The following is a 144,179-nucleotide window of genomic DNA, read 5'->3' as shown; positions in this document are numbered from 1 at the left end:
GGGATAGGCTCCAGCACTCCCTTGTGAGGATACGCGGCGTGGTACACGCCTACTCTTGGTGCGGGCAGCATGGGATCAATTCCCGTGCTCAGTGATGGTGTCATTATCTGCCCTGCAACTGACTGGGGGCCAGTTAAGGGTGTAGTCTGCCCTTCGCCCGAAGCTAGCTGGGATAGGCTCCAGCTTTCCTGCAACCCTTGTTAGGATAAGCAGCTTGGATAATGACATATATCTACAGTATATCTAACCCTGCTCATGTACTAACCTACTCCATCCGTCCATCTATTTTCTTACTCTCTTATCCTTACAAGAGTCGCAGGGCGTACTGGAGTCTATCCCAGCTGTCAACGGGCAGGAGGCAGTGTAGACCCTGAACTGGTCCCCAGCCAATCGCAGGGCACATGGTGACAGACAACGGTCGCACTCACAATCACACCCAGAGGCAATTTAGAGTGTCCTATTGATGTTGCATGTTTTTGGGATGTCGGAGGAAACCGGAGTGCCCAGAGAAAATCCACACAGGCACGGGGAGAACATGCAAATTCCACACAGATGGGTCCGGGATTGAACCCAGGACCTCAGAACTGTGAGGCCAATGCTTTCCAGCTCATCCACTGTGCTTCTACTTTTCCTTTCGGCTTGTCCCGTTAGGGGTCACCACAGCGTGTCATCTTTTTCCATCCAAGCCCATTTCCTGCATTTCCTCTCTAACACCAACTGTCCTCATGTCTTCCCTCAAAACATCCATCAACCTTCTCTTTGGTCTTCCTCTCACTCTTTTGCCTGGGAGCTCCATCCTCATCATCCTTCCACCAATATACTCACTCTCTCACTCAGTCTCTCTGGACATGTCCAAACCATCAAAGTCTGCTCTCTCTCACCTTGTCTCCAAAACATCCAACTTTGGCTGTCCCTCTAATGACCTCATTTCTAATCTTATCCATCCTGCTCACTCCTAGAGAGAACCTCAACATCTTCATTTCTGCCACCTCCAGTTCTGCTTCCTGTTGTCTCTTCAGTGCCACTGTAAATCATGGCTGGCCTCACCACTGTTTTATCATCTTTGCCCTTCATCCGAGCAGAGACATAACACACCAGACACCTTCCGCCAGCTGTTACACCCTGTTTAAACATTATTCTTCACTTCCTTACCACACTCACCATTGCTCTGGATTGCTGACCCTAAGTATTTGAAGTTATCCACCCTCACTATCTCTTCTCCCTGGAGCCTCACTCTTCCCACTCCACCCCTCTCATTCACATATATTCTGTTTTACTTATGCTAATCTTCATTCCTCTCCTTTCCAGTTCGTGGCTCCATCTTTCTAATTGTTCCTCAGCCTGCTCCCTGCTTTCGCTACATATCACAATATCATCTGCGAACATCATGGTCTAAAGGGATTCCAATCTAACCTCATCTGTCAGCCTATCCATCACCATAGCAAACAGACTAACTAACCCTCAGAGCTGATCCCTGACACAGTCCCACCTCCACTTTAAATTCTTCTGTCACACCTACGGCACATCTCACCATTGTTCTGCCGCCGCCATATATGTTCTGCACTATTCTAACATACTTGTCCGCCACACCAGACTTACACAAGCAGTACCACTGTTCCTCTCTTGGTACTCTGTCATAGACTTTCTCGAGAACCACAAAGACACAATGTAGCTCCTTCTGACCTCTGTACTTTTCCACTAGCATCCTCAATGCAAATAATGCATCTGTGATACCATAGCGTTGCTCGCAGATACTTCTGTCCTGAGTCTAGCCTCCACTACTCTTTCCCATAACTTCATTCCTCTACAGTTTCCACAGTTCTGAATGTCGCCTTTATTCTTAAAAATGGGAACTAGCACACTTTACCTCCATTCTTCAGGGATCTTCTCGCCCTCTAGTATTCTGTTGAATAAATTGGTCAAAAACTCTACAGCCACCTCTCCAAATTGCTTCCATACTTCCACCGTTAGGTCATCAGGACCAACTGCCTTTCCATTTTTCATCCTTTGTAGTGACTTTCTAACTTCCCCCTTACTAATCATTGCCACTTCCTGGTCCGTCACACTTACATCTTCTACTCTTCCTTGTCTCACATTTTCTTCATTCATCAATTTCTGAAAGTATTCTTTCCATCTATTTTGCACACTGCTGGCACCAGTCAACATATTTCCATTGCTACCCTTAACCACTTTAGCTCCTGCACATCCTTCCCATCTCTATTCCTCTTTTTGGCCAACCCGTAGAGATCCTTTTCTCCTTCTTTGGTATCCAACCTGGTGTACATGTCGTCATATGCCTCTTGTTTAGCCTTCGCCAGCTCTACCTTTGCCCTACGGCGCATCTCAATGTTCTCCTTTTGTAACTACCGCCATGAAAATCCTCTCGAGGGATTTATTTTCGAGAAGAAGCAGGAAGTGACGTAAAGGACAGAGGCAACCCCAAGTGGACTCGTTTGTTTCCATTTGTTTTACCTCCGGGAAGGTACCTCGTTCCTTGTTCCTTCGTGTTAGCCAAAATACCGGCTCATTGCATTGCTGGACATTGCTTGAACACTCGGGAGAATGGATTTACTCTTCATAAGTTTGCGAGAGACCCGTCATGATTCATGGATTGCACGGGTGCAGAGGACGTGGGTTCCAAATAACAGTTAGGCAGTAATGCGCCCCAGCTCGACGGTGTTCAACAAGTACTGCGGCGGCTTTGAACATACCCCTAAAAGCAGCACGGCTAAGCTCCATTATATGCCACCACGGCGCAGAAAATCAGCCACACCGGCTGAAGCGGCACGTCCGGCAGTCACTGCTTCTGCGAAGGCTGTGCGTCGGGCTTTGGGGACGGGGGCAGCTCTGAAGAACCCAACTGAGAATGCGTCACTCAGCCGCGGGTGCGCATAAACCGCCCTGGCTCGATTGTGTTGTTCAGTACTACGGCGTCTGTGAATAACCCCCTAAAGCAGGATGGCTCGGCTCCTTCATAAGCCACAGCGGCCGGCTGCGATGAGCCACAGAAGTGGATAGGACGGGGAATCACATATCATCTGAATATGGCTTGAAACAATAGTGTAATATTGCCCGAATGACACTTCTGCAACTCTCCACTCACTTTTATTTTTTCGTATAGACATTGAAATGAATAATGTTATGTGTATTTTTCATTACAATATCTATTTTAGAATGTTCATAGGGATGCTTTAATTGGACACTTTAAATTGCCCCTCGGTGTGATTGTGAGTGCAACTGTTGTCTGTCTCCATGTGTCCTGCGATTGGCGGGGAACCAGTTCAGGGTGTACCCCGGCTCCTGCCCTTTGACAGCTGGGATAGGCTGTAGCACTCCCCGTGACCGTCGTGAGGATAAGCATCAAAGAAAATAGATGGATGGATATAAAGTACAATTAAAACAGTTTTGCAAGAAATATCACTGAAAATGGAATTCTTCAAAAACATGAGTAAAAAAGAAGAGTTTTCAACCTAAATTCAAAAACATTCACACAACTGATGTCACTTCTATTGTCAGCCTAGTCTTTTTTTTTTCTTTTTGCAATTTCCTACCTGAATACTTCTTCACCATGTTTGGATTCAGCATGCCATTATTAGACCCGAGTCAGTCAATTTTAGAGCCCTACTTGCTTTCGATTCTATTAGCATTTATTTCATGTATTCAGGGCCCAAACCATTTTGTGATTTAAAGTCCAGTAACAGAACTTTACAATTTATTCTAAAGCTGACCAAAAGCCAGTGTACTTTAGAGTTTGAGTGATATTCTCTGACCCCTTTGCTGTGGTTAAAACCTGAGGTGCAGCCTTCCGTATGAACTCCATCTATTTGTTGTTTATTTTGGGGGGGAGCTTAGTCAGAAGACCATTCCAATATAATTATATTTATGAACAGCAGTCCTTTTTCCTTTTTTGCCAAAAACAATTATCTCATTTTTGTTGTTGTTTAGTTTAAGGTATTGTTGGCACTGCTAAATATAACTGTTATCTGCATAGCTATGATAGTCAAAACTAAAGTGCTGGAAATTTTGACACAAGGGTAGCATAAAGGCTGAGCAGAAGGGGTCCAAGAACTGACCCTTGAGGGACCCCATAGGTCATTGCCATTTAAGCACTTCCAATGGTTACAAATGTGCTCCTTTCCTCCAGGTAGGACCTGACCCATTTAAGGACTAGTCCATTTAGTCCTTCCCACGTTTCCAACCTGTTCAGCAGTATGTTATGATCTACCATATCAAAAGCCGCACTGATATTCAACAAAACCAAAACTGACACCTTTCCTGAGTCAGTACCCAGTCTTATATCATTGAGCACTGTGAGCAGATTCTGTACTGTGTTGAGTTCGGAAACCTGATTGCAATTTGTTAAAAAAGTCCATTTAAATTCAAGAAATTGCTGAACCAAGAAGGGCTCCGCAAGTGACGAAATGACTGACAGAACAGACACATTTTGTAAGTAGTGGTACCACTGTATGTGACAAATGTATTGCTAAACAAAGAATTGCCTGGATAAGCGTCTCTTACAGTCACCATTCGACTGAAGCCAATAATGATAGGACAAGATCAGAATATAGAACATTTTCATGGTCTGTGTTGGTGCTTTTGTTTTATGAAAAGCTGTCAACTCTCCATCCGCGCAAGGACTACTGGGGTGCAAGAACTGCCAGTAGATTACAAAGATTGATTAAAAAATAATGTGAATGCATTGTTAAATAGTCAAATAAAGTTGAATTAAACTCACTTTGGCATCGGCTACCTTTTTCTTTCGTGTATAGTATGTTTCAGCATGCAACATGTAATACGGTGTGCCTAATGTATGTGTGAACTACAGAAATAGACCCCAAAATTGCACGTTATGGTGCGAAATATACGGTAGTCACATTTAAATGATAAATGACAAAAGATATTTTCCAATCTTTACCAACTGTTTGAGTTTCCTCTGATGTAGAAATTATTTTATTACATTTAAAAAAAAAATTTCATAAATAAAAAGAAATGGATATTTTTTAATTGACTGACCTGATGTAGGATTAAAATATTCTTTGTAGTTTATTGTTGTGTTGTCTAGACAAATAATCAGCAACTCTTCTGTCTTTACATGCGTACCATGCCTAATTAAACACCACCATAAGTTCCCTTCATTGTATGAGTCAATGGCTCTTGCAATGTTCCAAGTCAGTTGACACGATGCAAGTGTTGATTAATATTTTTAAAAACTGCATTTGCTTTTCTCTGTTATTTTTCAAAGTGACTAACTTGTGACTAGGAAGTTTAGTCCCTTTTGGAAATTCCGGGTGGCTATTAGTGTGGAGTGTGCTGTTGTGAAGCTTTGAAGCTGTAGAATGCACGATAGATGTCTGACAGAAAAGGCAGAGTGGCTGGGTGTTGTGCTCAACAAAAACTACGAGCTCTCCCGCTCTGGAAAAACTCTCCTGTGGTCAACCACATATTTTAATTTCACTGTGCATTTATTTTCCCCAAAGATAACGATCCGAGTAGGAAACTTTGAGCTATTTTCATTCTATGCGCATGGCAGTTTTGCAGAAATATCGCACTAACCTTTCCTGCTATGGCCACATGACAGTGGTCAGGAGACCCAGGGGAGACGTCTTCTCGGAGGTCGAGTTTGTCCTCCTCAGGGTTTACTCCCTTCTCTCATTGCACTGCTGACCTGGGTGGCATGAACAATAAAGCTTCTCTTCCCCTAGACCCGCACAAAAGAAGGCAGAGAGCCGCATGCAGGTCAAGAGCGCCAGGTTGCTCACCCCTGATCTACAGTATATACAGTAGCCCTTTTTGTCGAATGAGATTCTATGCGTTTGTAGGTTGACCTGCAGCGAATTCAAGAACTCTGGCAAACGGGATCATTTGGGAGGAATATTGGACAAGCCAAAAGGAAAAGAACAAGAAGACAACAAGCACTTGTATGTGGAGGGTTGTTTCAATGTCTTTCGTCAGTGTCATGCTATGAAGTTAAACATGTCTTCCAAATAAAATTAGTAAAGTGGAAATGTTCTTTTGGAACTCAATTTTTAAAGTAAACAAGATGATGGAATCCAGACTGTTTATTTTGAAACTGACAGTGTGTTCAAGGAGGCCCCATAGCTCAGTGGTAAGAGCAAAGAGCAATGGTTTGGTAAACCAGGGGTAGTGAGTTTGTATATCACTGGGGCCTCTACTCCCCAAGAGGGGTTGCGTCAGGAAGGGCATCCGGTGCAAAAACTGTGCCAAACCAATTTAAGGTGACACGCTGTGGCGATCCCTAACGGGACAAGATGAAAGAAACACACACGGTGTGTTCAAGCAGCTAGCATGTCTGCCTCACAGTTAAAGTTTCTGGGTTCACCTTTTTCTGTGTGTAGTTTTGATTTCTTCCAATTTTACAAAAAACAAACATGCTATGTAAATTGAAAACTGAAACTTTCCTGATATTGGTCTCCATGAGCGTGTCAACATGTGCTTCGTGATTGACTTGAACAGCACCTCACGGAACTAAATTGTATTAACAACTATCAATTAAATACCACAATTATGGCTTGCCTATTTCTTACGCCTACACATAAATATATGTTTGAGCTCTGAAAATATATCTGCCTTAAGCCCCCAGTGGTTGGACTACATCCTCCTAGGTTTTTCCTGGGGTGATTGATACCAGTGAAAGCGAGGCACGCGAAACTCACTCTCAACACAAAACCTCAGTCCACACGTTGGCTATTAAGTCTGACTTTTTTTTAAAAGAATGTTTGCTCTTCCATCTCTTGGGGCGTGGAATGCATAATCTCAGAGATAATAATTAGGCAGTCTAAAGCAGGCCACCCTCACCAAAACCCTGGTCTAACATGGTGGCTGTCAAGTCAAGTCAGATGTCTAAATTTCTTTTTCACCCCTCCTCACTCTTCTGTCTTTATCTGATAAACAAATTCACACTTATGGAGTAGTAAAGGGCACTCTAAAACATCCACACCAGGGAACTATCTGAAAGGAAGATATATTTTTGGGGTTTAACCATAACAAGCTATTTAACTGTACGTCACAATTGTGACAGATACAGCTAATCTCAACAAAGGGATGCAAATTCTTCTACAGTATGTTTGGGGAGGATTCATGATGATACCAAAGTGCATTACGGGACCCTATTTCAGCCTTGCCCAAAAAAAAAAAAAAAAAAAAAAAAAACAGTTTAATAAAATGTGAACCTCCACAATTTATTTCTATATAGTTCTCAGCCTTTGCAATGTCTTCAAGAATTACAGTATCTTCAAACATGTGGAATGAATGTGCTTATAAACTACAAATTGCAGAATTCAGTTCAAGGGGTCTTTAAAGGGTTTATCTGGGTGCAACATGGGATATCTTTACACATACTGAATGCTTTAGTTTTTTATGTGGTTAATTTACGTTTTCACTTCCATCAAGATTCAATAGATATTCTGACTCTCCCATGAAACAGCCACATTTGTCTGATTTGAGTAAATGAAGCTCATTTGTCTTCTACTGACTTTTCCTCTTTATGCTTCTTCGTAACCGTTTTTGCGCAATACATTCCCATATCAGGGTACAGTTGCCTAATGATCTGATAATGACAATAATAATGACACAGTACTGCGCAAGAGTGTGTGCGAGTATATGAAAATGAAGCCCCCCCCCCCTTCCCCCACGCCTAGACATTAGACAGGCACAACTACTGGCATTCATGCCTCCACTCAATGATCATTTCTCATCAACACTCATCGAAAATACAGCCTTTTCATCTAATTGTAGTACAGAGTTTCCAGTTCAGGTAGAAATGTAAACCAGTAACACACACTGTTGTCGGTCATGGAACAAACAATACACAGAGAGGTGAAAACAACCTCTATTGAAGAATGTGTTTCATGTGCTGTTGATTACCGATCTTTTGCCTCACTGCATTCTTTCTGGTTAGTACTGGGCCAGTTGTGTGATATTGCCACAAGCAGTAACGTGATGTTCAATTCAAAATATTTTCTCAGGTAGAGTAACTCCAACACAGTCTATTTTTTTTGTCTAGAAGATCTAATATCCACAAGGGCCTGTTCTTGCCCAACTAGCAATTGCCAGAAAACGCCAGAATTGGATACTTGCCAGGTGTCTCTGGTCCTATTCACAGATGGGATCAGGTTCATTTGATGCATATGACGGACATCGAGTCTCGGGATGTTGTGGAAACCGTTTTACTGGCTCTTGACAAATTTGGTATGGAGTGCTGTGGATGGTCAAGGGGGCCATATCTTTGGAGGTTTTTGCAGGCATTGCAAACTGCTATTATGTCAGGCATTGCAAACTGCTATTATGTCAGGGTGAGCTCTTCAGAACCATTGGCAACACATATGCTGGTGCAGTGGGCCTTATGTTCTTTCTGGTACAAAGCCCGGCCTTAGAGACAATTTTAGCTGAACAGCCTTTAATCTTTTGCATCTCTTTATAAGGTTCACCCTCTCCAATAAAACTTTTAATCAAAGTACGCTGTTCTTCTTAACAATGTGTTGAACGACCCATTTTCCTCACGCTTTCAAGGAAAAAATGCATGATCAACAGGTGCTGGCTTTATCCTTAAATAGAGGCCACCTGACTTGCACCTGTTTTTCACAAAATTGATGACCTCACTGATTGAATGCCACACTGCTATTTTTTTAACGTGCCCCTTTCAACAAATTGCCCAATTGCACAGCCCTAAGTGTGTGTCAATCATGAATGCTGGGTCTTGTTGTATTTCCGAGAATCTATTGCACCTACTGGTAACTTGTTTGTAATGAAATAATAAAAAAAATGTACTGAAAATGTGGATTAATTTGGTTAGTAACATTGGACTACTATTATTTTGAACACTTCTGTAAGTAATCTTTATACATAAACATACACAGAGAATCAGAATCAGCTTTATTGGCCAAGTATGTAAAGAACACAAAGAAAAATTTAAAGAAATTTGTGTCTGGTAGTTGGAGCTTCTGAGACATATTTCAATTTGTCTTGAGGAAATTTGCATAAATTGGATTAGCCTTTGCACTTTTATTTTATGATTCTGAATCTAACCCCAAATGTTGGTTTGCAATTATCATTTCTAGCAATGTAGTCTGGAAAAGCGCTGAATCATTTACAATGTGGTTTCATACTTTGTTTGCATATAATCAATACTTCATCAAGATTTGCAATAAAAAATTTCAGTTACTGAGTTTTGGGATGTATAATTCACGTGTTTACTTTTTGGAGCAGAGTAATTTGAGTGACATCAGGAGAAATGGGTTAAGCTGTGCTGTTGTTGTTTTTTTTGTTCAAATTGTACAATGAGCGAGAATGCTTTTGTGTGATAACGTTCCCACAGCAAAACAGCGACCTGTCCTCATATCTGACAGTTTTGACACCATTGAGATAATCGAAATACGCTTTCTGGTCCATCACTATATACTGTACATTTTGTCATGGCCAGAACTCACGGCTCAACCCAAATGCACGACTCATGAGGCTTAGGAGCAGTTTGGGAAGCGTCTTTATTCGGTCCAAGGTCCAAACACAAGTAGGCAGTCCACGGAAGCAGCAGTAGCAGATTCAGCAGGTGTAAAAGGAAGGTCAAGAACAAGGCGCGGTTCGCTCCTAAAACAGCACGCACATTAAACACAGAAATACATGTGTACCATAGGTTTTGAGAAATGTATATTCTGGACAGTAAAGAAATATGGTTTAAAAGAAAGGTGAGATAGTCTGTATACACAAAAGTGGGATAAAACATTGTTTAACAGAAGTAGGGGTTTAGGACAATTCAGGGATCAGTAAGAATGATTGACTGCTCCCTTTTGACCAATCAGTGAGCATCATTTTCTGAATTGCGCATCTGCTGTCCACAGCCGTCATCTTTTACCCACGGCGGAGATGAGCCATCGCGGATGAGCCGGCGGGTGTGGCTTATGACAGAGCCGAGCCGTCCTGCTTTAGTGGGGTGTTCATAGACGCCGTAGTACTGAGCAACACAGTCGAGCCGGGGAGCTTTATGAGCGCACGCGGCTGAGTTCTTCAGAGCAGCCCCCGTCCGCAAAGCCCGACGAGCAGCCTTCGCAGAAGCAGTGACTGCCGAACGCGGCGCCTCAGCCGTTGTGGGTAATTTTCTGCGCCGTGGAGGCATATAATGGCGCCGAGCCGTGCTGCTTTTAGGGGTATGTTCAAAGCCGCCGCAGTACTTGTTGAACACCGTCCAGCCTACCTGTTATTTGGAACCCAAAAAGCTCCCGTCCTCTGGAACCGTGCAATCCATTTTTCACAATGAACCGGGTCTCTTGCAAACTTATGAAGGGTAAAGCCATTCTCCCAAGTGTTCAAGCAATGTCCAACAATGCAATGAGCCAGCATTTTGGCTAACACAAAGGAACAACGAGCTACCTTCCCGGAGGTAAAACTAATTGAAACAAACGAGTCACTAGGGGGCGCCTCTCTCCTGTACGTCACTTTCTGCTTCTTCTTGAAAACAAATCCCTGAGAGGATTTTCATGGCGGGAGTTACAAAAAGCTGCATACGTCAAAATCATGTTTTGTGGTGAAAAAACACACGGGACCATAATGGCTGTGGGTTTTTCATTAATAATATACCAAAAATCATCCATTTCATGACAGTTGCACTTTAATGAGGGAGTTTCCACGTGTAAACCTAGGTGTCCAAACAATGGTCTCTTGACCAGGTGGCTTGAAAGCTCTCATCCTTTTTTTGCATTCCAAAAGAATGATTGCATACATGGTGTGGGAATGCCTCTAATTTGGAGCATAAATAGTTGAGTTTTTCATACAAACACTGGCTAAAATCCTTGTTGGATTAACTGAGACTGCTTGGATGAAAGGTGAAATGTCTTCTGAGAGAAACAGAACAGTCTGGCTGTGATCAATTCAGTGGTGTGAGAATTTAATTGCTTTCGTGGACAACATAAAGTGGTGTGGTGTGCCAGATCTGGCCCCCCAGGCCTTGAGTTTGATACTAGTAGTGGTACGTGTAAAAATGTGACTTACACATCCAAATTTTGTACAAGATGGTAGTGGATTTGTTAGAAAAAAAAAAAAAAAAACACTGGTGGGTGACTGGTTGCGACATCTACCTCACAGTTCTGAGAACTGGAATTTAAATCCCAGCGCCGACTGTGTGGAGTTTGCATGTTCTCCTTGAGCCTACGTGGGTTTTATCCAGGCGCTCTGGTTTCCTACCACATCGCTAAATCATGCATGGTAGGTTAATTGAAGACTCTGAATTGCCCATACTGTAGGTGTGAATGTGAGCGCGAATGGTTGTTTGTTTCTATGTGCCCCGTATGAGGTTAGCGTCCAGTTCACGGTGTACTGCGCATCCCGCCCAAACATAACTGGTATAGGTTCTAACACTCCCATGACCCTTGTGAGGATAAGTGGCTCAGATAATGGATGGATAGTGAAACTCATGTCATAGAGATCCGCAGCAGACTAAATACATACAACTGTAGAGTAAGAGTATTTGAGTAGTGAATAAGAGAGGGTTTGAGTATTAAAAACATGACTGTTTTAGTAGTGAATATGAGAAGGTTTGAGAAGTGAATATGAGTTTTTGATTAGTAAATATGAAGGTGTTTCAGTAGTGAATATGAGTGTTTGTGTCATGAATAAGAGAGGGTTTGAAAAGTAAATATGACTGAGTAGTAGTCAAGACGCTTATGGAGATCATGGATTTTTCATCTCTGTAATTACCAGGGAAGAAAGTTCATCAAACAGATATGGCAGTAAAAAAAAGTACAATTTCATATTTTGTGAGAATAAAATATGAATCTATCAAACAATTGTCTTCAGTTATCTCTGCAAGACTAGCCCTTTTTAATGTCAGGTCCCTGGGTAACAAATCAATGCTGAATAATAATATCATTTAAACCTATGATCTGGACTTTTTGGTATTAAATGAAATGTGATTTACAGAAATGAGCTGTAGCAGCATTTTAAATGGGGTAATATCAGCAAATTTTAAATTTATTAAGTGTTGAATGGGAGCCAAGGGTGGTGGTATTGCTGTTATTTTTAAATCATTATTTCAGTGTAAAGATATTATACTTGGTGATTTTAGCTCCTTTGAATATCTGTTTATTTAGTTTCAGGTGACCCAAAGATTATTCTTGTTATAATTTATAGTTCTCCAAGATATAATGGAGTATGCGACTTCACGTGACTAAGAAAGCGTGACTTGGTTTGGCTGGGTGTTGGGTTCTGACCTGAAGTAACCCTGCCTTCTTAACACTGAATTTAGACGGTGAATTTCAGACAACAAATTGTGGTCAGCTGAATCTCAGGAGACTGAAAATATTGCATTTGAATTTTAAAGGTAGATATATTTATATGGTGAATTTGTTAACATTGAAAAGTTAAGCTGAAATACAGCTATTGAAAATGTGATCACTTTGAAATTACAATGTGAATTATACAACAAAAATTGTGGGATTTTTAGTTCAAATCCTGGTGGCACATATTTACTTCCATAGTATGGAAGTACGCATGTGATGTCACGTGACTATGAAAGCGTAACTGGATTGGCTGTGTGTTGGGTTCGGACCTGAAGTAACCCTGCCTTCTTAACACTCAATTTAAATGGTAAATTTCATACAGCGAATTACAGCCAGTTGAATCTCTCGGTAGAAGTATGGATTCTTCTTAACATAAATAATCAAGTAACAGTAAAAAAGTATGATGCAATCAAATTACTCTGACAAGTGCAATTTTCAAAAATGTAACTCGAGTAAATATAATGGTCTGTGTCCGCCTGTACAGAGTTTGCATGTTCTCCCTGTGTCTGTGTGGTTCAGCGTGTACCCTGCCTCCTGCCCGATGACAGCTGGGATTGGTTCTAGCACTCCCGCGACGCTCGGTTCAGAAAATGGATGGATAGATAAATATTATGTGACGACTCACCTCTGGTCATAGCTGACTCAGGACTAAGGAGAACCTTAAGAGGCTTGTGAGGGAATGGCTACCATTTTATCAAACTCTCCAAGACAGATCCACTCCTGTCCCATTTGCCGGAACTTGACACCACATACTGGTAAGGATAAGCAGTTTGGTAAATGGATGGAGGGATGGAAAGATGGGAACATTTTACAGACAAAAAACATGGTTGTGCTATAGTTCCTTGGTATCCCCATGAGAGCAAACCTATACGTGGAAGACATGGAAAGGAGAGTGCTGAACTCCTTTATGGGAACAACTCTAAATCATCAGCACAGATATGTGGACGACATATGCGTTAATATCAAAAGCCAAGTGCAACACTTCAATAAACAACAAACGCACACGTGATGATATGAAAGACAATAATTGGAGTTTTTTTGGACTGTGATCTCCACATTGGAAATGACAGGCACCTCCATGTTCCAGTTTACAGAAAACCTACACTCACACTGAACAATGCTTTTTTTTTCTTGAGTCACATCACCATGTAGAACACAAATTGTGCATTATCCGTACCCTACAACACTGTTAATAACCTTCCAACTAGTCCGCAGGCCAAAGAGAAGAAGTAGAGACATTTTGGGGATGACCTTCAAACCTGTGTTTACCCCAGCTTTTCATTTTCAAAAAGTCCATTCATTTCCAGGAGGCACAGAAACAAGGTGGATGAGACAAAAAAAGACTGACAGACACAATCATATTGTCATCGTGTATGTATCAGGTCAATCTGAGAAACTTGGATTTTCAAACAAAACAACAGTCCATGACATTTCAGACCAGGTAACATCCTGAGATAAAAGTCGAGAACCCCAAAGACCTGACATCACACAAACAGAAAAGCAATATGGTGTTAGCAGTGAGGAATGCACACAAACAAACTCTAAGAAATCAAGCAACCACTGAGCTTATCAAGGCTCATCTTACAAAGTCTTTGTAATTTTAACCAAGAATTAGTCAGGGCTAGACAGCAATAATTTGCTGAAATCATTAGTAAGAACATCAACAATAATCACACTCTGTTTGCTTTTGGTTGACAAGCTCCCTCCATCCCCACCCCCAACTGAATGGATCAGATAGCTCCCTTAATGCAATGCATATGATTATTTGAGTGAAAAATACAATCAAACATGTTAAATATTGGCATAAATCAGCAAAATGCTAAAAAGATATCATCTTAACATCACATTTGAAGTAACCCAGAATGTGACACAGTTGATCAAAAACAAGACCATTGCAAAGCTATTGTGAAATCTGTGCTAGCTGATTTGCTGCAAATAATCAATTACTCACTTCAGTCAGGCGGTTTTCCTAAAGTTCTTAAAGTGGGACTGTCATGAAATGGATAATTTTTGGAATATCATTAATGAAAAAACGTCAGCCAATATGGTCCCATGTGTTTTTTCACCACAAAACATGATTTTGACGTATACAGCTCTTTGTAACTCCCGCCATGAAAATCCTCTCGAGGGATTTGTTTTCGAGAAGAAGCAGGAAGTGACGTAAAGGACAGTGGCGTCCCCTAGTGGACTCATTTGTTTCCATTAGTTTTACCTCCGGGAAGGTAGCTCGTTGTTCCTTCGTGTTAGCCAAATGCTAATAGTGAAGTGCATAGTCCAAGGCAAACATGGTGAAGCAGAATTTAGCTATTATGGTGCAGATAAATGGAATAAGTATACAACAGAATTGACATCAGCCTCAAGTGTGAATATTTTTAAGCACAGATTAGAAACTCTTTGTCTAATTCTTTTTAGAGCGTTTCCACTTTTAAATTATGTCTTGGACTGTACACTCTTTTAAATATATCTGTTTTATTCCCTTTGTTTTAAATGTTTATAGGCTGTCTTCTCTGTTTTTAAATTATTTTATTCATGTATACCACATTGAACTACCTCGTGTATGTAATGTGCAATTCATTTGCTTTACTTTGCTTTTCCAGTGCCTAAGGGAAACAAGACTATTTAGAGGACAAAAATGTGTATATTTTGGACAGTGAGGTGTGTTGGAAATTTATGATTGTAACAAATATTTGTTCTGTTAATTCTACCTTCAACTTTCACAGGCTTTGTTCTTCTAGCTCTACCAGCCATGCTGTTTGTAACACTTGTCCCTGGATGGTTAAAGCAGAAGTCCACTCATTGAAAATAACATTGTATCAGATAGGTCATGCCATTGGAACTGTGACTTAAAAATGAAGATTTTCATCAGATATAATTTAAGGTTGTGTTGATGATATTTATATCGAGAATTTTAAATGTTCCCGGGCGCTCACATTTTGGGGAATCACATGACCTAGGTGCGCGGATGTGATGTGTCATGTGCTCAACCTGAGGCTCGGTAATGTTCCTACACAGTTATGGCCAGCACAGATTTTTTGGATTTATACTCGTCTGATGAAGAAATAGAAGTATCGGGTTGATCGGGAAGATGGAGGAATACGTCTTTACGTACGGCCCGGCCGCGAGTGAGGTCCGGGGCCCGACCATGAGTGAGCTCCAGGTGCCTTTGTTTACGCACTTTTGTCCTGCGCATAGGCCTCCAAGTAGTCAGACTGCGCGTCATTCCCGTCCAAAGAACCATCCGGATATTCAACATTATTGACAGCCAGAGGTTCAAATCTGTATGGACGTATTCCTCCATCTTCCCAATCAACCGATACTTCTATTTCTTCATCAGATGAGGATAAACCGAGAAATCAGCGCTGGCCATAACTGTGTAGAACGTAGCCAAGCCTCAGGTTGAGCACATGACACATCACATCCGCGCACCTAGGTCATGTGATTCCCCAAAATCTGAGCGACCGGGAACATTTAAAATTCTCAATATAAATATCATCAACACAACCTTAAATGATATCTGATGAAAATCTTTATTTTAAAGTTACTGTACCAATGACATGACCTATCTGATACATTGTTATTTTCAATGAGTGGATTTCGCCTTTAATCGTTATGTTGTTCTACTGGCTCCATGTGTGTAAAACTTGGTAAAGCTGGACATAGATAAATGTTTTGCCCCTGTTTGTAGTTTCCTTCAGGCCACCAGAGAAATCTAAGAAGATCTGTGTATTTCTTTGCTGACTCGGACCTGATAAAACATTGCTTCAATGTCAGCCATTAAAGCTCCTGCCTGAATCTCATAAGAACCCCCACAAGGGAACTTGTCATGTGTGGCCCTTATAAGAGTTGCTGGTTCAGGGATACACCTTGAAAGCTGGAAGCACAAAGACCACTCGAAGCTTCTGCTTCAGAGGATGTCTAACTCCGTGGTGTGGCAAATACCACGTCCGTCCTTCTGTTACTTCAGATTTGGTGTTAAGCTTCACTGCATAGCCTTTGTTGAACATGCTATCCATGAACGCAACATATTCTGTGTGAAGTTTAGCATCTCTTGTAAATCTTTTCTTTAAATTTAATGTGTGTTGCTCAGCGACTGACCTGTTTTTTGGCAGATAAAGTGACTTGTTTTTCACAGGTAAACAAACACTGTAATGACCATCTGAAAACTTGGCGGAGTGAGAAACAATTTGGATGGATCGACCACTCGTTTTTCTCATTTTGTCCAGCATCAGGAAAGTCATGCTTAAACTGCATTTGTCAGGGCTCTTCTAGTTTTGTCACTGATATTGTGTTTACAGAGACCTCTGCTAATTTGTTTACCTCTATGTCATTTCCACCTTTTAGTGGTCCATTTATTGTCCAGCTGGGTATCGTACTCACTGCATAAGGTCCATCATCCACACTACTGATAACTTGTAGTGGTTCCATTGCTTTGGGAGTGTTTGCTCCAATGAGTAGTCCAATGTCTGCTTGGAGTGAGAGAAGCTTGACCTCCTTTAGGTGAGGCCAACAATCAACATCCCTTTGACAAGGAATATTGTCTTTTGTAACAGGAATCTTTCTTTGTGAAAACATTTGATCTTGATCTTCTTCAAGGCCACTAATTTCCTGCTCAGTCACAATGCGATTGTCCACAACTGATTCCTTTCCCATCGTTCGTGTTAAGATGCTCGTGTTGTGTCCATTTAACCCAGCTGATGCATCAGTGACTCAGTAAGAAAAGCAGTCATACTACCTGGATCCAAAAATGCAAATGCAGTCATAAGCCTTGTTCCCTTTTGAGCTTTGACACGTACCGGAATTATTGAAAGAGCGCAGTCTGTTTTACCGCCCCCCAATGGCACCAACAGTTTCTGACATTTGGACGAGATTACTTGACACTGTTTGCTGGTCACCCTTTTCCTTTACCTCTTCTTCATCCTTAAAGTTACTTTGTAACAAAGTGGAATGTAGGGGAGAACATTCTTGACACTGTGCCTTTTCTTTACAGTCTTTGCTCATATGATTATGTTTTAGACAAGCAAAACACAGACCATTGATTCTCAAAAATTCAATTTTTTCTTTATGAGATTTGTCCTTGAGTTTTTTGCAAGTTGGGAGACCATGTTGGCTTACATGACAGTAGGCACAATGGTTACTCTCTTTTCCCGTTTTCAGCTGTTGTAAACACCTTGGATTTGTTCCTATCTGGTGTTGTAACTTTAACTTCTGTTGAAGTAATTCTTTCACATGTACAGTAGTGTCCTTTATATTTCCATAAACAGGGTGCTGCACATACCTCACTTGCTTATTTATAAAGCCTACAAAGGCTTGGACTCTTTGCTTGTTTTTTTTTCTTGCGTATAACAGACCAATTTAAACTAGTGCCTTTATGTCAGCTGTATTGTCCAAATCCTCCATATAGCTAATATCAGACATTGCATTTAAAGTGGGACTGTCATCCCTATAAACATTCTAAAATAGATATTGTAATGAAAAATACATATAATAGTATTCATTTCAATGTCTATATGAAAAAAAAAAGTGAGCGGAGACCGCGTCATCCATGCACAAAGTTGCGCAATTGAGTGTCCCTCGACATCTAAGTGGTCGCCATATTAGTCGCGTCATCTGTCCTTGATGTCATCGTCACTTCCGCCGTTGAAAACGCGCAATGCGTGCTACTATGGAAGCCGAACAACAGAGGTATTTGGATTTTTCCGACGTCACTTCTGACACCGAAGCTCTTTTCCAAAAGGACAACACCACACAACTGAGTGAAGTCACCGGGGCAATATTACACTATTGTTTCGAGCCCTCAGGGCAATATTACACTATTGTTTTGAGCCATATTCAGATGATATCCGATCACGGCCAAACCGCATTCCGCGGCAGAGATGAGCCATCGGGGCTCATCGCAGCCGGCCGGTGTGACTTATGACAGAGTCGAGCAGTGCTGGTTTATGGGGGTGCTCGCAGTCAGTCAGTCGCAGTCGGGGTGCTTTATGCGCGCACGCGACTGAGTAACGCATTCTCGGCTGGGTTCTTCAGAGCTGCCCCGGTCGCAAAGCCCGACGCGCAGTCTTCGCAGAAGCTGTGACCGCCGAACGCGACGCCTCAGCTGGTGTGGCTGAGTTTCGGCGCCTGTGGTGGCATATAAGGGAGAGGTGGAGCCAAAATATGCCGCTTTTAGGGGTATGTTCAAAGTCGCCGCAGTACGCCATGAACACTATCGAGACATTGTTGGCTGGGCGACGCGCACATCGACACAATTCATACGTGCAACTATTGTAACATTATGAGAGTGACCGATTACGTGGTCCTATTATTTTTTTTAGTACCTGTATGCGCACATTAACATATTTTATACGAGGATCTTTTGCTACGTTATGAGAGAGACCGATTACGTGATCCACCCCAAGCTGTATAAACACCTACCTGTTATTTGGAACCCATGAAGCTCTCGTCCTCTCCCCCCATGCAATCCATTTTTCACAACGAACGGGATCTCTTTCAAACTTATGAAGGGTAATTCCATTCTCCCGAGTGTTCAAGCAATGTCCAGCAATGCAATTAGCTGGCATTTTGGCTAACATGAAGGAACAACGAGCTATCTTCCTGGAGGTAAAACTAATGGAAACAAACAACTCCACGAGGGGGCACCGCTGTCCTTTATGTCACTTCCTGCTTCTTCTTGAAAACAAATCCCTGAGAGGATTTTCATGGCGGGAGTTACAAAAAGCTGTATATGTCGTTTTGTGGTGAAAAAACACATGGGACCATATTGGTTGTGGGTTTTTCATTAATAATATACCAAAAATCATCCGTTTGACGACACTTGACCTTTAAGCATCCTGTGCGGAACAACAAATAAGACTGTAACGCATCGCCATCTTCTAGTTTGATCATTGGCCATTCTAAGACCTCCTGAATGTTGGCCTCCGCTATCTTATAGTCATCACCAAAAAAAATTTGCAGCATTTGCTTGGCTTTTAGATAACCAACTGAGGGTTCCATATGCAAACAACTTTTGACTAAGTCATGTGGTGGTCCACTTTTGTACTGGACAAGAAACTGTAATCAGTCCCGATTATCACTAGTTCTGCCTTCTACTCCATGTTCCATTGATCTAATAAAGGATTTATATTCAAGAGGATCACCTGTAAATATCACAATCATGAGATCAGGGAGTAATAAGGCGTGGTGGTTTTTTGCAAGATATTCAGTCACACAAATTTGTTGAGAGATGGTCTTACATAAACTCTCAAGCACTCCTTCTTTCTCACAGTCCACCTTTGGTTGTGTCACACTTCCTTTAATCAATACCGGGTGATCGTTGAGCTGGTTGGATGAAATTGAGCTACATTGTTGTGCCTGTGCCTGCATTTTCTGCGTCATCAATTTGTTCATCTACCTGCTCTTCTTCGTCAAATATACTCATTCCTGCTTGTGAGTGTTCAGAATTTTGTAAAACTTCCATTCTTGCATCAGCTGCTGCTAAAGCAGTCCGCATTGCACGCATCTCTTTTCGAGCCTTTAAATCCAATTCTTCCTTTTCTATTGCCAACTTCTCTTCTAAGGCTGCAGCCTTTTCTTTTAATGATGAATAGATAGATGATATGAATCTGATCGATGAAACTGCAGACCACAACGTGATCCTGTCTTACTTGTTCATCTGTACCTCACACTCCTCTACTTGTTCACCTGACAAGACCTCTTTCATCCATTTTTCACATTTCCAGAAAAAAAAATAATTTGTTGATTTAACTTTAAGCTCAAACCAGTTTTGCTGGTCATTCGAAAATTCCTCCTCCTCCATAAATTGCTGCAGTCCAGAATTAACCTCCTCAAGCTCCTGCTCCATACAATTGAAATCCACACGTATTCTATCCTTCACAGTGTTGACATTTGAATCATCTTCTGTAAGATGCTCAATTTTTCTCATCATTGCAGTTATCTGGGATAATTTCTGCTTGCGTGCATGCAACTGTCTCGCTTTGCGCTCTTCCACAGCTTTCTCAGTTATTTTCATTTTCCGTTTTCCAACATTTTGTTCATCCATTTATGAACGCCTTTTTTTTCAAATGAGCAAAAGTGTAAAGCACAATTGTGAATGCTATTGTAGCTTCTTCCACAACAGGCTACAGCAATTCCAATAACGGCGCTTTACTTGCGGCTCATATCGAAGCAGTCAACTTACAGTTCGAAATCCTTCCGATCTCCGAGCACGTGTTTTCTCCTCCAGCACAAACTACGTAGCTTTTAGTTCCAAAGTCTATATATCCATCCAAAAAGAGCGAGTTTTATGACTAAAATGTAGTTTCCGAAACAGGCTAATCTTGACGTATCATTCCTTCTTTACTTGCACAAAAAATGAGGAAACAAAATCCATGATGCACTTGGTTTGGTTAAAGGAAAGGGTTAAGTTACTCAAATTCAAACTTTAAAAATAAAGTACATAAAATTCTTTCCACATAACATGGGCACAGGAAATCCAGGTCAATGAACAAAAATACAAAGAAAATGATGAGGATTGCGGATGACGATGGATGTTAATGATGACGGTCATAAAACTATTTCGCCCAACCGTCCATATTTCCACTGTCCGTCTTTTTCCGTCTAATCTTCATTCTTCTTCCGGTTCATTACGTCATCACAATGTATCAACTGTGTAAAATCAAAACATTTCATATGATATATTGCATTTGAAATAATCTTGCCTTTGTAATAAGTTGTATTGGCACTGTTGCTCTCCTCACATTCCATTGGTAAGGTTCGAAACTACAAAGTTTCCGGTTCAAGTCCAGCAACCTGGGGTTCGAGTCCCAAGGTTTAGGTTCAACAGTGAGGAGTTCAAGTCCCCAACACCTGATCGTGAGGGGTTTGAGTCCCCAAAATCTGATATTTAGAGATTTGAGTCCCCAGGCACAAGTTTGACAGTGAGAGGTTTGAGTCCCCAAGAACTGAGGGGTTTGAGTTCTCGACGAGCAGGGGTTTGAGTCCGACAGAGAGGGGTTCAAGTCCCAAAGAACCAAAAAAGCAGCGACCAATCATCTGTTTAACTGGCCTGCACACACACACACACGCACACACATGGGCACACTTGTGTGATTCAGCATAAGAAAAGAAGACGACGATGACATCTCTTGGGGGTTTCCTTGTTGGTTTGCCATTAATTCCCGTGATTATTGTAACTGCATTGATCCTCCAATTTGGAGACTTGGCACAATTTTGTACTAGACGAGACGTGCCAACCGTGACAAGCTGTTTTCGTTACATATATCTGCCACTACTTTTGATAATTTCACCTCTTACAACATTAATCTTTGTTTTCTTTATGCCCTTCATGTAAAGAAAAGCATTTGAACTGCTATGTTTGTTGTTTCATGCGGCATGCAGATGCAATAATGTCATTTGCTGTACATTTTCCAGATCCTAAGGCATCATCACTTTTTCCTCGCATCTTGGCTTCTTTGATAGTCCACTATACCTTAATCAAACTGTCTTTGCTGAAACATGTTCTCCTCTTCCGTACATCAATGTAAGACAAAATGTTTATGGGTGTTCTCCTGCAAAATTGTAGGGGACATGTCCTCGATGTCCCCCTCATCGATGACACAGAAACAGACTAATTCCCCCCTATGCATTTGATCAGGAAAAATTATTCTGATTCTTTTATACGGTAACAAATATTGTTTTTATTGTAGGTATATTTTACTATTGTAAGCATTAATCGGACCTCAGAGTCTGGAAATGTGGCACTCAAAAGGCCATTGTGTCCCAACAAGCATAAGGTTGCAAGGTTGAATGGCACAAGTTACAGTAAATATCCCAGACCTGAATATTTGTTATTGGAAGCTTTCTGTCGCCTTGTGATCCAGCGTCAGCACGTGCATCACTTTCAATACCATCACATGTAAAGAACATGGTTCTATTGTGTGGTGTCACATGTTGTTCGTAGATCTCTTGATCAGTGTAGGGAGCACCCAAAGAGCAGGTGTGAGCTGGGGTGTACAGTATTTTAGATATTTTTTTAAAAACAGATTTACTCTTTCTAAGACACATAAATCCAAGCAGATTGAAACAGCTGGCGGAAAGTGTCTGGTTTGTTATGTGACAGAAGAGTCTCTGCTAGGACGAAGGGCAAAGTTTACAAAACAGTGGTGAGGCCGGGCATGATGTACGGATTAGAGACGGTGGCACTGAAGAAACAACAGGAAGCAGAACTGGAGGTAGCAGAAATGAAGATGTTGAGGTTCTCGCTCGGAGTGAGCAGGTTGGATAGGATTAGAAATGAGCTCATTAGAGGGACAGCCAAAGGTGGATGTTTTGGAGATAAGATTTGAGAAAGCAGACTTCGATGTTCAGAGGCGAGAGCGTGAGTATATTGGTGGAAGGGTGCTGAGGATGGAGCTGCCAGGCAAAAGGGCGAGAGGAAGACCAAAGAGAAGGTTGATGGATGTTGTGAGGGAGGACATGAGGGCAGTTGGGGTTACTGAGGAAGATGCAGGAGATAGGCTAAAATGGAAAAAGATGACACGCTGTGGCGACCCCTAACGGGACAAGCCGAAAGGAAAAGAAGAAGATAAACCAATCCACCCATGAAGAAATTATTTATTAGTACCAACTGAAGGGACATTTTAACCAGTAGAGATTTTGTTTACATGTGTTTACACTCTTGGGAAAACTCAATTAAGCCCAATGCATGCATTTAATGTGTCCAAAATACTTTTCAAAAACCTTAACATAAAAAAGACTTAAAATACAACAAGGTTTGGTCCCACTTTTAAGGAAAACAGCTTTATCAAAAATTATTGTACTGTTTTGATTATATATATATATATAATTTATTTATTCATTCATAATACAAGGTCTACAACAAGGGTCTGTCTAAACCCAATTTCAATCATATGTTCAATATGAATGAATACTAACCAATCATTGTGGTAATATTTGTTTGAATTGATCATGTTTTTATTTAAATAAACAATACAATTGGGAAAAAAATTAAAATAGTATATTGACAATGGTTAGTTGGTGGTTGTTAGCCATTCTTTTTCAATGAATCCCTATATTAATGTCTATTTTTCAGACCATTTTTAAAATTTACTGTACACGGGGAATATTTCTGAATTAAGATGGTTTAATTAAACTGCCCCAAAGCAAAATATAACACATTTAAACAGTACCCAGACACCATAGATACACTGATTGATCATAACAAAAGCAATAATTGCAAGAAAAGAATCACTTCTCTGAAAACACATCAAATCAAAATTTCTCTACTATGCTTCTATTTTCTGTATTTGTACCACAAACTCATAAAAATGCCACTTAAACATGCTGTTTGAAAAAAAAAAAGATATTCTTTGTTCGCCTCTTGATGTCTTCTTGAAGTAAATACATTAATTTAGTTTTAGATGAGAGAAGAAGCATTTGAGAAAGCTAAATGGAAAAGCAAATATTTTCACTTACAGTCATTTCTGTTTCTTCACTTTATAAGCCTTACTTGTTGAGAAAATGTACGATAGCGCATCAAACAAAAAAATCTAAAGTTGCACCTTCCAGAAAAGTAAGTTATTTTTCAAAACATCAATACTGTTAGGTAGAGCTAAAATAATTACAGTATGTACTGAAGCAGTTCAGCTGGAATGTTAAAGTTTTTTTGTTTTTGTTTTTTAGAAGTAAGAAAAAAGTAGGGATAAGCCTTAGCCATACTTTTCCAGGTCTGTTCTTCATTATTCTACCAACCTGAGTCTTTGGGTATATTTGTGCGTGTGTTTATATTTGTTTGGGCGTGTGTGTTTGTGTTCATGGTGAGGGTGGGGCCTTCAGAGAATTGATGGATCCGCCTTGACTTCCATTGCCTGCTGCTCCCTGTCCAATCCACTGATGAACCACAAACAAAGAAGACAATAATGTTGCAGTTAGTTGCAGAAAAATGCGCATGAAAAAAAATCTCTCAAATGATGTAGTTGGGAATCATATTAATGACAGTGAGATAATGAGAGTTTACTCTGGTGCCACAGGAATATGCTAACCCTGTAAAAAGTGTGATACCCATGGACAAAGACTCCTTTCAAGTTATTTCAAAGTACTGGCAAAACCTCTTCTTTTTATGTAACTACACATTCAAGCAACAAATGGAAGCAAACAAGATTCTGTCCTCTTTACTCTTTTTGCTCATTAAGATCAAAACAGGCTTAAAATGAGTCTGGTGAGTCTTTTGTCATTATCAATATAGTGTGTGTATTTTTCGAACCATGACTGAAAAGAGTTACTGTATTCTCAAATGATCATTGTTTCACCATTAATCAAACAGAAATATTATTCCTGCTGTAGGACTGCTACAGGAAGTGAAAAGTACCAGATTTTTATAGTGTAGTATCAATGGATTTTGAGCATGGGACTTAATTTTTCAACCTGTAAAATTGTGCTTTTTAATTGCTGCAATATTACATGATTAGTAAGTCTTACTTAAATTTGAGTCTGTGTGTTCTTTCCGTGTTTGTGTGTTTACAGTACTTTATCACATTCTAAAAGTATGCATGCTTGATTATTTAAAGACTCTAAATTGTCAATAGCCATAAATGTATGTTAATGTTTTTATTTCCTTTTGTGGCCAATGATTGACTGGCAATTGATCAGCGGTGATAAGAGCTGAGCAGCGCTGATGAGAACAGACCATGTAGAAAGTGGATCAACGCAAATCATGCAGTCCTTCATGCCTCACAAGTGTAAAATATGGATTTAAGAGTGTTTGATGAACAAAGTTTATTGGTTTTAGTTTCCTAATACTGGAGTTGGACGTGGGGAACACAATATAATACATATCAGTTCTTTTTGAATCAGGATACCTCACTCCCAGGCTAAGAGGGTTATGGTTGTTTTCCAATTTTCAAGCTATATTTAGTTTGGCAGAAACTGATGTCCTGCCTTCCGCTGCCTGGAAACTGACTGACCATAAATCGAAATGTAATGAGGGCCTATGCCATGGACTCCCATCTCCTGAGGACGGAGCACTACTCCACGTCGAGGAGACGACCTTCCGGCTCTCACAGAAAATGATAGCCACTGGCCAAATGGCTTCAAATTGAGCACCAGATATTGCTATTATTACCATTGACATTTTAACCTCTTCTGACTGACGAATATTGCAAAGTATGTTAACTATTCTTCTGTCATTTTATAGAGGAGTTTCATTAATTGAACCTCTTCATTTCATAATGAGATAACGTCAGTCCTGATTATGTGTAACTAAAGCCAGCAATGAGCAGACTTATTAAAAAAAAAAAAAAACATAGCACAATGAGTAAAAAAAAAAAACGCGTTTCTCAATTAATTCTGAGATGTAACAATGTTTCTTGGCAACAGTGCCGGTGCTGGCTTCAATGGTGCCCTGTACGATGCCCCTACATTATCCCCCCTCCGTCAACTATCAAATGGATTCTCCCCGTGCCTGCGAGGGTTTTCTCCGGGCACTCCGATTTGCTCCCACCTCCCAAAAATATGCAACATTAACTGGACACTCTAAATTGCCCCTAGTTGTGTTTGTGAGTGCAGGACTTTGTCTCTATGTGCCCTGAAATTGGCTGGCAATCAATTCATTGTGTACCCTGCCTCCTGCCCGTTGAAAGCTGGGATAGGCTCCAGCACATCCCGCAACCCTTGTGCGGATAAGCGGCTAAGAAAATGGATTGATGGAAGGATATTTGAGTGTTTTAGAAGTGTTGACAAGCGCACGCACAAGAAGCTTTGGAATTGCAATTTGACAAAGCCAAGTCCAAATACTAGGTCATCAGTAACTTCACATTACATTGCATGACATTGTAAATCCATTTACTGTCAACATCAAACGACCACTAGAGCATGGTCAATGTGCACCCTGTGGTACAAGAATGATGATGATGATGATTATGGTGATGATGATGTGATAGAATGATGGTACTTACATAATAGTTGAAATTGAGTTGCTAATGCTAACATTGTTACTGACTTTACATGTCCCTATTAAGCAATTTTTCTGGAGGATTGCATTAACCAGATTAGGTTAGAACCAGGCACTTATTTGGAATGTATGGGTCAAGTGCAAATACATCATGTTACTTAATCCTCATGCTAAGATGACAATAAAAATATCAGCTCATATGCACAATGGACCCTCAGGAGTTGCGTGTAAATCTTTTCAAGAAACACAAATACACCATTAGCCCGGATTTTAGTCCAGTGCTCGAAGTAATGGGCTCAGAGTTCACTGCCAGTGGAGAAGGAATGAGTGGGGTGGGGCACTACACAAAAGCCCTCGAGACAAACATGGGAGCTCATCTTACATGGTCACTGAGATCCAAACAAAACACCAGCTAAACACAGAGTGACAGCTAGTGCTTCGTTTAACAAGCAATAATGGGATCCTGGTAGGATTATGTAAATCCTATGAATCTATTTGCAATAATATATAAAAAAGCAACGAGAAAATATGATTTTAACAAAACTGTCACATGGTAAATTATCATTATGTTGATTACAAGCCTTTTTCCCACCATTTCCCGACTCAAGTTTGGTGACAGTCACCAATGTACTTTCAGCCATATTTGAAAGGATTAATTGAACAGTAAATAGGGTTCAAAGACAGAGTTCTGCTAGTAAGGTTCAACATCAGCCTAATTTGTCTTTGACTCACAATCTATCACACAGAGTCCATCCCTCCCGCAGGAGTAAACTCATAATTACAGTAAAAGTTTGCATCAAACCACTTGTACTCCAAAAATACACTATAAAACAATCAAATTCAAAACAATAGGTACAGAGCTACAGTAATTGAACGTACTGGCCCGAGCTGCAAGAGAAACTTTACGCCACTTTGCAAAGGGGTATCACAATTGTGGGGAATGTAGGTGGGGCAATACATACTGTACATAGTCAGGCTGCCTTGCGAATCTCTGATTAGTGACAGCCCCTCTGTGTCCAAACTACAGCAGCATCCTCTTCTCGTCCCTCTCTATTTTTCCTTGAACATCCCAAATGCCTTTATGTTTATGACATTACAACTACAGTATTTTGAGTAAACCAAAACCACTAAAAGTTCCTGCTCTTACTGCAGCTTGGAGTCGCCACACAAGTAATAGTCCTTTTTTTGTCCTTTTGTCCCTAGATCAGTCTGAACAAGTTACTCAGTTGGCAACATGATGACAAAGTTTGAGGTAGCTGTGGTTTATTTGCTTTTAAATTTAAATTGGCGAACACTGGCCTGCATGCATCGACAGATTTAGCACCCCTGACTTACGTACTTTATTAAGTTATTATGACGCGGATCTTTTGTTACGTTCTGAGAGAAGGACGACGCTTTTTATTAATACTGCTGCTTTTGAACTAGTGTACCGACAACACATTGCCTTCCTGGAATATTTGCTGGAAATAACATTTGTTCGAGTTCGATAACTGTACGTCGTTTGGCTAGTTAGCTTGTGTTACACGCTATTAAACTGTGCTTGTACTTCTATTTTGTTATTGTTTTGTGTTATATTGTATTGTGTGTGATTAAAATGTCTTAAATGCAATATAAGTGATTTGTTAAATTTTGCCAGTTTGACCTACCTACCAACTTTCCTTTGGCTTGTCCCGTTAGGGGTTGCCATAGCGTGTGAAGGCTCATATTTGTTTGGCAGAGATTTTATGCCAGATGCCCTTCCTGACACAACCCCTCTTGGGGAGTGAAGGCCCGAGTGAGAAACGAATTCATGAACCCTGCTTTACCAAACCAATGCTCTAACTACTGAGCTATGTGGCCCCTGGGATTTATTCTAAATTCACATATAACATATGCTATAAATTGTGAGACAAATTAGTCAGCCCCAATTATTATTTTTTTCAATCGCTCTATACACACCTACCTGTTGTTTGGAACACACAAAGCTCTTGTCCTTTGCACCTGTGCAATAAATTTTTCATGATGAACTGGGACTTTTGGAAATGTGTGAAGAGTGAATCCATCCTCCCGAGTATTCGAGCAAAATCCAGCAAGACAATGAGCCGGCATTTTGGCTAACACGCAGAAAAAACAGCAAATTTTTTGCCGGTACAATAGGTATAAACCAATATAAACACTCGACCCTGCTACTGCAAAAAACGTCCCTTCCTGGTTCTTCAACACAAAATCCTCGAGAGACTTTCCATGGCACGTGATGAAAAAATCGATATACAGCAACATTCTGATGTAGTGTGAACAAATGGATGAGTCCATTCCAGCTGATTTTTTTTTTTTTTAGGTTAACAACATACTAAATTTTATATTTTAGGTGTAACTGGCACTTTAAATAGTATTGTATTGGTATTTTTTTTAGTTAATTTTGTGGTGACGTTCTACCTTCAAGCATTACATTTTATACAAATACAGTGCTGTGAAAAAGTATTTGCCCACTCCTAATTTCTGCTTCTTTTTTTTTTTTTTTTTGCAAATTTTCACGCACAAAGCTAGGGTTTTGGAGTGGGCCAGTCAAGACAGTCAAGATTTGACATTTGAGATGCTGTGGTTTAACATTAAAAGGGCAGTTCATGCTGGAAAATCCTCCAATATGGTGGAGTTTAAACGATTCTGCAAATAAAAAGTAGGACAAAATTCCTCCACAGCGATGTGAGAAACTCATCATCATTTATCGCAAACGCTTGATTTCAGTTATTGTTGCCAAAGGTGCCACAAATCGTTATAAGGTTCAGGAGGCAACTACTTATTCACAGAGGGTCAGAAAGGTTTAGATGTTTTTGGAATAATAAATTTAATTGTCATTTGAAAACTGCATTTTGTATTTCCTTGGGTTATCTCTTGACTGGACAAAATTAGTTTGATGATTTGAAACTTTTGTGTGTGATAGATGTGCAAAAAAAAAAAAAAAGGAATCAGGATGGGAGCAAATACCCTTTGACAGTACTGTATTCTACTATTACTATTACTGCTATTCCTACTAATATCCATCCATCTACATTCTTAGCCGCTTATCCTCATGAGGGTCACGGGAGTGCTAGAGCCTATACCGGCTGTCAACGGGTAGGAGGCAGGGTACACCCTCAACTGGTTGCCAACCAATCGCAGGGCACATAGAGACAAACATATGCACTCACAATCACACCTAGGGGCAATTGACCCCTCCGTAGAAATTGCGTAGGCCGCGTCGCTGACCAATCAGAGGCCAGAGATGTGCCTAAACCATGCCCCTTGTTGTCGTCCGCCATAACCTCAGACAAAGTCGCATTGTTCAGTGGAGCTTTTGTTTGCGTTTTTTCACGTCTTAGGGATCCTTAACAATAGATATGGTTAAGAGGTGTAGTCAATGGCCTTTGTAATAGTGACAACAGGTATCCTAATAGGCTAGTTGGTGGAGTTCAATTTGTACCCTTTTCAAAAACCGAAGAGCGAGTACGAAAAATGTTTTCGATGGCTCAAACTTTGTGGAATAACCGCATGATCAACTGAATCCATCTAAAATCAACCGGAACAGAAAACCGAGTACGAAAAATGTATTTGATGGATCAAACTTTGTGGAAGACCGCATGATCAACTGAATCCATCTAAAATCAACCGGAACAGATATGTTTGCACGAAAGGTAAGCCCTATTTTTTATTTTCAATACATGTCTCATATAAATGATTTAGCAGTTCTTCGCTTGCATAACATAGCTACGTGTGAATGATTGACACACTTGATCTGTGTTGAGCGATACTTTGCAAGGACCTGACTGCACAAACGTGTCTCTTTGTTGGCGGCTAGCGAGCTAAGCTAAACCGGACTAGCGAGTCCTAAAAGCCTTCGACATGCACCGAGACACCAAGACTGAAGGAAGGATGTTTGAGGACACTAAAGTAGTGATTGTTGTACTCGGTCGGGACTTACGTAGGTTCGGCACTAATTCAAGAATAATTATTGAGGGGAGCGTGTGACGTTACACAAAGAAAACGAGAGAAACAACTCGTAAATCAAGCCTCGCCTTCTACTTTTCCTTCATACGGCGGTTCACAAACGGCTATACAGATACACATACAGATTCTGCACACAAGTGTGATAGGTAACACGAAAATAGGAAACTGTCAATGACGAATTCGTCTTTGGGTTATAATATATTATATTATGTGGCTTCTCCGTCTTCCTCTGACTCCGGAAAGTTCTCGCGCTAATATCAATGGTTTCTCCGTCGATATGCATGGAAATACCATTGAAATACCCCTCGCTGAAATACTTGAAGGCCTGCTGTCTGCTTTTCAATGATATTTCACTATTCGGTAAGAATGTGAGTGAAAAACCAGCTGGTAAATCGGACAATTTCGCTCTCGACTTTTCTTCCTGCGACGCCATTTTGTCTAATGTTTGTCTGAGGTTAGCAACAGGGGGGGTGATGTGACTTCAGGAGGCGTGGTTAAGTGCCCTGTACGGAGGGGTCAATTTAGAGTGTCCAATTAATGTGGCATGTTTTTGGAGTGTGGGAGGAAGCAGGAGTGCCCGGAGAAAACCCACGCAGGCACGGCGAGAACATGCAAACTCCACACAGGCGGGGCCGGACTCGAACCCGGGACCTCAGACCTGTGGCGGCCAACTACTAATATTACTATTTAATTTTAAAAATTAGCTCATTACTTTTAAAACCTTCTAAACTTAGCGAAAACTCAACATAAAAAGCAAGAAATGGAAACTGGAAGAAAGCAAGTTGAGCGCATTGATCCTAGACATTAATACTTTGAGCCATATGCCTCGCCTACGCTACACTAAGTTAGAGTGGGTCAAGTGTTTCCATTTTATGTAGCTAAGCTAGTGGGGGTAAAGTGTTGACACATTCCATATTTGTGGACAGCACGGTCAGAAACCAATACCTACATATTCTGACGTGTGCTGTGGCACATATGTTATAAAATGACAACAAGAAAACTCCATATTGAGTATTTTTTGAGTGAACCACATTTAGCTTTTTAGAAAGCTAGCTTGTTGAATTCTAACTTGCTGGCAGCAAATTATGTAACGTTTTAGCCCTATCATATATTTCCAACACGTTTATTTGCCCACTGCCAAAACAAACAGTACAAATTTCAAATTGAAAATGGCCATAGTTCATCTAGTTTCAGTCAGCCCCTCACTGGTAATGAGTAAATAAATGTGTATGAAATAAATCTAGCTTTTTAAAACATTTATTTATGTTGGAATGTTTAGAACTTAATTATAATAGTCCATATAAATGCTCATCTTTTAATTTAAGGCTACGTGTTTTTACTTTTGTTTGTCTTGTCCATTGTTTCCCGTGGAAAATGCCTGCCAATCATCTGGGGAGGTACAAATCTATAAAAATCTCACTGTGTGTATTTTATTATTAGCCTGAGAATTGTTTATTTTTTACTTAAGAACTTATATACTTGCCCTACGATTCGCTGGCAACCAGTTCAGAGTGATCCCCGCCTCCTGCTCGATGACAGCTGAGATAGGCTCCAGCACTCTCGTGACCCTCGTGAAGGATAAGAGGCTTAGAAAAATGGATGGATGGATGGATGGATGGATGAATGGATGGACTTGTATACTGTAAGTACTTTTACTTAAAGCCCGGGTGTCATTCCTATAAACATTCCAAAATAGATATTGTAATGAAAAATATATATAACAGTATTCACTTCAATGTCTATACGAAAAAAAAAAAGTGAGCGGAGAGCGTGTCATCCATGCACAAAGTTGCGCAATTGAGTGTCCCTCGACATCCAAGTGGTCGCCATATTAGTGGCGTCCTCTGTCCTTGACGTCATCGTCACTTCTGCCGTTGAATACTTGCAGTGCCTGCTACTATGGAACCCGAACAACAGAGATATTCGCATTTTTCCGACGCCCCTTCTGACACCGAAGCTCTTTTTGAAAAGGACAACACCACACAAACAAGTGAAGTTACCGGGGCAATATTACACTATTGTTTCGAGCCATATTCAGATGATATCCGATCATGGCCAAATTGCATCCCATCCGATCCACTCCTGCGGCGGAGATGAGCCATTGCGGCTCATTGCAGCCGGCCGGTGTGGCTTATGACAGAGCCGAGTGGTGCTGCTTTAGTCACAGTCGAGCCGGGGCGCGACTGAGTAACGCATTCTCGACTGGGTTCTTCAGAGCCGGGCCCATCGCAAAGCCCACGTGCAGCCTTCGCAGAAGCTGTGACCGCCGAACGCGGCGCCTCAGCCGGTGTAGCTCAGTTTCGGCGCCCGTGGTGGAATTTAAGGAGGAGGTGGAGCCTTGATATGTTGCTTTTAGGGGTAGCTGCAGTACTCGATGAACACGATCGAGACATCGTTGGCTGGGCGACGCGCACATCGACACTTTTCATACGCGGATCTTTTACTACGTTATGAGAGAGACCGATTACATGGTCCGCCCCAAACTATTTTTTTTTTTGGAGCTTTATACACACCTACCTGTTATTTGGAACCCACAAAGCTCTCATCCTCTGCACCCGTACAATTCATTTTTCACAACAAACAGGGTCTCTTTCAAACTTATGAAGGGTAATTCCATTCTCCCGAGTGTTCAAGAAATGTCCAGCAACGCAATGAGCCGGCATTTTGGCTAACACGAAGGAACTACGAGCTACCATCCCAGAGGTAAAACTAATGGAAACAAACGAGTCCACTAGGGGGCGCCTCTTTCCTGTACGTCACTTCCTGCTTCTTCGCAAAAACAAATCCCTCGAGAGGATTTTCATGGCGGGAGTTACAAAAAGCTGTATACGTCAAAATCATGTTTTGTGGTTAAAAAACACATGGGACCATATTGGCTGTGGGTTTTTCATTAATAATATACCAAAAATCATCCGTTTGACGATACTTGACCTTTAAGTAAGGGAGTGGCTTGAGTACATTTACCAGGTTTTTTTTTTTGTTTTTTTTTTAGAAAGTATCATTGTTTTTACTTAGGTACTTAATACCACTACTTGTCCTTTTTTATTCATGTGAACTTTATCAAGATAGAATCAAAATTGGAAGTACTGTGTATTTATGTATGGGCACTTTTTTGTTGAGCACAATAAAGAGAACTCAATATAATATTAGATGAATCAGTCCAGCATCTGTTTGACATGCTCTGTGTTTTTAATGAGGGTGGGCTGGGAATTGAGAATTATAAACAGCTCTGTGAATCTCATCATTGCTCTATGTACAGCTCAGTCTTTGTTGTGGAAATCACAGAAAAACAAGGCAACTATAAATGAAAGCTATGCATTAGTTTTGTTATATTGTTGCTGTTGATATATTTTTAAAACTGAAAGAGTAATACGACATGATTACATAGAATAAGATAACCTATCATAAAATGCATCACTAGTACAATGTTCTTTTTTGGTATATTTATAATGTCAAACCTGAAAAAAATCAATTTCAAAAGTCAATTTCACTACTGTTAAACAACTTGTGAAACACTACCTTGTGCAAAATTTGACAGTGTTTTGATTTTTTCACACATTGCCTGTTTGTCAACGCTTCAGTTTTACCCTAAAGACCTAAAACCATATATATAATAGTCATACCTCTATTAGCGGGTGCCAGTGTGCAACAGGCTTGCGTGGATATGTCAACATCTCACTCCAGTGATCTCGTCCCAGAGTGTCAGCCTCATTACCCACCCTGCACACCCCGATGATTTCATTATGTCCAACCCTATGGTAAGCATAAAAGCAAAGTCTTGAAACTCAGAATTGCTCAGCAGAGGAGCGCTGTATAATGTAACCTAACTGACCGATCATAGTCCATGACGGCTATAAGTAGACTGATTTGGTTGATGTTTTCTGGGGGGACATCGAAGACGATGGCTTCATTGTAAACTGGGTTTAGAGTGTTGCGCTTGGTTGACGTTTTCCTCTTCTTTAGCCTCCGGCCCTCACACATCAGAGACACCTTTACATATGGATCTATGGAAGAAGCAAGTCCAATCAGGAAAAAAAACATCATTGGATAATAACACTGAACCAGACAGGTCATGTATTGCCCAGGCAGTATGCTTGTGCTCTCTCTCTCTCTCTCTCTCTCCTCTCTCTCTCTCCTCTCTCTCTCTCTCTCTCTCCTCTCTCTCTCTCTCTCGCTCTCTCTCCTCTCCCCTCTCTCTCCCAGCGCCTGTTCTCAATCGGCCATTGCCATCACCACCACTATTTAAGCCTGCCTGTTTCCCGAGTTTGACACCAAAGTATTGCAGACTCCATTAGCGGTACCACAGTCCACCCACGAAGTAAGTCTTGCAACTCCTCATTCCCTTGTTAACTCTTATGTCTCCTTGTTCCTAATCCTCACCTTCATTGCCATCCTACATCTGACTCTACCTGCTCTTGGGTCCAGCTCCCCTCAACTCATAACAGAATGCTTTGGCCATCATGAACCCAGCAACCCGAGAGGCAATAACAACCACATTAACCCTCCAGGAATTCATGAAATCATTTCAATCCCTCAGGCAACAGGTATCCCATCTTTGTTCCCATTTGCAAACCGACCCACCTCTGCCATGTACTCCTCCTAAGGCCGCAGCCTCCGAGCCACCTCACGTTCTCTACAAAGGATCTCATTTCCCCGTTACTACTCTGCGGATCTTGGTTTATATACTGTGAAGAAAATAAGTATTTGAACATCCTGCTATATTACAAGTCCTCCCACTTAACAAATCATGGAGTGGGTTCAAATTTTCATCTTCGGTGCATATCCACTGTGAGAGAGATAATCTAAAAAGAAAAATCCAGAAATCACAATGTATGATTTTTTTTAAATGATTTATTTTTGTGATACAGCTACAAATAAGTATTTGAACACCTGAGAAAACCAATGTTAATATCTGGTACAGTAGCCTTTGTTTGCAATTACAGAGGTCAAACGTTTCCTGTAGTTGTTCACCAGGTTTCCATACACTACAGGAGGGATTTTGGCCCACTCCTCAACACAGTTCTTCTCCAGGTCAGAGATGTTTCTGGGCTGTCGCTGAGAAACACGGAGTTTCAGCTCCTTCCAAAGATTTTCTATTGGGTTTGGGTCTGGAGACTGGTTAGGCCACGCCAGAACCTTGATATGCTTCTTACGGAGCCACTCCTTGGTTTTCCTGGCTGTGTGCTTCGGGCCATTGTCATGTTGAATGACCCAGCCATGACCCATCTTCAATGCTCTGACTGAGGAAACGAGGTTGTTCCCCAAAATCTGACAAGAAATGGCCGTGGTCATCCTCTCCTTATACAGTGTAGTCGTCCTGTCCCATGTGCAGAAAAACACCCCTAAAGCATGATGCTACCACCCCCATGCTTGGCAATAGAGATGGTGTGCTTGGGATGGACCTCATCTGACTATAAAACCTTCTCCCATGACTCCTCTGTGTTATCCAAATGGTCATTGGCAAACGGGCCTTGACATGTGCTGGTTTAAGCAGGGGAACCTTCCGCCCCATGCATGATTTCAAACTATGACGTCTTAGTGTATTACCAACAGTCACCTTGGAAACAGTGGTCCCAACTCTTTTCAGGTCATTGACCAAGTCCTCTTGTGTAGTCCTGGTCTGATTCCTCACCTTTCAAAGGATCATTCAGTCCCCCGGAGGTGGTATTTTGCATGGGGCTCTACTCCAATTGAGATTGACCATCATGTTTAGCTTCTTCCATTTTCTATTGATTGCTCCAACAGTGAACCTTTTTTCATCAAGCTGCTTGGCAATTTCTCCATTGCCCTCTCCAGCTGTGTGGAGTTGTACAATTTTGTCTCTGGTGTCTTTCAACAGCTCTTTGGTCTTGGCCATGTTACAAGTTTGATTCTTACAGATTGTATGGTGTGGACAGGTGTCTTTATGCAGCGAATGACCTCACAGAGGTGCATCTGATTCAGGATAATACATGGAGTGGAGGTGGACTTTTAAAAGCAGACTAACAGGTCTTTGAGGATCAGAATTCTTGCTGATAGACAGGTGTTCATCACTGCCCTGTATGCCCAAGTCATCTCCTCTGTCACCCACCAAACAGTGCCCATCACCCTCCACTTTGTCATTCCTTCTCCTGACATACCCTTGGTTCTTGGTATTTCCTGGCTTCAAATTCACAACCCCACAATTGATTGGACTCATTTATCTATCACTGGATGGAGTCCTCATTTTCATTGCCACTGCCTGCTTTCTACTGTTACACCCTCCAAAGACACTCCACCTGCTGCCGCTCCAGTCGACCTCTCACAAGTTACATAAGAATATAATGACCTCTCACCCGTAATCAATAAGGATTTAGATCAAAGCCATAATCAACTGGCCCATCCCCATAACACGGAAAGAACTGCAACGCTTCCTTGGATTCGTCAATTTCTACCGTTATTTCATCCGCAACTACAGTAAAGTCGCACTTCCCCTTAGCAGCCTCACATCCACCAGCTTCCCCTTTCAGTTGAACCCGGCGCCCTCACAAGCATTTAACAAGCTCAAATGCCTGTTGACCAACGCTCCAATCTGGCGGACCCTGACCCCTCCCTTCAGGTCGTGGTGGAGCTTGATGCCTTATACGCTGAAGCCTCTGCTGTGTTGCCGCCAACCACACAGCTCATTACTTCCCCTTCTCAGCTCTACAACTGATATTTCCTCATTCATGGTTTGCTATAGTTACCAGCCTCCATTGTTCAGGGAAAAAGAGCAGGCGGTGGCAATTCCCACTGTCAAGCTGTATGGAAAGACATCCAAGTAGGGTTGAACTGGTCTTTCACTCACAATAAACAGCTTGCTCCCCAATGCCCGACTACCAAGTGAACTAGTCAGTCTGACACTCTTCTCATGACCTCCCACTCCAAACTGAATCTCGTAAACTCACACCCCAGTTCATTGGCCCATTCCCAGTTCCCAAGATCATCAACCCTACATGCATCCAGTTGATGCTTCCTCCATTGCTTCAGATACACCCAACCTTCCACATCTCATTGATGAAGCCTGTCTCCACCTGTGCCAGGAGCCCGCCCAAAATAACGATGACCATCCGGCCTTAAGGGTGAAACGCATTCTTGATGTCAGGCTGAGGGGGATGGGGTTCCAGTACCTTGTCGACTGGGTGGGGTACAGGCTGGAAGAGTGTTCTTGGATCTCTCTGAAGCTCATCCGTGATCCCACTCCCCTGGTCAACCTCTACATGGCGCATCCTGGGAATTCTGGCAGGATGAAAGAAGGCGACTGTTGAATGGGGGTGGGTACTATCATGTACTGTCCCACAATATGCTTGTGCTCTAACTCCCCTCCCCTCTCTCTTCTAGCACCAGTTCTCAATTAGTCGTCATCATCATCACCACCACTATATAAGCCTGCTTGTTTCCCAAATTCAACTCCAACGAATTGCAGACTCTAATAGCAGTATCATGGTCCACCTACTCAGTAACTCTCACTTCTCATCATTCCCACATTAACTCTTGTGTCTCCTTGTTCCTAGTCCTCCACTGCATTTCTGTCTCACGCCATTCCTGCCACCAAGCCAGACACATGTTTATCCACTGCCTGCCAGCTATCCTTGTCACTGCCAACACATCCTGGACCACCTTTTGTCAATAAACTGTTCATCAAATTATATCTGCCTTTGCCTGATCCTGAGTCCGGCTCCCCTCAACTCAAGACACTAAGTTCTTTAACACTCATTTGGCATATTTCATACCTGACTCAATGAAGTATCAAAGACAACCCACCTGAAGCACCTGTGATGTCCATGGCTTTGAGATTTCTGGCTTTGATCATGGTGATGGTGAGCCTGCCAGCCGTGGGAAGATAGCACAATGAGAACATCAGCTCTCCAAGGTCCACATTATCCTGAAAATAAGTATATAGTTTAAATTGTAATTCCTCTTCATGATAATGTAAATCACTCATTTCACTAGGTAAAATTCAAGCAATTTAATAATAGTGTGTCAGCCAATTTTGCTTAATTATTTACACTAGTTAAAAATTGCATCCAGTTCATCATTTTTTTGTCCTCACTCCAACTTACATTGCAACAATTAAACTGCACATTCAATTTTGTTTAATGCGGGAGGAAGCCAGAATAAGTAATAATTTTGGTAAACCATAATTCCCTCAAATAAATGAGAATCAAAAAAGAAAAAACAACCTATGTCTCAATGGAGTGACAATTTAAGAGTTCAAAAATATCTCTTTGTCTAAGTCGGCACGGTGGATCGGCTGGCAAAGGGTTGGCCTCAGAGTTCTAAGTACCCGGGTTCAATCTTGTGTGGAGTTTGCATGTTCTACCCTTGACTGCGTGGGTTTTCTCCTGGCACTCCGATTTCCTCTTACATCCCAAAAACATGCATTCATTGATTGGAAACTCTAAATCCCCCCTAGGTGTGATTGTGAGTGTGGCTGTTAGTCTCTATGTCCCCTGCGATTGGCTAGCAACCAGTTCAGGGTGTGCGCCGCCTCCTGCCCTTTGACAGCTGGAATAGGCTCCAGGACTCCCAAGACCCTCGTGAGGATAACCGGCAAAAGAAAATGGATGAATGTATATCTAAGATGGTTTCTTGTTGTTGTCTTTGTTGACTTATCTGGCAGGGTTGGTGATCCTGCTGCCATCCTATCACACAGTTCATGGAAGAAATTCATGGTGTATATGTGATATTTTGATCTCCAGGTATGTCACAACCATTGGGGTGTGTTTTGATATCATTTTATTCCACGCAAAAGGGTTCAACACCCACACTTTTCCATCTGTAAGGGAATTATTAGTTTATACTACTCAAAACACCCGATTCTTGTGACTAGATAATTTTTGTGTGTCAATGTCAAGTAACTAATAGGCTTGAAAGTGTCGCTAAAGGTCTGATTTGGTGCTGTGTATGGCTGGAAGACTGCTACTTTACATAAGGCATCAATAAATGTTCCTTCTCATAATGAGAAGAACTGAACTATGCAAAGACACACAGATTCATGAGTCCCAGAATGTAATGGGTTGGTGAAGTAATGTCTGCAATTCAGGGGTGGGCAAACTATGCCCCCGCCCCAACACCAACACCAAGAAAACATTCTTTAGATCCCAGGTGAGTGATGAACACCTCAGATGTGTTTTGAGAATTGCCAAAACAAAGCTCAGACCAGATTTTGATACGCTGGCAAAAAAAGTTGAACAAAACAAAACTTTTTCCATTAAATTTAATTCCAAGTACAAACACTACAATTACAACCACTTAAACAACCGTGTCTTCCAAAAGTTCAGACAGCATCAACATCTACTAAGAAAAGGTACATAAATAAGAGTACTGACACAAAATATTTGGAGACAGACTGTGACTGCTGAAACAATTGATGAACTTTTGGACAATTTCAACTCAAAAATCTCAAATGCCATAAATGCTGTCACTCCTGTTAAAACCAAGACCATCTTGAGGTGACCTAAAACACCATGGAGGAGAACTCTGATGGTCAATAGCTCTAAATCAAAGTGTGGGAAAGCAGAACACAAGTGGAGCAAAACTAAACTCCAAATTGACTATGACTGCTACTGACAGTGTCTTTGTAATTTTAACCAAGAGTTAGTCAGAGCTAGACAGCAACACATTTCTCAAATCATCAGTAAGAACCTCAACCATATTCGGACTCTGTTTGCTGTTGTTGACAAGCTCCCAACCCCCCGTCTTCCCCCGCATCCCAAAGCAAATCGCTACAGAACTCAAAACAGCTGATAAATGCAATGAGTTTGCCTGTTATTTTTTAGAAAAATAATTATACTAGATCTGAAGCCACCCTGAGGAAGTTCTCCCATGACAAGTTGATACAATTGACCCAAAAAAAAATGGAAAGAAAACTCTTCAGCAGCTGAAACCATCAACGAGCTGTCTTGACTCAGTAGCATCTGACTTTTTCAAAACTATTGTCAAATCATCCATTGATCCATCCATTTTCTACCACTTTTCCAAGTTGGGTCATTGGGGAAGGAGGTTCAGCAGACTTCCCTTTCCTCAGCAACTTCTTCCAGCTCTTCCAGAGTGATCCTGAGGCGTTCCCAAGCCAGCTGAGACACAAAATCCCTCTAGTGTGTCCTGGGTCATCCCCGGGGTCCCTTTCCGGTTGGACATGCCTGGAACACCTCACAAGAGAGGTGTCCAGGAGGCATCCAAATCAAATACCCCAGCCACCTCATCTGGCTCCTCTCAATGTGGACGAGCAGCAGCTCAACACTGAGCCCCTCGCGGATAACCGAGCTTCTCACTTTATCTCTAAGGGAGAGCCTGGACATCCTGCGAAGGAAATTAATTTCAGCCGCTTGTATCTGGGATCTTGTTCTTTTGGTCATGACCCACAGCTCGTGCTCATAGGTGAGGGTAGGAACGTAGATCGACTGGTAAATTGAGAGTTTCACCTTTCGACTGAGCTCCCTCTTTACCACAACAGACCCATACAAAGTACGCATCCCTGCTGACACTGCACCGATCCGTCTGTCGATCTCCTGCTCCATTCTTCCCTCACTTGTGAACAAGACCCCATCACACTACTTGAACTCCTCCTCTTGGGGTAGGATCTCATCCTGGACCCGAAGATGGGAAGCCACCCTTTTCCGACTGAGGACCAAGGTCTCAGATTTGGAGGTGCTGATTCTCATCCCAGCCGCTTCACACTCGGCTGTGAACCGCTCCATTGAGAGTTCGAGATCACGGCTTGATGAAGCCAACAGAACCACATTATCTGCAAAGAGCAGAGATGTGATGCTCATGCGACCCAACCGGACACACTCTACACCTCGGCTGCACCTAGAGATCCTGTCCATGAAAGTTGTGAACAAAATCTGTGACCAAGGGCAGTCTTGGTGGAGTCCAACTCTCACCAAACAGGGCTGTCCCTCCATCCATCCATTTTTATAGCCGCTTATCCTCACAACAGTTGTGGGGACTGCTGGAGCCCATCGCAGCTGTCAATGGGCAGGAGGTGGGGTACACCCTGAACTGGTTGCCAGCCAATCACAGGGCAAATAGAAACAAATAGCCTCACTCACAATCACACCTCGGGGCAATTTAGAGTGCCCAATTAATGTTGCCTGTTTTTGGGAACCCATGTAGGCATGGGGAGAACATGCAAACTCCAAACAAGTGGGTCCGGAATTGAACCCAGTACCTAAGAACTGTGAGACCAACGCTTTCCAGCTGACCCACCGTGCCGCCGTTTATATACAGTGCCTGTTAGTCCACCTCCACTCCATGTATTATCCTGAATCATATGCACCTGTGTCAGGTCGTTCGCTGCATGAAGACACCTGCCCACCCTATACAATCAGTAAGATGCAAACTTGTAACATGGCCAAGACCAAAGAGCTGTTGAAAGACACCAGAGACAAAATTGTACAACTCCACACAGCTGGAGAGGGCTATGGAGAAATTGCCAAGCAGCTTGGTGAAACAAGGTCCACTTTGGAGCAATCATTATAAAATGGAAGAAGCTCTCTCGGAGTGGAGGTGAAAGCGAAGGTGAGGAATCAGCCCAGGACGACACGACAAGACATGGTCAATGACCAAAAAGAGCTGAGACCACCGTTTCCAAGGTGACTGTTGGGAAAAAACTAACACATCATGGTTTGAAATTATGCGTGGCACGGAAGGTTCCCCTGCTTAAACCATCACATGTCAAGCCCCGTCTTAAGTTTGCCAAAGACCATTTGGATGATACGGAGGAGTCATGGGAGAAGGTTTTGTGGTAGATGAGACCAAATTGAACTTTTTGGTCATAATTCCACGAAACATGTTTGGAGAAAGATGAATGATGAGTTCCATCCCAAGAACACCATCCCTACTGTGAAGTATTGGGGTGGTAGCATCATGCTTTAGTGGTGTTTTTCTCCACATGGGACAGGACGACTGCACTGTATTAAGGAGACAATGACCACGGCCATGTATTGTGATATTTTGGGGAACAACTTCTTTCCCTCAGTCAGAGCATTGAAGATGGGTCGTGGCTGGGTCCTTCAACGTGACAAAGCACACAGCCAGGAAAACCAAGGAGTAGTTCCGTAAGAAGCATATCAAGGTTCTGGCGTGGCCTAACTACTCTCCAAACCTAAACCCAATAGAAAATCTTTGGAGGGAGCTGAAACTCCGTGTTTATCAGCAACAGCCCAGAAACCTGATCTAGTCTGATCTAGAGAAGATCTGTGTGGAGGAGTGGGCCAAAATCCCTCCTGCTGTGTGTGCAAACCTGGTGAACAATGATAGGAAACGTTAGACATCTGTAATTGCAAACAAAGGCAACTGTACCAAATATTAACATTGGTTTTCTCAGGTGTTCGAATACTTATTTGCAGCTGTATCACACAAATAAATCGTTAAAAAATCATACATTGTGATTTCTGGATCTTTACTTTTAGATTGTCTTTCTTACATTGGACATGCACCTTCTATGAAAATTTCAGACCCCTCCATGATTTCTAAGTGGGAGAACCTGTAATATAGCAGGGTGTTCCAATACTTAATTTTCTTCATTGTAAAATGTAATTTTTTGTCAAGAATCAACAACAAGTGGGACATAATAACGAAGTGAAACAAAATTTTCAGGATATTTTAGACTTTTCTAACCAATAAAAACCTGAAAAGTGGGGCGTGCAATATTATTCGGCTCTCTTGCATTAATACTTTGTAGCTCCACCTTTTGCTGCAATTACAGCTGCAAGTCGCTTGAGGTATGTCTCTATCAGTTTTGCATATTGAGAGACTGAAATTCTTGCCCATTCTTCCTTGCAAAACAGCTCGAGTTCAGTGAGGTTGGATGGAGAGCGTTTGTGAACAGTCGTCTTCAGCTCTGCCCACAGATTCTCGATTGGATTCAGGCCTGGACTTTGACTTGGCCATTCTAACACCTGGATACATTCATTTATCAACCATTCCATTGTAGATGTGGCTTTATGTTTTGGATCACTGTCCTGTTGGAAGACAAATCTCCGTCCCAGTCTCAGGTTTTTTGCAGACTCCAACAGGTTATCTTCCAGAATGATCCTGTATTTGGCTCCATTCATCTTCCCATCAATTTTAACCATCTTCCCTGTCCCTGCTGAAGAAAAGCAGGCCCAAACCATGAGGCTGCCAACACCATGTTTGACAGTGGGGAAGGTGTGTTCAGGGTGATGAGCTGTGTTACTTTTACACCAAACATATCGTTTTGCTATGTGGCCAAAAATTGGATTTTGGTTTCATCTGACCAGAGCACCTTCTTCCACATGTTTGGTGTGTCTCCCGGGTGGCTTGTGGAAAACTTTAAAGGAGACTTTTTATGGATATCTTTGAGAAATGGCTTTCTTCTTGCCACTCTTCCATAAAGACCAGATTTGTGCAGTGTACAACAGATTGTTTTCCTATGGACAGACGCGCCCACCTCAGCTGTAGATCTCTGCAGTTTATCCAGAGTGATCATGGGCCACTTGGCTGCATCTCTAATCACTCTTCTCCTTCTTCAAGGTGAAAGTTTAGAGGGACGACCGGGTCTCGATAGAGTTGCAGTGGTCTGATACTCCTTCTATTTCAATATGATCGCTGGCACAGTGCTTGGGAAATCTTTTTGTATCCAAATGCCTCTTTAAACTTCTCCACAACAGTATCTCAGACCTCCCTGGTGTGTTCCTTGGTTTTCATGATGCTCTCTACACTTTAAACAGAACCCTGAGACAATCACAGTGCAGGTGCATTTATACAGAGACTTGATTACACATTGATGGATTCTATTTATCATCATCAGTCAACATTGGATCAATCATAGATCCTCACTGAACTTCTGGAGTGAGTTTGCTGCACTGTAAGTAGAGAAGGCCGAATAATATTGCACGTTTCAGTTTTTTATTTGTTAAAAAAGTATAAAATATCCAATAAATTTCATTCCACTTCACAATTGTGTCCTACTTGTTGTTGATTATTGAGAAAAAATTAAAACGAAAATTGTATATGTTCATGTTTGAAGCCTGAAATGTGGGGAAAGGTTGAAAAAGTTAATTAATGTTGCATGTTTTTGGGATGTGGAGGGAAACCAGAGGCACAGGGAGAACATGCAAACTCCACATAGCTTTCCAGCTTTTCCAGCTGCTCCAACGTGCCACACACACACACACACACACACACACACACACCACACACACACACACACATATATATATATATAATATATATATATATATATATATATATAATATATATATATATATATATATATATATCCAAGGGACATCGTCGAACGCCTTCACCATATCCACAAAACATATTTAGACTGGTTGGGCAAACGCCCATGCAGCGTTGAGAATCCGGCCGAGGCTGTAGAGGTGGTCCAGTGTTCCACGGCCAGGACTCCCCGTTAACAGCTGGGATAGGCTCCAGCACTCCCGTGACCCTTGTGAGGATAAGCGGCTAAGAAAATGTATGAATGTGTGTTTGTGTGTGGCTATATATATATATATATATATAATATATATATATATCTCCACACATCTGCATACAGTAGTTTCTCTAAATGTGCGCTATACCCAAAGTCATTTGGCACAGATGGATGATGAATGGATTTATCACGGTGAGCATCTACAAAAAAAAATAAAAGCGAAACATAAAAATCTGTGTGGCGAATTCATTCATTCAAGACTGAAATAATGCATGTATAGAGTAGGTCTGGTCAGTAAAGTCATATGTGTTAATTACAGCCCAGTACAGGATTGTTGTGTGCCTGTAGCTATGATTAATGCATAGTCTAGAGACTACACCAGGGAGTCCCTCCTTGCAATCTCAGTGGATCTAACCTACTTCTGCTGGGGAAAGACAGAATCCCTGAACATCTTCACCGTCTATGCTCACGTCATACTTTACAAAAACAAAACATACCCCAAACTGTTAACAAACACGAAAAAGATGGATTGTACTTTGTGTGTATATATTCAGTGAAGAAAATAAGTATTTGAACACCCTGCTATATTGCAAGTTCTCCCACTTAGAGGTCATCGAGGGGTCTGAAATTTTCTTCGTTGTGCAGTCCAATGTGAAAGAGATAATCTAAAAAGAAAAATCTAGAAATCACAATGTATGATTTTTTAACGATTTATTTGTGTGGTACAGCTGCAAATAAGTATTTGAATACCTGTCTATCAGCGAGAATTCTGACCCTCAAAGACCTGTTAGTCCGTCTTTAAAAGTCCACCTCCACTCCATGTTTTATCCTGAATTAGATGCACCTTAATGAGGTCGTTAACGGCATAAAGATACCTGTCCACCCATACAATCAGTAAGACTCAAACTTGTAACATGGCCAAGACCACAGAGCTGTCCAAAGACACCAGAGACAAAATTGTACAACTCCACATGGCTGGAAAGGGCTACGGAGAAATTGCCAACCAGCTTGGTGAAAAAAGGTCCACAGTTGGAGCAATCGTTAGGAAATGGAAGAAGCTAAACATCATGGTCAATCTCAATCGGAGATGAGCCCCATGCAAGATATCTCCTTGTGGGGTCTCAATGATCCTTAGAAAGGTGAGGAATCATCACAGGACTACACAACAGGACTTGGCCAATGACTTGAAAAGAGGTGGGACCACCGTTTCCAAGGTGACTGTTGGTAATACACTAAGACGTCGAGGTTTGAAATCATGCATGGCAAGGGAGGTTCATCCAGTACACAGTATTTGTTGTTTTTTTCACGACTGTTACTTTTATGGTTTTGGCCCATCCATCTATTTTCTTTGCCTCACGAGGGTCGCGGGGTGAGCTGGAGCCGATCTCAGTTGTCAAGGGGAAGGAGATGGGGTACACCCTGAACTGGTTGCCAGTCAATCACAGGGCAGAAAGAGACAAACAGTTGCACTCTCAATCACACCTTGGGGCAATTTTGAGTATCCAATTAATGTTGCATGTTTTTTGGGATGTGAGAGGACACCGGAGTGCCCAGAGAAAACCCACGCAGGAACAGGGAGAACATGAAAACTCCACATAGGCGGGGCCGGGATTAAACCAGGGTACTCAGAACTGTGAGGCCAACGCTTTACCAGCTGAGACACCGTGCCGTGGTTTTGACCCTTTTTTTTTTCATTTACATAAAACGGTCTCAGTTTTAGCAAGACCAGCACTTGCTCATCAGGTGATCTTACCTCCTAACTGTATCTCATCATGTGTCATTGCTATATATACAGTCAAGTGAATAATTTAATTTAATCGTGTCTGTGTATTTCTGTCACACCATTTCAAATGTTGTGTTTGGTCATATCTGGGTCACCACCCATAAGGATTCATAGAGCTTTCATTAAAAATTAACTGTCTCTAAGTATATTTCAGTGTTTCTGTCTCTTGAAACCACAGATGAGTTCTCTTCGGAAATAAAATTAGAGACTAGTCCATTGATATGTCTCCTGCCCCTGTTCTCTCTGGACATCATGATCTTGGCCTTTTTTTTAATCTTCTCACCAGATGGCCTGTGAACAACCCAGATGCTTTTTGACCAAATTGAATACCCCTGGCCTATATAATCTTAAAATAAATGGGTGAGGTAACAAACTAGCTCTTGATTATAACAGAAAAACAACTGGTCTATAACGCGAGATGGGTCTTGATATCACAAAGTTTAAAGAAGGATTAACAAATTGACAAATAAAATATGAAGACTTGTATCTTACCGAAGTGACATATTGGATGTCCCGGCACAATTTAGTTTCTCGTGGGAAGTCGGCAAGATCCAGGAAGTTGTCCACCACCACTTGACCAATCAAATCATGGCGAGTGAACCTGTCAAAGTCATAGACACTGAAGTGCAGCTTTCGGTTTGACAGCTCGGTGTATGCCACTGGAAAGAGAAAGACCTCATCAAATATTGGGTTAAGAGTCTTTCGGTGCACCTTAGTCTGGTGCTTGGTTTTGCGGTCAGGCAGCAGGTATATCTTGACATAAGGATCCGAGGTCCCAGAGAAGTCCTTGGCAGGAAGATCTTGAGCCTTATGAATCTTAACTATCAGCTGCTCTAGATCAAAGTCAAATTTAAGGATGAAATGAAGACGTCCACAGTTGTCCGTCCTACGTCCATCATCTGTGTCCACAGAACGCTGCTTGTAAAGCTCAGGTTTGATCCGCCCTAAACCAGTCAGACTATCCTGGCGCTGGAACTGAGTAGGATTAAAGTCTGGATTGGACAAGTTCATCTGACGTCGGATGGAGTTGTGACTGTAAGAAAGGTAACATTAAAACAATTTTGTTCTGTTCATCATTCATCACTCATCAAATGTTATTTTTTTTTACACTTAGCTGTGTTTACCAGTTGTTGTTCAATTTAGTTGTGTAATCAAAATATTTCAATTTTACACAATTTAAACATTTAATGTGGAGTTAAATCTGACCTAATGAATTGTGTTTTTGAGTTCCGAGGGGCTACAATCCGTCAGATGGGACAGTCTTCATAGTTTAAATCTGGCAAGTTAAATGAGCTAGCGCAGAATACCATCCAATCAATGTCACAGCTAAATTTAGAAACCTAGAAATTTTTTTATTGTTTAGAAACTTTGGTGAATTGCGTATGAAAGTTCAATACTAATAATAGACCATCAACAATGTGACTATGTTTGATATGACTCAATAATTTGTTTCAATGAGATTAAATTTAAGGGCTTCTGCTGTGCACCCGGTTATTTTATTTGACACAATATGAACTTCTTTTGTTTTCAAATGTTTACAGAATTACAACAGAAATGATGTGTACTGACCGTACTGACGATGTGGGTTCAGTGATTTGTCTTTGCACCCTATCCCTGGCCAGGGTGTGGGCTTGTATATGGTCTACTTTGGCCTGGGTCTCCAGAGGGATATCAGGTGATGTGTGGCTGATCTTCAGACCTGACTCTGGAACAGATACAGCCATGGGGAAGCCTGATGGCTCCTTCATACAGCCATCCTCACTGTATTCCCTATCATCCCCATCCCCCTGGGGATACAAATATTTGCATATACTGTATTATAATTGACAGTGATCAAAGTCCCCAAACAAAAAATAACAGTTAAAAGACAAACGTGAAACACTGACTACAGTGGATGGTGTACAAAATATAAGGTTATTTCTCCTGGATATGGGTTTCTGCTCATCACTTTTGGTCTCTAAAGTTTTTCATCCATAAAGTTTAGAATTCCAATTCCATCATATGCAATCAACTTTTTTGACTTCACTCTACCCTTTACTACAAAAAAATGCAAAACAATCTCAATTTGAACCTCCCTAAGGTCAAACAATCTGGAACTTGATCATTATTTTATGGAGCGTTTCCGGACACTGCACAGTTGTCCTCCATGATATCACTCATGAATTCCTCATATCTCATCATGTTGTTTCATTTTCATCGCACATTTTGTTCAAAAGAACACATTTTTTGTTTTGTTTTGTGAATGTACTGAACTCAGTCAGTTTATGAAATGATTCATTCTTTGAGATTGGATGCCGCTGTGAGTAAATCAGCTGGGAACAGAAACAGAAATACTGTACGATTCTATCACTCAGTTTTGAATCTTTGGCAAATGACCAATGAGCAACCAGCATCCAGGCAGATGTGAGACTTCACTATACATACTGTCATGTGATTTGCGATTGGCCAGCATTGTCATTCACTTCTGCAAATGACCGGTGTGCAGTCAGTATCAGGCAGTACCACTCAGCCGGTGAAGAGACAGAAGTGAACAATGTACTGATGAACTGAATGGAGTCAGCAGCAAATGATTTGTTCATTGGGCTTTTTTGTTCGCAATTAGCCGAGGAGAGATCTACTAGTACAGTATGCAGTCACATGAGTGACTTGTACTAAAGTTCAATGCAAACTAGTACAACGAGTGATTCACTCGCGTAAAGAATTACAGTGAACGTACTCACTCACTCTGATTTGAATTGTTCAGCTTCACGGGGAATGCTTTAACTAGCAGCTGTTTCTCCAAGCTAACGGGTAATGTTGAGTCAGTCAAGCATGTAAACAACCACATGTTTTAAAAATAAATGCAAATTATTTTGAAAAGAAGATATGTACACATACACACACTCTGTGTCTCTAGTGCAATTAAAAAATCTTTTTGTTTAATAATAGTAATGAAATATTAAATTTGTATAGCACTTCTCAAGACACTCAAATATGCTTTACACCAGGGTTCCCAATGTGTCGATCACAATCTACCTGTCGAGCGGTGAAGCAATTTTGGTCATTCACGTGACTGTGTGCCAAAAAATATACATATATATATCAGCTGATCATCCATCTTATCGCTTGAAACAGGTGTGGCCAATATGTTGATTGTGCGTGCAGACAAGACATGCTGGCCAGCGGGAGCCTGTCGAGGTGTAGATGTGGATGCAAAACTGGGTGCTTGAGACCTTCTTAGAGACAACTAGTTTGGTGATGACTTAGCTTTAGGTTTTCTTTTTCCATCTCCATGCCTTTCCTAATTTTCAATACGTGACAACAACTCATCGTCCTTCGGTGAACATGTTTAACCTTAGGAATCTTATGAATCATATACACCCTGAACCAGTTGCCAGCCAATCACAGGGCACATAGAAACAAACAACCATTGAGACTCACAATCACACTTAAGGGTAATTTAGAGTCTCCAATGAATCCTTGTTTTTGGGATGTGGGAGGAAACTGGGGTGCCTGGAGAAAACCCACATAGGCACGGAGAGACTATACAAAGTCCACATTGGTGGGGCTGGGATTTGAACTCTGGTTCTCAGAACTGTGAGGCCAATGTTCTACAGCTGTTCCAGTGTGCCGCCACTCGTTATAACGTCAATTCATAATTTTCTTAACCAGGTTTTTATCATTTGGTACTTGGTCTTGGTCATTATTTGCGATTGAAAAAGCGTGTTTATTTATTTATTTTTTGTTTTCTGTGCTATAAAGCCTAGTAGACCTTCCTTTCACTTTACCTCTATTAGTACAGGTTGTTGGTCCCCTCCCAGGAAATGTACCCCCTTGAGGACATCTGGGAGAAATCGGCCACTCAGAGGTACCCAGCACAGCTTCCATGATACAAATAGGGAGACACTGAATAAAGCCAGGCCACAGGTGGTCACCAGCAGGGACAACAGGCTCACTGATACATCTGGAGATAAAAGAGAGTGAGAGACACAGTGTACACTTTTTCGAGTGACTGAACAGAAGCATAGAAAAAAAAAGGTCATGGCAGGGATGTTTTTTTAGTTTTACTATGGAACAATATGTGTAACATGTCCCTATTGCCACTGTGGAACAAGTTACTTTCATTTCAGACTGTATGTCCTTGATCTCATTGTATTGTCACAAATATTGTAATTAAAAATCATCAACCAAAGCCAGGAAATAACCTGATCTTGTTTTCAGGGAGAATTATTAATTCCCTTGATTTTTCTACAATGATCTTTACATTATGAGATAGATTATGGATCATTACAGTACATCTGTTCTGCACTGCATCTAATCTAGGAAATCCAATAATTTTACAATAAATGTTTCATCAAACAAATGTTAATATCTCACAAAGACAAACAATGCAAAATCAAATTGGATTTCTCAATAATTTGCCCGCATCCGGGCGAAGGGACATTGAGTCCAAGCAGACCATGTTCTGCACCTCCATTTTTGAGGCTGCCAACAGGAGCTGTGGTCATAAGGTGGTCGGTGGCTGTTGTGGCAGCCCTCACTGAACCCACTGGTGGACACCAATGGTGAAGGCTGCCTTCAATTTGAAGCAGTTCTTTCCATCCTTTTTGGCCATCTTTGAAAAAAGTCAAACATTTTGAAGCAAGACAAGTGATATAGAATGACTTTCATCAAATCAAAGTCTATATGTCAACACTGTCGCCTCTATTTTGTACACTCCGGGGACTGTGATCTACTGTCTGCAGTGAGACTGTGGAAATGCATTTAGTTATCATTTTTTGTCTGATTTATATAATTCTGTTGTTTGAGGAGTGTATTTTATGTTATATGCACATGTGCTGTGGCACATGTAGCTGGAGGAGCAGGGTTGTGATGCAAGAACTCTGATTTAGTGGTTTAGATGTGGAGTGTGTATGTGACATTTCTTTGTGAATTTGTTGCCATGTGGCACTCATTAAGTTGACGTTGGTCTGCCCCGGTAAGTGGTGCAACTTTGGGTTTGAATATCAAAGCGCAAACCAGAAGTGCTGTGCTGACTGCTTGAATGTTACTGGCTTAACATGTTTTTGATAGAACAGTATAGAATCTTCTTCTTCTTTTCCTTTCGGCTTGTCCAATTTGGGGTCGCAACACCGTGTCATCTTTTTCCATCCAAGCCTATCTCGTGCAACTTTCTCTCTAACACCCACTGTCCTCATGCCTTCCCTCATAACATCCATTAACCTTCTCTTTGGTCTTCCTCTCGCTCTTCTGCCTGGCAGCTCCATCCTCAGCATCCTTCTACCAATATACTCACTCTCTCACCTCTGGACATGTCCAAACTATTGACGTCTGGTCTCTTGAACCTTGTCTCCAAAACATCCAACTTTGGCTGTCCCTCAAATGTGCTCATTTCTAATCCTATCCAACCTGTTCACTCCGAGCGAGAACCTCAACATCTTCATTTCTGCTACCTCGAGTTCTGCTTCGTATTGTTTCTTCAGTGCCACCGTCTCTAATCCATACATCATGGCCGACCTCACCACTATTTTATAAACTTTGCCCTTCATCCTAGCAGAGACTCTTCTGTCACATAACACACCAGACAGCTTCCGCTAGCTTGGACCCGTTTCTTCATTTCTTTACTAGACTTACCATTGCTCTGGATTGTTGTCCCCAAGTATTTAAAGTCATCCACCCTCGCTATCTCTTCTCCCTGTAGCCTCACACTTCCACCCATTTCATTCACGCTTACATATTATGTTTTATTTCGACTAATCTTCATTCCTCTCTTTTCTATCTTTCTAATTGTCCCTCCAACTGCTCCCTGCTTTCACTGCATATGAATATATCATCTGCAAAAGGCGATTCCAGACTAACATCATCTGTCAGCCTATCCATTACCACAGCAAACAGGAAGGGGCTCAGAGCTGATCCCTGATGCAGTTCCACCTCCACCTTAAATTCTTCTGACACACCTACGGCACATCTTACTGCTGCTGTTCTGCTGCCCGCATACATGTCTTCTACTATTCTAACATATTACTCCGCCATAACCAGAGTTGCACATGCAGTAACACAGTTCCTCTCTTAGTACTCTGTCATGGGCTTTCTCTAGATCCACAAAGACACTACGTAGCTCCTTCTGACCTTCTCTGTACTTTTCAATTAATATAGTCAAGGCAAATAATGCATCTGTGATATTGTTTCTATGCATGAAACCATATTGTTGCTCGCAGATACTTACTTCTGTCCTGAGTCTACCCTCCATTACTCTTTCCCATAACTTCATTGTGTGGCTCATCAACTTTATTCCTCTATAGTTGCCACAGCTGTGCAAATCCCCTTTGTTCTTAAAAATTGGGAACTAGCACACTTTTCTCTCATTCTTCAGACATCTTCTCACCCGCTAGTATTCTGTTGAATAAATTGGTCAAAAACTCCACAGCCACCTCTCCAAATTGATTCCATACTTCCAGTGGTATGTCACCAGGACCGACTGCCTTTACATTTTTCATCCTTTGTTGTGCCTTTTGAACTTCCCCCTTGCAAATCATTGCACTTCCTGGTCCTTCATACTTGCCTCTTGTACTCTTCCTTCTCTCTCATTTTCTTCATTCATCAACTTCTCAAAGTATTCTTTCCATCTATTCAGCACACTACTGGCACCACTCAACCCATTTCCATCTCTATCCTTAATCACCCTTACCTGCTGTACATCCTTGCCATCTCTATCCCTCTGTCTGGCCAACCTGTAGAGATACTTTTCTACTTCTTTCATGTCCAACCTGGTGTACATGTCCTAATATGCCTCTTTTTTTGCTTTCGCCACCTGTACCTTTGCCTACGTCGCATTTCAATGTATTCCTTTCAACTCTCCTCACTCCTCTCATTGTCCAACTTCTATGACTTTCTGTATTTTGGGGTTCCACCACCAGGTCTCCTTCTCCCCTTTCCTACCAGACGACACACCAAGTACTCTCCTGCCTGTCTCTTTGATCCCCTTGGCTGTAGTAGTCCAGTCTTCAGGGAGCTTCCCCTGTCCATCGAGAACCTGTCTCACCTCTTTCTGGAAGGTCGCACAAAATTCTTCCTTTCTCAACTTCCACTACCTGGTTCTCTGCTTTACCTTTGTCTTCTTAATTTTCCTACCCACCACCAGAGTCATCCTACACACCACCATCCTATGCTGTCAAGCTACACTCTCTCCTACCACTACTTTACTGTCAGTAACCTCTTTCAGATTACATCGTCTGCACAAAATATAATCCATCTGCATGCTCCTACCTCCGCTCTTGTAGGTCACTCTATGTTCCTGCCTCTTCTGGAAAAAAGTGTTCACTACTGTGATTTCCATCCTTTTTGAAAAGTCCACCACGATCTCTCCCTCAAAGTTCCTTTCCTGGATGTTCTACTTACCCATCATTTCTTCATCGCCCCTGTTTCCTTCACCAAAATGTCCATTACAATCTGCACCAATCACAACTCTCTCTCTTTGTCTGAGATGCTCAGAACTTCTTCATCTAGTTCCTTCCAGAATTTCTCTTTCAACTTTCGGTCACATCCTACCTGTGGGGCATAGACAATAATCACGTTATACATAACACCCTCAATTTCAAGTTTCAGCCTTATCACACTCTCTGATACTCTTTTCACCTCCAAGACATTCTTAGCCAGCTCTTCCTTTAAAATATCCCCTACTCCATTTCTCTTGCCATCTACTCCATGGTAAAATAATTTAAACCCTACTCCTAAAATTTTACCCTTACTACCTTTCCACCTGGTCTCTTGGACACACAATATATCAACCTTTCTCCTAATCATCATGTGATCCAACTCCTGACCTTTTCCTGTCATAGTCCCAACATTCAAAGTCCCTACATTCAGTTGTAGGCTCTGTGCCTTCCTCTTCTTCTTCTGCCAACTATCACTTTCCTCCTCTTCTTTGTCTTCAACCCACAGTAGCTGAATTCCCACCGACAGCCTGCAGGTTAACGGTGCCGGGGGCGGGTGTTGTTAACCTGGGCCACGACCGATCTGGTATGGGATTCGTTTGATGAACGCTCATATTTGTTTGGCACAGTTTTACGCCGGATGCCCTTCCTGACACAACCCTCTGCATTTATCCGGGCTTGGGACCGACCTCCAGAATGCACTAGCTTTTGATAGAACAGAATAATGATCTATGTTCCAGTATGTGTGTTTGCCTAGTTGCACTTTTTGCCCTTCTCTCTTAGAAGCCCAGGAGGTAATGGAGGTAGCTACACTGTTAGTTGCGACTGTTCGTCCAGCAAGCAGAGTTTTTTTTAGCTCCATCTCCTGCTCCAATCATGAAAAAAATGTTTTCTTTCCCGATCCACAAAGGTCTCTCTGTGTTAATCTGCATCAATTGGCCTTAAACCACGTACCTGTCTGTGGCCCAGCAGTTGGGACCTCTGTCATTTATTTTGACAGGGACAAGACATGTCAAATCATTTTCAGTGGTTACTCAATTCCAGAGTGAAGCATTGCAAGTTTATTGGAATGATCTTATCTAAAGTCAAACTGTAAAATCTCAATAGTGACAGTCTTTAAAGTGAATGAATCTTGCACATGCCATCCCTCCACTCACGGTACCAATGACAATACAAATATACTAAGCAGTAAACAATGAGCAAAGTATTAAGTCCAGTTCCAAAAAAGTTAACCTTATCAGAGGGGGTATTTTGTCAGTATTTATTGGTAGTTCAAGTAGCAAAGCAGCATTTACGTGGAGTCCGCTTTTAATCAAGATATATTTTTTTGAATTTTATTCATGTCTTCATTTTTAGCCATGAAAGACAGAGAATGGCATCCTGTCAAAATAATGCTGGTGGCGTAGAAGAAAAGCTGCAGACAATGCATTGCTCAAGTGCAGAGTCTTGTTGAGTTGCTGAAGGAGCAAAATGAGAGAGACAGTGAAAAAACACCACAGCTGGTCACGCTTTAAGAGTTTTTAGTCCCACTTCAGTTGAATTAACTGGCACATTGACAATGCAATCCAAGTTTTGCTTCCTTAAACCATCCACACAAACATTGCTAATTAAAGTATTTGTAAGGCTGAAATAATCTATATTTGTGGACAGATATCTACAGTTATAATTCAACAGAAGAAAATATGTGAAAAAATATTATGAAGTTAGTAGAATGTGGGCAGAACGGTAAGGTAATAGGACCTTTTCCTCAAAGTCAAGAGTCTGTTGAACTCAGGTCTTGCCTTTATTTTGATCATCTTTGATGTCCCTTTATCTTGTATGCATGATCATTTTTTGGAGAACTGCTAAAAATGTTGGGCGGGATTTTTATGCAACATGTGGATGAGCTCATCTTCCCTAATTTAAATATGGAAAACAGCTTGGGTTTGATTGGTCCATATCACAACATCTGTCGGACAGATCACAGCACTCACACTGTACTGTGAGAAGTGTGGGGGACAAGCATCGCGTGGCCGCTCAAGAGTGCTTTCTTGATGGGCATGGGACCTCATTCCTTCCAAGTGGGCAGGTGAGAAAAGTGCAAAATAATCTCAGAATTTTATCACAAGGAATAATGTCCAAATACAATCAAGGTGCATCATCCCACTTACAAATGGTATCGGTTTTCTTAGAATGTCAATGAATTAAAATAGAGAATGTTTTTCCTTATATGAATGGAACTGTAGATTAAAACGTACCATACACTGAGTGATGTAACTAAATTCCACCGAACCATTCGGTCCAGTCGCACAGAGTACAGGATTCTGCAACTAATTTCTGCAACTAGTTTTCATTCATTTTAGACCCTAAGCACAAGTTCCCCTGTAAATCCAAATGTAGACTTGCAAGTGAATGGCGTCATAGCAACACAGGCATTTTTGGCAGATCAAAATACCAGTCAGTTTTCCACAACAAAATATATATTTGCAAAGCAAGATTCAGCCCACCAAGCCATACCAAAATGAAAAGGATAAATGATCACCATTATGAAACCCAGTGACAGATTCAAAATTGGTTTATGGCCGGTTCAACACACTTGTGTGGGCTTCCCTGAACCAACTTTTGATTTATATTATAGAGCAAATTCAGTTATTACTTGGAAGTACTGTGATGTGAAAGTCATGCCTAGGAAAATCATGCCTCGAAGCCCAAGTTGGAGTTAACTTCTGTCATTTTGACATCCACATGCATCAGCATTTAGAAGAATAGTTGCCCAAAAAAGGGCTACAATTTTCCATGTAGTTAAAAGCTTCATTAAAATGTTGCTAGCGCGTACAGGCATATGGTATTTTTTCCACTAAAACTGTATGTACTATATCTATGTCACTTTGAAATATATAAAAGGCGGAATGATCAACTTTTAAATGCTCATTGTGGAGCAAGAATGATTGTTTCATTGTTAGTTCATTGACCAACCTACCTACTACAGTGAAAAAAACAAGTTTCAAATACTTATTTTCCCTGCTTTATTGCAAGTTCTCCCACCTAGAAATCTTGGAAGGGTCTGAAATTTTCATCGTAGCTCTCTAAAAATTTTCTATAAAACATTTCTAAAGAATTTCTAAAGAACTATAGAACTTTAGGACCTAGGTCCTATAGATTTTCTATAGAAAATCACAGCCAAAGTTCTATAGAACAAGTTGTTTTGTACAACTTCTATGGAATTCTATAGATTTCTATAGAATTTCAAAAGAAAATATTTAGCAGGGATAGGTGCATGTCCACTGTGAGAGAGGGTGCGTCAATAATGGTGTAGTGGTGCACTCATCTGACTTTGGTACAGGCACTGTGGGATTGATTCCTGTTATGAGCAAGGCTGGACCACGGCCAAGAGGGGCGTGGCCTGGCCACTACTCCAAGCGATTTCATCTCTGACACCTGTCGCCAGTCACAGCTGTGTCACATGAGGCATTGTGATTTGACAATGTATTTAAGATGGAGTTTTGTCACTGGCATTTGCCAGTTTGTTGCATATGCTTTCCTGCATCCAGGGTTACTCCCCCACTGCACGATTATAGCCAAGTCACGCTTTTGGTAATGCTCTTTAGTTGACTCATAGTTATCAGACATTTTTTCTTGTGTTTTGGATCCTGCCTTCTTGGACTGTGTTGTCTTGGAGTCCTGCATTTGGGTCCGCCCATGCACCGTTAGTTCATGACAATTCCTGCTCAATGATGGTGTTGATATGTGTCCTGTGATTGACTGCCAACCAGTTCAGGGTGTAGTTTGAATTTTGAGTGAAGTTAGTTGGGATAGGGTCTTGGAAAATGGATGGATGGTACATACAGCTTTGGGAGTAACATACCAAGGACTGTCTTTTTCAGGGACGTCCCTGCTTATTTAAGTATGACATGACAAAGCCACGTTCTGCATGTGTTACAACAGCTTAGCATTGTAGTAAAAGAGCGTGAGTACTAGAGACCTGACCTGTCTCCCATTAAAAATACACTGTACGTGGCGCATTATGAGGTGCAAAAGACGACAAGAGACAGCACGTCCTGTTGGGCAACTGATGATATACATCAAACAAGAATGAGAAAAAATCCCAACGGCAAAGCTTCAACAATTTTTGTTCTGATTTCCCAAGTGCCAAATGAGTATTTGTCATGAGCCAGGCTGGACCACAGCCAAGAGGGGCATGGCCACTGCCCTGTTTTATATTGGAACTGTGATTAGATACTGAATTTAAGTTTGAGTTTTGGTCACTGGCATTTGCCCGTTCGTTATGTTCGTTGTACTCTGAGTCTGTGAGTGTGCGACTATGAATAAAACCCACCGATCACCATGTCCTCGCCATGGAACCCTGCATTAGGGTCCACCCGTGCACCGTTGAGCCATGACAGAATTTTTAAAAGGACAGGTTAAGTCTGTCAGCTCCGCTAGCATCTTGTCTTCTTCTATTGTTAGTTTTTATTCTATTCAATGAATAATCCATTTATTTCCTGTGCTGCCCCAGTTGATGGTGCACCACAAATGACAAAGAAAGAAATTACAGCACACAAATGAAACATTTTGCTGAGCAATGGGGGGGCCCCCTCACAAAAAAATATGTTTCTCGAGCTTAAAGTGTGGCCACATGGTCAAACCCCAGTATTCTTTGCATCCTTACTGATCTGTTTTTATTGGTTATGTTGATATGGAAGTGTGATGAATTACACTCTGATGATTTGTTCAATTTGAGCAGTGTCGTATGGATGTGTAGGTATTTAAAAACTGGCTTTAGTGTGCATGGTCACTTGTCAAGAACATGACTAAGTGAAAAAGACATTGACAGAGACTTGACACTGGTACAGAGAAAAATTTTGAACTACGACACCACAAATGCTTTTTCACATTGTAAACAGTGAGATTGTGCACATATTTGAATGAGCATGAAAGGAGAACAAACTTTCTGTGAAATGAGGCCAATACAAAACAGTACATTGTTTGCTGCTCTGACTGGGGCTCCAGCTGGGCTGAACTGATCAAGACATTATATTCTGTGTCCTCCTGGCACAATGTCGGGTGGATGTACACTCTTAGTACATGCATATAAAGGATGCAACCTCTTTCCATCGTGGCAATGAAGTTGATAATACCGTTTATATTAAAATCAATCCAATCTCATTTCAATTATTTTTGAAGAGCAATAAACATACAGTGCAGCCTAGTTTTACCAGACTAATTGGGGCAGGGGGTAGTCCATAATAGTGAAGAAAATAAGTATTTGAACACCCTGCTATATTGCAAGTTCTCCCACTTAGAAATCATGGAGGGGTCTGAAATTTTCATAGTAGGTGCATATCCACTGTGAGAGAGATAATCTCAAAAGAAAAATTCAGAAATCACAATGTATGATTTTTTAACCATTTATTTGTGTGATACAGCTGCAAATAAGTATTTGAACACCTGAGAAAACCAATATTGATATTTGGTTTGTAATTACAGAGGTCAAACGTTTCCTGTAGTTGTTCACCAGGTTTGCAAACACTGCAGAAAAGGATTTTGGCTCACTCCTCCACACAGATCTTCTCTAGATCAGACAGGTTTCTGGGCTGTCACTGAGAAACACAGAGTTTCAGCTCCCTGCAAAGATTTAGCCCACGCCATTACCTTAATATGCTTTTTACAGAGCCACTCCTTGGTTTTGCTGGCTATGTGCTTCGGGTGATTGTCATGTTGAAAGATCCAGCCACGACCCATCTTCAATACTCTGACTGAGGGAAAGAGGTTGTTCCCAAAAATCTGACAATACATGATGTCTTAGTGTATTACCAACAGTCAACTTGGAAACGGTGATCCCAGCTCTTTTCAGGTCATTGGTCAAGTCCTGTCGTGTAGTCCTGGGCTGATTCCTCACCTTTCTAAGGATCATTGAGACCCCACGAGGTGATATCTTGCAATGGGCTCCACTCTGATAGAAATTGACCGTCATGTTTAGCTTCTTCCATTTTCCCTCTGATTGCTCCAACAGTGGACCTTTTTTCACCAAGCTGCTTGGGTATTTCTCCACAGCCCTTTCCAGTCGTGTGGAGTTGTACAATTTTGACTCTGGTATCTTTGGACAGCTCTTTGGTCTTGGCCATGTTACAAGTTTGAGTCTTACTGATTGTATAGGGTGGACAGGTGTCTTTATGCAGCTAACGACCTGACACAGGTGCATCTGATTCAGGATAACACATGGTGTGGAGGTGAACTTTTTAAGGCGGACTCACAGGTCTTTGAGGGTCAGAATTCTAGCTGATAGACAGGTGTTCAAATACTTATTTTCAGCTGTTTTACACAAATAAATCGTTAAAAAAATCATACATAGTGATTTCTGGCTTTTCCTTTTTAGATTATCTCTCTCACAGAGGACATCCACCTACGATGAATGAAAACTAGTTGCAGAAACGATGAAAATTTCCCTAACTTGCAATATAGCAGGGTGTTCAAATACTTTTGCATACTTTCTTCACTGTACATCTCTGCATTTGTTTTTGTTTGTGATATGCGCCCATATGACTATGGAGTATAAAATGATCTTCTCCTTTTTGTGGCCTAAAATCACCAGTCCAGAGAAAAGTTATTGTAAATCTATATAAAAACAGCTTCAAGATCATTGAACATTTTTTAAATTGTATATGAACTTACCATGCTGGTGTGGTTTATGTAGTCAATGAGTATATCTCAAGTCCTTTAAAAGCACTGCAGATACTCTGTCCACCATCACATCACAAGTTCAGTACCTTTCAATTTGTTATGTACTTTAACTTATAATTATTGGAGTCAAGTCCCTCTGCATTGTTTCCCTGTAGTTTCCATATTAGATTTAATTATATTTTCTATGGGCCCCATGGTGAAGCAACTGGTTAAAGCATTGGCCTCACAGTTTTATAGGGCCTGGGTTCAAATCCCGGCCCCGCCTGCATGGGGTTTTTCCTGGCACTCCGGTTTCCTCCAACATTCCAAAAACACGTGTAAAATTGCTTTTAGGTGTGATTGTGAGTGTGGCTGTTTTCTTTCTCTATGTGCCCTGCGATTGGCTGGCAACCAGTAAAGGTCACCCCCGCCTCCTGCTGGATGACATCCGGGATGGGCTCCAGCACTCACACAAATCTTCTGAGGATCAGTGGCTCAAAAAATGGATGGATGGATATATTTTCTATAAATCCCTCTTCCTGTGGTGGCTTGTTTGTGCTATAGTTTAAGAGAAAAGCCATTGTAATTGAGGACTCGTATTCCATTCCTGTAGCAACCTTAAGATTACAGCATGAGACTAATCAAGTTTTTTCACATTTTCCTAAATTTTACACATCTAAAAAGAGATGTGGTACTCTGTTATGAGGCGGAAATAGTTTGATTATAATTTTAAATGTACTAAATCCAGTGGCAATGCAGGTCTCGCTTCTGAAGGATTCTTTCCTGAATTAATTATGTTTTAATCCAAAAGTAAAACACGCTACACTACATTTGAACACGTACAGTACATGTGAATCTGAGGGTATGTTACTAAATTGGGGTCTGCTAAATTGAGGTACCACTGTACTCGAGACTTTGCCCTGGTTCCAGGATGTCTCCATTTTCAATGTCTGCTTGCAGTCTGTAATCAAGGCCTTCAGTTCGGTCCAGCTCCATGCAACTAATTCCATTCAGTAGGTCCACTAATCAGTAGGATCACGATAGTATCATGGAAGATACCATAATCATCATAAAATATCTCGAGAGAATTTGATTACTGTAATGTCATTGGGCAAATGGCCCGGGGGTTGAGTTGTGCTGCTGTTATGTGTTCCCCTCCCAGGGTCGAATCAGAAAAACATGGAGGTTCAAGCTTGTGTTGCAGCCTAGCTGGCAGGTCAGACTGCATCTGATGCTCAAAGAGTACATTTTCGATTCCTTGGTCTTTCTTCTAGTCGGTACAAGGACTGCAACTACAACACCCATGGTGTATTTTCTTTCTGCATTTTTGACTTAAAAAAAAACAAGCTGTATTTTAGGTCAGGTAGGTCAGTTTTAAAAGCTCTTTCCTGGTGTGAAGATTTTAAAGTTTTTTTTTTCTTCAGGATTTATGTAATATGAAATAAAGTCCTGTTTTGTGGCTTGTGTGGCACTACACAATGACCTTCCATGAACTTTTCTTTGACTTCTTTTTTTATTTATTTGCTCTTTATTCAAAACTTAAATACATATTTAATCATACACTTCCCCCCCAAAATTCTACTATCATGGAAAACTTGATTTCCATAATTCCATTCAAACTGTGAAACTTTTAATGATTTAAACTTTTCCATGATAATCAGTTTTTGTCATGTTCCTGGCTTCCTGCCCAGGCTGGGCGTGGCTAGCCAATTAGTCAGCGCACACTTGCACCTTGTCCCAGCTGATGCCTCCCAGTGTATATATAGGACCCGGGGGACGACTTGTCCTCCACCAGATCGTCGTCCTTGATGCCTCGTTGCTGCACTCCTGTTTGCCTGACTTCTGCTCTCCGTGTACTGACCCACACCTGTCCACTGACCACCCTCGTAAGCCTGCTGTACTATTACTTCTGATTGTTTGGACTGTCTGCCTGATCCCAGACCTTGGACCGAATAAAGGTTTCCTCTGCACTGTTTGCTTGTCTCTTGAGTCGTGCATTTGGGTCCACCCTCGAGCCCCGCTCGTGACAGAACGATCTGGCCATAACATGGATCCAGCCGACTCAGAGGCTATCCGTCACTCCCTGCAAGTCCAGGGCAGACGCCTGGTGGAGCAGGAGGCTGCTCTCCAGGTAACCAACAAGAGGCTCCATGAGATCTGCACCCAGCTGGAGCCGGGGCTAACCTCCCAGGCTAGCGTGTTTGCCATGCCAACGGTGGCCATTCCATCGGTTCCGCCCGCACCGCTCTCCACGGAGCTCCCCTTTAGCAGCGTTACCCCGCTCTCCCGACCGGAACGATTCTCAGGCGACTCGGGGAACGTCAAGCCTTTCCTCGCTCAGTGCGATCTCCATTTTGAACTGCAGGCTTCCGCCTTTCCCACAGACCGATCCAGGATCGCGTTTGTCATTTCCCAGTTGTTCCAGTATGCGGCGTCAGAGCGTAAAGCGGCGGCCTCCCTCTTGACGCTACCCCAGGGTCGTCGTCGCGTCTCGGACTACGTGATCGAGTTCCGGATCTGCGCCGCCGAGAGTCGATGGAACGAGGATGCCCTGCACGACGCCTTTTTCCAGGGGCTTTCCTCCCAAATCCGGGGTCTCCTCATCATTGTAGATCTCCCTCCTTCGCTGGACGCACTCATCGCGTTGGCCCTCAAGGTTGACCAGCGACTAGTAATGGAGGATCAACTAGCCGCGATGACTGAGGGAGAGAGGCCCATTCAGGTGGAGGGTCTCGACGGGCCAGCGGAGGAGCGTCTGCGCCGGCGACGGGAGGGTCGCTGTTTTTACTGCGGGCGTCTGGGACGCTTGATTGCCCGCTGCCCGATTCGACCAAAGCACCCCGACATCAGGATCTCTACTCCGGTAAGTGTGCGGTATACCGCGGTGGAGTCAGGAAGGTCCCTTCTTCACCTCACCTTGGGAACGGACTCCCGTTCATGCACTGTGACTGCTTTCATAGATTCCGGGTCGGACGCAAACCTGATAAATACCCGCGTGGTCGAGGAGCTGGGGGCAGCAACTTTCCTCACGCAACGGGTTCGTAATGCCTCTGCCGCCAACGGCAAGTTCGTTTGTCGGGTTACACATCGTACTCAGACGCTCCGTATGAGCTTTCCGGACGCTCACTCGGAGCGTATTATCTTTCATGTCTTCAACGCCCGTAGTACCGACATCATCCTGGGGAGCCCGTGGCTCAAAGAACATAACCCGCACATAGATTGGGCCACGAGTCAGATCAAGACTTGGGGAGAGGACTGTCGCAGTTGCTGTTTCGCTGTCCAGGAAAACAAGGTTATTCAAGTCGCGCCGGTTCGGCTAACAGAACCTAGTACCGCCCCGGAGCTGACCGCGGTGCCCTCCTGCTACCATGACCTGGTCTTCTCCGAATCTAAGGCAAAGTCTCTGCCGCCACATCGGTCATACGACTGCGCGATTGAACTCCTGCCAGGCACCTCTCCTCCCAGAGGGAAACTGTTCTCGTTAACAGGACAAGAGCATCAAGCCATGAGGGACTACATCGAGGACTCGCTGGCAGCGGGACTCATTCGCCCCTCATCCTCACCAGCTGGTGCGGGTTTTTTTTTTTTTCAAGAAGAAGGACTCCACGCTGTGACCCTGCGTCGACTACCGAGGACTGAACGACATCACAGTCAAGAACCGGTACCCCTTGCCGCTGATCGCTACAGCATTCGAACTCCTTCAGGGAGCCCAGATCTTCACCAAGCTGGACTTGCGCAGCCCTTACCATCTGGTGCGGATTCGGGAAGGAGATGAGTGGAAGACGGCGTTCAACACCCCCACAGGGCACTATGAGTATCTTGTGATGCCTTTTGGACTGACAAATGCCCCGGCCGTCTTTCAAAACTTCATTAATGACACTCTTAGGGAATTTCTGAACAAGAACCTATTTGTGTATCTCGACGATATTCTAATCTTTTCATCAGATCTGAACTCTCACATCCAACAGGTCAGGGAGGTGCTCCGGCGTCTGTTGCAGCACCAGCTGTTCGTAAATCGGGACAAGTGTGAGTTCCACCGAGCGTCCGTGTCCTTCCTGTGTTTCGTCCTGGGAGAGTTGGAGATACCTATGGCTCCTGGAAAGGTCGACGCGGTGCTGCGTTGGCCTACCCCCGCCAGCAGGAAGGACGTACAGAGGTTCTTAGGATTTGCGAATTTCTACAGGAAGTTCATAAGGAACTTGAGCTCCGTGGCCGCTCCTCTGGACACGCTCACCTCGCCATGCAACGTCTTTGTGTGGTCCAGGCCCTGCCAGGTGGCCTTTAACAGGCTTAAGGCAAGTTTCACCGCCTTCCTCATTGTTCCGGACCCAGATCGCCAGTTTATGGTGGAGGTTGATGCATCTAATTCGGGAATCGGAGCCATCTTGTCTCAGAGTAGTCCCAAGGACGGAAGGATCCACCCGTGCGTGTTCCTTTCTAAGAAGCTGACCCTGGCAGAGAGGAACTATGATGTAGGAGATCGAGAACTGCTGGTGGTCAAGACGGTGTTGGAGGAGTGGCGGCACTGGCTAGAGGGCTCGCAAGTGCCGTTCGTGGTCTTCACTGACCACAAGAACCTAGAGTACCTAAAGACCGCGAAGCAGCTGAACGCCCGCCAGGCCAGGTGGGTCCTGTTCTTCACCCGCTTCCACTTACTCTGTCCTTCCGCCCAGGCTCCAAGAATGGCAAGCCGGATGCACTCTCGCGGATCCACGAAGGGGAGCGCACGGAATCAGAGGCCGCTCCTATCCTGGCAGAGGCGTGCTTCGTGTCCGGCTTTACCTGGGTGGGTGAAGGAGGCCCTGGGAGAGACACCGCCGCCCGCGGATTGTCCGTCGGGCCGCTTTTTCGTCATTTCATCTCTGCGGTGAGACGTCGTCAACTGGGCCCATACCAACAAGACGGTCTGCCACCCGGGTATGGCAAAAACTCGTTCAGTGGTTGAACAAAGGTTCTGGTGGCCCAACCTTAGCAAGGACGTAAAGGAGTTCATCAACGCCTGCCCGGTGTGTGCGGCCAATAAGACTTCCCGCCTACGGCGTGTTGGTGAGTTGCGACCCCTGTCCACCCCCTTCGTCCGTGGTCACACATCGCGCTGGACTTCATCACCGGCCTGCTGCCCTCCCAAGGGAACACAGTGGTGCTGTCTGTATTGGACCGATTCTCCAAGATGGTCCACTTTGTGCCGCTTCCAAAGATCCCGTCGGCCAAGCAGACAGCCCAGCTGGTGTTAGACGAGGTCGTCCGTTACCACGGGCTACCCCAGGACATCGTTTCGGACAGGGGTCCGCAATTCAGCGCCCGCTTCTGGAAGGAATTCTGCAACCTCATCGGTGCTTCAGCTAGTCTGACATCGGGCCATCACCTGGAGTCTAATGCCCAGACGGAGAGGATAAATCAGGAGTTGGAGACCGGACTTCGTTGCCTGGCATCCAGGCACCAGAGCACGTGGAGCCAGCACATCAAGTGGGTAGAGTATGCCCACAATTCTCTGCCCTCCACCTCCACAGGTATGGCTCCACTCCACGTCGTGCATGACTATCCTCCATCTCTGTTTCCTCTTCTTCTTCTTCTTCTTTTCCTTTCGGCTTGTCCCGTTAGGGGTCGCCACAGCGTGTCATCTTTTGCCATCTTAGCCTATCTCCTGCATCTTCCTCTCTAACCCCAACTGCCCTCATGTCTTCCCTCACCACATCCATAAACCTTCTCTTTGGTCTTCCTCTCGCTCTTTTGCCTGGGAGCGCCATCCTCAGCATCCTTCTACCAATATACTCACTCTCTCGCCTCTGAACATGTCCAAACCATCGAAGTCTGCTCTCTCGAATCTTGTCTCCAAAACATCCAGCTTTGGCCGTCCCTCGAATGAGCTCATTTCTAATCCTATCCAACCTGGTCACTCCGAGCGAGAACCTCAACATCTTCATTTCTGCCACCTCCAGTTCAGCTTCCTGTTGTTTCTTCAGTGCCACCGTCTCTAATCCGTACATCATGGCCGGCCTCACCACTGTTTTGTAAACTTTGCCCTTCATCCTAGCAGACACTCTTCTGTCACATAACACACCAGACACCTTTCGCCAGCTGTTCTAACCTGCTTGGACCCGTTTCTTCACTTCCTGACCACACTCTCCATTGCTCTGTATTGTTGACCCCAAGTATTTGAAGTCGTCCACCCTCGCTATCTCTTCTCCCTGTAGCCTCACTCTTCCCCCTCTACTTTTCTCATTCACGCACATATATTCTGTTTTACTTCGGCTAATCTTCATTCCTCTCCTTTCCAGTGCATGTCTCCATCTTTCCAATTGTTCCTCTGCATGCTCCCTGCTTTCACTGCATATGACAATATCATCTGCGAACATCATGGTCCAAGGGGATTCCAGTCTAACCTCATCTGTCAGCCTATCCATTACCACTGCAAACAGGAAGGGGCTCAGAGCTGATCCCTGATGCAGTCCCACCTCCACCTTAAATTCCTCTGTCACACCTGAGGCACACCTCACCATTGTTCTGCTACCATCATACATGTCCTGTACTATTTTAACATACTTCTCTGCCACACCAGACTTACGCATGCAGTACCACAGTTCCTCTCTTGGTACTCTGTCATAGGCTTTCTCTAGATCCACAAAGACACAATGTAGCTCCTTCTGACCTTCTCTGTACTTTTCCACGAGCATCCTCAAGGCAAATAATGCATCTGTGGTACTCTTTCTAGGCATGAAACCATACTGTTGCTCACAGATACTTACTTCTGTCCTGAGTCTAGCCTCCACTACTCTTTCCCATAACTTCATTGTGTGGCTCATCAACTTTATTCCTCTATAGTTCCCACAGCTCTGAACATCCCCTTTGTTCTTAAAAATGGGAACTAGAACACTTTTCCTCCATTCTTCAGGCATCTTTTCCCCCGCTAGTATTCTGTTGAATAAGTTGGTCAAAAACTCCACAGCCATCTCTCCAAATTGCTTCCATAGCTCTACCGGTATGTCATCAGGACCAAATGCCTTTCCATTTTTCATCCTTTGTAGTGCCTTTCTGACTTCCCCCTTAGTAATCATTTCCACTTCCTGGTCCTTCACTCTTGCCTCTTCAACTCTTCCTTCTCTCTCATTTTCTTCATTCATCAACTTCTCAAAGTATTCTTTCCATCTATTTAGTACACTACCGGCACCAGTCAACACATTTCCATCTCTATCCTTAATCACCCTTACCTGCTGCACATCCTTCCCATCTCTATCCCTCTGTCTGGCCAACCTGTAGAGATCCTTTTCTCCTTCTTTCGTGTCCAACCTGGTGTACATGTCTTCATATGCCTCTTGTTTAGCCTTTGCCACCTCTACCTTTGCCCTACGTCGCATCTCGATGTACTCCTTTCGCCTCTCCTCAGTCCTCTCAGTATCCCACTTCTTCTTCGCTAATCTCTTTCCTTGTATGACTCCCTGTATTTTGGGGTTCCACCACCAAGTCTCCTTCTCCCCTTTCCTACCAGATGACACACCAAGTACTCTCCTGCCTGTCTCTCTGATCACCTTGGCTGTCGTCGTCCAGTCTTCCGGGAGCTTCGGTTGTCCATCGAGAGCCTGTCTCACCTCTTTCCGGAAGGCCGCACAACATTCTTCCTTTCTCAGCTTCCACCACATGGTTCTCTGCTCTAGCTTTGTCTTCTTAATCTTCCTACCCACCACCAGAATCATCCTACATACTACCATCCTATGCTGTCGAGCTACACTCTCCCCTACCACTACTTTACAGTCAGTAACCTCCTTCAGATTACATCGTCTGCACAAAATATAATCTACCTGCGTGGTTCTACCTCCGCTCTTGTAGGTCACTATATGTTCCTCCCTCTTCTGGAAATAAGTGTTCACTACAGCCATCTCCATCCTTTTTGCAAAGTCCACCACCATCTGCCCTTCAAAGTTCCTTTCATGGATGCCGTACTTACCCATCACTTCTTCATCGCCCCTGTTTCCTTTACCAATATGTCCATTACAATCTGCACCAATCACAACTCTCTCGCTGTCTGGGATGCTCAGAACTACTTCATCTAGTTCCTTCCAGAATTTCTCTTTCAACTCTAGGTCACATCCTACCTGTGGTGCATAGCCGCTAACCACATTATACATAACACCCTCAATTTCAAATTTTAGTCTCATCACTCGATCTGATACTCTTTTCACCTCCAAGACATTCTTAGCCAGCTCTTCCTTTAAAATAACCCCTACTCCATTTCTCTTCCCATCTACTACGTGGTAGAATAATTTAAACCCTGCTCCCAAACTTCTAGCCTTACTACCTTTCCACCTGCTCTCTTGGATGCACAGAATATCAACCTTTCTCCTAATCATCATGTCAACCAACTCCTGTGCTTTTCCTGTCATAGTCCCAACATTCAAAGTCCCTACACTCAGTTGTAGGCTCTGTGCATTCCTCTTTTTCTTCTGACGCTGGATCCGGTTTCCTCCTCTTCTTTGTCTTCGACCCACAGTAGCTGAATTTCCACCGACGCCCTGCAGGTTAGCAGTGCCGGGGGCGGGCGTTGTTAACCCGGGCCACGACCGATCCGGTATGGGATTCTTTAGATGAACGCTCATATTTGTTTGGCACAGTTTTTACGCCGGATGCCCTTCCTGACGCAACCCTCTGCATTTATCCGGGCTTGGGACCGGCCTACAGATTGCATCTGTTTCCTCTACTGGCCGCAAACTCTGCGGTCCCGTCGGCCCTGGCCGTGGTACGACGCTGCAAACGAACCTGGGAAGCAGCTCGGAGGACACTGCTGCGCATTAGCAGCACCTACAAGTCCGCAGCGGACCGCAAGAGAAGGGCCGCACCAGCACTCAGGGTGGGACAGCAAGTGTGGCTCTCCACCAAAGATCTCCCGCTGCGGACGGAATCCCGCAAACTTGCTCCCAGGTTCGTTGGCCCGTTCCCAATTACCAAGATCATTAACCCTGTCGCCGTCTCACTGAAACTGCCCAGGTCGATGAGGGTGCACCCTACGTTCCACGTCAGCAGACTTCGCCCGAATCGCCCTTCGTCGCTGGCTCCTCCGGCCAAACCCCCCGCATGCTGGACGGTGGGCCGGTGTACACTGTGCGCCGGCTGCTGTCTTCTGCCGCAGGGGAAGGGGGGTCCAGTACCTGGTGGACTGGGAGAGATATGGACCGGAGAAGCGCTCCTGGATCCCCTCCCGTTTCGTCGTGGACCGCTCCATCATCAGGGACTTTCATGCAGCCCATCCTGATGCTCCTCGGCTGTCCGGGGCCAGCCGTTGAGGGAGGGGTACTGTCATGCTCCTGGCTTCCTGCCCAGGCTGGGTGTGGCTAGCCAATTAGACAGTGCACACCTGCACCTTGTCCCAGCTGATGCCTCCCAGTGTATATATAGGACCCGGAGGACGACTTGTCCTCCGCCAGATCGTCGTCCTTGATGCCTCGTTCCCGCACTCCTGTTTGCCTGACTTCTGCTCTCCGTGTACTAACCCACGCCTGTCCACTGACCACCCTCGTAAGTCTGCTGTACTATTACTTCTGATTGTTTGGACTGTCTGCCTGATCCCAAACCTTGGACTGAATAAAGGTTTCCTCTGCTTGTCTCTTGAGTCGTGCATTTGTGTCCACCCTCGAGCCCCGTTCGTGACACTTTTTAGAGCATTCTGTATATTCAAAATCAACTAACTTCACTTAAACATAGGATTCACCTTTTCCTCAATTCCATTTTTGTTATTGGAATCTTTGATTGTAAAATCTTTGTGTGGGCTTCTGAAATAGTAGAGTAAACATTTCCCAATGTACAATTACTTTGAGGCTTAATGCTTTTTCATTTAAAAAATGTAGGAAGAAAAAAACATGTTTTCCTATAAAACACTTGGCTCATTATTTGTGGATTGCCAATGAGATTAGCAATACTCTAATGCGAGAAGCATTTAGAGCCTTCTAAACTCACATGAATGGAGAATATCAGAGCCACCATATACCCTTCCAACAATATGATTGGATTTTCCGGATAGAAACTCTTAACACTGATGTTCTCCTGCCAGTGACTCAAGTTTAAGCCCCTGAGAGAAGAGAAGCACAGATGGTTGCTTTTATTGATTAGGACCAAACCTCTCTCTGATGAGAAATTGTGTGGATCAACATGTTAGTTATACTGAACACTGCCTTTTACTAAACTGGAACCTTGCAAAACCCTAAACACCTTAGTCATTTTTAAATGTATTTGTAACCTGATCTGTTCAAAGTCTTTACATTTCCTCTCAATGGCATATGGGCCGGCAGGAAGCATGTGCTTTTCTACCACTTGGGCAGATATATGTTTTTCGGGCCGTCCTGCTTATTTGAGTAAGACAATGAAAAGCCAGATTCTGCATGTATTACAACGGTGTCATAGTAAAAGAGTGTAAGCACAAAATATGACAACAGGGATGCTGGACTGTTGCGAAATGTGGAATTGTAGATCAGCTGGTAAGGCGTCGGGCTCACAGTTCTGAGGTCCCAGGTTCAATCCCAGACCCGCCTGTGTGGAGTTTGCATGTTCTCACAGTGCCTGCGTGGGTTTCCTCCAGGCACTCCGGTTTCCTCCCACATTCCAAAAACATGCAACATTAGTTGGACACTGTAAATTGCCCCTAGGTGTGATTGTAAGTGCGGCCGCTTGTCTCTATGTGGCCTGCGATTGGCTGGCAACCAGCTCAGTGTGTACCCTGCCTCCTCCCCCCAGCACTCACCGCGACCCTCGTGTGGAGAAGCGGTGAAGAAAATGGATGGATGGGTGACTCAAATTTAATAAAAGTTGAAAAGCATCTTCAAACCATTGTATTGTTCTTTAACAACATCCTTAGCTTCTACTTCATTGGAATTGGAGGTTGTACTTTCAGAACACAAATTAAATAGTGTGAGTGGAAGAGAAGAGGACATTCATGTGAGGAGTGATACTAGAGAGTAACAATGGCACATTTTCAATTTGTTTGCGTTTGCTGTTGCGGCACGATGTTGGGTTGCTGGACTGTATATACTCAATATAATAATTGAGTTGGTTGTTAGTTAACTGCATTTTGCTATGTGCAGTGTTAAAGGCTTTTACACCTGTTGTCAACACTGTTAAGAGTGAGTGAACACATTTTAGCTCCTACTATTGGGGATCTTTCTAAAAGGTTGGATTCTTTGCCCATCATGACCTTGTGCAATACGTCCACTAAAAGTGCATGCAGTCAGAGCAAACATGCAATTTAGCAGCCAATATTTGGGATGTTAGTATATCAGGCACCAATTTCTAAATGTGAAATTTTTCAAGGTTTCAATGCTTGGTTGGATAGTGATAGCCCACACTCCTCACTATGGGTTCTTGCTTGTGCCTTACATCTCTCACACAACTGTACTTAAATAAGTGCAGTGTACTTGCATCCTATCCATCCATTCATCCATCCATCTTCTATTCCACTTTGTCCTTACAAGGGTCGTGGATGTACTGGAGAATATCCCAGCTACCTTCAAACGAGAGGCAGGATAGACCCTGAACTGGTTGCCTGCTAATTGCAGGACATTGTACTTTCGCAAGAATTTATTCCTTGGGGAATGTTTGGCAAGATGGTCTTAGCTGGTCCCAAAAATTGACATTTAAATATTAATGATAACCTTATAATTATCACCTTTTGGATGCATCATTTATGGTGGCCAACAGGGGCGAATGCGCTGGAAACGGCCATGTGCTGCATAGTAGGAACGGTGCAAGAAAAACACACAAGCACATAACCGTAAAAGAAAATGCTGCAAGACAAAAACAAAATAAAATGCTGCATTCACAGAAAACAACAGCAAAATAAAAATGGTGTAAACACAAGAAAACATGCTAATCCCCAAACAACTACAAGAAACAAATTCTGCAAATTCAAGATACATAAAAGAGGTCCACCAGGCCACTACGGTGTGACCTCCAGGATGGACCAGTCTTGAGACCAGAGGTACAGTATATATAGGTGTATATGACATGCACATTTTGCACTCCAAGATGATGGTGATGCTATACGAGGGAGGTTAAAGTCCACAGCACATTCCACGTGTGGATGGCGAGAAATCTATCATGTTTTAAATGTGAAAGTTACGAATGACTTTCATGTCCATATATAGCCTTCGATGGCAACCAAGACCTCACCAAGCCGTAAGCAGAGGTGGCTAGCATATCAAAATATTGTACTCAACTCAGAGTACTGTTACTTTAGAATTCTATGACTTAAGTAAAGGTAAAGAGTAGTGCTCCTAATGTTTATAGAAAAAAAAAAACAAATGGAAAAAAAACTACAGTGCTCTAGTTAATAGTAACTTGTGAGCAACTTGAGATTTTACACAGTGAAGAAAATAAGTATTTGAACACCCTGCTATACTGCAACTTCTCCCACTTAGAAATTATGGAGGGGTCTGAAATTTTCATCGTAGCTGCATGCCCACTGTGCGAGAGATAATTTTAAAAGAAAAATCCAGGAATCATAATGTATGATTTTTTTTAACCACTTATTTGTGTGATACAGCTCCAAATAAGTATTTGAACACCTGAGAAACCCAATGTTAATATTTGGTACAGTACCCTTTTTTGCAATTACAGAGGTCAAATCTTTCCTGTAGTTGTTCACCAGGTTTGCACACACTGCAGGAGAGATTTTGGCCCACTCCTCCACTCAGATCTTCACTAGATCAGACAGGTTTCTGAGCTGTCGCTGAAGAACACAAGAGTTTCAGCTCCCTCCAAAGATTTTCTATTGGGTTTAGGTATGGAGACTGGCTAGGTCATGCCAGAACCTTAATATGTTTCTTACAGAGCCACTCGTTGGTTTATCTGGCTTTGTGCTTCGGGTCATTGTCATGTTGAAAGACCCAGCCACAACCCATCTTCAATGCTCTGACTGAGGGACAGAGGTTGTTCTCCAATATGTCACAATACATGGCCGCGATCATCCTCTCCTTAATACAGTGCAGTCGTCCTGTCCAATGTGCAGAAAAACACCCCCAAAACATGATGTTACCACCCCATGCTTCACATTAGGGATAATGTTCTTGGGATGGAACTCGCCATTCACCTTCCTCCAAACACGATTAGTGGAACTATGACCAAAAGGTTCAATTTTGGTCTCATCTGACCATAAAACGTTCTCCTATGAGTTCTCTGTATCATACAAATGGTCATTGGCAAACTTGAGACAGGTCTTGACATGTGCTGGTTTAAGCAGGGAATCTTCCGTGCCCTGTATGATTTCAAACCATGACATCTTAGTGTATTTGTCAGGTCCCATCGGAAACGAGAGGTAGGACCCAAATGCAGGAACTCGGAAGACGCAAGGTAGTTCAAGAAGAGACACGTTTATTGTGTGCAGAGGTCGGGGATCGAGCAGGCAGTCCGGTGCAGCAGCAGTGGTTGTGACGTCGGGCGTAGAGAACGGATGAGCGGACAGGCAGGAGTCGGTACATGGGGAAACAATCAGCGCAGGCAGAAGTATGGAAGGAGTCAGGCTTACAAGGTTGTGTGTGTGTGTGTGGATGCATGCGTATAGATGCAATAAGATAGGGCTAATATTTCCATATTAAATGGCAAAACCACAAGAGAAACATCAGCAACTTAATGCATTTTTTTAAAAGATAGAAGTTGGCTGAAATATCCAAGTTTGGGCAGTCACAATTTAGGAGCCGCATGGCAAAAAATATATTTTTTTCTTTTTTTTGGGGGGGGGGTAAAAAAAACGCACTTGGACAACCCCTGAATATTAATCATATGACTGCCTTGTGTTGTCTGATTGGTGAATTGGAGTCAAATGACATATAGAATTAAAACTGGTCGTGTGAGGTTGACATTTTTTCAGTTCTGGTAACATGAAGGATTTTTAATTCGACTTGGTAAGCCAAAAAAGGCTAAGAGCAAAGGCAAGACATATAACACCGTGACTACCAAGAAAATATATTATAAGTATAGAAAGAAAGTATATTATCTAGGGCCTGATTTCCGTGACATGTTAACCTATCCCAAAATACGCTGTGAAGCACTATCATCATAACATAGCAAAAAAGTAAGCATTTTTTAATCATAAAAACGTTATATTTTAAGTCAGCCCGATATATTTTTGGAAATAAAGACTCGCAATGGGAAAATACATGCTGAACACATTGCTCATTTGTTGTCTTTGCAGTGTCCTATTTCTGACAGAAAATTTAAACTTGTTTCCTTGCATTTGAAAATCTAATTCAATTTGCAGAATTCTGTATTATGAAATTTATGAAAAATGTCACAGAAAATCTTTTCTTGCTCATCCACTGAAGAAGTTTGGGAAAATATTTACATCGCTTTTTCGCGAAAAACCGTTGGCCTATAAAAGTGAAGCAGAGCGTGAACAGTGGACAACAACAACCGTAAACAAAACTTTGTCCAAATGAATCAAGCTCATCGGAAAATAAAAAAACCCTTTAATAAACAAACTTTAAGAGTGTCAAAGTAAATCTTTCCAACTTACCTGTGGAATGTTTTCTCACAGCCACGAAACTGGAGATTAACACAGTTGACTGCTGTCGCTGCACAGGTCGGCATGGTTGTTTTGGGAGTATCAAGATGGCGGATGGCGACTTCAGTTTTCGTGGCCAATGGGCCATCCAGTCTTTCTTTTAGATCAGTAGTGGGTCCTAGTTTTACCGACTCTATCCACAGTGGTGAAATGCAGAAAAGTCACACTGGCTGAGCTAGACATAAGGGGGCGCGGTAGGATGTTTGGTGACTGAGCTGGCATTTTCATGTGTCACAACCAAACCCAGGGGTTTGAGAGCTTGCTGGGACAAAGATCGGTCTTTAATTTAAGTTGGTTTTTCTTTGTTTGTTTTTTTTAATCTCCCCATCTTTCTTTAGTCACTATACTATACATGACAACAACAACACATTGTTCTTCAGTGAACGTGTTTAGTGAATGTGAACTCCAGCGATGGAACTGAATGAGGAAGTGCTTGAATGATTTTGTGAAAAAGAGCTGAACAATTTGGTAAACAAATCTTGAAGTCTCATGATCTGAATCAAGTCTAATGATTCAGCACACTCAAAAGAACTGCTATTGTCATCACTATGAAAGGAACCCCAATGCCACGCAGGACTGGACCATCCCAGAGGTTGCACCCACTAGTGGCTTGGCAGACATTCATTGTGTAGTGCTAATCTGCAGCATTTCTCTCGTAGTTGCTTTGTGATTTGTGTGTTTGTTTGCTGAATATGTCGTTTGCATTTCTTGTCTGTGATTACATCATTTTTATCTCAAAGCATTTTTCCTTTTCAGTTGTTTTCTGTGATTGCAGCATTTTTCTTTTGCTGCTGCTTTCTGTGACTGCAGCATTTGTCTTTTGCTATTGTTTAATGTGCTTGTGAGTTTTTCTTTGTTTTTTTTGTATGTTGTTGTTGTTATTGCATTATTGGAAGCATATGGCCATTTCCAGCATATTTGCCCCAATCAACCATTGCAATCCTCTATGAAAGATTCACCTCCTCTTTCAGTGGTTAATGCCATCTCAAGAATGACACCAATGATTTTGGTGTTTAGTAGCGTTGATGAGTAACCTGACAGATGGGTACTTAACATCTCCATCTGTAAAATGTGCAACCCCATCAGCGATATATATTTGTGCAGAGAAACAGTAGGTAAGCACATAGGAGGGCTTCATTCAGTGTTTCCCAAACCTTATTGAGCATAGGCACCTATTTTACATGAGGAAAATCTTAGAGCACACAACCAAACAAAAGTCTAACAAAAACAATGAATACTGAAATGAAATGAACTTTTTTTAATGTGAAATCGTCCTTTTTAGCTCAACACAAAGCTGATACTCACAGGTAACCATGACTTATTCTGTTGTATGAATTGCAAGTGGTGGATACAAAGTGCAAGGGAGAAGTTAATTGTACTGTACCTTCTATCATTTTGTAGTAGAGCTTTTAAAAGTTCAGATTCTTATTATAAGTCATGTCATTGATGAATGAACAAAGATACATTTGTAATTATTAAATACTAAATTTTGGACAAAATGAGAGAATGCATAATTTCTATGGCACCTCCGTTAATCTTTACTCTACACTACCGTGGTTGGGCACACAAGGCTACATTATCGGCTGAGACATTATTTTTTATTTGTTTTGTTTTTTTTCCTCATCCTATTCTTATACGTCCTTAAACTTGTCTATGACAGAGAATTGTATCATAATTGGGTTGAACAATACTATTTGATAGTTCATAGCTCTTTAGAATGTCTTCCTCCTAGCTCATGTTGTATGTGAATTTAGAAATTATATTATTCATTGGAAATACATGTATTATACTGTATATACAGATAAGGTTTTCCAAGTTGACATGACCCCAATAAGAATACACTTGTTAACTGTAAGGCTTTAATAGGGAGCATTTCATTCATTAATTTTCCATACCGGTTATCCTCAGTCAAGTTCCGGCATGCTGGAGCCCATGCAAGCTTACTTCGGGAGAGAGGGGGATACACCCTGAAATGGTCGCCAGCCAATCGCGGGGCACATATATTGTATAAAGAAACAACCATTTGCATTCACATTTGCACCTATGGGCAATTTACTGTAGATTCTTCAATTAACCTATTATGTTTTAGGGGGGTTGTGGGAGGACAACGGAGTACCTGGAGAAAACCCACACAGGCACGAGGAGAAGATGCAAACTCCACAAAGACAAGACCTGATTTGAACCCGGGTCTCAGAAATGTAAGGGAGATCTCCTAATCAATCATCCACAATCCTGCCTAAGTAGGATTTCATTTGATAAAAGTGGAAAAATAAGAACCTACTGTTCATATTAAAAACAAAAGCTTCACTTGCTCGCCCACCGCCATGGCTCCCAACAATCAAGTGATGGCTCAAGTTCACATCATCTCTAGCAGCTATAGTACTGAAATGCAATACCTCTCACAGCTACTCGAACTCAACAAAAATTCCACTCACTTGCGCATCTCCACCATGAACACTTGAACTTTTGTGCTATCACATAATGTGATGTTCATGGCTAAGGGAGGCAATGACATTAGATTTATCAATTTAATAGCCAATCACAGTGGCATATATGCCTGTAAATTAGCTGCCTGACATTAAAAGCTGGTTCAATTATGTTTCATGTAGAAATCACATTCATATGTGGTGCTAGTCTTTTTTAATTAATTGCATCTTATGTTGATTAACATTTAGTTTTAAGAAATGGTTATGGTTGGATGTTCTATCGTCAATGTTTCGCTTTCATTTGGAGTAAAAATTTCAAATTCACAGCTTGCAGTTGCTGCTTCATTTTGGTGACAGCCACACTAACAAGTTAGTTGTGTCTTATTTCCTGTGAAGCGTTGGAACTTGCAGGACTTCATAAGATTAATTTATAAGATTATCATATGGTTTGAGTTGGGTTAAAAATGAATTTGTCCCAATAATAGTAAATAAAAGCCAAAAATCATAAATATTAAATATATACAGTATATACGAAAGAAGTTTCCCATAAAGTAGTACAAATATTTTGTTACATTAAGTAGACATTTTTGGTATCGAGAGAAAAAGAAACAGAACTTTGACCCTGCAGCTAAAGTACTGTCATGCAAGACAAAAGGCAGTAAATTGGTGTTCACACAGATTAGCCTTAGCTAACAGCGTTAGTGGCAGTATCTTCTGATAATATTGTTATGATACTACAGGGTGACCCTAAAAAATTGGACTTTTTGAAGTGCTTATTGGCAGACAAGAGCAAGTGGCAGTAGGTGGCAGCACTGTGCGACAGTGACCTTGAGCAAGTAAACACTCTGCCTTTAATATCCACGGATTAGTGGAACAGGCAACAGGGTGCATTAGCCATAAAAGTGTTTTATAAAATGGTGATAGTTTGACAGTTGTGCAGAGGGAGTGCCGACAGCTTTACAATTTAGGACACCATAATGCTATTACATCAAAACACATGATAAAAAGTTAGATTAATAACTTTGAAGTGACTGGATCTCCCGTAAATAAGAAACCAACAAGACGACCAAGGAGCGCTCCTACTACACAGGACAGTGATATTGTACGCAAGTCTGTCTTACAAAGCCCACGGCGTGCAATTCGTATGCAAGCAGCTGTGTTGGCAGAATTCCTACTTTAGATTTGAAATGTCATTCATACATGCTGGAGATAGTGTAACAACTGAGGGAAAATGATTAGCAGCTGTGATTAGAATTCTCTTACAAATTATAACTAACATCAACGATGATACATTTCTAAGCAAGTTATGGATCTCCGATGAGGCTCATTTTCATCTCACAGATGACATGAATAAGCAGAACTACCGTAACTGGGCAGAGGCAAACCCTAATAAAGTTAATACGGTGACCATATGGTGTGCTGTTTCATTACATGAGGTTATCGGACATTTTTTTTTTTTTTTAAATGAACAGGGGATCTCAGTCGTGAGGCAACTCCAGAGTGGAACAGAGTCCAACCCCTCTCAAGAGGACTGGTACCAGAGCCCAAGTGGTGCGTAGAGGCGAGTCCGACTATATCTAGTCGGAACTTCCCCACCTCACGCACCAGCTCGAGCTCCTTCCCTGCCAGAGAGGTGACGTTCCATGTTCCTGGAGCTACTTTCTGTAGCCGGGGAACAGATCGCCAAGGTCCCCACATTCGGCTACCACCCAGCTCACATTGCACCTGACCCCTATGGAGTCGCCATCATTCTGGTGGGGGACTTCAATGCCCACGTGGGCAATGACAGTGAGAAATGGAAGAGCATTAGTGGGAAGAACTGCCACCCCGATCAGAACCCAAGTGGTGTTCTGGTACTGGACTTCTCAGCTCATCATGGATTGTCCAAAACGAACGCCATGTTCAAGCATAAAGGTGTCCACATGTGCACTTGGTACCAGGTTGCCCTAGTTCGCAGTTCGATGATCGACTTTGCGGTCAGGTCATCTGACTTGCGACCGCATGTCTTTGACACTCGGGTGAAGAGAGGGGCAGGGCTGTCAACTGATCACCACTTGGTGGTGAGTTGGCTCAGATGGTGGGGGAAGATAGGGTAAGAAGGTAAGAGTTGGGATATATGTGTCAAGGAAGATGCAAGTTTAATGTAACTCCGCATTTTGTGCATGAATAAAATTAGCATGAACAGACCCTCATCATGGAAAATTCAAGAAGAAATGCATATGACACTGCTTTCAAGTTTAAAGCAATCGGGCTGGTAAGGGGAAACAGAGCTGCTGCACGTAAACTTGGCATAAATTAATCGATGGTGAGACGCTGGAAACGGCAGCAGGAAGAACTGGAACAATGTAAAAAGATGAAGAAAGCTTTCAGAATTAATAAAAGCAGTGGCCCTGATCTGTGTTGCTGCTGTGTTACTGCCACGTCTCAGTGACTTCTACGGGCGTGGTTTTTTTACCCAGCCCTGTTAGTGCTGTGTTACTACTGTACTGCTGCTGTGTTACCTGCGTGTCACAGGCACTGTTGGGAACAAAAGCTAAGGTATAGTATTAAAACTTTGAAAACTCTTTCTGTGTTCCATCTTTCTTGGTAAATATCTCATGTTTCAATGTGGTTCAGGGTGTACTCTACCTCCTGCCCCTTGAAAGCTTGGAATGGCTCCAGCACTCCTCGCGACCCTTGTGAGGATAAGCGGCTAAGAAAATGGATGGCTGGATTGATGGATATTTAAATGATTGGAAACAACATTGAGTTTCCCTCTGTTTGAAATGCTCTACACAAATAAATTTACTTTGCTTTGTTTATTCACTTCCAGACAGTAGAATCATTTTGGATCACATGAGGTATTTATGTAGTTATTCAAGAGATGCACCGAACATGGTTTGGAATGTAGTTGTAGAAAAGCAAACATTATTTTAGGAAAATTAATACTATAATCCCTTTTGCACAACGGTGGGCATTGGTGGCACTCTCATGCTAAAAATGTAGACATGACACTTGTTAAACACCATAAGGGAGCAATCCTTTTTCATTGCTTCGACTTAAACTATGGATCAGCTCCAAATCTTTACTTTATTGTTCTCATACTAGGAGTGGATTACCCAAGGGAAAGATTAAAGCCAGTTTATTATTTTCTGTAGAATGCTGCTATCAAATGGAGAGAGGGCATCGGTTTAAAGACATCTCATTAGATTGTACTGTGCCTCCTCCCAAGAGCCAACCCCCGAGAACAGCTCAATAAGATGCAGCAGCTAAGTCAGCACTAGGTCAATAAGGGACAATAAGTGAAGTGAAAAAGCATATCAGAGTAAGTCCAAAGGGAAACATCGAGATAATGTTCTTCTGGAGAGTGGGAAAATTGCTTTGGATGAAAAACACCTGGAAGAATATGCACATATTTAGGAAAGGAAGTACTGTACATAAAATGTTTAGGGAAACAAGCAAATTTGTAATGAAGTACAGGAAGAGAAATAGATAGAACGGTTACTTTACTGGGATTCAGCCACACATTCATGCATTTTCAGTCCAGGTCATCCTCACTAGGGTTGCAGACGTGCTTTAACCTAAACTAGCTGACACTGGGCGAGAGGTGGTGTACAGCCTGAACAGCTCAGCAGCCAATCACGGGGCACATACAGTATAAAAAATCAACCATGCACACCTATGAGAAATTTTGTCTTCAATTGACCTACTATGAACATTTTGAGATGTGGGAAGAACCTGGATATCCGGAAAAAACCCATACAGGGACAGTGAGAACATGCCAAACAGCACACAGGTCAGGGTGGATTTGAACCTTCAGAGTCTTCAGAACTGTGAGACATATGTGCTAAACAGTCGTCGCTGTGTCACACTTTGTTAAGATCATCCAGGAAAATCATTTCACTCAGTGCTAATGTGAGTCCAAAATATTGCAATGTTGCTTAGCAACCATAACTCAATTCAATTAAGACTGTGATGAGGAAATTCTACAAATATTTAATGAATCTCCTCAATCATCAAGAGACTACAAGGGTCGTAAAAACAAACTCTGCAATCTAAATGACTAAAGAATTCCTAATAATAATGCCTGTTTTGTTTTTTGCAATATTACGCCATTAATTAAATTTACTGTTGGGGGAAAAGCATCCCATAACATGCTGCTCCATCGTTTTTTTTTCCTTTTGTTTCCGAACACCCATTTTGGGGGCCCATAGTTCAGTGGTTAGAGCATTGGTTTGGTAAATCAGGGGTCGTGAGTTCGTTTCTCACTGGGGCCTCCACTCCCCAAGAGGGGTTGCGTCAGGAAGGGCATCTGGCGTAAAAACTGTGCCAAACAAATCTAAGCGTTCATCTGAGAAGACACGGTATGGCAACCCCGAACAGGACAAGGCAAAAGAAAGTTTCCAAAAACGTATTTAGCAGGAGTGTTGCATATACATAATGTTATCTTCCTCTTTTAAACCCTCATTCAATAACACGGAATTACGGATAATCAAGTATATATAATATAATATAATATTGTTAATAATATAACCACTGTGAACTGTGCCTATTATTCAAAGTCAGTTAGGATGAATAAGTGTAGGAATAATTGTGATCATAATTATCATACATCTGCTTCCAATAAAGAAAAGCTTTGCTCTGCTCTAGATAACGTGGCAGCCTCCTAGCAGGAGATAGCAAGAACAAAAACATCTAATCATCAGAACTGTTAGAACTGCTGCCTGTTAAAGAAATGACACCACCACCACACATGTATTCAGCAATCTTCCACACATGCACACACACATGAACACACATGTACCCCTTGTTTCAAACTGTTTTGCTTATCGTCTCCTTTTTGTAACATCCATGTAACTAAGGGGCGTCTTAAAACTAAATAAATAGAGGTGCTCAGGAGCGGATAATCACATAGTGCAGTGGTGAATTGTACGAGACAGTTCCTCTTCTCTCTCCTCGCGAGACTTGAACTGGTGTCTTTGCTTCCTTTTTTGTCCTGTTTAATGAATGTCTGATTGGTGAACCTGACAATAAGCAGTATAGAAACAATGGGTTTCAAAATAAATGCTTGAGGAGTATCATGATGAGTGTTTAATATATTTGGGAGACGTTAAACTCAAATTTAAACTTTTGTTAGCTGTTTGGTTATTCAATGCTATTCAATGCTTTTATAGTTGTTCGTCAATCCACATTTCAACTTATCCATTTTGTAATGGGATGTAATAGATCAATAAAATTAATTTGTCACCCAGATGCCGTTTCTGAATACTTATACGAATGTATGAGAGCTTGTCCAGTTCAGCACTGAAATGAAGTCCCTGCAGTTGCACTGTGTGTGACCCACCTTTGCTTTAAATTACAATGACGCTACACTATTGGGGTTAATGTAAATATTCCAAAATATTAATGACTACATTCTCACGCTTCGCTAACCAGAAGGACTGATTTACTAAAAGTTGCATGTGCATAAATACTGTACGCACAAGCTTGAGAGAAGCCCCTATTGCATTCTCTGGCAACGCTTAAATTTAATTCCAGTTCCAAATTTAATTCCGGTTCTAGTTTTAATCATTGCTCTCCTCTGGTTTTCCTGATCGTCTGGTTGAATTACACTGGGAGTTCTCAGTTTAAGACGGCCTTGACCTGAGACGTTTCGATTTTACGACACCCGAGTCTTGTCGCCTTTACGGCCCCAGCACAGTAGTGTTTCTGCTTAGCTCATGCATATAGCTTATCTCTGTTTGTGTGCTGGGAGTTTATTTGCCCTTTTCGCCCACCTTTTTACACATTATGGCGCATTACGGGCAGGAGGCGGGGTACTCCCTGAAGTGGTTGCCAGCCAATCGTAGGGCTCATTGACACAAACATACACACTCACAGTCACACCTAGGGGCAATTTAGAGTGTCCAATTAATGTTGAATGTTTTTGGAATGTGGGAGGAAACCTGAGTTCCTGGAGGAAACCCACGCAGGCACGGGAAGAACATGCAAACTCCACACAGGCGGTTCCGAGATTGAACCCGGGACCTCAGAACTGTGAGGCCAACGCTTTACCAACTGAGCCAATCATTAAAAAAATAAAATACATATAATTAAAATAAATTTTAAAAAAAAGACGGAAAAAGGATTAACACCAACAGACATGACGGACATAAAGACTTTGGCTTCAGTCGGATGACCGTGGCGATTATTATTAAGGACAAAGCCCGTATTTTAGCGCACATGCAGGGTTTCACCCCAATGAAGGATACAGTGTACATGAAGCAAATTTTCTTGTGAAGAAAAAAAAAATGATTCAGCAAAGTTCTTCGATTGTTGCAGAGATGGAAAGATTATTTACGTTTTGGATTGAGGAGCCAAATCAATGTAGGCCTAATATCAGCCTCATGTTCATGAAGGGAAAAGGCATGGCATATTTGCGTAATTTTGAAAGAGCAGAACGGAGAGGATGCCGAGAAGAAATTTACCGCTAGCAAGGGCTACCTGCACTTGCTTACTTAGTAAGAGTTGAGTGCAGCCTGACTTCGTGCTTCACCGTCCCAGCCTCCCTTCCCTAAGAGGAAGCGAAGGATCTTATATTTTTTACTTTAATGTATTTTAGTTTTTTTTTCTGAAGTACCAACACGCATCCATTTCTGAGGTGCTTATCCTCATGGGTCCTGGGAATGCTGAAGCCAATACCAGCGTTCATCGTAAATTTAGACTTTATCGGTGTAATCCAAATTAAGTCGAAATTTGAGTTAAGTCGCGACTGTGGGAACGGATCTCAGTCATAGACCGAGGACTCCCTGTATTCTATGTGTTGTTTCAGTTGAAACGATGCAGGTCCATTGGCCCCGCCCATACACAGGTCTGCCAAAAATCTAGTTTAAGACAGTTTTGAGAGAGCGGCACCGATCAAAGGTATCTGATTTTGAACTTTGTGAGTCAAAGCCCACTGTTGGAGATTCCTGTAAATTCTGCAGTTAGTTACCACATACTTGGTTATACAGTAATTAGCTAGTTTTGCTGCATCATGGGAATTTGGTTGATGCCACACAGTGTTATGGTATTTCGCATGCAGCAAAATTGTGAAGCCATGTGGCTTCCACCATGCATTGGCCATAAAATACTGAACTGTTGCCGTAATAAAGACGTCAATCCTTATCATTCATGAACTATAAGAATTAACGCAACATGAATCGTGTGTTGTTGTGTGTTTAAAGGTCAAGTGTCACGCCTATAAACATTCTAAAATAGATATTGTAATGAAAAATACATATAACATTAGTCGCTTCAATGTCTATACGAAAAAATAAATATGGGCGGAGAGCGTGTCATCCATGCACAAAGTCTCATTCGACATTCAAGTGGTCACCATATTGGCTGTATCTTCTGTCTGTGACGTCACACTGGGAAATTCATCATTGAAAACACGCTGTGCCACCTATTATGAACAACAGAGATATTTGGATTTTTCCGACGCCCCTTCTGACACGGAAGCTCTTTTCGAAGTAGAGAACATCTCATAACCGAGTGAAGTGACCGGGTCAATTTTACCCATTCATTTTGAGCCATATTTAGATGATATGCGGATCATGGGCAAACCGCATGGATTGAGGGTCAGAATTCTAGTTGATAGACAGGTGTTCAAATACTTATTTGCAGCTGCATCACACAAATAAATCATTTTTAAAAAATCATACATTGTGATTTCTGTATTTTTGTTTTTAGATTATCGATCTCAATGTGGACATGCCCCTGCGATGAAAATTCCAGACCCCTCCATGATTTCTAAGTGGGAGAACATGCCATATAGCAGGGTGTTTTATATACTTATTTTCTTCACTGTATAATGCCGAGCAAAACTTTAGTCCACGAAGTCTGACATGTGGGTGACACTCTGCTAGGCTACAGTAGTTTAAAGAACAATAAAAGTGCATATTAAGTCAAGGTGATGATTCCCAGGTTGAAATGAATGATAGAACCTGGACTGTTGTTGACCCAATTACAATGACAGTATCCAAGGTTATGCATGTGCTGTTTGTTGCACAGAGATATTCTGGCAGCCTGTAAGTCGAGCAGCAAGAGTCATTTGTTTGTGCGATTTCCCTTTTGACCAAAGTAACTCCTCAGAAGGGGTCCTAACAAAAAGCAGCAAGGAATCATGTCGAACTAACCAAGATAACAGCAAAATGGTGCAACAGCGTTGAATATAAATAGAAAAGGAGCCTTTCATAACAGAGGTGTCCAGACAGGCTTACATTAACAATTAGATGCTTCACCGTTTCAGCTGCATCATTTGCATAAACAGTGGTTATGGTTACATAGACAGCAATGTCCTGAATTTGAACCTCATTCTCAAAGAGATTTTTTTTTTTCAAATATATGACGAGAATATTGTAACATGTGTTGCTGATAGCATTCATCGTATTAAAACAAGGTTACATATTTAAAATAAGGTGTTTGACATCTATCCATTTTCTGAGCTGCTTATACCCGCAAGGGTAGCAGGAGTGCTGGAACCAATCTCTGCTAACTTCAAGCAGGAAGTGGGGTACACCCTGAACTGGTTTCCAGCCAATCACAGGGCACATAGAAATAAACAAGCAGTTGCTCTCACAATCACACCAAAGGACAATTTAGAGTCTCCAGTTAGTGCATGTTTTGCGATGTGGGAGAATATGTATTTTTATTTAATTTCCATTTGCAGATATACCGTCAGATGTCATTTTCTTCTTGAGCTCCATGCTTTAAAATGCACTTTGTATTTTTATGTAGTGATGAAGAAATGGCATCCAGGTTTTGGAATTTGATTTTTTTTTTTTTTTATCCCAGAATAGTCATCAATGTGCAGCAACCAAAAATGTTTTTTTACATGTTTGTTGATACCAAAATTCAGCGGGTGTTCATTCATACATAAAGCAAATGCACATTGCTTGAAAAAGCTTAAATCAATTTCTAGAAAATGTATAATGTGGTGTCATCCTGACCTTCAAGCAAATCATGGTCCATATTTACAGCACTATGTATTAGATGCACAGCCGCTACTTTAAACTCAATATTAGTGTGTTATTTTTGATATACAGTCTTGCGGTCCAACAATAATGATCATTGCGTAAAGGGGCCCATTAGGTTTTTAATGGCAGGTCAATTTACACAGAGGTGTAGTTAACTTGCACAATTTAAGAATTAAGAAGGTAAACATGACAAATGGTGTATTCGGGATTGCGAGGTGAAATTTTGCTTCTGCATGTTATGAAACATAATCAACACTTTGTGAATTTCTGGAATTGGTGGATCAACTAAAATGCTTTTGCTGTGACAATCTTTTGTGAAACCACTTGTCTGAATGTCTCTAGGATTTTGACGGGATGTTTTTTTGTGTGTGTGTGTGTGTGGTGTGTGTGTGTGTGTGTGTGTGTGTGTGGTGTGTGTGTGTGTGTGTGTGTGTGTGTGTGTAAAATTACTCCACTACTCAGTGTACTTGACTGACTTCAACATCTCAGTTTACAGGACAGTTGTTTGATGTGGATCAAACTACGTGTGCGTGCATTTAGAGCAGTATAATACAAGAGGAAGTGGGGCATGTCTCCTCAGGGGAACCAATCTGGTTGCTTGAACTTCCTCTTCATCATACATGTTTAATGATGGATTGTATCACTTTTAAAAAGCAAAGGCCCCGCCTCAGAGACAATTAACAAAGTCAACTATAGCCCCCCTCACACAAACAAAAATACATGTACATGCAGCTGTTCAAAATATGGAAAATACAAATATTTCGACAATCATTTGCAGATAATTTATAACCAATGTACACAACAGACATACAGCATAACAATGTCTTTTATGAAAATATTTTCCCTAAAATGCCCTTAATTTTTTAAACTCTGTGAACTATTGTCTAACTGCAATTTTATAAAAGCTCCCATATCCATCTATTTGATAGTCAAATGACGTAAAATAAGAAAATATTTAACTCCAATCTTGTTTGTTCGTTTGCCGGGCTCTAAAAGGAATGTTGGGTGGGGCTATACCACAATTTCCATCTCGTCCATTAGAGGACCAAAAAAAAAAAAAAATCTAATCCAGCTCTCCCATTTCTGTTTGCTGCGCTGTAGACGGACAGTTGCCACTTTGAAAGATACAATCAACACGTTCATAATTGTCCACTTTTCTCACATTTGGAATGAACTGAGGAGCATTGTTAGCTTTACAAACGAATAAAGTTAGACGAGATGTGTGCGCACATTAGAGATATAAAGTGAAGTTGCGTGAGTATGGCAAGAGGGTGTTGTGTGAGGCGAGTGAATTGTTTCTTTAAGAGAAAAAAAAAGAGAAGATATCTCAATGATGCATACGGGTATGCAAGTGCTTGTTGGAGCCTTACCGGAGTCCGTGTAACGAGGTCTGGCCAGATCCCTGAAATAGTAGGTGAAATCCAAACAGTTGTCATCCTGCACCTCTCCTTTGGAGCACAAGTCGGAGAGCAACTCGAGCGCCTTTCGACAAATCTCATACTCTCTTTCTGCAGGCATTGCCCTCCAGCATCCTCCTGCCTGCTCAGACACCCTGGCCGCCGTCCTCCACCTACGTCGCTCGTTACCGCGGCTACACCCCTGGATGACGACGCTGCATCAGTGAAGTCCCACCAAACCAGAGTTCTTGTGACTTGAAGGTTATTTATATGCAGCAAATTAGCTTTTGATGAGTTTCCTTCTGTTTAAAACATTCTGGATGTTGATTATATGTGCACAGCCGAGTGACCGCGCTGAAATCTCCCTCCCTCCCTCTGCTGTTATTCTGATGTCCGCGACTGAAGCGTCAGTGGCTGCGAATGAATGAGTGACTGTGGATGCTCTCTGCTCTCACTGATCCTCTCAGTGCATTGGGATGCTGGGAAGCACAGAAAGTTAATATTCCGCCATCCAAAAGCCCCCCCAACCCGCCTTATCCACAGCATTCTCCACCTTGCAATCCAAACAGTAGGCTTCCTCTTTGCTATGATTTCATTTTAAATAAATAAATAAAATAACTCAAGCCGAGAGATAAGTTAATTCCATTTCTGATAGTTCAGCCCCAAATTTTATTCTTCCCACTACCTTAACATGAAGTAATGGCTCCTAGCGGAAAGAGACCTAATTAATGAGATTTGTCTGACCTTTACTGATAGGAGTAATAAAGCTCAACCACAAAGGATAAATGTGACATTAAAGTGCAGATAAATTGAATAAAGGGCTCCCTGTCTATGCCTCTGTCTCAGTCAGTTTAAAAAATACATAGAGACAGATTTCACCACAGTTGAAAAATAGCACTGAGCGCAACCAATAACATTATTACACTTAAAAAAAATCTACCAGCTATCATTTATATCTATTATTTAGGCAGGTGAACTTCAGTCAAGTGATGAATTTTCTGTATGTGTTTGCACAGCTGTATATTGCAGTTGCACACATGAAATCAGCTGTCTCAAAACTGTTACTATTTTTTCCAAAAATTCCATCTGGCTTTTTGCATGATACGTGTGTATAGGCTGTCTATGCTTAATCTGTTGAATCATAAATTCATTGTGGTTAATCAAATATTTTGGAAAGGCTGAGTTCATTTTTGCTGACCACAACCAAGCCTGATTTTCTTAAATCAAATCTGATCAAATAAAGTTGCCCAAAATATCCAGAAATGCCACGATCCAATGAAACCCAAACACAGATGGTAGAAACAATAAGGTACTTGACATTGATTGAGGTAAAGCTTTGGGACTCCAGCGAACCACATTGAGAGCCACCCATGCATCTATTTCCAAGCCGCTTATTCTCACAAGGGTTGTGGGAGTGCTGGAGCCCATCCCAGGCATCTTCCAGCAGGAGGTAGGATACACCCGAAATTGGTTGCCAGCTAATCGCAGGGTACACAGAAACAAACAACCAGTTCTACTCAAAATCACAAAGATGGGCAATTTAAAGTCTCCAATGAATGCATGTTTTTGGGATGTGGGAGGAAACCGGAGTGCCCAGAGGAAACCTACCTAGGCAAATGGAGCACATGCACACTCCACACAGGTGGCACAGCCATTATGCACAAATGAAGAAAGCAGGGAACAATGTAACGTGTAACGTTCCTAGGAGTGGCGAGCCAGAAAAAAAACATCACCCAAAGACCACAAAATCAGCTTATTTAGGACATCACAATGGAACTTCAGATAAATAACTGCAGACCTCCCTTGCGTCACTTAAGGTCTGCTTTCATGACTCGACAATAGGGAAGAGACTGGGAAACAATGGGATCCGTGGCAGTGTTCAGGGTAAAAAAAAAACACTGCTGACCAAAAAGAACGTGAAGTGTTAATTTAATTTTGCAGTGTGGGGGACACACAACTTATATTTTAAGGGCTGATAAAACAAGATGAGAATTTTTGGGAAGGTGTGTTCCCATAACATCAGGCACATATGTAACGCAGCATTTTAGAAAAAGATCATCATACTGCATTCAACAACTTCTGTATGGCTTGAAAAAAAACAAAGCTCAAAGTTGTTTCAATCCAATTGAAATTATGTAGGATGACCTTAAAAAGGCTATTCATGCTTGAAAAGACTCCACTTTGACTCAGCTAAAACAATTCTGCAAGAAACAATGGGCTAAAATACCTCATTGGCACTGATGGAAATTGCTTGATTTCATTCATTGCTCCTGAAGGTGTCCCAAGCAGTTTCTGGGCCTTGACTTTTTCCACACAGGGCTGGGTCACTTGGATCTTTTTTTCCCTCTATGACTGAAATCACCATTTAAAAACTGCGTTTTATATTAATATTTGCATGATGATGTTGAACATTGTAGTGTAGATGGCATAGTTTATCAAATAATACATTATTTTTACACAACTGTGCTTCGTGATTTGATAATTAAGCGTTCAAAAAAAAAAAAAAACAATGACTCTGTGACATTTAGAAATGTTATTCCTAGTCAAGTCAATGATGATTTAATGAACAACTACACAAGTTACTGTTAGTCACTACATGTTCAGGTCTTATTTTTCTAAAAGGACCATATATATATGTCAAGTAAACATAACTATGTTCTGGAGCAGGAATGGATTAATTGCATTTCCATTTATTTCAATGAGAACCATCAGTTTTTCAGTTCGGGAAGGGACTCACGTAACGGATTCAGTTCGTAAACAGATGTCCCAATCCACCGTAAAGAGTCAAGTGGGGGGGTACTTGTTTGACATAACCTTTCTAAATAATAATAAGCAATTTGTACTGTATCTTAAAATGATTAATAATGTGCAAATCAATTTAACAGGCAAGATATGAGACCAATATTTTTTTAATGGTTTTGCAGAATCACTAACAGTAACTTCCAGCACTTCCCGCAACCCTCGTGAGGATAAGCGGCAAAGAAAATGGATGGATGGATGGATGGATGCATGGATATATATATATACATCATTTGTGTGTGTGTGTGTGTGTGTGTGTGTGTGCGTGTGTGTGTAAACATATATATGTATGAATGTATATATACATGTATATGTAAAAAATAGTGTTGAAATATTGCCCTTTGCTGTATCTGTTTGTCTTGTTTGTCTTTATCTTATCTGTGTTGTGGGGCGCTGGAGCCTATCCTAGCTGACTTCGGTCCAAAGGCGGACTGCATCCTGAACTGGTTGCCCATCAGACACAGGGCACATATAGACATGGACAACCATTCACACTCACACTTTCACTGAGTCTTTGAGTGGGAACTGAATGTACACCAAAATAATCATCAGTGACTTTACTTGAGATCCTTACCTTTCAAATATCCATGATGACACTTGAAAACCTCTCCCAGTCTTCAGAATTACTTTATAGCTCTGTCTATATAGTCTTTAGGTTATTTACTATTACCATTTGTAAAGTAGGGAAAACATGTTTAACTACTGTATATTATGAATAACAATTTATATAAGTTTGGCTAGCAATAAGCTACTCAAACACTTCTTGTCAACGTTGAATGCCATATATTCAAGCTTAAAATCAGGTCATACATTTGCTACTGCATCCCACATTTGGAATTCAGAATCAAGATCATGAAACTTGTAATTGCTTTGACCTCGTTGATCAACGGATACTGCTCCTTCACAAGCTATAAAGAACAAAGCAGCCGGTGTGGAGGTGAACAGATCTGTTGTGTTGCTCAGAGGCAGCTGGGCCTGGCTCTCAGCCTGGCTTCATCCCCTTGAATAATGAATTTGTATCACCCACAACTGAAATACAACAGAGCATCTGTGCAGTGAATTCCACCTGTGGTGGTGGTGCACCTATCATCATACCAACTGAACCATTTATATTGATTGTTATGTTTCAACGTGAGCCTAAGAATACGCCACTGAGATTGTAGGTAAAAAAAAAAAAAAAAAAAACTACACCAACAAACAAACATGGAGAACAGTTGTTTTACAAATTCATACTTTTGTTGGATTAGAACTGTTTGTCTAAGTCTGGCATCAATGTGATGTGTGCATGATTAGGTCGCATACAAGGGATGTTGGGTGTCCTCTAATCTCAACAATATATTGTGGAAAACTGATGTAAATTAAGTTTGACAAACATGTGATATAAGAGTGAAAGAGCAGCCATAGAGCTGTTTATCTCATTGGCCTTACAGTTCTGAGAACCGGGGTTCAAATCCCGGCCCCTCACCTCTGTGGAGTTTGCATGTTCTCCCCGTACCTGCGTGGGTTTTCTCCGGACATTCCGGTTTCCTCCCACATCCCAAAAACAAGCATTAATTGGGGACTCTAAATTGCCCTTAGGTGTGATTGTGAGTGTGACTGTTTTCTGTCTCTAAGTGTCCTGCGATTGGCTAGTAACCAGTTCAAGGTGTTCCCTCTGCCTCCTGCCCGTTGATAGCTGGGATTTGCTCCAGTACTCCTGCAAGCCCTGTGAGGATATGTGGCTCAGAAAATGGATCGATGGATAACATTACGAAAGCTGACTGGTGATAGTGTTACAGAAGCGGGGCTTCATTGTCAAATGTTTCCCCGTAAAGGCCCTCTTGTCACCATTCTTGCATTTTATCATGTTGTTTTTAATTTGGCATGATTGCACAGCCTTGTTTATGTTCATTTAGGATACTGTTTGGCCAAAATGTCCATCCCATATTTCATTGCAGTTCTCAGGGCGTACAACAGTGTCACGAAAAAGGCTCTCTCAGAGGCTACCTCAGCAGAACAACCACCATCATCAAAAACAACTCCCACAGTGGCAGTCACTTGTTTGAACTCCTGCCCTCTGGCTAGCGCTACAAATCACAGAAAAGTCGCACAAACAGACTCAGGGACAGCTTCCACAGGGTCATTAACACTGAACAGCTATCAACAAATTCCCATATAATTCTCCCCAATACTTACCTCCTGGCTCTTCCCTACATTACTCAAATGCAATAACTCCCAAGTGCATGACTTCTATTCACATAGTATTATTCACATATGTCAAATCTATTTGGTATTTAGACTACATGTTCTGGTATTATTTTTCTAAAAGGACCATATATATATCTATATATATATAGATATATATAGATATATATGTCAAGTAAACATAACTATATTCTGGAGCAGGAATGGATTAATTGCATTTCCATTTATTTCAATGAGAACCATCAGTTTTTCAGTTCGGGAAGGGACTCACGCAACGGATTCAGTTCGTAAACAGATGTCCCAATGCACCGTAAAGAGTCAAGTGGGGGGGGGGGTACTTGTTTGACATAACTTTTCTAAATAATAATAAACAATCTGTACTGTATCTTAAAATAATTAATAATGTGCAAATCAATTTAACAGGCAAGATATGAGACCAATATTTTTTAATGGCTTTGCAGAATCACTAACAGTAATTTCCAGCACTTCCTGCGACCCTCGTGAGTCACGGGGAGTGCTGGAACCTATCCCAGCTGTAAACAGGCAGGAGGCAGGGTACACCCTGAACTGGTTGCCAGCCAATCGCAGGGTACATCGGGACAAACAGCCGCACTTGCAATCACACCTAGGTGCAATTTAGTGTCCAATTAATGTTGGATGTTTTTAGGGTGGTGGGGGGTAAGTGGAGTACACGGAGAAAGCCCACATAGGCACGGGGAGAAAATGCAAACTCCACACAGGCGGGTCCAGGATTGAACCCGGGATCTCAGAACTGTGAGGCCAACTCTTTCCAGCTGATCCACCGTGCAGCGTGATACATGTATATATATGTATAGTCTGTTTTAGAAAGCTGCACAGTGCCGTGGAGAGGACGTGAGTGATTGTCCAAGATGGCTTCGGGATCTCTGATACCTCTCTGATTCAAAGATTGACACCTTTAGTTCCATAAAGTCACCAGCCTTCTTAACCAGAGTTATCCTTATGTCTCTCTCACTCATGGTGCTTTTTTTTTCAAATATTAGACATTAGACAGTATGGTGGTGTGCAGCAGCCTACAGGCTCTCCCTATCAGTGCTTCTTTTTGAGTCTTGTCTTTGTTTTTTCTGGGCAATTTGCTCATGTAGGCCTCAGCCCTACACTGCTTCACTCTACAGGAACTTTTGGACCTCAGCTACTGACACAAATCAGCAGTCTCATGCAACTTTCACCGCAAAGACAACAATCCACACGAGCTAGCAAGAATGCTGGACTCGCCGTGGATTGTTGTCAGGCCAGCGAAGCAGTGCAGGCAGAAGAAAGAGAGGAATCAAAAGCGGGGCTGTCGGTCCGGCCCCCTCCTCAGGCTATAGAACAACCCATACAGACCAAATCTTCCAAGTTACACCAGATCTAGCACCAAAAAAATGGATGAGGCGGAATTATAACTTGGGGATAATCGCTGTGTTCATGACTGCTGTGTCCTCATTACAACGGAGACCTAAACTTACCCAAACATTCCTGATGATACCATGCAGCAAGCAGGCCTCACTCTGCACTCCTGGGATCGGGCAGAAAACTCTGACAAAAGCAGAAGTGGGGGGCTTTGTGTGTACGTGCATGACGACTGGTGAAAAAACAGCATGGTTATTGACAGACGCTGTCCACCCATTATTGAGTACGTGTATCTCGTACATCCTAGGGGCGCTAACTTGAGCCATCATTATGGCTGTTTACATTCCACTAGATGCTAATGCTAAAGCTGTGTTCTCTCTATTGCTGAACATCATCAATGAACGGCAGTGAGCTAACCCTATGGCTTAGAAAATGGATGGAAGAATGCATGAATAGAATAATGACTATAAGAGCCTTATAAAAAAATAAATAGAAGAATAAATACTGATATAGAAAATATATACTTTGACATTGCAAAGAGGTTCTTCTTCAAGCTTCTATGACATTATGATATTCAAATAATCCCTTTACTGTTTGTCTGAAAAAAAAAGCAAAAAAAAAAAAAATGCTGTCGCTCTGGTAAACTTGCGGCACGGCTGTCAGGCCATGATGATGTTTTTTTGTTTCTTAGGCTATGTTCACATGGCAGGGCATCATGCCCACTTTGAATTTTTTTGTTAAATCAGATTTTTTTACGTAGTCATTCGTATTCCAAAAACACACTGGATGGGGAAGATTGAATGGGTCAGTGATGTCACATAGATGTGCACAAATCAGAATGTCACATTCTGCATGTGCAGAGTATGAAATGCCATGTAAACGGAATTAAATACCGCCCCCCATAGAGGTCTTATTATGACGCATTAATGGTAATTATAAAGATTTAGTGCAACCAAAGTGAATATTTTCTTATATTTATCAGCTCTAAATCATCTACCCTCCTCAAGCCATCACCTTATCGTCCTGATGCTGCTATGAGCTAAGTTGTCTGGTGCTTCATGTCCCTGGTAGGGTCGCCAATAGCAAACAAGTTCTAGGTGAGGGACCAGACAGAGTCCATAAATCCTTATGACGAGCGTAATGTCTTTAGCTAAAAGGTTTGTATATTTCATGAGAAAAATATATTTATTTCATGATGCGATGGGCTAAAGTGTTTTAAAAGGAGAAGCGGCAGAGTGACACCTCTTTACCTGTGAGGATCATTCAGTTTCTATGCGGAGTGAGTGCTCTTTATGCCTTTAGAGGATGATTGACATATCTCTGGTGAAAATATGAGCATGGTGAACATTAAGCTTGAGAACACATCATAACTACGCTGAATGTGTTCTAAATGTTTGAACCTTGAGAAACCTTTGTCTCTGTAAGTATTGTATGTTCACAGACATTAGGTTGAGGTCACAAATATATTTTATTTGAAAGCTCGATGTAAACAAGTGATTGTTGATACAGCTATTGTTGTGTTTAACATAAATAAGATAGCTACCTGTACTTTGCACAGTGGCACACACTGCACAGTGTAATGTATATTTTTCTGTATCTTTCAGTTACATTTGTTAATTCATTTACCACATGAGACCTCCATAAAAGCAAGAAAAGAACGCCTTGTGTACGGAATTTCTTTATAAATTCACTGACTGTCTAGCTTCACATAGTAACGTGTTGTGACGACAGCACAACGAGTAAAAATAATGGATTCAGGTTTCCCATCAAGAAGTCAAATCTCAGATTCAGGAGGACCGGTGTACTTTTCATCGTTGCTGCGGAACAGCTGACCAACTCTACACCCTCGGTAGTCCTCGAGGGTGCATGGGAGTTCGCCAAACCAGTCTACATATGTTTCGTGGAGTTGGAGAAGGTGTTTGACAGTGTCCCTCCGGGAGTCCTGTTGGGGGTGCTTCAGGAGTATGGGGTACCCAACCTCCTGAGATTGGCTGGTTGGTCCTCGTATGACCAGTGTCAGAGTTTGGTCAACATTGCCGGCAATAAGTCGGACAAATTTATGGTGAAGGTTGAACTAAGCCAAGGCTGCCCTTTGTCACAATTCTGTTCATAACTTTTATGGACAGAGTTTTTTCTCACAGCCGAGGCATAGTAGGTGTCCAGTTTAGTGGGCTCCATATTTTGGGTCTCTGCTCTTTTTAGATGATGTGGTACTGTTGGCTTCATCAAGCCGTAATCTTCAACGCTCACCGGGGAAGTTCGCAGCCGAGTGTGAAGCTGCTGGGATGAGAATCAGAACCTCCAATCTAAGAGCATGGTTCTCAGTCGGAAAAGGGTGGCATACCCTCTCCAGGTCACGGATGGGATCCTGCATAAGAGGAGGAGTTCAAGTATCTTGGGGTCTTGTTCCCAAGTGACGGAAAAATGGAGCGGGAGATCGACAGGTGGATCGCAGTGATGAAGATTTTGTATCGCTCCGTAGTGGTAAAGAGGGAAAAAAGTCGAAAGGTGAAGCACTCAATTTACCAGTTGATCTATGTTTATACCAACAAATATGGTCACAAGCTGTTGGTTGTGACAGAAAGAACAAGATCCAGGAACGAAGCGACTGAAATTAGTTTCTGCCACAGGATGTCCAGGCTGTCCCTTTGCGATAGGGTAAGAAGCTCGATTATCCAGAAAGGGGTCAGTGTTGAGCTGCTGCTCCTCTGCATTGAGAGGAGCCAAATGAGCTGGCTCAGACATCTGATACAGATGCATCCCGGATATCCCCCTGGTGAGGCATTTGAACTATGTCCTACCGGAAAGGGACCCGGAGATAACCCAGGACACATTCAGTTGCTGGGGAAAGGGAACTCTGGGTAACCATGCTAAAGCTACTGCCCCTCTGACCCGACCCGGAAAAGCATTAGAAGATGGATAGATGGATGGATGGATGTTGGGTGTTCCTTTGCCTGCCGTTTGTTTCGTGCATCTGTTTTGTCCAACAATTTTGATATTCGACAACTTTTGATGACGTACAGGTTGGATTCGTTCCCCTTGAATATCCATATTGCATTCGGATCGGTTACATATGCTATTTTTAGCCACATATGAAAGAGGCCTGGGTCGTGGATAGCAAGTTGTAATTGTACTCTTCACATTGACATGAAAGAAACTGACAGATATCACATTCAGCAAAAAAATGGAATTGACCTACAGTGTGATCATACCCTTAATTAGTTGATAATGTCCACATACAGCACTGTATTGTTTCACACTTTGTTGAATTCCCTGGCTCAGTGATACATTTTCCTGTTGCACTCAGCACCACTGACCTCTTGCATCTATCAAAGCAAAGCAAAGCAAATTTATTTATGTAGTGCATTTCATATATGAGGTACAGTGAAGAAAATTAGTCTTTGAACACCCTGCTATATCATTAAAAAATCATACATTGTGATTTCTGGATTTTTCTTTTTAGATTATCTCTCTCACGGTGGACATACACCTACGATGAAAATTTCAGACCCCTCCATGATTTCTCAGTGGGAGAACTTGCAATATAGCAGGGTGTTCAAATACTTATTTTCTTCACTGTAACTCAATGTGCTTTATATGATGATAAGCATTTAAAATACAATTAAAAATGTTTCTAATCATTTAAAACAAAGAAAAATTTACGTACAATTAAAATGGTACAGGGCAAGAAATATCATTAAAAAGTAGAAATGCTCTTCAGAGCATGAGAAAAAAAAAGTTTTTAACATGGACTTAAAAACATTCACACATAGGGCTGATGTCACTTATGCTGACACATTATTCCATTGTGCAAGTGCAGCATGATAGTGAAATGCCACTTCCCCATGTTTGTTTTGGACTCTGTGTTCCTTTATTTGACCTCAGTCTGTCAATCTCAGAACCCGGATTTATATTCTATGAGCATTTGCTTCATGTATTGATGAGCTACACCATTTACTGATTCATAGACCAGTAGCAGAACTTTAAATTTATTCTAAAGCTGACTGGGAGCCAGTGTAAAGACTTTAAAATTGGATGCTGTGACCTCTTTGTTCTGGTCAGAATCCGAGTTTCAGCATTCTGAATGAGCTGAGGCTCTTTTGGGGGAGACCAGTCAGATCATCATAATAGTCAAGTCTACTTGAGATAAAAGCATGGATGTGCTTCCCCTTGTCTGGACGAGCTCAAAAGCACAGCTCAAAATTAAAGTTCTGAATAGTTTGACCGAGGGGTATCACAGGCTGAACAGGAGGGGTCAGAAAACTGACCCTTGAGGAACACCATAGGTCAATGCCATCCAATGAGATTGAACACTTCCATTGGTTACAAAACAATTCCTTTCCACCGGGTAGTACCTGAACAATTTCAGTTCTTCAATTTAGTCCTTTCCACACTTCTTAACTATTAAAAATGATATTATGAACTACCCTAACAAAATCCACACTTAGGTCGAACAAGACCAAGACTGACACCTTTTCCGAGTTAGCATTCAACCTTTATATCATTTAGGATTTAGAAAAGAGCAGATTCTGTACTGTGATGAACTCAGAAATGTGTTTGAAATTTGCCAAAAAGTCAATTTAAGTTCAGAAAACTGCTGAGTTGAATGAAAATAACTTTTTCAACAATCTCTGTGTCCCCACTACTTTTTAACCAAATCAGTCAGTATTGTGCATTGAGCCACAATGTACCACTGAGTGCAAACATAGATTTAGCAAAGGTAATTGCTGCTTGTGGCACCACATGTCTCTCTCTTATTATGGAGAAATGAAGGATAAGGCTATTGGGGGGAAGGTTTTATCTGGTTAGGTTCATAACACACTCACTGGCTGTGGAGCAGTGGACCAGCTCTACACCCTTGGCAGGGTGCATGGGAGTTTGCCCAATTACTCTAGATGTGTTTGGTTTTCTTGTAGAAGGCTTTCGAGCAGGTCATTTGAGGAGTTCTGGTGGGGGTTGTTCGGGAGTATAGTGTAACAAACACCCAATATAGACCGTTCGACCCCTGTGCGACCGGTGTCAGAGTTTTGTCTGTGTTGCCGGCAGTAAGTTGGACTCGTTTCCGGTGAGGGTTGTACTCTGCCAGGGCTGCCCTTTGTCACCGATTCTGTTCCGTTCTGTTGGCGAGGTGAGTCAACCAGAAGAGCCCCATAACATTCAGCGCCTTTAGGAACTCAGGGTGAATTTCATCCATTTCCAGGACCTTGCCACTAAGGAGTTTTTTAACCACCTCGTTGACCTCAATCCCAGATAAACGGGAGCCCGCCTCAGAGAACCCAGACAGTGCTTCCTCATGGGGAGGTGTGTCGGTGGCATTGGGATGGTCTTCGAAGTATTCTCCTCTGTGTTTCACAGTGTCCTATGTCCTGAGATATTGGATGGTGGACCAGAATTTGCTCAAAGCTGTCCACTGTTCTTTCCCCATAGCCTCAGTGAAATCCACCCATGCCCGAGTTTTTGTTTCTGTAAAATTCATTTACATTCAATACTGTGAGATTTCCAACAAATGGCAATTTTGATGATAATTGAGTGCATACACTTTCTCTTTTTATTGCTGATAACAGGTAAATCTCACAAAGAACTTAGTAAAGTATAACGGCAACACTCATTCAAATTCAATATTGTGCTAGATGTCAAAATCTTTTGATTTTGATGATTCATTTTAGGATGTGTACCCAATGTTAATTACACATGATGGAAGGATCATATTTACAGATGATGAACGAAGTGCTTTATTTGCAGTGTACCATGACGATGCCCAATGGGCTTCACAGCGACTCACGCTCATTCACGCATTCATGCACACATTCATACCCCAATGGGTGGCTAGTGCCATGCTGGGCACTGCCAGGCCCACTGGGAGGACAATAGGGTTCACAAACTTGCCCTAGGACGATTCAATAGCAGACCATCTTGAAGCAGCACCCTTCAGCCACTTGATGACCTGCTCTACCAACTGAGCCACAGCTGCCCCAGAATTATGTCACTGCTTGGAGAAAATATTAATAGGAAGGACCTCAAATATTTATATTTTAACACAATTGTAGGAATAATTGTGATCATAATTATCATACATTTGCCTCCAATAAAGAAATGCTTTGCTCTGGCCTAGATAATGTGGCAGCCTCCTAGCAGGAGATAGCAAGAACAAAAACATCTAATCATCAGAACTGTTAGAACTGCTGCCTGTTAAAGAAATGACACCACCACCACACATGTATTCAGCAATCTTCCACACATGCACACGCACATAAACAAACATGTACACCTTGTTTCAAACTGTTTTGCTTGTCGTCTCCTTTCTGTAACATCCATGTAAATAAGGGGCATCTTAAAACTAAATAAATAGAGGTGCTGAGGAGAGGATAATCATTAAGTGCAGTGGTGAATTGTACGAGACAGTTCCTCTCCTCGCGAGACTTGAACTGGTGTCTTTGCTTCCTTTTTTGTCCTGTTTAATGAATGTCTGATTGGTGAACCTGACATTTACTTGGTCCTTCGAGCCGGATCTCAAGATACCTGAGGTTTCCAGGGGCCGAATCGACGTCCAGGCAAAGACCGTGGCCACGGCACTTGAGACCCTTTCCGGGACTGGGCCTCGACTTTGCGCCTGGAGGCTGAGGGTTGACGAGAAGCCGAAGGAAGGGAAGACATCTCTGGTGAGTAGGAAACTCCCACACTCATGAGGAATGAGTGAATTTCGCGTCTGGGTGACTGCGGCAGAACCAAACCTCGAGAATACTAGTCACTATCGAGTAGACTAATTAGTCTATAAAACTGAGAAAAGGGCAAGGTGTGTCCTGTACGTGAGCTCCGTGAAACGTGTCCATGTGTAAAAGTGTGAGTGGAGGTTCGCTACCTCATTTGAACAGGAAATTGAGTGACAACTGTTTGAGGATGCAGAGGTAAGAATTCTCCGCCACTTGTGGTAGAAGCTTGAGAATTACCTCAAACGGAACGTAATTGTCACCCTGTTCAGGGAGAAGTCAGTATAGTCACCCTAGGTGAACCACTGACTCCAACAGGGGAAAAACAAATCGCAAAATAGTTGATAAATAGCAAAATAGTTGAAACACAACATCTGAAAAAAAAATAATAATAATGATGTGTAAGGACTATAAGTTTGTAGAAAGCAAATGTCCTACTAAAACAAAACATCTAAATTTGTGGATAACACAATATGACTTTGCTGGCCAGCTCAACATACACACAAAATATATATATAGTTAACCTGCAGGATAAAATAAGAGAAACACACACAGACACACACAAAAAAGCTGGACTCAAGATGATGTGAAAACGGCAATAAAACATATCACATCTCATAAAGTTGATTTAGGCCACTTAAATGGTGTGGAAGTACAATAAATTTGGTTGACAGCAAAGTACTTTCTAACAGCAGCAGGGAGTTCAAGGGTTAATATCGCGCACTTCTGCTAGATTTAAAAAAAAAAAAAATTCTGCCATTGGAAGAGCAAAATAAAACAACAATGAACCATTTGAAGAATATAGAATTGGAATAAATGTATGTTTTAAAGCAAACAGTGGCATTCCTGAAGATCACACTCCAGGGAGTGTGTATCAAGGGCAATTAAAAAATGTTCTTCATGTGAATTCAAATAATCCTATAAAATAATGGATTGAAAAACATTGGGTTGACAAACCGAATGGCAGCCTGTAACAATACCTTAACCAAGCACTACACGCAGAAAGAGTGCTACAAAATAAGAAAAAGAAAATTGACACCTTTCTGACAGAGAAAGGAGAAATTTATGGAGCTTTATGCGAAACATTTAATAATTGTGGCCGCAGATGAGGAAGAGAGCAGCCATCTCTCCATCAAAAATGTCACAACTAATGCTCCCAAAATGCAACTTTTTAATTTGTCCCATACGTTTTTTGGGAAGAGATGGCTTGCTGAAACTAGGACTGCGCTTAATTCCATCTCTCACAGGAAAAATAGAAGTAAAAAGAAAAAAAGGAATTACTGGGAGGACAGTTAAATATCTTACAAAATAGGAATCCACCACTCTATTATTACACCTTACATATTTTAAACGAACTTCCCACAAGAACAGGAGATTTCTTGCTGCAAACAGCTCAAGACGTGATTGAACAATTACAAAATGACGTAGGAAGTGACTCATTGCATGTGAGAATGTAGTATAAGATAAACTTATAACAGCCCACACCAGACAAAATCATGATTATCTGTACTCAGATGGTATATCAGTCGTGGTGACAGGAACAAGACTGACTGACAAACTAAATGCACTACACAAGGAATAGACACCACCACACACGTCATTACAACAGGAGTGGAAGAGTTTGGGACAATTTGTTTTGGTTGAACAAAATGTTCCTGATTGGACAGAAAAAGAACCAGATTTGGATTGGGACGACTGAACTGTACAGACAATATTTTATTGGACAGTCTTAAACAATCTGAGATCAGATGTTGCTGTATTCACGGTGGTATCACAATCTACACAGACAATACTGGAAAAATAGAGGAATAGTGACAACTACAGGGAACACAGTGACACATGCAGAGCTACTACAAAATTTGCTCATAGCAGTTCAATTACCAAAAGACATAGCCATATGTAAATGTACAGTACACACATCAAATACAGACAAAGACTCATTAGGACATGGAGTTACAGATAAAACAGCAAAAGAAGCAGCAAAACCTTTATGGGATTAGCTGACCAAGTAACAAATGAAGACATACTTTGAGATGATCTGTTAAACAAAATGCAACAGCAAAGCTTTCCAGCAGAACTAAAAATGTGGAAAAAATAAGGTACATAACAAAATGGAAATTATGTCAGAAAAGATACAAAAAAATTCTACCAAAAACATTTTTAAAGTGGGCGGCAATCTTGAGCCATGGGAAGTCTCAGATCTCAACAGTGGGAATTGTAGCCCTGGTACAAAAGCATTACATGATCCATGGATTTAACTTGGATGCAAAAAAACATTTTTTGTCGGGTTTGTTTGATCTGTGTGCGACATAATCCACAAGGGAATGTGCATCCAAAATGTGGTCAGTTTCCTCAAGCTACACATCCATTCATCCATCCATCCATTTTCTTAGCCGCTTATCCTAACAAGGGTCACGGGAAGGGGCTGGAGCCTATCCCAGCTGTCAACGGGCAGGAGGCAAGGTACACCCTGACCTGGTTGCCAGCCAATTGCAGGTCACACGGAGACAAACAGCCGCACTCACACTCACACGTAGGGGCAATTTGGACACAATGATAGATTTAGTCTAACTATACATACATTACAGGCATGTAAGGGTCTCATTCCATTCAAAACACTGTTTGGGAGACCATACAAATTACCAATAATTTCCACACAATGAGAGATAGACGAATGATGAAGGGGAAAAAAACCACACACAAGTGGGTCCCTTTCAGGAGTTATTAAGACGCCCAAACAGCTTAAAAAAATGCAAAAAAGGTGTACTTGAATTCATTTGTTGATTGTAGGAAAGTTATTGCTTTTGAAACCATTGTTAACACAAACAAAACTAATTTGTTTTTATTGGCCACTTGTAAGATAGCTGTTCTCATTCCCACTCCCAAGGTCGCTGTAGTCCGGTTACACATGGGAGTGAGACTGCTGTCATAATGGTGACTAAACAGTTCAATTTTGCTGTTGGGTGTTGGATGAAAACGCTACCCGTTATTTTCATTTTTCTGTTCGAGTGGTACCTGTGGGAACCACTCAAGTTCCCACCCCAAAAAATAAATACAATAAAATAAAAACAAAACAAATTGGATAATTACATACAAAAAACATGTCCAAAAGATTGTATTGTTTGCACAGATCCAGAGATAATACCAATGCTATTAATTGATAACGAATGCAAAATAAAAAATAAAAAAAAGTTGGGGGATTCTGAGTATCCATTAACTTCAATTGAAAAACTAAAAAAACATTGGTTTCTAATGGCGTGTCACTAGGAAATTTCACATGCATCAATTTGATAGGACTAGAAACAAATTGAGAATTTTATCAGCATTGATGTGTGAAGCCATTTTTGTGCCACTGCCATGGTGGTGCGGCAGTAACTGTCTTTTTGATTTTTTTTTTTTTACGCCGGATGCCTTTCCTGATGCAACCCTTCTGCATTTATTCGGAGAGAGAGCTGAAGCCAATCCCATCTAACTTCGGGCAGCGGCAGACTACACACCGAACTGGTCCCCAGCCAATCGCAGTGCAGATGTCGACACCATCCCTGAGCGGGAATCGAACGTGGCCCACAAGAGAAATGAGTTTGACATCCCTGCACTACACCATCAAAAAAAAAAAAAAATGTAACAAGTTACTGTGCTTTAATAACCTTATTACCGCCATTTGTTTATTCATCCTGTCTGTTTATGAATTAACATCTACTGTACATGCAGTTTTACCTGAACACTGGCATAGACTGAGCAAGAGCTGAATGACATGGACAAAATAGCAGAAAGAAACACGTGGATATACCTTACACACTGTAAAAGGTCATCTCAGCTGAGTCACCCAAGGGGAAAGGTGAGCAAAGACCAGCATACGGTGGGTGCAGATTTATAGTATCTGAAAATACCTGAAGGCTGGTGAAGATTTAAAAGACACTTGACTCATTTAGGGGTGACTTGGTCGACATGACTTCAAAATGGCTAAATAATATTATAGCATGTTGGGCTGCAACATTGACAGCCGTAATGATATTTTTGTTCATATGCTACTTTTGGACACCTATAAAGCTGACAAAAATACATAACAACAGAACCAATAAATATACTCAGTCAACTATGTCTACCACACATAAGATAAAGAGGCGCAACCTCATTTCAAATAACTTTGGTAAACAACTATGCGGGAGGCATGAGGCTTGAGAGGAGGACTCCATGTGTGCCTCCCAGTGAATCAGTTCAGCACTTTTTCAATTCCTTGGCAGAGTCTAATTGCTGGGGATTCCATCTTTGGACTTATGCTAAATGAAACCCCCACTTTCTTCTCACCATTTGGCAATTTAATGCTACCTTGAACCCGAATGCCATACAAAAGAGCATGTATACTATGGAGGGAGTATTTTAACCGAAAAAGCCTGAGGAACATTTTTTTCATTATTATGATTATCATTTTTACAAATGGGAAACAAAACTGGTTGTTATTAATGTAGAATGCAGCTAACAAGGTAAACTATAGTTACATCACATGCATGGGCCCTGGGCCACTAATGCATGTAATTCCAACAGAAATCCCAACACAATGTACCCTGGAGGTAATGACGAAAACAACTCCTAACACCAGTTGTCAGAAATGGAAAAGTGTTTATCCAACAACGAAGACAGTAAATGATAAAGTGATATTTTCTACTAATGTTGCATTGGTTAATTTCTCCTGTGTTAGCTTTACAGGGACAGATTTTAAGGTGGGAAGTCTCAACAAAACATAGTGTCATGATATCCATCTGCAAACTGGCACACTGCTCCCATGCAGCGATTTGTTGTGGTGGTGTGTTGGTCAAAAGTTGTATGACACACTGATAAATGCAGCAGGAACGTGTACACTGGTATCACTGCTCTTATCTGTGACTGTGTTTCCATCCAAAGCAGAGGATATACAATTGGCCGCATCCATCTTTGGACCTCCCCTTGGGTTCTCCCGATGGCGAAGGTCCTCTTGGAAAGATGGAGATCTGACATACATTGATGCAAATGGCATCCCAATTGCATACCAGATGAGTATAAATTGGTTAACGAGATTGCTGCAGGATGGGAATCCATCTTCTTATGGATAATTCTGAATAAAAACGTTGACAGAATCAACTACATACATTACAATGTACAGAATCTAGGTAATTATACGGAAGCAGGCTTTATTGCCATAAGGGAACAACCAGCTGCAACCTCACTCATGACATTCCAGAACCGCATAGCGGTCGACATGCTCCTGGCCGAGAAGGATGGCGTCTGCTCAATGTTTGGTGACCAGTGTTGTTTATTCCAAATATCACAGCACCTGATGGGTCACGCACAAGGGCCATTCAAGGCCTCCGCACCCTGAACCACAAGATGAAGGAGCACTCTGGTGTAAACACATCAGCCAGGTCTGAGTGGTGGGAAAAAAAAAAAAAGTTTGGCAAATCTAAAAATTTGGTGTTCTCTGTCCTAGTTTCTATCGCTTTTTGGAGCTATTCTTGCATTGTGTGGATGTTGTTGTATTCCCTGCATAAAGGCATCACTTAACCAACTTATAACCACTGCTATTGCCCCGACAAATTCAAAATTGGCAGAAATATATCCACTATTGGCACAACGGAGTAATGACAGTGATATTCTTGACCACGATGATGACGTTATAACTTCTCTTCCAGACCTGTTCTCTGATACAGAAGATTACAAGTAATTAGTGCTATATTTTCCTCCGAGTGTAAGCCAAAAGGGTGATCTATTAGATGATTTAAGGATTCGAGCAAATGTAGGATAAACAAGAGGATAATGTAGAAATAATTGTAAATCGTATTAAGTAACTGCTTCTGACAGCAATGAAGAAATGCTTTGCTCTGCTCCAATTCAGTTACTGTTTCTGCCTGCAATGAAGAAATGCTTTGCTCTGTGTCATGATCCTGCCACTTCAGCACGAGCTGTGCAGGTGTCCGCGCAGGTGCGCTGATTGGAAGGTGTACACCTGTGCCTCATGCAGCCTGATCATGCTATGGATTTATATGACCGTAATGACAACTGGCCGGCGCCAGTTCGTAATGATCTTCATGTCCCATTCGTGTGCTCCGTTATCCCTGATCGAACCTGTGTGTACCGACCTTCGTCCGTTCTCCGACCAACCTTGTAAGCCTGACTCCTTTGATACTTCTGCCTGCGTTGATTGTTCTCCCGTGTACCGACTCCTGCCTGTCCGCTCATCTGCTCTCTTCGCCCGACGACACAACTACCGCTGCTGCACCGGACTGCCTGCTCGATCCCCTCCCTCTGCATACAATAAACGTGTCTCTTCTTGAACTACCTTGCGTCTTCCGAGTTCCTGCATTTGGGTCCTACTCTCGTTCCGATGGGACGTGACACTCTGCTCCAATTCAGTTACTGTTTTTGATTGCAATGAACAAATGCTTTGCTCTGTTCCAATTCAGTTACTGTCTCTGCCTCCAATGAAGAATGCTTTTCTCTGCTCTAGAAAACGTGGTAGCAAATGTAGGGTAAACAGGGGGGGAAATGTAGGAATAATTGTGATCATAATTATCATACATTTGCTTCCAATAAAGAAATGCTTTGCTCTGCCCTAGATAACGTGGCAGCCTCCTAGCAGGAGACAGCAAGAACAAAAACATCTAATCATCAGAACTGTTATAACTGCTGCCTGTTAAAGAAATGATACCACCACCACACATGTATTCAGCAATCTTCCACACATGCACATGCACATAAACAAACATGTACACCTTGTTTCAAACTGTTTTGCTTGTCATCTCCTTTTTGTAACATCCATGTAACTAAGGGGTGTCTTAAAACTAAATAAATAGAGGTGCTGAGGAGAGGATAATCACAAAGTGCAGTGGTGAATTGTACGAGACAGTTCCTCTCCTCTCTCCTCACGAGACTTTAACTGGTGTCTTTGCTTCATTTTTTGTCCTGTTCAATGAATGTCTGATTGGTGAACCTGACAACAATATTGGCAAAAAAAAATGTTTTTTGCATATAGCTATCTTACATTGTTTACTTGTGCGATTAACCTTATTGCTATGGGCTTCTGAAGTTTCTGCTACTTCAAGTGTTGTCTTATTGGGGCCATACCAAGACTGGAAAATGAGTACTTTGCTTTGAAATGTAAATGCAATTGACAATGCAAATGTCTTAGCGAGAAAACAATGCATCGTGACTTCATTAGACCTAATTAATTTATATACCCGGGGTTAAATTGACATTCAGCTCAGCCTCCTTACAACAGGGAGCCTCACAGTAATTACATTTTTAAAGATGGTGCAGCAGGAGGTCCAGCCTTCCAAGGAGAGACAACTTGAGAGAAGAAAACAAAGTATATGAAAACATAGGAAGAAAAGGTCAAAGAGTGGTTATAAAATAATGTTGGGGAAGTGGTTGTGAACAGTATTGTAAACACTGTACATTCCTGTTGTTCTAAATCCATAGTGATCCTCATGATGACCTATAGCATATTGATGGAAATCTGAGTAGTTCTGTTGATCTTTGTCACTGCTTGAATGAATCCATCCACTCAGTGGCATCCATGTTGAGCTTTACCTCTAGTTATCTTAATAGTACAATGTAGGAATTATTGCTCAGCGGTGCTCCGAATTCAAACACACTTTCCAGTAGTACTGTTGTGTAATTAATTATGTTTAAAATAATTTGTTGGAGTCCAAAGTTGTGCTAATATGAAACCTTTATTCACACTACAAACAATTTTTATTTAATTTTAGTTTCAAAAGATTAACTGATATCAGCGGCATTCCCATCTTAAATGAGGCCCACTGTGAACCCCCCTTTGGTTCCTGTGGCTGTAGATAGCTGCCCATCATCTTCAGTGGCAGAACATCCATCCATCCATCCATCCATCCATCCATCCATTTCTTAGCCGCTTATCCTCATTAGTGTCGTGGGAGTGCTGCAGCCTATCCCAGCTGTCATCGGGCAGGAGGCAGGGTACACCCTGAACTGTTTGCAAGCCAATTGAAGGTCACACCAAGACAAACAGTCACACTCACAATCACACCTCGGGGCAATTTAGAGTGAAATATGTATTTTTTATGTGAAAGATGCATGGTTTAGGTTGGCATGTAAATTCATGTGATTAATTCAACAGTGCAGGAATAAACAGGATAATGAACAGGAAAACAAAAACAAAAATTAAATTACTTTTACTGTTAAACCTTTGTAGACCAACAGACTACAATCAAAGCAATGCAAAGCAAAGCAAATTTATTTGTATAGCGCATTTCATACACAAGATAACGCAATGTGCATTACATACATACGCGCCGAGGTGTTGTCGAGAGGCAGCTCGGGGTCGAGCGCTGCCAAGGAGTGGTCAAGAGGTGGCTCAGGATCGAGCTCCACCAATGCGTAGTCGTGCGGCAGCTCTGGTTTTAGCGCTGCTGATGTGTGGGTGAGGGGCGGCCCAAGTTTCGAGCACGCAAAGGCATGGGCGGGAGCCGCCTCAGGGTCGAGCGCCGTGGGCGTGTAGCGGCTCGGGGTCGAGTGCCGCTGAGACATAGGCAAGAGGGAGCTTGGGGTCGAGCTCAACTGAGGGGTGAGCGAGAGGCGGCCAAGGCTGTGGCTCTCCTGGACCATGTGCAAGAAGCGCCTAGGGGTTTGGCACCTCTGTGACATGAACAAGAGGTAGCTGTACACCTGTTCTCAAACCAAGGTAATCTTTTCCATCAAAATTAATGGGAATGCAATTAATTCATTCCAGCAGCAGAGTGATGTAATATTTACATTATTTTGATTGTTGTGTTGTTAAATATAAATACTGCGCAACAGGGAGGTACTTAATGCCCAAAGCGACCTTTGTCAAAAAAACAAAGAAAAAAAACAAATGCATGTGGTTTTGGGTGACAGCCAATCTATGGCCGTTCAATGACTAAAGATGGGTTTAATCCCTGTTTTGCATTTTGTTTTATGCATTTCTCAGCTACTATTGAATGCATCACCAATATTGCGTACACAAGCAGGTGGTCAATATACATGATGACGGTGGTCGTGGCGTCAGAGCCAATCTAATCTTTAACAGACAAGTCATGTAAAATTAGTTAGACTGTTATCTGTTGATGAGGTAAATAATTTATGACATTAATTGGTAATGTAAATGTTAATGGCTCATGCGAATTGTGGAGTGAGTTGGTCATGAGTGTCATCTACCTTGGTGGTCCAGCACTTTAAGATCCAAAATTTAAAACATTTTGATCCATTATGTGTTATACAGACAAAATAACTCATAAAATCAGGTTATTATTATCTAGTCTACATAAATAACTTAGTATAGCTATTTTAATGAAGAACAATTTCTGTTTGTGCGCAAAATTTAAAATTTAAAAACTTACTGCTTTGCATATGAGCAGAAAAAAATTACAGACCACTTTGCCAGGTGACCACTTCAGGGTGTAGCGTGCCTCTCGGCCCAAAACAGCTGGAATAGGCTCCAGCACTCCCACAACCCTAGTGCGGATAAGTGGTACAGAAAAATGGATGGATGGTATCCAAAGTTCAGCGGGGAAAACATCTGGATTGATAATAGGGTAGGAAAAGATTAAGAACTGAAAGAGAACTATTGCTGGTATTGCTACTATACATACAGAATAATTCTACTCATCATGCGTCTAGGTCCAAAGTAATATATATTCAATATTAGTAGTCTATAGTGGGGGTGGCACGGTGGACAAGCTGTAAAGCATTCGCCCAACAGTTCTTTGTCCCGGGTTCAATCCCGGACCCGCTTGTGTGGAGTTTGCATGTTCTCCCCGTGCCTGCCTCCGGGCACTCCGGTTTCCTCCAACATCCCAAAAACATGCAAAATTAATTGGACACTCTAAATTGCCCCTTGGTGTGATTGCGAATGCAGCTGTTTGTCTCGATGTACCGTGCAATTGGCAGGTTACCACTCCAGGGTGTACTGATGGGGTGGGGGGTGGGGGATGATGATGCACCCAAAACATGTTAAGGTTAATGTTATGTTGCCTCCTATATGTAAAATAGAGTATTAGCTTTTTGTGCACTGTAATGTCTGTGCTTTCATCCTTCCATCAGGCTCTGCAAAGGTGGAATTTTTAAATTACACACCATCTCATCCTGCACTTTCTACTTTGGCTTCAGACCAGACCTTTCCCACTCGGAAAAGAGAAAATCTTGTCCAGTTTAACCACTTTTTCTTTGATAATTCACATACTCAGACAGTCATTGTATCTTTTTTAACTTTCTCCATCAATATCGAAAGTAAACATAAGCAGCATGTCTATCTCGTCTTTGATCTATGTTGCCCAGACTGTGGACACTGTAATTATAAAAGACATTGATGGCCTGCGTCAGTATTGTAACATTTGTAATTGGGCAGGGGGTGGGGGGGTAAGGTAAACTAGGAAAAGAGAGTGTGGCAGAGCAGCTGTCGTTGTTAGAGAAAGTACCATGTGCTGCCTAAAAGAAACCAGTGGCTTCTTCTTTTTTTACAGTATGTATGTGAATTGTGCCATTGGATGTAACAACCAGTCGACCCTCACTCATTGAATAACATTGCAAAATGCCACAAACTGAATAGCTGTGTTATACTTTCAATTTGCATTGGACTTTTTTTTTGTGCGCAATGCAGAATATCTGCAAAGAGACTGCATCAGCAGTGCACAATTATGCATGACCGCAGTTTAGAGGCAACATTGGCTGACTTTTTTTTTTTGGCACACCGTCCTGAGATCGACCGGTTAATCACAATGGACGCATTGAGCACCTCTGGTGTACAAGATGCACATTTAAAGTGGGACTGTCATGAAATGGATGATTTTTGGTATATTATTAATGAAAACCCCACACCCAATATGGTCCCATGTGTTTTTTCACCACAAAACATGATTTTAACGTATACAGCTTTTTGTAACTCCCGCCATGAAAATCCTCTCGAGGGATTTGTTTTTGAGAAGAAGCAGGAAGTGACATAAAGGACAGCAGCGCCCCGTAGTGAACTTGTTTGTTTCCATTAATTTTACCTCTGGGAAGGTAGCTCGTTGTTCCTTCGTGTTAGCCAAAATGCCGGCTCATTGCATTGTTGGACATTGCTGAAACACTCGGGAGAATGGAATTACCCTTCATAAGTTTGAAAGAGACCCTGTTCGTTGTGAAAAATGGATTGCACAGGTGCAGAGGACGAGAGCTTCGTGGGTTCCAAATAATAGGTAGGTGTATATGCAGCTACTAAAAAAAATAATAGTTTAGGGCGGACCACGTAATCGGTCTCTCTCATAATGTAACAAAAGATCCGCGTATGAAATGTGTCGATGTGCGTGTCGCCCAGCCAACAATGTCTCACTCAGCCTCGTCTCGATAGTGTTCATCGCGTACTGCAGTGGGTGTGAACAACCCTCTAAAAGCACTACACCTCAGCTCAATTATATGCCTCAGCCGGTGTGGCTGATTTTCGGCGCCGCGTTCGGCGGTCACAGCTTCTGCGAAGGCTGTGGGTTGGGCTTTGCGACGGGGGTGGCTCTGAAGAACCTAGCCGAGAATGCGTTACTTAGTCGCGTGCGTGCATGAAGCGCCCCGGCTCGAAAGTGAACACCCCACTAAAGCAGCACTGCTCGGCTCTGTCATAAGCCACACCGGCCGGCTGCAATGAGCCACGATGGTTCATCTCCGCTGCAGAAGTGGATCAGACAGGGATGCGGTTTGGCCGTGGTCGCATATCATCTGAATATGGCTCGAAATAATATAGTAATAGTAATATTGCCCTGAGGGCTCGAAACAATAGTGTAATATTGCCCCGGTAATTTCACTCGGTTGTGTGATGTCCTTTTCAAAAAGAGCTTAGGTGTCCGAAGGGGCGTTGGAAAAATGCGAATATTTCTGTTGTTCGGCTTCCATTGTAGCAGGCACTGCGCGTTTTCAACGGCGGAAGTGACGATGACGTCAAGGACAGAGGACGCGACTAATATGGCAATCACTTGGATGTCGAGGGACACTCAAGTGCGCAACTTTGCGCATGGATGACGCACGATCCATTTATTTTTTCCTATAGACGTCGAACTAAATACTGTTATATGTATTTTTCATTACAATATCTATTTTAGAATGTTTATGGGGATGACAGTCCCACTTTAAGTAATTGGTCAAATGGATAAAAAAGCTGTGATTGACTGGCAACCAGTTCAAGATGTATGCTGTCTCTCACCCACATCAGTTGAGATAGGCTCCATCTCATTTGTGACGCAAATGGGGACAAATAGTCCATGGATAAATGTATGATAAAGGAATAAAATCCAGCCACCATGTCCTCACAGCATGTCATGCCCGATGATCATCAAAAACAGAGCTTCTTTCTCGAAATGACTTTATTATTCAGTTATGTAATCGCTAGTCTTGACAGCTGTTCATACCTCCTTTAAAGTCTGTCTTATTCTTTCCAGACTGCAACAATAAATCATTACCTGGTGATTTTAATATGAGCCCACATACAAATTTCAGTGATAATGTACATTTTGTTGTTTGTGTTTTTCGGAGTGAAAGATTTTTGCACCCAAACCAATTCAAAAATTAGCTGGTTTTACACACATTGAATTTCTCTGAAGACAACAAAAGCTAAACAAGGCCACATTTGAAGTTTTGTTAGTACTGGTTAGAAAGTGACTGCACAGCTTGCTAATTGTGTACTCTACTGAGCATTTATGATCATCCATCTCTTCATTCCAACAAACAATGAGCATTTTCAGCTATTGACTCATCAACAGACATATACAGAAAGACAAAGCTCATACTCACAGTGAGATGTCTTGCTGAGACTTCATGGATATTTTAAAGGTCTCCTCCACAAATTGCAATAAATCTTTCATGAGGGTACAGCTGAACGTGTGTATGGGGTACTTGACATTTATATGCATATACGAGGAATCCACAAACCAACATTTGTGATTATTATTAGGTACTCGTCAGGTATACAGGTTTTCTTGACCTCGGAAGGAGAAGATGCACCTAAATACTGAGAAGCAGGAGAAGCCAGGCAGAGGAGCAGGCATAATCTCAAAATAATATATTATTTTCAAAAACAAACAAAAAAAACAAAAGAAAGTCAGGCACCAGAACTTAATCAAAATATTTAATTAATAAAGTCCCCATTTTTTTTCCAAAGTAACATATAAGCATGAGAGTAGACCATGGCAGCAAACATAAGATAAATCGGGAAACATGACATGAGGACACCACCTGTGTGGAGCTATGAAGGACTGACTATCTATCATCTTCACAGAAGGGAAAACCACACAACTTCACTTTGCCTTCCACCAAAGAGGAGCTATCTAGTTTCCCTGACTATGAGGGCTCTGAGTCGGATTCAGAGGTTGAGAAGGTGACTGGCTACAATTAGCTCAAATATGTCCTGGTGCGTAGCATTTGAAACACGATGTTGAATTATGTTCTCATATTTTGTTTGATTTTATGGATTTTATTTTGAAACTAGTTATGTAGTGGGGGGGGGGGTCACGTGATTCACTAACACCAATAAGTTGTAAGGGCGCATTTCTTTTCTGTTCTGTTAAATTATGGTATGTATGGTGATACCGGAAACACTTCCACTCTGTTCACTGTGTGTGTCTATGGCATGAATAAATATATCCATATATATATATAAAGTAAGAGACGCCGTCAAGTATATTCCCTCTAACTATGGAAGAGCCTGGAAGTACAAATGCAACACACAGTCTGTGCATTCTGCAATGAACAGAAGTGCTGTGATTTGAACTGCTACAGACTTTATAAATTTGACTATTCCTGTGTACTGAGTTCTGAATCTGACTGTGAGCTAATTGCACATTTCTGTAATTAATTAGTACATTATTGCATGCTCTCCCCATGCCTGCATGGGTTTTCTCCAGGTACTCATGTTTCCTCCCACACCCCAAAGACATGCATTAATTGAAGACTCTAAATTAAAATTTAAACTGTGAATGTTTTTTTTGTGTGTGTCCTGTGATTGGCTAAGAACCAGTTCGGGGTTTACTTAGCCTCCTGCTCGAAGAAAGCTGTGATAGGCTCCAGCGCTCCCGTGACCCTTGTGAAGATAAGCAACCCAGAAAATGGATGGATGGATTGATGGATGGATGGATGGACATGAAAGCAGCAACAACATAATGAACCAATACAGACTGAAGGCAAGGCCTAACCATAACTAAAGAGAGAGGGCAAGACAAGAGGAAGACTGACTCTTTACAAGTTTAAAAGATGGCACCTACCAGTGTGGTAGTTCTCCCTGGTACTGTGTGTTTTTGTGTTTTTGGGATAACTCATGACTCAAGTACACAAGAGAGGACTTGCTAACATCAGAGAGTCTTCTCCTGAATTTTTTTCGACAACTCTCGCCAATGCGCTGAATGTTTTTCCGGAGTTGCTAGTCAGCATACTCTTCAAAGCCTCGTGACAAAGTGGGACGCGAGCCAGTGCACAAGTCCGCCTATGCTCCCTGGTCAATAAAATGGGTGGACTTCAGCTTCTGAATAAGAACTGCAAAGACTTGGATGTTCTGCAGGCCTGTGCTTCACGGAGACTTTGTGGACGAGTGACCAATGCCGCCATCACGCTCCTCGGTTTCAACATCCATCGTGTGGACCGTGTCGCTGAGCTAACACAGAAAACGGAAGGCGGTGGAATATGCTTCTAAATCGAGAACTGGTGCACGGACATTACACACCTCGGCACACACTGCAGCCCACTTTTAGAGTCGCTGTTTTTGAACTGTTAGCCGTTTTATTTGCCACGTGAGTTCACATCTTTTATCCTAGTCGGTGTTTATATTTGAAGTATGTCTTATGCCCATGTTTAGTCATGACTGCATAATTTCCTCATGTTCTTATTCGGGTGCTGCTCTGTAGCCAGATGTGTCCTTGAGCGCATCTCTGCACATAGGCTAACCTTGATGACCTGCATTCTGGACACTTTGTTATAATCCACTGCCAGCTAGAACCGGTTGAGACAGAAACCCTTTGTATTAGTGGAAAGCCCTGATCTTATGCCACAGGTTTGATACCACCCTTCTGACAAGATAAAGTATTTGTGTGCTTTCTCTGTACTTTCGCACTTGTGATCTGCTCTCTACAGCCATTGTCTGTAACTCATAAGTAAATTCTTTGAAGAAACTGTTCATCATCTCCAGCCTTTATTTGGATAACCAACATTCTCACTTCCCGAAGTTAAATAAATATGCGGAGGAAAAAAAGCGTCCTCAAACACATTCCATCTCAAGATAGCATGAACGCAGCACTGCTAACGCTCGCCGAGCAGGTAAACAAGATAGAGAAAAACACCCAGATTCACCGCTCATTATGCAAGGAGATTTTAACACAGCTAAATTTAACCACAAACTCCCTAAATATAGGCAGCATGTTAAATGTCCAATGAGGGCAAATAGCACTCCAGACCAGGGGTGTCAAACACACATTGTGGGCCACATACGACCTCGATAGGTGTCAAGAGGGCCGGACCATTAAAATTATACCATACTCTGCTATGAATAACCCAAATATTATGTTTTTCCTTTGTTTTGGTGTAAAGAGGCACAAGAACATGAGGAAAATGTTGAAATTTAATGAACATTCCTTTTACAAAACATTTTATGAAACACGTCAGATTTCCTTAGACAAATGTGTAATTTACTTTTACCATTCACATATATGTTTTGCAAATGATCCCACTGATTGTACAAAGGCACAAAACTTTAACAAGTAATTGGTATTGAAAAATATAGTAATGCACTAAGATTAAATGAGATTTATAAAGAAACGATTTTTTAAAACCATTTACACGTGCAAATAAAATAAAAATGTAGTCATCTATAATTCCCACAGCTCACCTCACCACACCTTACAAACTAAGGAGTGTGCTATTAAATGTGTAAAGAAGAAAGTATTCACATGTGCTGTTGTAAATTTCTTGGTCATGCCCGGGGAGCAGACAGTCTTGTTGGTGTGCACCCAGTCAATGACGTCCCCCCGTAGTGACGGGACCACAAACAAGCGGCCGGGAGGACATCCGGCTGGACCTCCTTCACTTGTGTCTCGATTGCCCAGGTGAACCCGGACATGGAACAGGCCTCCGGAAGAATTGGGGCGCTCGTGGGCTCCGTGCGATCCCCCTCGTGGATCTACGAGAGTGCATACACCTTGCCGTTCTTCGAGCCTGGGTGGAAGGACCAAGTGAAGTGGAAACATGTGAAAAAGAGTGCTCACCTGGCCTGGTGGGCATTCAGCCGCTTCGTGGTCCTCAGATATTCCAGGTTTTTATAGTCGGTGAGAACCACGAACGGCACTTGTGACCCCTCCAGCCAATGTCACCACTCTTCCATCGCTGTCTTGATCGCCAGCAGTTCACGGTCACCCACGTCGTAGTTACACTCAGCCGCGGTCAGTCTTTTTGAAAGGAAGGCACACGGGTAAATCCTACTATCCTTTGCGCACCTCTGGGATAGAATCGCTCCTATCCCAGAGTTCGATGCGTCAACCTCGACCACAAACTGCCGGTCCAGGTCTGGCATAATGTGGATCGGCGCGGTGGTAAAGCTTGCTTTGAGCCTGTCAAATGCCTCCTGACAAGTCCTGGTCCACTCGAAGGTGTTGCGGGGAGATGTGAGCGCGTGCAGAGGCGGCAATGGAAGTGAAGTTCCGGATGAACTTACAATAGAAGTTCGCGAACCTGATGAACCTCTGCACGTCCTTCTGACAAGAGGGAGTGGGCCATTGTAGGACTGCGTCGATCTTCCCGGGATCCATTTGAATATCCCCTTCTGCCAGGATGAACCCCACGGAGGCTCGGTGGAACTCACACTTCTCCACATTCAAAGTTCTGTCGGAGGTGGGAGTTGAAACTCCTTCTCATCAGGAATCTGCCAGCCACTCTTAGCAGACCCTCACAATATGTTTGGGCTTGCCACGTTGGACCGGCATCTTTCCCCACCATTGGAGCCAACTCACCACCAGGTGGTGATCCGTTGACAGCTCCGCCCCTCTCTTCACCGGAGTGTCCAACACATGTGGCCACGAGTCCGATGACACAACCACAAAGCTGAACATCGAACCGCGACCTAGGATGTGCTGATGAGAAGTGCACATATGGACACCCTTATGCCTGAACATATTTGTTGTGAAAAAATGCATGATGAGCACAAAAGTCCAGTAACAGAACACCGCTCGGGTTCTCTATGGGGGGGCTGTCTCCCCAATCACGCCCTTCCAGTGGTCACTATCAATGCCCACATGAACACTGAAGTCCCCCCAGCAGAATGATGAAGTCTCCAGAGGGAGCGCTCTCCAGAAATCTAATCTAAGGACTCCAAAAAGTGTGAGTACTCTGAACTGTTGTTTGATGCATAGGCACAAACAACAGTCAGGACCCATACCCCCACCTGAAGGCAGAGGAACGTTACCACATCCACATCTACTGGAATGAACCTCAACGTACAGGTGCCGAGTCGGGGGACAATGAGTATATGCACTCCTGCTCAACACCTCTCATCGTGGGTAGCTCCAGGGTGGAACAGAGTCCAACCCCTCTCAACCCCCCACCCCTGCAAGAGAGGTGACATTCCACATCCCTACAGCCAGTTTCTGATTGCCAAGGTCCCCGCCTTCGCCCACCGCTGAGCTCACATTGCACCCGACCTCTAAGGCCCCTCTCACCGGTGGTGAGCCCATGTTACCCTTTCGGGTTGTGCCGGGCCAAGCCCCATGGGTGCAGGCCCAGCCACCAGGCGCTTGCTTTCAAGCCTCACCTCTAGGCCTGGATCCAGGGGTTCCCCATTGACCGGTGTTTGGGCAAGGGAAACCTAAATCCATGATTTTTTTTTCATCATAATCAGGTTTTTTGAAGCCGTGTTTTGTTTGGTCCTTCACTTAGGACCCGTTTGCCATGAGTGACCCAGCCAGGGGCGCGAAGCCCCAACTTAGCTCTTAGGATCATTGTGACATACAATCCTCTCCCCCACAATAAGGTGACTGTTCAAGGTTTATGTATATTACCTATACAGTGAAGAAAATAAGTATTTGAACACCCTGCTATATTCCAAGTTCTCCCACTTACAAATCATGGAGGGGTTAAGAATTTTTCATCGTAGGTGCATGTCCACTGTGAGAGAGATAATCGAAAAAGAAAAATCCAGAAATCACAATGTATGATTTTTTTAATGATTTATGTGTGTGATCCAGTTGCAAATAAGTATTTTAACACCTGAAAAAAACAATTTTAATATTTGGTACAGTAGCCTTTGTTTGCAATTACAGAGGTCAAACATTTCCGTAGTTGTTCACCAGGTTTGCACATACTGCAGGAGGGATTTTGGCCCACTCCTAACCACAGATCTTCTCTAGATCAGACAGGGCGATTCAGCTCCCTCCAAATATATTCTATTAGGTTTATGTCTGGAGACTGGCTTGACTACGCCAGAACCTTGATATGCTTCTTACGGAACTACTCCTTGGTTTTCCTGGCTGTGTGCTTCAGGTTCATGTTAAAGACCAAGCCACGACCCATCTTCAATGCGCTGACTGAGGGAAAGAGGTTGTTCCCCAAAATCTCACAATACATGGCCGCGGTCATCCTCTTCTTAATACAGTGCAGTCGTCCTGTGCCATGTGCAGAAAAACACCCCCAAAGCCTGATGCTACCACCCCCATGCTTCACAGTAGAGATGGTGTTCTTGGGATGGAACTCATCATTCATCTTTCTCCAAACATGTTTCGTGGAATTATGACCAAAAAGTTCAATTTGGTCTCATCTACCACAAAACCTTCTCCCATGACTCCTCCGTATCATCCAAATGGTCTTTGGCAAACTTAAGACGGGGCTTGACATGTGCTAGTTTAAGCAGGGGTACCTTCCGTGCCATGCATGATTTCAAACCATGACGTCTTAATGTATTACCAACATTCACCTTGGAAACGGTGGTCCCAGCTCTTTTCAGATCATTGACCAAGTCCTGTCGTGTAGTCCTGGGATGATTCCTCACCTTCCTAAGGATTATTGAGACTCCACGAGGTGATATCTTGCATGGGGCTTCACTCCGATTGGGATTGACAGTCAGGTTTAGCTTCTTCTATTTTCTAATGATTACTCCAACAGTGGACCTTTTTTTCCCACCAAGCTGCTTGACAATATCTCCGAAGTATTTTGCAGCCATGTGGAGTTGTACAATTTTGTCTCTGGTATCTTTGGACAGCTCTTTGGTCTTGGCCATGTTACAAGTTTGACTCTCACTGAGTGTATGGGGTGGCCAGGAGTCATTATGCAGCAAACGACCTCATCTCATCTTATTCAGGATAATACATGGAGTGGAGGTGGACTTCTAAAAGCAGACTAACACGTCTTTGAGGGTCAGAATTTTATCTGATAGACAGGTGTTCAAATACTTAATTGTAGCTGTATCACACATATAAATTGTTAAAAATATCATACTCAGACCTACAGTGTGATCATACCCTTAATTAGTTGATAATGTCCACATACAGCACTGTATTGTTTCACACTTTGTTGAATTCCCTGGCTCAGTGATACATTTTCCTGTTGCACTCAGCACCACTGACCTCTTGCATCTATCAAAGCAAAGCAAAGCAAATTTATTTATGTAGTGCATTTCATATATGAGGTACAGTGAAGAAAATTAGTCTTTGAACACCCTGCTATATCATTAAAAAATCATACATTGTGATTTCTGGTATTTTCTGTTTAGATTATCTCTCTCACAGTGGACATGCACCTACGATGAAAATTTCAGACCCCTCCATGATTTCTAAGTGGGAGAACTTGCAATATAGCAGGGTGTTCAAATATTTATTTTCTTCACTGGATAACTCATTTGAAAGTGGAAGTCAAAGATAATAATTTTTTCAACTATTTTTCAAGTTTCAATAAAAATGAGTTTGGTGCAAAAAAATGCTTTTGCTACAGTTTAACATTTTTACATATGACAATTTGGAAATTTTGGGACAATTTGCTTTCACCTGTGATCTAGAGTTTGTAAAAACATGTTTGTGTGTAAATATGTGTGCATAAATCATGTGATTATTATGTAGTCTATTGCATACATCGTCCTCATCTGCTACCCAGAGATGTACCCGGCCAGGCGTTGTAGTTGCTGGTGATAAATGTTTAAGTACGTGTCCTCAAGTTCTATAATACCACAACTTTATACTTACCAGTGAAAGAGAAATGAAGGAAATAGAAACTTGTGATAAAGGGAAAACCACCTGGTGACTTCCGTGCATGGCAATGAGGATCGTAGCTTCGGCCAGAGACTCAAATGAAGGGGAGACATCATGGTAGCATTTTAAATCTGACATATTTCACCTTTGACAATATCAAAATGTTACATAAACAGTCACCATTACAGATCACAAAGGTACATGGTGTGACGGTTTCAGCCAAGAACAAATGAATTTACTTGTATTGAATGTTTTGTTCTTAACTTTTTATTGTTTCAGTGTATGAAATCCTTGTGGAGATAACCGGCTCAGATAATGAATGGAGGGATGGATGTTTTAAAAGATGTCTTTTAATGTTAATATTTATTGATGGTATAGATTGAGTCAAGGAGGACATGGCATTAACAGTTTTAATGCCTATGCGCCTCAGAGGTCATGAAGCACCTCTATTGGTGCCTTTATTGCCACACCACGGCTGGTTTGAACAGCGGGCTGCATTGACTAGCCACAGGAGTGAGTACTTGGTGAGTGGGTGGGCTTTGTATTTCATAGAATGTGCTGCTCTCTCCTGGAAGAATTGTGCAATAACTGCAATGCTCCAAAAGTCAACACCATCCGACAAAAATCGAAATGGGATAATGCATTATGACGCTCGATTTTTATGTTTACTAGATCTGGCATCATGTCAGAAGCGATGTGTGCCATAACAAAAGGGCCTTGAAGCAGATCCAGGTGGCTGGAAAAAGCAACAGATGGAGGCCAAACCCATGTAAAGCATGAATTGTTTCTCATGACAGAGTTTGGATCTAAGTATGTCAAATTACACAGTGATTCAGATTCAGATTATATTGCGTTTTGTCCACTTTACATTTTCGCAGGACACAAATAACGTGGCATTTCCTGGCATTTTACTTTCAGTGCTGATTAAAGGTGAGAATTATGGTTCCGATGCACTTCATGGTCAGCACTGTGTCCATTGATTAAATGCACAAAACATACTTGGTGACCCTTTAATTTTACATAAATGTAAAATCAAATGCAGTTACGTAAAATATTGACCATATTGGGCATTTTTGCATCCAAATGTGTTGAACGCTTACAATATACATGCTGTATGTGTATTTTTAGTTTATAACAAATCAAGATTAATGGGCACTATGGGATATAATTTGAATGCAGGAACAACCCGATACACAGTATTAGCTAACAAGCATGTTCACCAGTTTGAATTCCCATTGATGACACCTTCACATTGTACATATATGTTCAATTATAAACAACAAGGTCAAATTTAAAGGAAATGTTTTTTTTTCCTTTAAAAAAGTCCCATACACCTTCTACTACAATTGGAGACAAAATGTGTGTTTTCATCCTCCATGTTTCAAGTACTGTGGCCTGATGGCTGTTTTAAATGCTGCACAGCTGCTCAGTGAGAGGGTTGAGGACGTGTCCTTGGCCCAATAATAGAAAAAAAAAAAAGGAGAAACAAAATATAATAAGGAATCCATTATGCTATCTTACTGGTTATATGTAACTTTTCCCTGTATTGGTTTCTTTAAGGTGTACCATTCCTTTTCCAATTGCTCATACCCCAAAAACCCAAACTCCAATAAAGTGTGAGAGCAAAGGAAGGAACCGCAGATGGTCAGCTTGGCGAAGAGAGAGGGGCAAAGGGGGTGGAATCCCAGAAGTGCAGCTGGCTTAAAAAAAAAAAAAAAAAAACACTGGCCTCCAAGCAACAACTAAATGAGAAACAACACGGAATGTTCTGGAGCTACAAATTGGAGCAGAGTTTTTTCAAAACCCAGCAAGATGAAAAGGAGTGGGAAGAACATCCATTTCTCAAGACATCTTTCAACACAGCAAGACTATTGTTACTGACTCAAATCCTCCTCCATATTGAAGTTTTGCAATAGATTCAGTGCAGAGGTATACGTGGGAGTGCAACAATGTCAGACAGAGACTATTTTGTCATTTTACTTTGTTTTTGTCTTACTGTGCATTCAGTCAAGAGCCAGGGTTCATCACAGGATGCCTTTATAATACAATACTTGGAGAGGAGACTGGCTCAAATTGAGGTAGGCGTCGAATTTTATCAAATTAAATATATATATATATATAAAACTATTACTATTCAAGAAAAATCCACAATAGTCACTGAAGTAATTATAAACACATCAACAAAATATAGGCATTACATATTGCTTGTTTTGATGATTCTGTATTTATACTGTACATGGAAGGTTTTTAAAAAATAACTAAAGAAGCCTGAAAATCCTTCGGAATTGTGGTCGAATGGAGTTCTGTAACGCTCAGTATGACTTCTTCACTTCTCCTCATGAGCAAACTGCTCACAGCTGTCTCAGGTATGGAAAGTGGCTTCTTCACGCAATGTTCATTCTGAGTCGCGTATTTGAAGCTTGTCACGATGCATTTTGGCAAATTCCAGTCTCATCTGTTTCATGTAATGTCAGAAACATTTTTCTGTTTAAGAGAAGGGCACCAACAATTGTGTCCAGGTGTCTGTGACTAGAACTTCTCTCTTTTGAATGACCAACCTCTATTAAAGGCTTTGTGATTCTTTTGTGTTCCGTCTCTTCATTAGTTAGCAGGCTACTCGGAGGATGAAGAACATATGGATGGTGCTAATATGATTCTAGTGACTTGCAAATTCCATCGATGGCGCAGTGGCCCTAATTCAAACTAGATTCCTGTAAAGTGTTGAAAAAAAAATTGAATGGGTTCTTATCTGGCCAATGCACTGCTCCCCAAAACTTGTTTTTTTGTAGTTCCCCCAATTGTATGTGTTCTATTATACACTGCATTGTTTTTCGACTTTAGTATGAGTCCTTGAAAAAAAAAATGTCAATAAACCAACAAAGCCTGTGTTGGCAAGATTTTTAAGATTTTTAGATTTTTGTGTGTGAGAAAATATATTTCAAAACTCTAAGGCATTTTATATTCTACGGAGCTTACATCATTGTTTAATAGTGAGGTGCAAAAAAGTACTGAGTTTGTACTGAATATTTAGTGTTGTTAGTGACTCCTTAGCTAACATTTCTCAGTAAATGGCCGATAAAAAAAAAGTATCTGTCTGGACTCGCTTTCAATAGCTGTGCAAATGCATTCAAACAAGGATATATTTTCTTGGTTCAACTTTCACATTTGCATCGGTCAGAGGAACATATTGGAAAGGGCTAGTTCATCATTTCATTGTATCATGAAAATGTTTGTGATTTATTCATTTCACTTCCCAAAGAGACTTGACTTTTTCATGTCAAAGCTTTCATTGCCTGACTTCAGTTCTGTATTTATTTTTTTTTTAAGTTTTTTTTTTCTCTGTGTGACTATTGTCAGGAGCGTCTGAACCAATGTGATCAAAACACAGTGAGCATAACCCAGAAGACCTATGATCTCTCCTCAGAAATGAGAGGTCATCTGTCCACCTTCAATGCAATGAGGTAGGATTACCACTGAAGAAATGCACAAACACAGATCTATGATGAAGGTTTTATCTATTTAGAGGTGCATGAAAAAAAATGAGTTTTCTTTTCAGATCAGAGGTGAGCAGGCAGCTGGAAAGCATCTCCGAGCGTGTTGTGCGAGTGGAGCGAGAGCTGGAATATCTCGAAAACAAGATGCCCGCCCAATATGACATTGAGATGGAGGAGGCCCTGCTCGAACAACAGATAAAAGCAGCAGAACTGGACCAGCTGAAGAGAAGAGCTAAAATCAAAGTCGAAAATGGTATGGTAATCCGTGAAGTCACAGGATATGTGGGGGAAAAAAATCACAAGAAAAGGGTTAATCTAGGATACAACGACAAATTGAACAGTTCCATTGCAAAATATTCTTGGTCTTCTGTCATTTCTAGATTGCAAAGTAGCCTTGAGTCAAATTAAGTCTCTCAAAATTGTGAAGAAGATAGGAGACAATGCGGGCTCCTGGTTCAAAGACCCTTCTGATGGATCAGCCAAGGTATGAAATAACAATGGAATTGGAAGCCAGGAGTTGTCCTTAATTTTGTCTCAATTTTGAATTGCTGATGGCTGATGTGGTTATCACAGACCCAAATGAAATTCGAATGGAGAAAAAAAAGTGTTAAATTTTTCCAGAATAACGTTCATCTCTACATCATCTGATCTAACTCTTAAAGGTCTATGTGCTGAGTGGAATTCGTAATGACACACTGTTGGAGTTCGTGTCACTACAAAGCTTCTCGGAGAGAATCACGGTACCCCCAGTTAAAGTGGTCCAGCTGCCTTTTTCATGGCAGGGAACAGGCCATGTGGTCTACAATGGATTCCTCTACTACCACAAAGCAGACACACCCAACCAGATACTGAAAGTATGTACAGTAGGTCAAGTTTAATACACGCTACATGTGTTGGGCTTTCCATATACTAAGTTTGTGAAATCTTCAAATTCATTCAGTGCTTCTGCAGAGGGAGTGGATAATTTGGCAATATCAATCCATCCATGCGTTTTCCGCCTGCCTAACCTCACTAGGGTAGGGTGCGTGCTAACGCTTATTCCAGCTGACTCTGGGTGAGAGGCGGGGTATAAGTGAAGTGGTCGCCAGCCAATCGCAGGGCAGACATAAACGAAGAACCATTTGCAGTAACCTACGGACAACTTAGTGTTCAATTGAACTACTGTGCATGTTTTGGGAATTCGGAAGGAAACCTGAGAACCTGGAGAAAAACCAAGCAGACAGGGAGAACATGCAAACTCCTCACAGGCGAGGCCAGGATTTGAACCCTTATTCTTAGTACAGCCCAATTTGGTAAAAAAGGAAACATTATTCCTCCTCATTCATTTTGAAGTTGGAGCAGATTGTATCGCAGTGTGTGGTTCTTGGCTGAGGACTGAGTGAACTAAAAGTGAACTGAGTCATTAGGGAGGATTGTTTTTCCTTGTTTCTTTGCCATCTAGTATTATTTGAGGCCAATAAAGGAATGTGCCAAAAGAAACTTTTGCCTTGAAAGTTAGCTCATAGCTGACCTTCCTTCAAAATAAGATTTAATTCTTACGGGCACAAATTATTGCTAAAGACAGCCACACTGTGGACACTCAATAATCATGTCATGCAAAGATCATAACATCACATATCTGCTTAAGGTGGCCCAAGATTAAAATTAAATGTAAAAGAAGAAAATTGTGTTTTGAAAAGTGCAGTAGAAGTATTTTTGCAAGTGTGTTATATTAGGTTGCAAAACTGCAGCTATTTAGTTCAACCATTCAGTGGTAATGGTTATTTCTCAAAAACAAAATATTTTGGAACTGATACACAGCAAAATGACTGAAAGAGAAGTCAAGGGTCAACTAATTCTTTTCACCAAGAATTGTGAAACAATTTATTGTATTGAGACTACCAGTCAAGTCGAAGATGCTTAACACAGTGACTGGCACTGGGGCGATCCTGTGATCTATGAATTGTCAGCTTCGTTATTACTTTTAAAATAAGGAATAAATCATGCATATAAATTTTCTGCTGTATAAGATTGGTCAAAGTTCAAGAAGTAAATGCAAGAATTGTATGTGTCATTTATGTTAAAACTCAAACTTGTGCCATTTTTTATTCAGTTTGACTTGTCGAATGGCACAGTGGTCGACAGCATCCTTCTTCCTGGCGCTGGTCTTATCCCAGTGTACAGTTTGAACACCAACACCTACTTGGACATGGCTGTGGATGAATTAGGTCTCTGGGTTATTTATGCTGACCCACAATATGGAGGAAACTTAGTTCTAACTAAACTGGATAAAGGTAAAGTACTATAAACATACTATAAATCATAAATAACTATAACCACTGGACACTTAGTGCCTCATCTAATCAAGCTCATCTTTTCAATTGATTAAAAACAAAAATAGCTTTTCCTTGCTGGGATAAAACTGAAAGTTAGTGCCATTAGGCAGCTACCATCATTTCAACTATGACCACATACCCACCAGTCGGTTCATTTTATTTTGTACACAACACTCATTTTAAGTTTCCGTCACACCATGACGTTCTGGTCAATGTCCTCGGAACATTTCAATCGTTCTATTTTTCAGCGTTCTCAAACGTTGATGACACAACTGGCGTGTGATTAACATGTGTCTAACGCATGAGTTAACGTGTGTCTAACGCATGACTTAACGTGTGTCTAACGCATGACTTAGTGTGTGTCTAACACACGAAAAGCGTGTTACAGCGACCAAATAAGATACCCCTAAAAACCATTAGCGTGTGCAAACGCGTCGTTGGGGCGCGACGAGCGATTTGTCAACGTAAGACGAGTGTGTTGAGCGTGTGACCAATGGGTGAATAACGACAGAAAAGCGTTTTGCTGGCGTGTAATTTTTACAGTGGAACCGGCACTAAAACGTTGGAAAGTTCGTAGTCACTTCAGTTGTTGTCGTGAGTTAGAACAGTGAGCATCATGCCGCTGAGAAGAAAAAAAGTTAGGGCGCGGATTTCAGAAACTAGCGCTGCTAGTAAGAAAGCTAAGCCTCTTTCATCACGAGCAATGTGTTTGGAGGAAAAACAACAGCAGGAGGAAGAGCACGTCCGCGAAGTCACGCACCATGTGACAACCCCTGGGGACCCTAAACACCATGCAAACCCAAGTGAGGACGGTCCGACAAAGAGACAAAAGAAGCAGAGAAAGGATTGCAGGATCCTGGACCGGGCTGTTGAGGATAGTCTGGTGGAGTTTTTCCGCGAAAACGAACTGCTGCTTTCTGGATCTTCCATAGTAGGTCCTCTCTACTGTAGCTTAATATTAAATGGACCTTGCTTACAAACCATCGGTTTATATACCCATATGGATGGACGTTCGGGAAACGCACGTATGACGCTCAATGTACTCCAAATGACGTTCGTTTGACTTTAGTTACATGCTGTGTGCGCTATGGGATTGTTCAGCAGTCGTTGACAGGGCGCCAGTGAGTCGTTCACTGCAAAGCAAACGATTAAGTAACAACCAAGTAAAGCTAGAGTTACGACTGACTAATGATAGCCCAACGCGTGCAACGCTCGGCGAACCTTACTAAAACATTCCACGAACATTTTGAACATTTTGCAGCGTTTAAAATTAAACGTTGATGAACGCTGGTCTCGGTGAGGACTTTTGTGCATCTTCAAAACTTTTTTTTTGTTCTCTGCCGATTCCCAGCGATCATTGACGTTCATTAGCATTCAAACAACGCTCTTCTGGAGCTATCCCGGCGACCATGGACGACTACCAACGTTTCCTCAAACGCTGTGGAACGCTGACCAGAACGTCATGGTGTGACGGGGCCATGAGTTTGTGGTACACTGTGTGACTGCTGGAAAGGTGCAGCATGAGCTCCTTAATAGCTTGACATCATAGCGGCAAGAAAAGTGTGTAACTAGTGAGAAAGAAACGTGACATCTACAGTGCTGGTTTTGGGTATTTTCCGAAAAGACATCACAGATTCATTATAAGCTGTTGCATTTTTGAACTTTTTTTTTTTTTGCCCTCCCATTCTGCTGCATCCCCAAGTAAAGGCGGAAGTCTTGCTTATAGAAAACAGGTCTTCATTTTTGTCAGAAAATCAACCCATGAGACCCATAATGAAGAAAACCATATAATAAACACATTACAGTACAATTTGCGTGGTATTCAAGCTGTGCAGCAAGTGGAAACTCGAGCAGACACAGTATAAAACGACAGCCGAACTCACACTGGTCTGCTTTGGCGACGCTCTTCAGACAAATGCGTCCATTATTTGTGGCATCGAGGAAACTTATGCACGAACAATTAGCCTCCAGTTGCACTGCAATACTGACTAGGAATAACGGGTTAGTGAAACAGTGAGACGGTTATACATTACATTCCAGTTGTAACCCAAACACAGAATTTGAAATAACATAAAACTTCTCCCAAATCAACCGAGACTTACCGCAGACAAATAAAATAATTATTTAAACAAGGAATTATAAACATATATATATATATGTATATATATATATTCTAACATTTACACTCACTTCCACTCTTTGTCTGTAATATATAAATATGTTATTGCAAAACTGCAGGGAGAGCTTTCCATCATTTTTGATGAACATTGAATACACTTTGAAAATCCATTTTTCCAGACCACGTGAACAGTTTGGCATGATCAAATTTGCTGGTTTGCATACACCAATATGATATTTTGTTGTCTCAAAATGACAGAAAAATAGAAAGAGCTCCTCACATATATACTGTTTCATACTTTGAAAATAAACCTAATTATTCATGAGTTATCACAATTCAATTTTCTTTTCAGGAAGTCTGGCAGTGGACTACATCTGGGATACACAGTGCAAAAGTCATGATGCTGAGGGAGCATTCATAATATGTGGAACTCTTTACGTTGTCTACAACACACGCTACGGCGGACGGTCAACTGTTCAGTGTCTCTACGATATCCATGACACCATACACAGGTTGGCCTTCGATCTATAGCATCCACTATCCGCAGAAATATACATTTCATTGCAGCATTTTATACTGCAATTGACCAGATTAATCTCATTCGTTATGTGTATAAGCGATGACACTCCATTCACAACTAAATGACTGTTTCTCTTTGCTTGTGTCATTAACTTGAAGCGCTGAAAGTCCTGTAGTGTTCTTCCCGAAGCGCTACACAAGCCACAGCAGCATCCACTACGACCCTGAAGACAAACAGCTATACGCCTGGGATGACGGATACCAAACAATATACAAAGTGGAGACGAACTTCAGTGATCGAGTTACTGATGAATGACACTTTGTGTCATATGTTTTCCCTTTCAAACTGATCATATGCATACCAATTATTACCCAGCACAAGTATTCAGACATTAAGTACATTTAAAACATCTTTTCTCCTGATATTTTGCTGCCATTAGGTAAAACAAATGTCACATGACACAAGAGCATTTAAAAGCGGGTGTATTCTTATTCAAATTTAAAGGTCAAGTGTCATGAAATGAATGATTTTTAGTATGTTATTAATGAAAAAAATGCTAGCCGGTTTGGACCTATCCATTTTTTCACCACAAAACATGATTTTGACGTATATGGCTTTTTGTAACTCCCGCCATGAAATCCTCTCGACAGGTTTGTTTTCGAGAAGAAGCAGGACGTGACGTACATGGCAGGATCTCCCTAAACTGGACTCGTTTGTTTCTATTAGTTTTACCTCCTGGAAGGTAGCTCGTTGTTCCTTCGTGTTAGCCTAAATGCAGGCTTGCTGCATTGCTGGATATTGCTCGAACACTCGGGAGGATGGATTTGCCCTTCATAAGTTTGCAAGAGACCCGGTTCGTTGTGAAAAATGTATTGCACAGGTGCAGAGGACGAGAGCATCGTGGGTTCCAAATAACAGGTAGGTGTGTATACTGAAAAAAAATAATAGTTTGGGGCGGCCCACGTAATCCATCTCTCATAAGGTAATAAAAGATCTGCGTATGTATGACAGGGGTGCTAAATGTGTCAGTGTGCCCCTCAGACGGCTGCCGCGTCAACTCGCCAAGCCTTGTCGGCCGGGGTGGCTCATAGCAGCCGCGGAAGAGGATCGGACGAGGATGCAGTTTGGCCATGATCCCCATATCATCTAAACATGGCTGGAAACAATAGGGTAATATTGCCCCGGTAACTTCACTCGGTTGTGAAATGTTCTCTTCTACGAAAAGAGCTTCTGTGTCAGAAGGGGCGTGTTCGTCTCCCACAGTCGGGGCCACAGCGTTTTTTCAATTGCGAATGTCCAGTTGACGTCACCAACAGGAGATGCAGCCAATATGGTGACCACTTGGATGTCGTCGAATGACATTTCCGCAACTTTGCGCATGGATGAACCTGCTCATATTATTTTTTTCATATAGACATTGAAGTGAATAATGTTATATGTATTTTTCATTACATTATCTATTTTAGAATGTTTGTAGTGTTATCGTGAATGTTTATTTTTTTGAGAAGATTTTTATCGACAATTACGAATTTTCAGGGGCGCTGCCATTTTCGCGAGTCACATGATCTCCGTGGCCGTATGTGACGTGTACCGTGCCGCAACAAAGGCTCAATTACATGGGACGCCATTTATGCCCAGCGCTGATTTTTCTCGTATTTATCCTCATTTGATGAAGAAATAGCAGTATGAGTTGCTCGGGAAGACGGAGGAATACTTCCATACAGATTTGAACCTGTGGCTGTAATTAATGTTGAATATTCGGATGCTTCTTCGGGCGGAATGACACGGAGTCTCACTACTCGGAGACCTATGAGCGACATAAGTGCGTAAACAAAGGCCCCCGGGAGCTCCGGGCTGGCAGCCGCGGATGGTTCTTTGGACGGGAATGACGCAGTCTGATGAGCAAGCTCCGGCGGCTGGCCGCGAGTCGAGTTTCCAGGTGGCGGAGACCGTTAGCCCCGGATGCTGAAGCTGGGCTAAAGGCCTCTGCTGCCGCCAAAGGCGGGCCACGAGCTCGGGCGGCTGGCCAGGAGCCGAGCTTCGACGACAGGGGAGGCCTTAAGCCGAGATTCGGTGGCAGCTCGTCAGACTCTGCTAAATGTATTATCCTGAATCAGATGCACCTGTGTGAGGTCGTTAGCGACATAAAGTCACGTGTCCACCCCATACACTCAGTAAGACTCAAACATGCCCAAGACCAAAGAGCTGTCCAAAGACACTACAGACAAAATTGTACAACTCCACACAGCAGGAAGAGGCTATGGAGAAATTGCCAAGCAGTTTGGTGAAAAAAGTCCACTATTGGAGCAATTATTAGAAAATGGAAGAAGCTAAACATGACGGTCAATCTCAATCGGAGTGGAGCCCCATGCAAGATATCACCTCGTGGGGTCTCAATGATCCTTAGAAAAGTGAGGAATTAGCCCAGCACTACAGAACAGGACATGGTCAATGACCTGAAAAGAGCTGGGACCACCGTTTCCAAGGTGACTGTTAGTAATACACTAAGACGTCATGGTTTGAAATCATGCATGGCACGGAAGGTACCCCTGCTTAAACCAGTACATGTCAAGGCCCCTCTTAAGTTTGTCAATGACCAATTGGATGATACACGGGAGTCATGGGAGAATGTTTTGTGGTCAGATGAGACCAAAAGGGAACTTTTTGGTCATATTTTCACTAACCATGTCTTGAAGAAGAGAAATGATGAATTCCATCCCTACAACACCATCTCTAAGGTCAAACAGGGGGTTGTAGCATGATGAGTTACATCCCAAGAACACCATCCCTACTGTGAAGCATGGGGTGGTAGCATCTTGCTTTGGGGGTGTTTTTCTGCACATGGGACAGGACAACTGCACTGTATTAAGGAGAGGATGACCGCGGGCATATATTGTGAGATTTTGGGGCACAACCTCTTTCCCTCAGGCAGAGCATTGAAGATGGGTCGTGCCTGGGTCTTTCAACACGACAATGACCTGAAGCACATACCCAGGAAAACCAAAGAGTGGCTCCGTAAGAAGCATATCAAGGTTCTGGCGTGACCTAGCCAATCTCCAGAGCTAAACCCAATAGAAAATCTTTGGTGGGAGCTGAAACTCAGTGTTTCTCAGCGACAGCCCAGAAACCTGTCTGATCTAGAGAAGATATGTGCAGAAGAGTGGGCCAAAATCCCTCCTGCAGTGTGTGCAAACCTGGTGAACAACTACAGGAAACATTTGACCTCTGTAATTGCAAGCAAAGGCTACTGTACCAAATATTAACATTTGTTTTCTCAGGTGTTTAAATACTTATTTGCAGCTGTATCACACAAATAAATCGTTAAAAAATCATACATTGTGATTTCTGGATTGTTCATTTTAGATTATCTCTCTCACAGAGGACATGCACTTATGATGAAAATTTCAGACCCCTTCATGATTAAGTGTAAGAATTTGCATATAGCAGGGTGTTCAAATACTTATTTTCTTCACTGTACCGGGCACATTCTCAGTTTGTTGTTTGTGTATCATGTAACATTAACAATACCGTACACCTATTCGCCCTGTTCCCTATTTTATTTTAATTTTAAATTGCATTTCAAGATGGAATGTCTGTTCTTAGTGTCGGGTTTTATCAAATAAATTTACCCCCAAAAATGCAATTTATACTCCAGTGCGACTTATATATGTTTTTTTTTCTTTATCATAAATTTTTAGGCTGGTGTGACTTAAATTCTGGAGCAACTTGTCGTTCTCAAAATATGGCGCTCATATGATTTATTTGTTAGTCGTGGTAATCAAATCGAGATCATTTTCTTTTTTAAATTTGTGGCATGTAATCTTGTAAATTAAAAGCTAGGTTAAATACTACTGTTTTTGGAGGTTTTTTGTAAGTTTATGTAAATTGTTGGTGGAGGTGGGCATAAAACAAAAATCTCACCCAGGGTCCAACACTGGCCTGGTTGGACACGAAAGAAGGAGAACAGGAGCTCTACAGGTTGGCCAGACAGAGGGCTCGAGATCGGAAGGATGTGCAGCAGGTAAGGGTGATGAAGGCTAGAGAAGGAACTGTGTTGACTGGTGATAACAATGTGCTGGAAAACGACTTTGAGAAGTTGATGAATCAGTAAAATCGGGGAGAAAGAAGAGTAGAAGAATCAAGTGGCATGAAGTAATTTAGAAGTTAGAAAGGCACTAACGAAAAAGAAAAATGGAAAGGGTATTGGTCCTGATGATATTCCAGTGGAGGTATGGAAGCAATTTGGAGAGGTGGCTGTAGAGTTTTTGACCAGCGTATTCAACGGAATACTCGAGGGTGTATTTGTTGTGCTGAATACTTCAGTAAAAATAATGTGGCGGTACTGTGGTCAGCTTGCAGTGTGTGTTCTGTCACTATAGTGTATAATGCAAATGTATGTTCCGAAGTTTTTTCATTAATGTTTGTCTTGTCATTGTTTAATCATACATTTGATCCTAAAGAGGTGTTTGTCAGAGGTGTGGCGACCTCTTGTGGACTTTGGTGTCAGTTAGTGCAGAATTCACTCAGCCATGCCACACTGAGTGACTCACAAAATGACCTGGATCTGAAACATGCTTCCCTGTGGATGATATGATAGGCTGCCCTCGACATGCATGGATTTAACCAGGGGAGTGAAATTGGTGGATGTGAGGGAGTGACAACCAGTATTGTGTGACGGCAACTGTGTTGTTGCTTAGGAAACATACATAAAGCATGATGTATAATTTCCTTATTCATAGCGCGTACTTTTCCAACTAACCAATATATTACGGATGAGAGTCGTGAAACCATTGAGGGTCTGGCAAAAGCTCAACAGGGTCTTTATCACCCCTACCTGATACAGCACACACATTGGATGCAACCAAGGCATTTTCCTAACTAATTTGTGATATTCAGCTGGCTGTCATTTGTTTAAACATGCAAGTCAAGTCAAGAAAAAAAAAGTCATGCAGTGGACATATCGACAAGAAATCCCATTTTTATCGTGTTGGTAGCTGCAGTGCAACTGATGACCAACAGATGGAGATCCGATGCAAATAGCCATCCATCTTTTTTCCAAGGTGTTTTATCATCAAAATACAATATAATTCCTGTCAGTAAGATCATATAAGTATAGTGGAGAATAAATAAGAATAACATTATTACTGCATTCTCAGCATTGGTGGTTCACCTGACCAGTGCTGGTTTCAACCACTAGCTTGTCCAAGGATTTATAGACTTATCCTACTTTAAAATGTATCTTTTGTTTCACAGCCAACTGGAAGACTAGTGATTAGTGACTTTATATGTAATTATTTCCTCTTAAAATATTACTTTGGAGTCATACACAATAAAATATTAATTAAAAATTAATTATCATCCTTATATGCATTTTTAAAAAATGTTCTATCAATTGTATTGATTGATTTTGAATTATGTAATATGTAGCCACTGTCATGCCAATGCTGTTGTCAGAAAAGGAGGCATTTTGGGCTCGGACAACCTTATTAGATGACGTCAAATATTTACTGAACTGTTTGACCTTGATTTATAATGTAAGAATGAGTCTATGAGATCAAACTAAGGGGAAAACATCATGATAACGACGGTAACTATATCAAAATAACTGGGAAACAAATGGAATATGACATGATAACTAAAGTAGGGCGATTGAAGTGTAAAATGTACAGTGCAACTTCGATCAAACAAGTTAAAATGAGGGAAACTTTCTATACGCTGTATAGCCATTTCCCCCTTACATTGAAACACTTTATTTAGGATTTATGTACCCATATTACCGTTCAATAAGCAAAGCAAATGTTTCCATATAGCCCATTTCATACACAAGGTAACTCAATGTGCTTTGCATGATTAAAGTAATTCAAAACAAAGAAAAATATCTGATCATAAACATCTCAAACAAAGTGGAAAAATACATTTAAAACAGTCTACATTGCAAGAAAGATCATTCAAAAATGGAATTGCTCCAAAAATCATAAGAAAAAAAGAAATGTTTTTAAACTGGACTGAAAAACATTAAACATTATTCCCGACATTTCTCCTTTTGGAAACTTATCCCATTTGTGTGCATCTACTTCATCTTGGAGGGTCCCAAGGCATTCCCAGAGAAGCCGAGAGACGAGGTAGTCTCTCCAGTGTGTCAATTTTGAGGATCATGGTTCAAATCCTTGTCCTACATGTGTGGGGTTTGGATGTTCTCCCTGTGTCTGCGAGGGTTTTCTGCGGGCACTCCAGTTTCCTCACACATCCCAAAAACATGCATTGTAGGTTAATTGAAGACTATAAATTGCCTGTAGGTGAGATTGTGAGTCCTAGTGGATGGTTATTTTCATGTACCCTATGAATGGCTGGCAAAAAATTCTGGGTGTACCCTGCCTCCTACTCGTAGATAGCTGGGATAGGCTATCTACCCCCTACGTAACGGCCGGCCCCAGATGGCCCATGCGCCTCAGGGTGGGAAGCTGAAAGTCCCTGATGAGGTTGCGATTGACCACGAACCAGGACAGGATCCACGAACATTCCTTGGGACCATAACCCATCTAGTCCTCCAGATACTAGATACACTTCCCCCGGCGGCGGGACGACAGGAGCCAGGGCACCGAGTAAACTAGACCTCCATCAACCATGTGGGAGGTCAGAGGGGGATTGGCCGGAAGGACCAACGGGGATGACCGAGCTGGCTTGAGAAGGCTCACATAGAATGTCGGGTGGACACGCATTGTTCTGGGGAGCTTCAGAGAAACTGCAACCGGCTTAATCACCTTAGTGATGGGGAACGGACCAACGAACCTGGGAGTCAGCTTTCGGGACTCCATCCCGAGTCCGAGGCCTTTCGTTGACAGCCAGATGCGCTGGCCTACTTTATAATATTTATCAGTGCCTTCCTCCTTTTGCGGTCCGCCGCAGCCTTGCAGGTGCATCCCTTACGCAGCAGCATCATCCTGGCCAGCTCCTAGGTCCCCTTGCAAAGTCTCACTACGGTCAATGCAGATGACACCAGGGACTCAGCACCTACGGACGGGAAGAGGGAAGGGAAGTAGGTATGGACAACATGGAATGGGGCCATACCTGTCGTTGCCGAGGGAAGAGAGTTGTAAACGTACTCCACCCAGCAGAGCTGCTGGCTCCAGGTGCTGTGGTCACGAAAGGGCAGGCATCGAAGTCTGGTCTCCAAGTCCTAGTTGACCCATTCAGTCTGCCCGTTGGACTCTGGATGATGGGAGGGTTTGCCGTGGCCCCAAAAAGGGAGCAGAACTCCCTACAAAATCGGGAGATAAATTGATGGCCCCTATCCGATACTACGTCGGTGGGAAAGCCATGGTAACAGAAAACCTTATCCAAGAGGAGCTTGGCAGTCTGTTTGGCGGAGAGAATCTTCGGCAATGGAATGAAGTGGTACGTTTTTGAGAACCGGTCCACTACCGAGAGGACGGCAGTGTGACCCTGCGAGCACGGGAGACCAGTCGCAAAATCCAGAGATATATGGGACCATGGGCGCTGGGGAACAGACAGCGGACGTAGCTCCCCAACGGGCCATTGACAAGGGGGTTTGTTGGCCGCACAAACCAGGCATGCATTAACAAATTCTTGAATGTCCTTTCTGAGGTTAAGCCACCAAAAACATTGCGCCACCACAGACTGAGTCTTGGCTATGCCTAGATGCCACACAGTCCGATTCGTGTGGGCCCAGTCGATCACCTTCCCCCTCAGTGGGGGCACGACAAACAGCCTATTGGCAGGGCATCCGGCTGGGCTGGGAGTGTTCAGTGCTTCCTTCGCTTGCGTCTCGGTCTCCCACGTGAAGATCGAGACGAAACAGGATTCCGGGAGAATCAAGGCATGCCTGGCTTCCGCTCATTCCCCCTCTTATTCGCGAAAGGGCATCAGGTCCCTGGTCGGAAGGACATTGTGAACCGGAAAGGGTAAAGAAGAGAGAGGCCCCGTAGCTCAGTGGTGAGAGCACTGATTTGGTAAAGCAGGGGTTGTGGGTTCGTATCCTACTGGGGCCTCAACTCCCTGAGAACGGTTGCGTCAGGAAGGGCATCCGGCGTAAAAATTGTGCCAAAACATATATGTGCGTTCATCTGAGATGGCGCGCTGTGGCGACCCCGAAAGGGAAAAGCCGAAAGAAGCCGAAAGAAGAAGAAGAAAGGGTAAAGAAGAGTGCCCACCTGGCGTGTCGGAAATTTAGCCTCTTGGCGGACTTGAAGTACTTGAGATATTTGTGGTCCGTCAGAACCAGGAACGGAACCTGGGATCCATCCAGCCACTGTCTCCATTCCTCCATAGCGGTCTTGACCTCGAGCAACTCCCGGTCACCGACGTCGGAGTTGCGCTCCACCGGAGTCAACCTCTTGGACAGGAAGGCGCAGGGGTGTCCTCTTCCATTCCTGACCCTCCTCTGGGAGAGTACTCCCCCTACCCCCGAGTCCGATAGATCCACCTCAACGACGAACTGTCTTTCCGGGTCAGGCAGGATGTGGACCGGGGCTGACGTGAAGCCATCCTTGAGTTTTCTGAAGGTCGCCTGGTAGGCAGAATTCCATTCAAAACAGTTGTGGGGAGAGGTGAGCGCATGTAACAGGACAGCTATGGAGCTGAAGTTTGTAACGAATTTCCGATAAAAGTTAGCGAATCCGAGAAACCTTTGAACCTCCTGGCGGTTCATGGGGATGGGCCACTGAACAATGAATTTGACTTTGCTGCGGTCCATGTGGATCTCCCCCTCCGCTAGAATGAAACCCAGGAACGTGACGGAAGGCCGGTGAAATTCACATTTCTCTGCTCTAACATAAAGGTTGTGCCCCAGAATTTGCCACAGCACAGCTCAGACGTACCCGACGTGGGAATCCTCGTCTGGAGAGAAAATCAGAATATCGTTGAAATAGACAAAAACATGTTTATTTAGCATCTCGCGCAGAACATCGTTGATAAAATTCTGGAACACTGGAAGCACATTGGTAAGCCCAAATTCGAGCCACTTGCAGCAGCTCGAAGGCCGTGGCAATTAGGGGAAGGAGTTACCTGTTCTTAACAGTCGTCTCATTTAGGGCCCGGTAGTCGATGTAGGGGCGCAGCAGGGTTGTGTCCTTCTTATTGACAAAGAAGAAGCCGGCTCCAGCGAGTGAAGATGAGGGTGGGATAAGGCCCGCCGCCAGCGATTCCTCCACGTAGTCCCTCAAGGCTTGGTGTTCCGGGCCTGTAAGAGAAAACAATTTTCCACGCGGGGGTAGGTGCCAGGCAGTAATTCAATGGCAAAGTCATACGGCCATTGAGGCGGAAGAGACCTAGCCATTGTTTTAGAGAATACTTCTATGAAGTGAGAACAGACAGGGAGGCACGAGTGACAGGTCTGAATCCTATTGCAAGTCCCACAGCACTATCAGAGCAACCGGCGCGTCTCCCTTCTCAGTAGATGCGAAGCAACCAACGCCACATTTCGAACCCCATTGTTTGATTTGGCCAGAGGACACGCGGTGCACCCTAAGTATGGGAGACAAACGCGTCCCTTCTGACATGGAAGCTCTTTTCGAAAAGGAGAACACCACACAACTGAGTGAAGTTATCGGGGTAATATTACACAATTGTTTCGAGCCATATTTAGATGATATGCGATCACGGCCAAACGCATCCCCGTCCGATCCACTTCCGCAGCGGAGATGAGCCATCGCGGCTCATCGCAGCCGGCCCGTGTGGCTTATGACGGAGCCGAGCAGTGCTGCTTTAGGGGGTTGTTCATGGACGCCGCAGTACACGATGAACAACACAGTCGAGCCGGGGCGCTTTACTGCGCGCACGCGGCTGAGTGAGGCATTCTTGGCTGGGTTCTTCAGAGCCGCCCTCGTCTGCAAAGCCCGAGGAGCAGCCTCCGCAGAAGCCGTGACCGCCGAACGCGGCACCTCAGCCGGTGTTTGTGATTTTCGGCGCCGTAGTGCCATATAATGGAGCAGAGCCGTGCTGCTTTGAGGGAGATGTTCATAGCCGCCGCAGTACTCAATGAACACCGTCGAGCCGAGGCGCATTACTGCGCACATGCGGCTGAGTGAGGCATTCTTAGTTGGGTTCTTCAGATTCACAGCCCGACACCGTCCGACGCGCACATTGAGATATTCCGTACGCGGATCTTTTGTTGCGTTATGAGAGACCGATTACGTGGTCTGCCCCAAACTATTATTTTTTTTAGTAGCTGTTTAGTAGCACCATTTGGAACCCACGAAGCTCTCGTCCTCTGCACCCGTGCAATCCATTTTTCACAACGAACCGGGTCTCTTGTAAACTTATGAAGGGTAAATCCATTCTCCTGAGTGTTCAAGCAATGTCCAGCAATGCAATGAGCCGGCATTTTGGCTAACACGAAGGAACAACGAGCTACCTTCCCGGAGGTAAAACTAATGGAAAAAAATGTGTCCACTAGGGGGCACCTCTGTCTAGTACGTCACTTCCTGCTTCTTTTCAAAAACAAATCCCTTGAGAGGATTTTCATGGCGGGAGTTACAAAAAGCTATATACGTCAAAATCCTGTTTTGTGGTGAAAAAAAACGCATGGGCCAATATTTGCTGACGCTTTTTCATTAATAACATACTAAAACTCATCCGTTTCATGACAGTAGCCCTTTAAGCGAGAGCTTAAAGTAGGGGGGGAACTCACTGACAGCGTGTTTTCCTGTACTGTCATGTTTGCACATGCGTGGTGAGCTCAAGTTAAAAAAAAATACGACTGACGTTTTTTGTTTTTCTTGGCATGTCGTCGCGATCGACTGAAACTGCCTCGGGATCGACTGGTCAATCGTGATCGACGCATTAGCACCCCTATTCTAAGACAACTTACAACATCGATTCAATGCCCTGAGAATCACATGATCTAGATGAATGAGAATATTCACAGGCAATGCCATAAAACACATTTTTCTTGGGGCCTTTTCACTCAAGGGGCCTTAGAACGTGTGGTTTTCCTCCCCTTTAGGCTATTGCTAGTCACCGCAAGCACAGTGCGTGGGAGAACTGTATGAAGATAGTGGGGGTGCCTGTTGAGATGAAGGTGTGTGTTGCTTTCCTATTCTAGCAAAGAAGCTCTCCAGCAAAGTTTGTTTGTTTGAACTGTGTATTAAAAAAAAAATAGTGGAAAGCAGAAAGCAGAAATACTTGAAGTGGAAATTTTTCAACACAAAATAGTTGGTGTACTTGCTCCTTGTGAAATAAATTAATTAATAAGTTGTTTTTATGGTGTAGAGCCTTGAATACTCCCAGTTTCTGTAGCTGTAGATTGACCTATTTTTGTATCCCTGCCCCACACTAACCACCACAATTCCCTCGCCTCACAATTATTGGTGGTCCACTTTCCTTTCTCTGAGGCCTGATCCTAACTCATTATCAGCAGATTTTGTGGTCTTTTTTTTTTGTACCCCCCACCCATTCACTGGTTATACCCCCCACGAATACCGGTGATCCACTTTCCTTTCTCTGAGGATTGTCTCATTGGTTAAACACTGCTGCCCTAGTGCATACCATTGCCGGGCTGTCCCTCCCATTCTTTTGAATATGGTTGGGCAACACACCTTGGAGCCATAATCAGATTTTCAACATTCACTTGGTGAATTTAAACTTCAAACAATTTGATTGTAAATTGTCAAGATGACAGTGTATTTTAGTCATCTTACACTGTCTCAGAATAGCACTGAAATAATAAAACTACCAAAGTGACTGTTTTATCTGCAGCTACGCCCCCTTCAGCTTAAAGTGTGTACTGAGCCATTGATTTAAAAAAAATAACTAAAACAAACAAAAACAAATAAATAATAGCATACCTGTCAACTTTGGCCAATTTCTCCCCTTATTAATGATTGCATTTCCCCTTATTAAGCAATAATAAACCTTACAAACACAATGCGGCACATATTTACTCACAGCAAGACAGATAATTTGTGTAAGCAAGTTATTTTATTTACTAAATAAACAACACAAACAATTCTTTCAGTTTCTTGCTTAGTTCTTTCTCCACTTGCGGTAAATTTAGTGTTGCTTATTATAAGTAGCAGTGCAGGATTTCGCACTATCCACCAGCAAGTCATTCACATACACTGGCAGAGTCTTAAGTCCACTTTTTACATATAAATTGCCAAGGTGGCAAATGCATCCAATGGTAAACACAACCTCATTATTTTATATGATTTATGAGAGAACAGAGTTTTTCTTTCCAACCATAGTGTTACAATTGTCACTCGCAAATCCCACGACATTTGGCCACAGGATGTCTTTTTCTTGGAACAGTTCCCCAGTAACGGCAAAGATTGCTGACGCTGTACCTACCAACTCCAGTAAATCAAGGAATCGGGTTTTCGTGTTATCCCCATCAAAATAGTGAGCCAATACAACCAGAATATTTTTGGTGCTACGGTCATTGCTTTCATCAATCAGGACGGTAAAAGGCTGAATTCTGCAGTGTTCAATGACATGGTGTGTGTAGTCGTAATCTAGGCTCTGCTTTATGATCATCGTTGCTCCTCTGACAAGCAAACTCCTGAAAAAATAGACCATACTGTTATGATAATAATAAGAATACGTTTAACCACATTGTAAATACCGGCATAGTCATGTATTATTCATCTATAAAATTTTAATCTATTTACATATCACAAAGTTAATTCTATTTTTTCCCCTTTTTTTGCAATTAAACAGACTGCAATGTCCAGGAATTGAAATCAAAAGTATTTTTTATTTAGTATTAGGACCAAATATTTACATGAAATGAAAACAAAATTATTTTAATAAAATAAAATAATTGGAAAAAAATTAATTGAATAATAAAATAATTAAAATATTTTTTATGTCAATGGCAGTCAGGCCATCGTTGACTTGATGCCATGAATGTCAGTAAGAAATTAGGATACATGTGAAAATCTTTACCTTAGCTGTATGTGAATCCTGGAACATAGATTTTACTCAGTCAGAGAAGTGGTCAGCAGCCATAAACGGGATATTGTGCTCGGCAAGAAAACGGCAGAAGAGAATTTCTGCATTTGTAACTTCGTGGGATGCCGCTGGATTAGCAGTAGAGACGAAGTGCTTGGTCAATAAGATGTGTGATTTACTTTTCGCTACATTTTCCACAGGTCCGGCAGTTTTAAAATGACTCTTCAGATCGTAAAATCCACTAGCAGCAACTTTCACATCCTTTTTACACGGAACGCAGAACGAGAACTCGGGACGTATTGATGACGATTTAATCCATCCAGCATATTCACCTTGGAGAGACTCCCATTCTTTTTGGTGATGACCCGATCCTTGAGTTCTTCTCTTCCTACTTGGCGGTCCTTCCATGCTTACTTTCACGGTTATAAATGTCTCGACCCATCGGAACGAGAGTAGGACCCAAATGCAGGACTCGGAAGATGCAAGGTAGTTCAAGGAGACACGTTTATTATATGCAGAGGTAGGGGATCGAGCAGGCAGTCCTGTGCAGCAGCGGTAGTTGGGACAACGGGCGAAGAGAGCAGGTGAGCGGACAGGCAGGAGTCGGTACACAGGAGAACAATCAAAGAAGGCAGAAGTAGTCAGGCTTACAAGGTTGGTCGGAGAACGGACGAAGGTCGGTACACACAGGTTCAATCAGGGATACCGGAGCACACGAACGGGAAATGAAGATCAACGAACTGGCGCCTGCCAGTTGTCATTGCGGTCATATAAATCCATAGCATGATCAGGCTGCATGAGGCACAGGTGTACACCTTCCAATCAGCGCACCTGCGCGGACACCCGCACAGCTCGTGCTGAAGTGGCAGGATCATGACACAGAGCAAAGCATTTCTTCATTGCAGGCAAATCAACGAACTGGTCAGTTGTCATCGCGGTCATATAAATCCACAGCATAATCAGGCTGCATGAGGCGCAGGTGTGCACCTTCCAATCAGCGCACCTGCGCGGACACCCGCACAGCTCGTGCTGGGGCGGCAGGATCATGACCGTACCCCCCCCCCCCCCTCAAAGGCATGGCTCCCAGACGTGCCTAAACGAAAAAAAACAGACAATATTTAACACAGGCAGGGGTGGGCGGAAGGGGTGTCCGGAGGAGGGCACGCCCCCCCCCCCTCCCCGAACCCCAGTCTGGTAGCCATCCAGGTCACCAAACACAAGGCGTCCGGGTGGACAGGTCAGGAGGACGACCCGGACGCCAAGCACCAGGGTCCCCAAGAGGTGATTCGGGCGGACGACCTCTGTGAGGAACCAAACGGCGAAGCAGGAACCAGAACGAGGCAGGCCACTGCTCCGGACGAGAACCTCCCACGCCGTGGTTGCAAGACGACCAGGGATTGGTCTCCACCAAGGCTTGGTCAGTAGGCAGCCGTGGATTGGTCACCAACGAGGCCAGGTCATGAAGCGGCTGTGAGCCATCTGGAGCAAATAGGATGATGGAGAGAAGGACCAGAGCCATGACCGCCTTCCCGAAGTCTCTCCAGCTCCAGGGTGGCTCCACAGAACTCCCCAGCTCCTCCCGGACAGCAACGTGAGAAGGCGGCGACACCATCGCCTCCTCCTGGACAGCAACGTGAGAAGGCGGCGACACCATCGCCTCCTCCTGGACAGCAACGTGAGAAGGCGGCGACACCATCGCCTCCTCCTGGACAGCAACGTGAGAAGGCAGCGACACCATCGCCACCTCCTGGACAGCAACGTGAGAAGGCGGAGGCAGCATCACCAACTCCACCTCCTCCTGGACGGGAGCA

General features: G+C 42.3%; 2 protein-coding genes across 6 annotated transcripts; one reads left to right on the top strand and one right to left on the bottom strand.

Moving 5' to 3' along the window:
• Positions 1 to 23,916: 23,916 nt before the first annotated feature.
• Positions 23,917 to 87,873, bottom strand: syt9b (synaptotagmin IXb). The gene is made up of 8 exons (XM_061822531.1): positions 87,726 to 87,873; positions 50,129 to 50,304; positions 47,931 to 48,148; positions 46,854 to 47,394; positions 37,936 to 38,056; positions 34,007 to 34,178; positions 33,798 to 33,927; positions 23,917 to 24,152 (listed from the first exon to the last, which is right to left on the bottom strand). Exons 1-8 carry the CDS (start codon positions 87,871 to 87,873, stop codon positions 24,075 to 24,077), a joined length of 1,584 nt encoding a protein of 527 aa, XP_061678515.1. The 3' UTR covers positions 23,917 to 24,074.
• Positions 87,874 to 122,728: 34,855 nt separating this feature from the next.
• olfml1 (olfactomedin-like 1) lies at positions 122,729 to 133,264 on the top strand. 5 transcript variants are annotated; one of them, XM_061823750.1, is made up of 10 exons: positions 122,729 to 122,940; positions 123,019 to 123,089; positions 123,255 to 123,377; positions 124,369 to 124,472; positions 124,568 to 124,758; positions 124,886 to 124,989; positions 125,168 to 125,359; positions 126,598 to 126,778; positions 129,292 to 129,451; positions 129,618 to 133,264. In XM_061823750.1, the coding sequence occupies exons 4-10, from the start codon at positions 124,438 to 124,440 to the stop codon at positions 129,772 to 129,774; spliced, it is 1,020 nt and encodes a 339-aa protein (XP_061679734.1). In that variant the 5' UTR covers positions 122,729 to 122,940; positions 123,019 to 123,089; positions 123,255 to 123,377; positions 124,369 to 124,437; the 3' UTR covers positions 129,775 to 133,264. The 5 variants fall into 5 exon arrangements, 4 of the variants coding, with proteins under 4 accessions (XP_061679734.1, XP_061679735.1, XP_061679732.1 ...); XR_009795538.1 differs by lacking the exon at positions 123,255 to 123,377 and having other exon boundaries at positions 122,729 to 123,089; positions 129,618 to 130,377; positions 130,489 to 133,264; XM_061823751.1 differs by lacking the exon at positions 123,255 to 123,377.
• The last annotated feature ends 10,915 nt before the right edge of the window (positions 133,265 to 144,179 follow it).

This window comes from Syngnathoides biaculeatus, chromosome 6 (genome assembly GCF_019802595.1).
Source record: "Syngnathoides biaculeatus isolate LvHL_M chromosome 6, ASM1980259v1, whole genome shotgun sequence".
Lineage (NCBI taxonomy): Eukaryota > Metazoa > Chordata > Actinopteri > Syngnathiformes > Syngnathidae > Syngnathoides > Syngnathoides biaculeatus.
The sequence above is the reverse complement of the archived record's forward strand: the minus strand, read 5'-3'. Positions and strand labels throughout refer to the sequence as shown.

Bases quoted from the DNA above. Each gene is read 5' to 3' on its own strand.
- syt9b (XM_061822531.1), bottom strand. From the start codon at position 87,873: ATGCCTGCAGAAAGAGAGTATGAGATTTGTCGAAAGGCGCTCGAGTTG. The intron at 47,395-47,930 runs GTCAGTACACAT...CCTTTCTTACAG, and splicing joins GAACCCACATCGTCAGTACG to TCACAACTCCATCCGACGTC. The intron at 24,153-33,797 runs GTATGACTATTA...GTGGTTCATCAG, and splicing joins ACTGGCACCCGCTAATAGAG to TGGATTGGACAGGGAGCAGC.
- olfml1 (XM_061823748.1), top strand. From the start codon at position 122,961: ATGTCAGACAGAGACTATTTTGTCATTTTACTTTGTTTTTGTCTTACT. The intron at 124,759-124,885 runs GTATGGTAATCC...TGTCATTTCTAG, and splicing joins TAAAATCAAAGTCGAAAATG to ATTGCAAAGTAGCCTTGAGT. The intron at 124,990-125,167 runs GTATGAAATAAC...TAACTCTTAAAG, and splicing joins CTTCTGATGGATCAGCCAAG to GTCTATGTGCTGAGTGGAAT.